The sequence below is a fragment of the Heptranchias perlo genome, chromosome 32 (genome assembly GCF_035084215.1).
Source record: "Heptranchias perlo isolate sHepPer1 chromosome 32, sHepPer1.hap1, whole genome shotgun sequence".
NCBI lineage: Eukaryota > Metazoa > Chordata > Chondrichthyes > Hexanchiformes > Hexanchidae > Heptranchias > Heptranchias perlo.
Window position 1 is genome coordinate 11,626,788 of NC_090356.1, and position 105,688 is coordinate 11,732,475.

A 105,688-nucleotide genomic window follows, 5' to 3' on the forward strand; every position below is an offset into this window, starting at 1 on the left:
AGTGCCTCCAACATTGATCACAAGAATCTATCCCCTCCTGTTGTTCTGAATCTTCCTATTTGTCTTCGCTCTTCTTTTCAGCTTCAGTAATTGAGTCCTTGTTTGAAGATTTATATTATTACTTTCCAAAGTTTCCATAATACAGACAAAATTGTTATATCCTATTTAATATGATATTGGCATTCATAATAGGTTAACCTACATAATGTGATAAAATTTAAATTCAGTGAATTACATTATATAATTTTAAATTATATATTTTTAAATGTATCGATTGTTAGTGCCCTGGATGAGATGCCCTTGATGTGTCCCATCCTTAGTCCCCCCCCATCTAGCGCCGGCTGTGAGTCCCCCCCCGTCTAGCCCCGGCTGTGAGTCCCCCCCGTCTAGCCCCGGCTGTGACTCCCCCGTCTAGCCCCGGCTGTGACTCCCTCGTCTAGCCCTGGCTGCTGTGACCCCCCTGTCTAGCCCCGGCTGTGACTCCCTGCCTAGCCCCGGCTGTGACTCCCTGCCTAGCCCCGGCTGTGATTCCCCTGTCTAACCCTGGCTGTGACTCCCCTGTCTAGCCCTGGCTGTGGCCCCCCCCCTGCCTAGCCCCAGCTGTGACTCCCTGCCTAGCCCCGGCTGGGCTGTGATTCCCCTGTCTAACCCTGGCTGTGACTCCCCTGTCTAGCCCTGGCTGTGACCTCCCTCCCTGTCTCGCCCTGGCTGTGACCACCCCCCCGTCTAGCCCCGGCTGTGACCCCCCTGTCTAGCCCTGGCTGCTGTGACCCCCCTGTCTAGCCCTGGCTGCTGTGACTCCCCTGCCTAGCCCCGGCTGTGACTCCCTGCCAAGCCCCGGCTGTGACTCCCCTGTCTAACCCTGGCTGTGACCCCCCCCCCCCCCCCTGTCTAGCCCTGGCTGTGACCCACCCCCCCCTGTCTAGCCCTGGCTGTGACCCCCCCCCCATCTAGCCCTGGCTGTGACCCCCCCCCTGTCTAGCCCTGGCTGTGACCCCCCCCCCCCCCGTCTAGCCCTGGCTGTGACACCCCCCCTGTCTAGCCCTGGCTGTGACCCTCCCTGTCTAGCCCTGGCTGTGACCGCCCCCCCCGCCCTGTCTAGCCCTGGCTGTGACCCCCCCCCTGTCTAGCCCTGGCTGTGACCCCCTGTCCAGCCCTGGCTGTGACCCCCCTGGCTGTGACCCCCCGTCCAGCCCTGGCTGTGACCACCCCCCCCTGTCCAGCCCTGGCTGTGACCCCCCCCCCCCCCCCTCCCTGTCGAGCCCTGGCTGTGACCCCCCCCCCCCCCCTCCCTGTCGAGCCCTGGCTGTGACCCCCCCCCCCCCCCTCCCTGTCGAGCCCTGGCTGTGACCCCCCCCCCCCCCCTCCCTGTCGAGCCCTGGCTGTGACCCCCCCCCCCCCCCTCCCTGTCGAGCCCTGGCTGTGACCCCCCCCCCCCCCTCCCTGTCGAGCCCTGGCTGTGACCCCCCCCCCCCCCCTCCCTGTCGAGCCCTGGCTGTGACCCCCCCCCCCCCCTCCCTGTCGAGCCCTGGCTGTGACCCCCCCCCCCCCTCCCTGTCGAGCCCTGGCTGTGACCCCCCCCCCCTCCCTGTCTAGCCCTGGCTGTGACCCCCCCCCCCTGTCTAGCCCTGGCTGTGACCCCCCCCCCCCCCCTGTCTAGCCCTGGCTGTGACCCCCCCTGTCTAGCCCTGGCTGTGACCCCCCCCCCCCCCCTGTCTAGCCCTGGCTGTGACCCCCCCCCCCCCCCCTGTCTAGCCCTGGCTGTGACCCCCCCCCCCCCCCTGTCTAGCCCTGGCTGTGACCCCCCCCCCCCCCCCCTGTCTAGCCCTGGCTGTGACCCCCCCCCCCCCTGTCTAGCCCTGGCTGTGACCCCCCTCTGTCTAGCCCTGGCTGTGACCCTCCCTGTCTCGCCCTTCCATGTCTCACGCTAGTGCGGAGACTCGCCTTGCTGCTGCCCCCTCTGGCGGAGCGCGGTCACTGCACGAGGAGGAGCCCAGTGTCGGGCGCCCGGCGCGGCCCGTCTTACTCCCACCCGGAACAGGCTGCTGTGTCTCACTCCCAGCACGACAGGCAGAGGGATCCTCACAGGAACACAGCCTGCGGCGGTAAGGAGCCATCTCTCCGTCTTTTCAGGGCTTTTTTTTTCCCCTCTCTGTTAATGGCGGCTCCTCGGGCGGAGGTGGTGTGATGCCGGCCCTGGCCTGGGCCCGGCTCGCTGGGCAGACCTGAGCTACCTGGCTGCTGCTGCCAACTTGGTGCTTTGTCTCCACTTGAGCGGCGTCTCTTCCAAACTAAAGACCACTTAAAACCAGTGCGAGCAGTGAACCGCCGGCTAAACTACTGCCCATTATTGGGACGTTCAAATAGCTTTAAAACTCTGTTACTAAGGAGACAATTTGAAAATGTTTCTTGTGTGTGACTCACTGCCACAGGTCTAATAATTGTCTGGTAATGGAGTGAAACAAAGATTGAATTGTTTGTCAAATTGTGTTTCCTTATTTTTTTTAAAAAAAACGTTGTTCTAACCTGGTTTGTGTGAGGATTTAAGAGTTCTGCCTGATGGTAAGGAAGGAGGGGGAAAGTGTTTATTTGCAAATATCGTGCTTGCAAATAGCTTAAGCAGCAGTTTCAATCACAGCACAACATATTCCACCCCTCCCCCCTATCCAGTACGTAGGTGGATGGAGCTTTAAAGGCATAGAAGCTTGCTTTTTTATTAAAGTTTTGGCTGCTTAATTTGGAATTGTGACTGAAATATAAAAGCAACCTTCTCATGATAACTTGCCGGCGCGGTTTGTTGGTAAATAATAATGCCTGTATTTATATTGGAATCTCTGAAAAGTGTGTTGAATTTAAGAGTCCACTCAGTGCCAAGTAGGCAAACATGTCAGCCATTCTATGCCAGATATGTGTCTCAAACAGCAGTGAGCTGCATGAGCAGTTAGTGTGTTTCTTTTTTGGAGGGGTTGGTTGAGGGAGGAATGTTGGCTGAGACACTGGGAGAGCTCCCTGCTCTTCGAATAGTGTCGTGAGATTCTTAATGTTTATCTGAAGCGTTGGAACAGGCAGCACCCTGGTTGAACATCTCACTCTGAAGAGTGGACTTCAGACAACACTGTCTCACTCCTGCACTGAAGTGCCAGTCTATATTACAACTTTAAATCTTGATGTGGAAGTTGAACCTACAACCTTATGACCCATAACTGAGCCAAGTTGACAGCTTTTTAAGTGGTAGGTGATGATTTTTTTCCTCTGAGATGCATCCATTGAATTGCCAATCGAAGCAAGGGATTCATAGGCCACATACTTTCTCATTGCTAATTAGTTATAAAGAAGCAGTGGCAACGCCTATGAACAGATTGCCTGCCTTCTATAGGAATTGGTGCTGGTGACCTAGAGAACCGAGGGATGGAATTAGCATTAGGAACTTAGATTGGAACCGATGAAAAAGTAGGAACAGGGTACTGAGTTAGACGATCAGCCATGATCATTTTGAATGGCGGAGCAGGCCCGAAGGGCTGAATGGCCTACTCTTGCTCCTATTTTCTATGTTTCTATATAGATGGAGAGACATGTAAATATTCTATATAGTATTCGAAATGCTGAGTGGATTCTGTTAACTTTGGCTGAGAAGGTAGTTGGTGAGGTTCATGCATCCCAACCAGATGGCGATGAGCTTGCGTCCCAGGTATTCCTGTTGCTGTTGGGAGTAATTGTTGCCGGTTCTCAGCTGGACTACCAGACTAATTTCTACTCTTGCAGAGGGATTCTAATATCACCAGATAGCTACCCAGCAAATTGTACCCTCTCTTTTGACCTGAGTGGTGGTGATGACAATTCCACACATTAAGCCATCACGGGTGACTAAAGGAAGCTGAATGGTGGTGAGCCACTCCTGTGTGATGCAAAAAAATCAGGAATGTGCTGGACACAATCAGTGTGAACAAGGGTTAGAAACTTATCCTTGTAGAATTTCTAAACTATTGTGCTGAACCTGATCAGAAAATAGTGCTCCTCCCATAGTGTTCTTTTGCCAAAGATAACTCTTTAATTAATTTTATATGCATTACATTTTATGTTTCTGTGGTTGAATTGCTGTAGTACTGATTTCAACCCTAACATTACTACTAGGAGTGATCAGACCTATTAAGTGCACGGTGTTCCACTTGCAGGGCAACAGTTCACCTAAAGTGATTGTGTAGTCATTTATATTCTGTAGCCTGTCGCATTAATGACTTGGTCTAACAAAAGCTCATCGCTAGCAGGTGGTAATACAGTAATGTTAAGACATCAGAGTGGGATTTTTGTCAGGTATGAAATGGTACAAACATGGAATGAGAGCTCACTGCCGTCTCCATCAACCTGAACCAAATCTTTGCTTATTTTGAAGGAATTTGTTTAATTTTTGTCCCTCTTCCCCTTGCGGACTTCGTTGTGTGCAAATTGGCTGCTGTGTTTGCCTACATAAATAATCACTACACGTCAAAAGTCATTCATGGCTCTGAGGTGCTCTGGGATGTTAAAGCTGCTATATAAACTCAAGTACTTTCTTTGTTCATATGTAAACGTTGAAAGGGATGTTGGCAGAGATTGCAGGCTACATGATCTTATCCTCACCTAATCTCCATATAAGGCAAACTTCAAGCAGAAAATATTAACACTGACTTGGTGTTCTTTGTGCATTGTGTGTATGTATACACTGAATGCCTACTCAAAATAACTGAGAGTGTCGGTTATGACTGGGCTGCATAAGTGCATACCATGGAGCCTCGGGTACCACATATAAAGTTTAAATCTATGCTCCCATTAATTTGCCGTTTCCTATTATTTACTGATGGCGCCCTATAGTTTGAAGGTCAAAAGATCAATAAGGCATTCTAATCTTCTAATGGCACATTTATATCGAAGAATCATTTTAGGAAGAGGTTCCATTATTCTGGTTTGGATATCAAGTGTTGTAGAAATTAGATGTTTGTGTTGCCAGATCGATTCCATAGCAATCAGGACAACAAACAACTGGGCTTCAAGTGTTTTTCCAGACTTAAGGAAGTAAGTCACATGTTAGCCTTGTGGAGACCTACCATGTCTGGTCTTCCAACTGCAAGAGATTGGGTCCGTCTCCAAATTGCTGCCTTTGAGCTGGGTGGGAATCACTTCCTTCCTGATCCTGCGCTCACACCCATTCCAGAAGCTCAGCACAGATTGGGAGTTGAGCCCCTGCTACACAGAGCTTTTGATTTCTTTTCCAGCTGAGATTGGATATTCATAACGCTAGAATTCCTAGGTGGAATCCTGCTCTGCCAGCAGTGTCATATTTTAATAGTACAGAATGTGGGGATTTTTTTATTTATCAATAGCTGGATGTTCGAGTGGTTGAATAAATTCTGTTTGAATTTTTGAATTTTATCTGTGAGGGGATGTTAGTGCTAACGTAGAATACATTGTGTCAACATCAATGCCATGCAAATCATTTCCATGGCTCAATACAGAATAGAGTTCCCTCTAATCTGCCTCAGCAATGTGCATGCATCCCAAAATCAGAAAAAAAACAACCCTTTTAGTGATGCTGTCCAAATTGCATGGTAATAGTCTTATTTGTGCTTTCGTTTCTTACTCTCTAGTTTCATTTGTGAATTTTGTGGACTTGGTTGTTTAAATAGGCTTTTGCCTAATTGGTAGACAAATTCTAAACAGATCTGTTATCAGCAACTTGAGATAGATGCAAATTATTGGGAAGATGGATTTAAACGTTATGTGGCTCCCTGGACACCATGGTGTGCATTTATGCACCTCATGAAGACCGAAAGCTTGGACACCCCGACACCCATGCTCTAAGGTAACAGTGTGAGTTAGTTTCCCACACCAGCTATCCTGATCGCTTCTCTGAATGAAAATGCTACTTTAAAAGAAGTATGAGCAGTTTTAAGCTACAGCTGGCCAAGCATCCATTAGGAACTACGTTGAGATTGTTCCATTTTTCACTTGTAACCTTTATCCCTCACAGAGCAGTCTTTCATCGCCTAAAGTCCTGGGGCAAAAGGACAGGTTCTAGCCCAAGTCCTAGAATTCCTTTAGGCCATTTCAAAGCTCCAAACGGGCCCAGGGAATGATCCCTATGCCCGAAGACGGAGACCCAATGATCGCACAAAATTGGTCCTCAACGCCCCGTCTAAATAATCAGGGCGAGCTGCCGGCATCTGTTGCACCTCCACAGGCAGTTCGCTCAATGGAAGCCTGCAATTTCAGGCCACCTGCCTCGTCGGCAGTGGCCCCCAGGTAAGTCCCGGGATGAGGGGAGGACAGCAGCTGGTGGAAGTACTGTGGGATCAGGAAGAGGACTGAAAATTATTCACTTACCTTCTTGGTGCTTGCTCGGCCACATCCGCATCCCGAAAAGCAGATCAAGGCTCCAATTTCTGGTAAGGGTCATTAACCAGGCATTTGGTCCCTCATTAGTACATGCAAAGGTACTAACGCCTGTTTTTGGCAGTCACCCTGGATGCCTGAAAAATGGCCCAACCTAATTTCGGGTTAGACGTTTTACACGGGGCCTTGAGGCTTAGGACCCAAAATTGGACCTTTTTACGCCTGTACATCGGGTGCAACGAGGACCAATTTGTACCCCCCCAAAGGTTTTCAGACTGTTGAGGTCCTCAGATTTCTGTAATGTTTTCTATTGATTTGCTGGGCATTACTTTTCTTGCTGTCTACTAACAAGCATTTTCTGCAATGATATGACTGCTCTCTTTGGGAAGCTGACAGTCTGTCAGAAGTTAGGCAGGAGGTCTGTGGGAGTGTGTCAATATTTGCAAGAGGGATCTGGGAATATATCAGTATTCGCGAAGCATCTCTGACACAGAAACGTTTGAAAATCACTGATCTCTCTCACTGTAGTACCCGTTTTTAACATGACTTCTCATACATATTCAAAATATAAATCTTAGGTTTTATTAAGAATATGTGCTACAAGCACAGTGTTAATGAATTATGCAAAGTGCCTGAGTCAGGATGAGGAGCAATTATTTTGTTCAAAATTTCATATGGAGGTCAGTGCTCTAATTACTGCAGTCCCAGATTTTTTTAAATTCTGTGCAAATGATCCAAGTTTCAGTGCATTAATAACATTTTTATACAGCAATTAGAGTGAGGAAATGAAGGTGACAACCTGGGGTGCTCAATGTTCAACCTGCTGCAACCCAAGCAAAGAAAGAATTTGCACTTGTATAGCGTCTTTCGTAACCTCGGGACGTTCCAAGGCAGCCGGTGAAGTACTTCGAAAGTGTAATCACTGTTGTAATGTAGGAAACATGGCAGCCAATTTGCGCACAGCAAGATCCCACAAACCGCAATGAGATAACGACCAGATGATCTGTTTTAGTGATGTTGTTTGATGGATAAATATTGGCCAGGACACAGTATATACTTGAGTGTGTTCCTAAATGCACAATAAATATTTTGAAGCACGATAAAAGCCCGTTCTGACCAGCACAGGAGATGCGGAAAGTCAAACAAACCAGTCCCACAATTCTTTTCATGTAATTTTATTTTATTTCATTCAGGAAGAATTGTGATTGAGATAGCAGTTCAGTTTTGGTGGGTGCAGCTTTCAGTGCAGGAGGACACAGGGCAAACATCAGGAGCCTCCTGAGCCTAAGGGACATTTCAGAATGAGACTCAATGATGGACTGGTAGGATTTCTGTTGCTGTTAGTCCATAAAGAACACTGATGTCTTAGTCTCCCATCTGAAATGTTCACGACTATTTAGACTATAATGCTGTGTCAGATAGTTTCCTTTACTGTTAAATACCTATTTAAATGCACTTTACAGCCACAACAAATTTATAATGTAGTTACTTAGCATACAGCTGTCGTTACAACATACCATATGGCAATGCTTCCTGAGCAGATTTTATTAGTCATCTCTTTTTACACTTCCACCAGAAGCGGTGGCAAACACATTGCATAGATTTAAAGAACTGTAGGATTTAAGCGATTAGCTGGTTAGGTGAAAATGAACACCCGTAGATGAAGGAAGTACAATTACTGCCAGCAACGTCATGTGGATTGTAATGGATTTGTAAAGAGAAGCTATCCATCAAGTAGATAGAATTTGCTGTTAGCTGAGAGATGAAGGGTAACCTTTATTTCCATCGGGGTGTTGAATTCGGTATTGATGTACATATGGGCTGCTCCTGCAAGGAGTCTGTGCTTCAACCTCGAGCCCTCCCTCAGGGAAAAATCGTGACTGACTCACGTAAAGGCTGCCCCCTCCACCCTCCGTGCCCAATTGAAACTGACTTTTTTTGTGCTTTTTTGAAAAAGTGCATTGTGTCAATGAGGAAAAATGGTACTATGGACAATAGAAAGAGGAGCAGACAAATTTACATCATTCATACAGTGGAAAGTAGTTTTGTCACTAGAATTCTAGTGAAATGTAGTGGTGTGCAAGTGAAACTTTTGTACTATTTCCACTTGAACTGTGAAAAACACGCAGCAATATCAATTTTGTCCTTCTGAGCTACATTTGCTTCTCAGTGGTTTGGCTTGTAGACTTTTAACCTTCAGCTACCTCGGCCCTAAGCTCTGGAATTCCCTCCCCAAACCTCTCCGCCTCTCAACCTCGCTCTCCTTTAAGACGGTCCTTAAAAGCTACTTCTGTGACCAAGCTTTTTGGTCACCTGTCCTAATATCTCCTAATGTGGCTCAGTGCCAAATTTCATTTGATAATGCTCCTGTGAAGCTCCTTTGGACATTTTACTACATTAAGGCGCTATATAAATGCAAGTTGTTGTAAAGAATGGTGATGAGTTTCTACACACCAGACACATGGCTGATCAAAAAACATATTAATTGAGAGGAGGGATGACAGAGGGTTAAGAATTTGCCATCGTGGACTTAATAATATTCCATCAGAAGAGTCGTTGGAGTGAGCCATGGAAAAGTTTTCACTGGTGCAATAGGACCTAATCTTCTGAACTTGTGGCTGAGGCGTTGTAGGGGCAGAGAGGAGGGTGTTTTACTCTGCACATGGCCTGTGATAAATCTAACCTAGGAGTTGTTGACATTGACTGTCCAAAGTTGGAATGTTCTGGAGTAATCAAGGACAGTCAGCATGGATTTGTTAAGGGAAAGTCATGTCTGACTAACTTGATTGAATTTTTTGGGAGGTAACAAGGAGGGTAAGTGCATTTGATGTAGTCTATGTGGATTTTAGCAAGGCTTTTGACTAGGTCCCACGTGGCAGACTGGTCAAAAAAGTACAAGTCCAAGGGAGAGTAGCAAGTTGGATCCAAAATTGGCTCAGTGGTAGGAAGCAATGGGTAATGGTCGATGGGTATTTTTGTGACTGGAAGGCTGTTTCCAGTGGGGTTCCGCAGGGCGGGGTACTGGGTCCCTTGCTTTTTGTGATATATATTAATGATTTGAACTTAAATGTAGGGGGCATGATTAAGAAGTTTGCAGATGACACAAAAATTGGCCGTGTGGTTGATAGTGAGGAGGAAAGCTGCAGACTGCAGGAAGATATCAATGGACTGGTCAGGTGGGCAGAAAAGTGGCAAATGGAATTCAATCCAGAGAAGTGTGAGGTAATGCATTTGGGGAGGGCAAACAAGGCAAGGGAGTACACAATAAAGGGGAGGATGCTGAAAGGTGTAGAGGAAGTGAGGGACCTTGGAATGCATGTCCACAGATCCCTGAAGGGAGCAGGACAGGTAGATAAGGCGGTTAAGAAGACATATGGAATAGTTTCCTTTATTAGCCGACGCACAGAATATAAGAGCAGGGAGGATATGCTGGAACTGTATAAAACACTGGTTAGGCCGCAGCTTGAGTACTGCGTACAGTTCTGGTCACCACATTACAGGAAAGATGTAATTGCACTAGAGAGGATACAGGGGAGATTTACATTGGATGTTGCCAGGACTGGAGAATTTTAACTATGAGGAAAGATTGGATAGGCTGGGGTTACTCTCTTTGGAACAGAGGAGGCTGAGGGGTGATTTAATTTAGGTGTATAAAATTATGAGGGGCCTCGATAGAGTGGATAGGAAGGACCTATTTCCCTGAGTGGAGGGGTCAATAACCAGGGGCATAGATTTAAAGCGATTGTTAGAAGGATTAGAGGGGAGCTGAAGAATTTTTTTTTACCCAGAGGGTGGTAGGAGTCTGGAACTCAGTGCCTCAAAGGGTGGTAGAGGCAGAAACCCTCAACTCATTTAAAAGGTACCTGGATGTGCACCTGAAGTGCCGCGACCTACAGGGCTATGGACCAAGTGCTGGAAAGTGGGATTCGGCTGGGTGGCTCATTTTTGGCTGGCGTGGATGCGATGAGCCGAATGGCCTCTTTCTGTGCCGTAAATTTTCTGTGATTCTCTGATTCCCCAGCAATGATGTCCTTCTCCTTGGTGAGCCCCAAAAAATTGAAAGCTAAGTCCTAGGATATTATATAATTTTAGGGAGGGGAATAGTTCAGCAATTACAGCTTAAAAACCATAGATAATATTTGTTTTGTTGTACGCATGGACTTAAATTTATTTTAAAAATAATTCTCACTATTTTCTGCAGCCCATAATCTGTGACCAGTATCCTGTACTTTGCCACTGACGGTGTAAACTCTCTCTTTCAATGTGACTAATCTTTAGCCAGTGGCATTTTGCCCTTCAGTTCATGGATATTTAAAACTTTAATATCCTACCCTGTAGCTGTTAGTGTGGTGGTTGCTTGCTATTCACCAGTAACATGAAAAGTTTAGATGTGGAAATGCCCTTAACGATTTGAGTGCTAACCTCCTTGTTAACTTTCAAAATATGAATGCAAGTTTGAGGATACGATAACTAATGAACTGACATGCAGCGAGTTACTGAGGCCATTGATGTGAGAGTGCCTAATTAATGTTACCCGATACAGGTGAGAGTTTTAGCTATTCCATATAGCATGTTCAGTCAACCCTCTTGGCCCTGATGTGTCAGTGAGTTTATCCAGTGATTGGCAGTACCATGCAAACAAGGAAGGAACCAGGTTTGATCCCAGAGCTGAACTGAGGTAACCGGCCACAGCCAAGGTGGCGAACGGAGCACTAAAATTGGGTTTAACCTCGCAGGGTTAGGGAGGGGGAATGTTGCCCAGGGTTGCTGTTCCCGATCTCTAGTGTGTATGTTGGGTGAGGATGGAATAGCCCACCCTTGGATAGCCTGCTGACTTTCAGTTTGAAGGTCCACACATCCATAGTGGTCTCTTGGGTGAGCCACCTGAGGGTGACTGGCACCCATGGAACTGTACCCCAGCAAGGAGTTAATGCCTTCATGAGACTGAATTGGTGAGGAAAAGAGTTGGTGGGAGGGAAGCTCCCTTAAACTTGGTCTGGTTGAGTTCGTCAACACTAACAAAACAAAAACATCCTCTCCAGGAAAAGCAGAAATAACAATGATCTCAAGGTATTTTTTTAATTTAAGGAGAGTTAACTTAGCAGTTAAATACTATCAGCAACAGATACTTTAAGAATGTGTAAAAATCAGCAAGAAAATAACATATTCAAGAATTTGCTTCTCCATTTCAAAGAAACGTGCAGATTAGGTTTGCTTGCATAATATTAGCTGGGGGGAGGGAGAAGGAAATCTCCTTCATCGGTCCAACAAAACCAGGATCTGTTGAGCACCATCATCAGAGATTTGGAAATATGGGAAATTTTATTTGAGCCTGGCAAAGGAAGTTCTTCATTCTGTATAATGACATACGGAATAGGATTGTCCCTATGATTGATGGTATCTTAACACTTCTGCTCCAAACTGTTTGCTTGAGATGGCGTCCAGCAAACAAAGATTTCTCCCAAACAAAACTCTTTTTTTCCATGACTGACATAGTGAGGCATAGAAAGAAAGAGAGGTCTTGCATTTATATAGCACCTTTCAGGACCTCAGGACTCAACAGCAATAAAGCTCAAAATTCTTCACAGCAAATAAGATACTTTGTGAAGTGTAGTCACTATTGTAATGTTGTGAAGCACGGCAGCAAATTCGCGCACAACAAGGTCCCACAAACAGCAATGAGATCATTTTGTTTTTAGTGGTGTTGGTTGAGGAATAAATATTGACCAGAATACTGGAAGAACTCCCCCTTTGCTCTTCAAATTGTGCCGTGGAATTTTTTATGTCTACCTGAGGCATCTCATCTGAAAGCCATTCTGACAGTGCAGCACTTCCTTACTTCTGCACGAACGGTCAGCCGAGATTATGTGCTCAAGTTCTGGAGAGGGACATAAACCCACAACCTTCTGACACAGATGAATGCTACCACTGAGTCAATCTGAGACTTGGAATACAGGAGAACATCTTGCAGAGGTCCTCGTCACAGCCTTGCTGCATGGGGAGGAGCTCGGTGTCTCCCTGCAGGAGAAGGTAAATTGAATAGGGAATTTCCTCCCCATGACCTGCCAAAAGCAGGAATATTCACTGCTCTTTTAGCTGCAGAAAGTCTATAACCTGGGAAAACCTATGAAAGGAGAAAAGATATCGTGGGAGATTTTTGGCTTGGTTCGGTGGTGTACTCACAGTGCCCGCCAAGGCCATAGTCAGGTGACATGAACAGTTTTCAGGTTCGGGTCTCAGATTAAATGTACCAGTGAGCTGCAGGTGCCAAACGGACACTCTGCTGCAGCTTGCCAGTTTGTTACCGTGGAAAATCGTCCAGCTGGTCAGTTTGGGCCTGTTGAGGATGGGATGGAATGTTCCTGCTGGCCCCACAAAAATCTTTTATAAAAAAAACAAACGTACCTTTTCTGAGCAGCCTCCAGTGATCCCTTTTAAGGACTGCTGGTTAGGCCTCTTGGTGTCTGGAAAAAGTGTATGCACTTCGCATGCTCTGCCAATGTCTCTATTAAAATTGCAATCAGGGTCCTACGAGCAGCATAGGACCCGATTAACATATTTAAATAGCCTCCTGCCCCTTTAAAGGCTTGTCTGAAAGTTGAATCAGGCGGGCAAATAGCCATACACAGTTCCTCGCCAGATTTTCCTCTGCCGGTCGCCTGTTTTTCAGGTGAGAAACTGGACAGTCAGCAGTTGAAAGCGCCCTCCCCCATAAATGTGGAAAGAGTACGCGAAACATTCAAAATAAAATGTCTTTTTCCCTGTTATATTCAAGACCTCTACTGTTTATCAGGTAAGGATTTGTTGACCCAAACTTTGTCCTTATAGTTTATACTTGGCACTTCTATAGTTCAGTTTGGAGAATGATGTCTCTGTGCTGGTTTTCTGAATTTATTATTAAAGCCAGCTCTCCCATCCCAACACCAGAATCAGAGATCCACATTTGGAGGAAAGGCAAATATAAGCACACTAGTGTTGTGTGCCTCCCTTCCTTGTTGCTTTATGAAAATCTAGCATTGGTGTAAAACCCACAGTTGAAAACAGGAAGCAAAAATGCTGCCATTTTGCTTTACAGCATCATTTAATGTGTGTGTTTCCTTGTGTTTATTGCTGAATGATTTCCGCAACCTTTTCTGTTGAAGCCTTTTTGAGAGGAGTTTTGTGAGCATAGTTCATTTGACAGTTTTTGTAATGCCACTTCTTCTTACAGATTCATATTATAAGCTTCCTATAACAGATTTTTTTCTCTGTAAATTTTTATGGCCATACACTTCATATTTTCTCTTGTTGAAAACCCCCACTTTGGAGGAGTGCATTGTGTAGTGTGTCTGATCTCTGAATCACATTTACTCAGTACTGTGATCCACATGCATTTACTAACTCCACAGGTTGATGCATCTCCTGCCCTTGAAATAGGTAACTGTTATGGATCCTGTCTGTCTTGATCCCCAAGAGTGGTGTCTGTTGAGCTTGCAGCTGCTCATCTTCATAAGGTCACCAGACATTTTAAAGTGCAATATAATACTGAACCGTTGCCTTCATGCTTTATTTTCAACTCTGATGCTGTATTGTTGTGAATGTTGCAATGCATCATAGTTTTGCTTAGTTGAATTGTAATTTTCTGTACCTCTTTTCATCTAGAATAGAGATCTGTACAACAATAGTGGAATGTAGTAACACGTTTGCTGGATTCCACCCCCCCCCCACACCACCCACATTTTCTCCCCATCTCTCTTGACTGTCTGGGGTGTGGATCCGCAGCAGCTCTCTGCCACTTTGCCCAAGTGGCAATTTGCCTGTACAAGGCTGGACAATAAGTGTCGGCAGGCTATTTGAACATGGAGAGTATCGCAGCCAAGTCTTATCCACTCCCCTTTTGATCTCCATGCGCTTTCCAGCAGAGTGCAGCAAATAATGATCAGAAGCAGGAACCCTGGGTGATTTTATTCCCCCCTCCCCACCTCGCTCATTGGCTGTGAGGCCAATTGTAGTGACTCATTTGCCCCTCAGCTAACTCAGCACGGACTGGGAATCAAACCTCGAACATTCTGCTGTGCATGGCTCAGTACTACACTAGGCATTGCCTTTACCTACTAGAATGGCTGCTGATGCTTTTAAAGTTGCATGTTATTGTAGTTAGCCTCTCGAGACATGCAGCAGGAATAACCTGCACCAGGATATATGATTCTATAAACTTGAAAAGGCAAAAATTGCAGGCTATGGGGAAAGAGCAGGGGAGTGGGACTAATTGGATAGCTCTTTCAAAGAGCAGGCACAGGTACGATGGGCTGAATGGGCTTCTTTTGTGCCGTAAGACTGTATGATTCTATTATCTGATTCAGGTGCCCTGATTGTACTGTGTTTATACTGTAGATTTGTGTTGACTTATGCATAGTAAATCCATGCCAGTGTAAATGAGATTCACCTCGGGTAGTGATTGCGGATGCTAACTCATGCACTTAGTGGTGTAACCATGCTGTGGAATTGAATTTTCACATCCCTGAATTTCCATACCTCCCACAACCACACTGCGTGTGACCCTTGTATTTAAAATTAATACTTTTTTTTTAACACAGAGCCATGTGCAGATCTGGACATGCCAAATTATGGCTGGTTGGAGAATATAACCCACCCTGACCAATTCAATTGTGTCTTATTTTCATTGTTTAATTGTTGACTTGCATTAATAATTTAAAAAGTGACAATCAATACCTACTTGTCCAGTAGTGTAGAAATGATACTGTAACAACTGAGTTTGGATGTGCTATTACTGTATTGGTTTAGCTGGTAACTGACCGGTTACCTGATGCAACACAGTAATCTCACCATATAAATGGTGGAACCAATTCTTACTTGGCTAAAGACCATGTTTTAATAGTTTGTTTGTTCAGAGCCATGAGACTCCACGACCCCCCCCCCCCCCCCCCCCACACACACTTTTGCCTCACGACTGATGGCAGGACCCTCAGATACCAAGATCCTACTCTCGAATTCCCTGCCAAAACTTCAGTCGCTTCACCTCTCTCCTCTTTAAAAAAAAAACCTCCTCAAAACCCATCTCTTTGACCAAGCTTTTGGTCACGTCTCTTAATCTCTCCCTTTATGGCCTGGTGGTTTTTTTTTCCATACGATTATTCTGTGGAGCATATTGAGATGATTTTATGTTAACGGTGCTATATAAATAGAAGTAGTTCTTATTTAGTAAGACCAGCCTACAAGACTCTTAATACACACGTTCAGCAGTACGACACACTTTGTGTTCAGAATCCCATAAAACCAGGAGAAAGCAAACTAATCAAATTGCTCCACATAATTTTTTCAGGCTGTTTTTGTCCTCTGAGTATATACAGCTGGAAGTAACACACACACACACACACACACACACACACACACACACACACACACAATAAAATCAATTAGTGTTAGAAATGTCTACACGAAGTTTCCTTAAGACAGCCTGTCCTTCTCCATGGTCTGGGTGCTGAATTTTCTCTGGACAAATTGTGCGTTTGCATGTGTGTCAGAGAGAGGGAAGACACATGATTTTTTTTTGCTCTCCCAATGTGGAACTACAATACTCAAAGTGCGAGGGGCCCCGAATGTTTTTGATGCCCAGGGCCCCAAGAATTCTTAATCCAGCTCTTCTCTCAGATGGACGTAAAAGGTCCCATGGCATTATTTGAAGAGAAGCAGGTGAGTTCTCCCGGTGTCTTGGCTAATAATTATCCCTCAACCAATATCACAAGAACAGATTATCTGGTCACTTATCACATTGCTATTTGTGAGAACTTGCTGTGTTTAAATTGGCTGCCGCGATTCCCTACAACTTTGCTTTGGGACATCCTGAGGTCATGAAAGGCAGCGTATAAATACAAGTTCTCTCTTTTTATATATGTATGTATGTACCACCCCATGACATTGCCCATGGAAAGTCAGGACAAAGCTCATTTCCTTCAAGAGTACATTAATGATGCCATAGGTATGGGGATCTGGAACATCAAATAGTCTCTAGACCCAATTAGCCTTTTCTGGCTGCAGAGAATGTAATAATTTGGAGTGGCAGTTCAGAACTCATTCATACATTCCATGTATTGCTGCAGCTGACAGTCCTTTTCTGCTGTATCCTTTCAGGCTCTGTAAGTGGTGTTTTGGCACTTCAGTTACTCTGAGTCACTAATCATTGGAAAATGCATAATGCCTGTTTTTAACAGAACAATATAAATTGAAATGTTAATATACAGTGAGGCTTGGCACCTGTACATACTGTACATTGTAATTGGTTATATGTTTATAGAACACTTGTTAAGTAACAAAAGGCTGAAGGCTTGATATTCACCCAGTACTCATCAGCCTCTCCGGTTGTCAGTGACTGAACTCTCACAATGGACATTTGGAAATGTTCAAATTGGTTCTGGATCTCCAGCTTCTGACAACATTGATCCCCAGGCCTACATACTCGCCCTGACACCAGTTGCCTGATATTTTAATAAAATGATTTTTCATGCATTATCATCGAATGATATATTTTTGCTCGTGCCCTTTGTTGATTATATTGTATTTGTGAAATTCCCACACCAGTTCTTTAGCATCTGGACTTTTGAAAATTGACCATGTGACAGTATTAAATGCAGCAACAGTTTGTAGTATATTTTTATTGTATCACAGCAAGCCTACTAAATTTTTCTAATTGAGCGAGGGCAGGGACTGGGAACCTCCGGGTAGGGCAGGGACTGGGAACCTCCGGGTAGGGCAGGGACTGGGAACCTCCGGGTAGGGCAGGGACTGGGAACCTCCGGGTAGGGCAGGGACTGGGAACCTCCGGGTAGGTAAGGGACTGGGAACCTCCGGGTAGGTAAGGGAACCTCTGGGCAGAGTAGAGACAGGGGACCTTAATTGAGGGTGGAAAGTGGGAGAAGACAACTTGGAATCAGTTCTGATAATGTGGAGGTAAGTAGGGAACCAAGAAGAGGGGAAGAGGAGCAACAATAAGGTTAGGAGGGCAGGCAGGCTGGTGGCCCTAAAGGCTCCAGGGGTCAGGAAGGAACGCACGTAGAAAAAAACATCCTGGTCGTACGAAAGTAAAGAAAGTTAACAATATTTTTAAAATATATAATTTTTTTTAAAATGAAAACCTGCTACCTACCTCGCACAGTAGAAATTCAATATGGTGGAGCTTTGGAGCTGAGAAGAGGAAGATAACCGCTCCAGAGTGTCACCCAATTGCCAGACCTTGTAACTGAATGCAGACAGAAAGAAGGCTTTTTTTAACCATATGCTCTCAGTATAAAATATGCTATTATGTGAGAAGCACTGTGCAACACCTTTAACGTTGAAAGCACCTATCACAACAGCAACTAAGACGTAACAGGTATTGTGGGCTTTTGCATGTTGACATAGGAGTCTTCAGTAGAACGCCTGCCCCGTGTAAATGTTGGGTTAAGTATCACAGTTTCGATGTCACACTTTATTGCAAATGGAAAAAAAAAGAAATAAAGCTCGTCATTGACCCGGAGCCTGAAACAAACAAGCACTTTCCAATATGCAAAGGACCCTCTTTATGCAACAATTGAAGTCTGATTGATTTGAGCGTGTGTTCACTTAATAAGGGAGATCTGCTGGTATTATTTTGGATCAAGAGTTTGAAAGCATTTAAAACCTATCCTGTATATGTTAATTTAAAAGGTTTATTTTTTTTAGAAGATTTTTCTGTGCTGTATGGAATCATAAAGGGAATGAATGGGGGGTTGTTAATAGGCTATACCAACACTGATACTTCACTGCATTGTTGGTCGTGCCTCCTGTCAGATGAGACATTAATCCAAGGCTCCATCTGTCTGTTCAGGTGGATATCAAAGACCCTATAGCACTGTTCAAAGAAGAGCAGGGGACTTCTCCCAATGTCCTGGGCAATATTTATCCCTCGATCAACATCACTAAAATAGATTAACCGCTAATTTATCTCACTGTTTGTGGGACCTTGTGTGCAAATTGGCTGCTACTTTTGCCTCCGAAACAACAGTGGAGCACTTCAGACATGAAAGGCTCTATATAAATGCAAGATAGTTTGTTCGTCCTTTCAGTATACATGCTTGGTTATGGTATGGCAAGTGCCTCGTAGCCCTGCATCTGGAACTCCTTTCCTAAACCCCTCCACCTTGGTACTTCTCTTCCCCAACTTTAAAAGTCTCCTCAAAATCTTAACTTTCCAAGCATTCTTTTGTTACTCTCCACTTACTCTACTGCTTAGTGTTTATTTCCACCCCCCCCCCCTCCATAAACTACCATGGGATGTTTATGATGTTAAAGCCACTATGTAAGTTTGACATTTCTCTGTAGGATTCTTTGCAGTATAGCTCTCATGAATAATTGGAAGAATCATTTTATTTGAATTGCAACTTGTTTTTATTAAGAAACCAAGGTGAAGAATCCTCTTAGTGCAGTAAACCTTTCATGCTTGAAAAGAGTATGAGCGATGAGGTAAATCTGGAAGTAGCGATTCAATACCGTCAACTTTGGACAGTAAAAGCCTGAAGATTACTGGAGGAATGAGAGGGAACTGTCAATAAGCTCACTACATGCCTGTGAGAATGGGAATTCACATGTAGCTGAGGTTGGAATGAATCAGGAAGTGGGATAGTTTCAAAAATAAAAATCCCAAGTGCTTGTTGTTGCTTTTCTTTGGAGGCGAAAATACCTATTTATATTTCCCCCTTCCTCTTTTGAAGGTGCTGAGCAATGCTGGGGTATGGTTTCATGGACCCCTTCGGTTACCAAGAGGGCAATCTTTATGTATGAACCTAGATAAGTGAGTGTTGGGCTACTCAACCATGGTGGGCATCATAGCTAAGCCTGCTCTGTCCTTACTGGACCTCCATACACATTCACTCTCCAACAGGAATCACTAGACTACAACTCGACGTGGACCTCCTGGCTGATTTTTTTTCACCGCCACCCCCCCACCCCCCCGCCCCAGCCCTGAAGTACCAAGATTAAATGTAGAGCCCCTCCAGCTATCCCAGCTGAGATCAGCTAATTTAGGGGGATTGAATCTGAAATGTCCCTGGTCTGGTATGGCTCATTCCACACTAGGCAGTGAATTTACCAACTGATCCATTGAGGGAACTAATTTTAGAGATTTCGAGTTAATGGTTGTTATCCAGGCTGGGTTGGAAAGATGAATAAAAATGGGAGCTGATTTATACAATAAAGCTGGCAACTTAAAATGCCTTTTACATGATATGTCATTGGCCTCTATTATATAATGGTTATTAAGAAGGTTCGATTGTACTTTCAAGGCAGAGCATTTTAGTAAAATATAATGCCTTGTGAAATGAATGTAATTTTAAATCCATTAACTCTCCTTCACATTGTGACCCTGAATGGTGAAAGAGTACTTGAAGATCTTTCTGTTTTTACCTTTGTGTTACAGCATAAAAAAAAAGTGATAATTTTATTTAAGTCATTAGTGCCGTTTGAGCTGAGTAGAATCTATTTTAATATAGTTACAACATGAAATCTGAGCTGTGGCTGAGAAGAGTAGGCCATGTCTTGATCATTTCAGTCACTAAAATGCATTGAGACACTGGCTGGGCCACAGATTGCCCCAGCTGAGATCTCCTTTATACTGACAGATGACCAAAGAAATCATCCTCTTGAAGCAGAGTGAAGCCAAAAGCTGTGCCTTACACAGGTTCAGATGTTTAATGTTTGAAGGTCTGCAGATCCTGTGTTTCTCTCTTGAATTTATTTCAAACTCTATTTGGTACTTGGTACCACATTAAATTGATGGCAATTTGTAATGCCTGGAGGCTTGTATAAGAGGTGGAACGCAAATGGATTTGGGTTTCAGATCTGATTTTTGCACAGTATATATAATCAGTAATTGCATTTAGTTTCTAAGTGCTGAAATTAAATCCAGATTTAACTTGTTGACAATTTAGCCTACTAATCCATTGCCTGTTCTTTATACAATAATGCCAAAAATCCTATGGAATAGTCCATGTAAAATAATCTAGGGTTAAAAATATTTAAGGAAAAATGTGATACTGGATTTGTAATTCACTCCTGTAAGTATTTTGCCTGCATACAAATGTTGGTGTAAAATGTAGTTTGCACTTCGCCCCTTCTCATCCTCTCTCCTTTCTTTCATTCTTTCTTTCCTTCCATACCACCCACCCCCCCAAAAAAAAACACATGGATGGTTCAGTGGGTAAATGTATCACATTATGTGACACCGAGCAATATATCAACAAGGTTCAGGTTTGGTTGATCTTTGTTATGGGTTCAGTAGGCTGAAGTCAATTGTGCAGCTGGTGAGTTACTACGATTGGGCTTGGTGTTCCTGGCTGAGGAATGGGTAAAAAAAATCAGCAAGGGTTCCTACTTATTATGAACCTTTCACCCTCTTGTAAATGCACAGCTGTGAATGGCAGGTGCTTTCAGAAAACGAATGCAAATTGGTCAATTTTGCAGACGATGCCAAACTTGGAGGGGCAATGGAATCAAAGGAGGCAACCCAGAAGTTGCTGAATGAGCTGGACAATATAGGTAAGTGGGCAGGAGAAGGGCAGATGAAATTTAATGCAGGCAAGTATAAGTTATTGCACAGAGGAAGGAATAATTGCTGGCACGTGTACTCCATGAATGATGAAGCTCAAAGAGATCCAGGGGCCTTAATAGACTTGACGCTAAACGTGTCCAACCAATGCAGAGCAACAGTCAACAGAGCCAATAAAATGTTGAACTACATGGGCAAAACTGTCAGAGAAGGTGGTCATCGAACAGTAAAGTGCTCTGGCCAGAGTACTCTGTCCAGTTCTGGTTGCCGAGGAACATGGGAAGAGATTCAAGTATCGGAGACAGTGTAGGGAAGAACCATGAGGCTGTTCCCTAGTGTCAGGGGTGAGAGTTATCAGAAAAGACTGAAAATACATGGATTTTCTGTCTGAGAGGTGATCTTTATGGTCAACACAATAGTTAAGGGAATGGAAAAGATAATTCTGGAATACTACTTTAAATTCATTTGTAAGAGTTGGAGAAGTGGCCTCAGGTTCAAACTAACAAAAGGCTAATTTAGGACTGATATCAGGACGTTGTCCTTCACACAGAGTGATCAACACTTAGAGTAGTGGAGGTGAAAATCCTGGCATCATTTAAGAGACATTTGGATGTTGTATTGATGGGACTATCGGTTCATTTTGGATGGATGGGTTAAGATGAGCTGAATGGCCTTCCTCATCTGTAATTATTTAGTTTTCTTCTGAAGATTGAGTTGGACTGGACTGTAATGGCCCCTGTGGTTAAATGACCCACTGGCAATCACACTATCCACACTCACACATGAAGAATAGCCATTTGGTTGAAGCATCAGAGAATGGCTGTTTGTGAAACTTTACTGCAGAATGATGCACTGTTTCAGGAGCAATGAGATAAAATCTATAGGGGGAAGAGATAGAGAGAAGTCGAATGGATATTTTTGTAACCATAGGACAGTGATCTGAAGCATTCTGCTGAGGTGACAACTATTTTGTAAAAGAGGGGACAACTAAGATTTTATGGTAATTTATGTATAGTGCTGACTAGTGATAAATTTATTTGTAGAATACAGGGTTCATAATCCATTGCATCTAAAGAGTACAGGTATGATGAAGAGTAGTCAGTTTGGTTTTAAAATGATCATGTCCTGGCTTACTGGAATTTTTTGAGGGGGTAACTAAGTTAATAGACGAGATGTAGTTTACGTGGATTTCCAAAAGTTGTTTGGCAAGGTGAGACTAGTAGGGAAGATTAAGGCTCAAGAAATAGGTGACAAGTTATCCAGATGGATGAACAACAGAAGGTCGTGATAAATGGAATATGCTCTGCCTGGGATAAAGTAAATCAGTGGTGTTACTCAAGAATCTGTTCTGGGACCTCTGCTGTTCACATTATTTGTGAATTTAAATGGAACATGTGTATAATAATAGTGTTAAACTTACAAACGACATGCAGCAATGTGAACAGGTAACAAGTAGAAAGGAGACTGATTATCTTTAGTAAGATTTGGACCACTTTATGTGGATGGGCGAAGCTAGGGCAGATGATTTTAATGGAGATAATTAGAGGGCAATATATTTGGGGGAATAATAATAAACATGTGTAATATGAAAGGGTACTTGCTGGCAGAGGGTGGAGAGGATTTCAGAGTGATTATTCTGCATGAAAACATCTGGTAATGTGAAACAATTATCAGTAAAGCAGATTGGGTACCAGGATATTTGTGAAGAACACTGGATTACAAATCTAAATAAATTAGATTGACTTTGTACAAATCAATGGTGATGCAATTTTGGAGTGTTAGAAAGGATTTGGAGAAGACTAACCAAGCCTTAAGGGATTACATTATGACGAAAGGCTCATGTGACCATACTAATTTTCATTTGAGGAAAAAAGATTGTGTAGAGACATGATGAGAGGTGGAGATAAGATTGAAATACACAGGCTATTTAACTTGGACAATGAACATAGAATTAGAGGATATGAGTACAAAATTCGAAAGCTTCAAGCAAGGATAGAGATTAGAAAAACTTATTTCCCCACAAGATAATAGACTCCTATACAGAGTAGTTGACTCAGACTAAATTGAAACCATTAAAATGGAGCTGGATTTGACTATCTGTTGAAAAGGAGAACATAGCAATAGGCATTTTTTTTGCTGCTTTTCAGGAAAGGAAGGGGGATAGAATTTAGTGTTCCATGATGTTGAGGTTTTAACAGGTTAACACTAACATGGGAGAAGTCCATGAGAGAATCATCACACATAGACTCTGGATGGAGCAAATGGCTTTACTTGCTCCAGACATTAAGTTCTAAGCATTGGGAAGACCAAAGCCATCATCTTGGGTCACTGCCACAAACTTTGTACCTTTGTCAATGACTCAATCGCCCTACCCTGCCACTGCCTCGAACTGAACCAGACATATTCAGCACCTTGATGACCTTACAACTCCATATCCTCGCCATCACAAAGACTGCCTACATTCCACCTTTGATATTGCCCGCCTCCACTCCTACCTCAGCCCATCTGCTGTTGAAATCCTTATCAATTCAATTGTTACCTTCTGACTCAACAATTCCAATGCTCTCCTGGCCAGTCTCCCATCCTCCTACCTCTGTAAATTATGAATATAAGATTGTGTTGGAAAAAAGTACGTTGTTGTATTTCTGGACTAATAATCCAGAGAACATGAGTTGAAGTCCCACCATGGCAGTTTGAGAATTTGGATTCAGTTTTTTTTTAAATCGGGAAATAAAAAACTGTTATCAGTGAAAGTGATCTTAAGCTGTCGGATTGTCATAAAAGCCCAGCTGGTTCACTAATGTCCTTTAGGGAAGGAAACCTGCCATCCGTGACTGCACTAAAAAAAAATACTTCATTGGCTATAAAACACTTTGGGACATCCTGAGGTCGTGAAAGGCGCTGTATAAATGCAAGTCTTTCTTTCTTACTTGGCCTGACCTACACGTGACTCCAGTCCCATACCAACGTGGTTGACTCTTAACTGCCCTCTGAAGCAGCCTAGCAAGCCACTCAGTTGTATCAAACTGCAGTAAGTGGTTCAAGCAGGAGTCCCACCGCCACCTTCTCAGGATAACTAAGAATGGGGAGTAAATGGCAGCCTTGCCAGCGATGCCCATTTCCCGAGAATGGTAAAAAAAACTTTCTGGTTGAACTGCAGCTTCTGAAAATTTGAAGGATTTTATGTTATAGTAACTTTAAAATCATCTTTAAAGTTAATTTTTCAGAGAGTCCCTGTCTTGTATACGAATTTTAAAAAATTAACTTCATTCTGCGGCTGAGTATGAAGGTTATTTTCACATGAAACATTTCTACTTTCCACTACAGAAGCATTTACCCTTATTCAGTCCGTTCTGACTGTATTGAGTGTTGGTTGGAGAGCAGATGCCTTGTAATTGAAAACAAAGCGTCCTTTTCTTTCACATCGCCATAAATAGGTCATGATGCAGTAAGACGTCCTTTCACAATTTGGAGCCAAGACTTTTTTTTTATAGTAATAAAATGTGAGCAGCTGAGAACAAAAACCAGGAAGTGTTGTATTTTTAAAAAAAATTCATGTAGTTATAGGCTGTTTTCTTCAAAAGTACTTCACAGGGCAGTTATATTACCCAGTTTACATTGATGCGAAGCTCAATGTCTTTGCACCAGTGCCAACTGTGTCGAGCAATTCTGGTCACCCAATGCACTCTCTGGCAAGTTTGAGACCACCTCTAGCAGGTGGGGATATCTGCAGCCAAGTGCAAAGCTAAATTTAAACTTGATTTTTAATGTTACCAGGAGCAGACTGTCCTGTTGGCGCTCTTCAAAATTTAACTGCAACCCACAGAGCTCCATTGTCCTGGATAGAGAGTAACGTGGGAGCCAGTATTGTAACTCGAGTGTGTCGTTCTGTATAGTTACTTGCCTCAAATACAAGTGCAATGGGGTATGGGAGCAATGTGTTTCTCTTCACCCAAATTTTATTGCTGTGGGTTATAATATGGTACAGCACAGGAAGGAGGGCATTTGGCTCACCGTGCCTGTGCCGGCTCTTTGAAAGAGCTATTCAATTAGTCCCATTCCCCTGTTCTTTCCCCATAGCCCTGTAAATTTTTTCACTTCAAGTATTTATCCAATTCCCTTTTGAAAGTTACTGTTGAATCTGTTTCCGCCACCCTTTCAGGCAGTGCATTCCCGATCAATACAACCTGCTGCATTAAAAAAATGTTTCCTCATACCGCCTCTGGTTCTTTTGCCGATCACCTTAAATCTGTGTCCTCTGGTTACTGACCCTTCTGCTACTGGAAACAGTTTTTACTTATTTACTCTGTCAAAACTGTCCATGATTTTGAACACCTCTATCTCCCCTTAACCATCTCTATTCTAAAGAGAACAACCCCAGCTTCTCCTCTTTCTGCCTTCCTCTGCTTCAAACCATGGAACTGCCTGTGATGTCCGCCTGCCCATTCTTCATAAGTAGTTGTGCCTCTTGTCTGAGACCAATACCTGTAGCATAACCAGCCTCTCCAAAGAGTTAATAGCTTTCCCTTTCCAGCATATTTTATAAGATGTAGGATACAAACATGCAAAAACTGTGATATCTTTGCAGAGTGCGACTGCAGCAAAAATTAAAATAATGAAGCAGTGGATGTGTGTGTATTCCACTGTTTTTATATAGGATTTTTAAAAACTTATTGAAGGGTTTTGATCACAGAATTTTTAAAAACCCTTTTCAACTGAGGTAATTTTGTGTGGATTTGAATGAATAATTAGTTTTGGTCGTATGTACAGTAATTATTGGCTTTTTACTTAACACCAAGCGTTGCTACCAAGTACTGTAGCAGCGAGCCTTATAAATTGACAACAGCATCACTGCACCAGACGTGATAACTCACTGCCATGAAATTAAAAACGACAATTTACTCGAAAGAATTATCACTTAATTCACTGAGTAAATTTGTTTGGTTTGTGTGTTCCTTACCACAGTGGGTGAAAAATTAACAGCGATACATCGAAAATAAATGGGAGTTGTGCACCGACTTGTGGTGTGTTGCACTCCTGTGAATGGACATCTCTGGGATCATTTTGTTCACGTCACTGTGGTGCTGATACTCTTAATGCATTGGCCAAAAATGTGCAGCGATTTCTCTCGGTTCTCAGCTGAGCTGTTTCCTCGGGGGGCGGGGAGGAGGGGAGGGGTGACAGATTCCTGTCAGTTGAGCACATCGCAGCTCCAGTGACGGAAAATCATGGATCCATGCAGGTAAGTAGGATTTATGGCATGAAAGGGGAAAGACTGGGATAAAGGGAGTTTGTGAAATAAATACGTTGTTGCTCAGCTCAGCTCCTGTCTGCTTGTTAGCTTTTGTGCACGGTTCGAATTGATCGGTCATGCCTCTCAGCTGTTGAAAACAGCACTAGTATAAAATCATTATGTGGTTGCCACAGCTTTCTTTTGTGCTGGGTAAATTTGTTCTTGCTGAACACAGATATAGATTGCTCAGGAGCAACAACTTTTCTTTTGAAGTAGGCTGTGCCCAGGAACAAGCACATTTTAAGCACAGCATTGCCAAATTGAAGTGTAGGAAAAGGTCTGAAATTTTAGATATTTAAAATAGAAAGATATAGCTCAACTCAACAGTATCAATTATTTCCCCTTCCATCTTACAAAAAATGTTGAAATGCTGCTTATCGCCATCCTGTATATTAATCGCTATATGTTAAGTGTCTCAAGGAGAGATCCAAGCCTGTAACCAAATGCAGCACATACAAGTTTCTAAATACTGTAAGCTCCAGAGCTCTCTGCATATCTTTATACTACAAACATGTGCTGCATAACACAAAAACTGGTAAGTAGCTGCTTTTCCTGAGGGGCTCCTTCTACAGTGTGTCACAGTGCTGTTGTCTTTTGGGTATAATGTCCCAGTTAGTTGCAATGACCTTGGTCCTTTGTGGCACAGCCTCAACCTTTTAAAAACACACTGCACACCTGCCTTCTAATGTGAAGGAAACTAATATGTGTAATACATATATTTAAATTTCTTTATTCAAATTACTTGATTAATCACACTTTTTAAGTGCAATAAATGACTTTGAATTTACAGGAGTAGACAAACTGGTTTGAAACCAACCTGAGAGCAATTTGAATTTTGGCAAGTGGTTTGAATCCAACCTGAGAGCAATTTGAATTTTGGCAAGTGGTATGAAACCACCTTGAGGAGATAGCCTTGCATCACTTCGGCTTTGCACCGGCCACAGAATATCTGCAACCAGCACGCCACCATTGTTTTGAACTCCCAAGATGATTCCAGGCAGCCTACTGAGCCACCTTTTGAGTTCTTAATGTTAACAATGAACTGAGAGGAGAATTGGCTCCTTAGTAACATTAAAACATTTTGTTGGCATTGCAACACCGGTAGGTGGAGCTCTGCACGCGCACTGAGCCTGAACGCAGACTAGTGCGGGGCAGGTTGTATAGCGCAATGCTCTTGGCCTATCACTCTAAAGCAAGTACACCTCCAGTTCAAAGTCACCCTATGAACCTAAATGTCCATTAATACATTTTTTTGTGTAAGAGTAGTAAAATGTGCTTATTTATTATGTTTTCATTTTTGAACAAGTAAATTATTTATTTAAATATGTTTAGCCTTTGGCGAGAGTACCACAAAAATAGCAACATCTAACATCATTAAATTATGACTTTAATGCAATTTCAGAAACTCTTGAGGTTGTGCATCCTCACAGATCATAGAGAAATTGCACGTGTTGTCGGTTCGATCTTCGGTGTAGAGTTAGCCGATCTCGGGGGCAGTTGGGGGGGGTGGGTGGTGCTACAGATGGCTTCAGGAAAAGTGGGTTATGGAGGAAAGAACTCAGTTGGGGGTTCCTGCTGCTGCTGATTATCTGGTGACCTCTCGCTGGAAAGTGTCTTGTGCGAGGACAGGATCAAGCTCAACAGTGATGTTCCCCGCTCTTGAATAAGCTGCTGATTCTCACTGCTTGAACTCATCTATGAAGAATGCCATTAGGACGAAGTTCCAGAAGTGTGCCGGTACCCCAGTAGACCATCAAGAGGAGGAAAGAAGTGAGAGGGGAATCTGAGATTGTGTATGCAAATTATATATAATCAGGAAGCGTATGAATTGTATTTGAAAATTGTATGTTTTAAAGTTCCCTCAATGTAGGGGAGGGACTTGTACATCAGTCCAGTTATTGGCTATTGAAACCTATAAAAATAGAGTGAATTTATACATTTGCAAGGTTATATATTCCAGAATTTATGGTACATTTAAACTGTATAAGTTTTTATTTATTGTCGACTTGTGTTATGATCATTGCACACCTCTGTTGTCGAGGGGAACCATTGACCAGCTGAAAAATTTTATAGCAAGCTCTAAAAATAACTACGCCTCCCTTTCCCAAGGGAGTAATTTTGTGTGTCGGCCAATCTACTGGAAGTCAGCTGTCCGTTGCCAGCAGTGCAAATGCGTGAGGTATTCAAAGCTGCCTGGTGTGTTGGTTTAAGATGCTCAGTCTCGAGGTTGAAGGTTGCTGCCTGCTGCATGACACTTGAACACACAAACATCAATTCTGGTGAATGAGTTTGCAGAGATTTATAACTTGTCAGAAGTTTTGCAATAAAAGGGCTCCACCCTGGGTGGAGGCAGAAACGTGTACTTGCCTGTCCTCTTGCCCGCTGCAAGCAAATCTTCTGGAAAGCTCCAAAACAAAGATGGGGGTTGGTTGTTGTGTTGCTTGTCATTTCACCTGTGGGATCTGACTTTGAATCCAGCCCAGAACAATGGATTGAAAGCCCTGTCCCTGATTGTAATAGTATACCCACAGGTAGTCAAAGCCTAGCTGCTTGTGTTTATTTTTTCCACGATTCTCAATCGCCCCCAAGATACTAACTCTTGCTTAGGTTCCATGTGAGGCAGCGACCCTTTGTTACCTCACCCGAGTGATGCTTGTTAATATTGATCCTGGACAGTAAGTGATATCAGACCAATTGACTGTAGTGCCAGCACAACCTGGTTCAGTCCTCACAGGAAGTCCATACATCCTGCTTTCCAGCAGAGGTCATTGGATAACGATCTGGAGTAGGAACCCTGGCTAATTTCCTCTCCCTTACGCAGGGATACAGAGGCCTATTGTTCTGCCCCGGTTGCTGTCCCAGCAGATGATCGGCAATCAGCACAAACGGAGATTCGAACTCTGCACTTTTGGTCTGCAGTATAATATTGCATCAGCTGTGCCTTTAGCCATTAGACCACCACTCCCCAAGTGAGTTTGTCCACAACAGGAAACTGGCTATAATTCACAGTGATTTGCAATTCTCACTTTATAAAGCCAGACAACATCGGTACCTCCTTTAGAGTGGTAGAGACTGATAGGAGGAGAGTGCACAGGTTCAAACTGGGAAAAGGAAAATTTAGGACTGATGTTGCGATGAGCTTCATGCAAAAAGCACTCTGTACTTGGAATGGGCCCCTGGGTAGAATAGTGATGGCACTTGGAATCATTTACGAAACAGTTGAACGATGTGTTTGGGAGGATGGATGAGCTTGAGTGGGCTTCAGTGGAGAGTAAAATTGGGTGGGGTGTAAAATCAGCCTTGCACCTGATCCCGTCAATTTCCTGATGGGCAGGTTCGGTTAAAATTGCCCCCACTGTTTCTCTCAAGCTCAGTAGTAAAGGGTCCCGAAGTCACTCCTTGAATTCAGCAAAGCTGAAGAAAGCGGACTATCAATGCATTTTTCCCCCAAATGTCCCAAAGCATTTCATTTAATATGAATTATTTTTTGAGTTGCAGTGAAGACCAATTGACTGTAGTGCAAGTATACTGTAGTGTAGAAGACCAATTGACTGTCATACAAGGAAAGGTGGCAGCCATTTTATGTGAAACAAGAGTTAGTATGTGGAATTCTCTGCTACAAACTGTTGCTGAAGTATACACCATAAATTCTTTTCATCGACAGCAACAACAACTACTTGCATTTATATAGCGCCTTTAACGTAATGAAACTTCCCAAGGCGCTTCTCATGAACGTAGTTAGATAAAATTTGACACTGATCCACAAAAGGAGATATTAGGACAGGTGACCTAAAACTTGGTCAAAAAAGGTAGGTTTTAAGGAGCGTCTTAAAGTATGAGAGAGAGGGGGAGAGGTTTAGGGAGGGAATTCCAGAGCTTAGGGCTCAAAGGGAATTAGATATTTGATCGAAAAAGAGGAATATTAGAGGGAATGTGGAGCAAGCAACATGGTGAGATTAGATTTGGTGGCTAAAGTGCAGAAAAACACTGGTGTAGGCTTGATGGGCCATATGGCCTGTTGCTGTGCTGTACCATTCTGTGATTCCCACTAACAGGAATGAGACAAATGACCAATACATCTGTTTTTCATGGTATTGGCCCCAGAACATGAGATTCTCAAGTTTCCCTCTAACCATGGTCACTAATTTATGTGAATTGAATAAGTCAAAGCCCAATTTTGTTACATGGGATTCCAGGATTTTTATTGGTGTTTTGGGGTTTGAATTATATGATTCTACCCATTTTTCTCAAAAATCTAAATTAATGGTCTTGTTCATAACATAAGCCTCTGAGATGAGAGACTGACCTCATGGCTCTTCTCTGCACTGCTTCCAGGGTTTGAATGTCTCCCTAATGTCTCAGTGACCAAAACTGGATACAGTTCTCAAGGTGTGGTCTGACTACAATATTGTACAGTTCTAGCATGACATCCTCTGATTTATACCCCACTGATTTAACATTATAGTTCAGCATTCTGTTTTCTTTGTTGATTGCTATTCCACAGTGATGGGACATAAGTATTAAGTCGTTAGCTAATTCGACACGATAATCTATTGCACTCTTGTGGTTGTCTGTTTTTACTGAATAGTCCAGACATTTTATTCTAGAGTTAAAAAAATAAAGAAAGACAGACTTGCATTTATATCGTGCCTTTCACAATCTCAGGACATCCCAAATGCGCTTTACAGCCAATGTGATGATGACCAGATAATCTGTTTTAGTGATGTTGATTGAGGGATAAATATTGGCCAGGACACCATTGAGAAATCCCCTGCTCTTCTTTGAAATAACACTATGGGATCTTTAACATTCACCTGAGACAACAGACGGATCCTTGGTTTAACGTCTCATCCGAAAGACCTTCGACACTGCACTGAAGCGTCAGCCTAAATTTCAAGCTCAAGTCTGTGGAGCGGGACTTGAACCCGCAACCTTTTAACTGAGACAAGAGTGCTACCCACTGAGCCACGAGTGAGGCTCACAGTTTGATTGTTGTAACACTTGGAGATGCTGGGGATTGAACCCGGGGCCTCAGACATGCAGAGTTTGTCTTTTGCTGTCAAAAGCTTTGATTTCCTATGTAAGCTGCTTTTAAAGGGGGTTCTTCCATGTATTCCAATTATATATGTTGCTTTGATTATTGTTAATAAAACGAAATGCGTCCAGAAGGATGTAAAGGCCTAAAAATACTGTACTTAAAGAACATCATTTTTTTTTCTTATCATTAAGTGATAACCGAGTGACTGGAGCTGAGCAGATGAACCGTGAAGGTGCCCACGGGAAGACTCCCGAGGAGATGTACATCCAGCAGAAGGTGCGAGTGCTGCTGATGCTGAGGAAGATGGGATCAAATGTGAGTGTGAACTTAGTGTGCAAATCTAACTTTGACTGTTCCATCCTGGGGTATGTGTGTCAAATAAATATTTTTGTTCATGTTCTGTTTTCCGTAATTCTATTCAGATAAAGGGCCTGACTTGATACGTTATGCAGTCCCAGCTTATGCTCTAGAAATATATTTTAAGGAATGTTTATCTCTCTGTGACTCATTGATGCTGTAAAACATAAGTGTTTAAAAACTAGCAGTTGGGGAAGGCTTGGAAGTAGGATTCCAGTCTCTCTTACCAGTAGCTCATGGTAAGGCTACCTTTCAGCGCTGATATTTATTTATCCTTGTTCATATTTAGAGTGCCAAAAGTCAGGAAGCTAAGAATTTAAGCTAGCTCTGTGAAGGGATGTTAAAATATACACATATTGTAGCAGAGCCCAGGAAACTAACTTTTTAATCTCTACCTCATGTGTTTTTTGACACAGAGAAAAATAAAAGCCACTTCATATAACAGCTTGGAAGGAATGAAAAACCGTTTTAAGTTTATAATACCTCCGAGTGAAATACATTTGATATGGTGATACAATAAAACTTAATTTTTGTGTTACAAACCGGATCTTCAATGGTAAGCCAATAAATATTGCATTTATCACACTTAGGAGAGGCCTACACAACCCGCTCACAGCAACAATGCTCCTTAGTTATTTTGTACCCTCATTTGTGGAATGAATTTTGCATTCAATAGCCTGCGACAGACCATCCATGGAGCTGTGAAAGTACTAATGAGTCTCCAGTTTACCTGATTTCCTACTGGTGTAGACTGTTTGCTTCATTCTCAGCATCTCCCACGCATCACTGAAATAAGGCTCTGTCTATGTTGTTGCTGAGCAGCACTGAAGCCTGGGCTTACTCCAGTGATGTGTGGAAGACAACTTTGATTTGAAAAATGAACTCAGGTTTGCAATTGCAGGATCCTGTCCATTTCAACAATCTCAAATTGTCAGGGTTTGCAGGCTGAAAATCTTGGGATTACAGCAATAAAGAAACAATCAGAACAAAGTTCGCTCAGTTAGAAGGAGTTTTGACGAAGGGTCCGCACAGTTGCTACCTGACCTGCTGAGTGTTTCCAGTGTTTTCTGCTTTTGTTTTGGATTTCCAGCATCTGCAGTTTTTTTGCTTTTTATTTACTAACAGCAGCACTGTGCTTGCTGAGAAAGAAGGACAAGGGACATGAGGAGAGCTGTCGAAACTGCCAAGGTACTGTGGGATAGAAAGTGTGGAGAGAGGCACAAGTTAGATAGTGACTGTGGGCAATATAAAAGTGTCTTTTGTATTGAACTGCTGGAGAGGAAATATGAGGAGCTGGTGTTTGAAAGTCTGTTACCTGCTGGTGAATGTGACCAGGAGCCAAGGCAATACTATAGAAGCTTCAAAAGTAATAGTAAAAAAAGGGCAGTTTATTGGAGCAACTGATTTAAATATTTGCCAGATCGGAGTGGTTTGGTTTTGTAGGGAGCTGTAGCACTTCTGTCTAGTAATGAATCAAGAAGCTTGTAAACATTAAAGAGAAACAAAGATCCTGTTAGTAGTACAAAAGTAATAGTAAATAGCAATCCTGATTCCTACTCAGGATCCTGGGATTTGCAAATTGGGAAAATTCCAAAGAGGAAAGGATATTCAGGTATGCTACTGACTCTGCTTAATGAAGTTGTTAGAGAGTTTTCTGAGTGCATTTTATCAAATCTGTGGAATGTCAAGATTGCTCTTTGGCAAACTAGGGAAAAGGGCTAAGGCCGAAAGTGCAGTCCACTGCTAAAGTTAGAATAGGAGAGAATGAGATAAATCAAGAAGTAGTGGCTGGGCAAATGGTCAATTTTAGTTGACAAGACTTTAGATATAGAGGCTATTAAGACTGTTGGCTTAAGTGGGGTAAGTTACCCCCATTTCAAGTTCTTCTCTGCGCTTTCTCCCAATGTAGTGATTCATGTTGGGCATATAATTCCACTAGTGTCCCTCTGGCACCTCACTTAAGTGACCACATTTGAGAATGGACAGTGAGTGTCCGTGGGCTATTCAACCATAAGAGGAATGACAGTCTAGCCCGATCTGGTCCTTCCCTAACGCCCACATATGCTTTCCAATTGGTGTTATTGAAATGAAGAGTGGAACCCTTTTTTTTTGCCCTCTGCCTTGTTCCTGATCTAGAGACGCTAAGACCAGTGCTGCCTTGGCTGAGATGAACTAATGAGATTTTCCTCATCTGTATGGTTCAGTGCCACACCAACTGGTGCATTTATCCATTGAACCAATGGGAATACATTTTTCTTCATTGAGTATAGATTTGTCATCTTAGAGAAAAACATCCCATTCAAATTGTTGAATATTGACTTACAAAGCACCTTTTATGCCTTAATGAATGTATCCAGTGAATTAATGAAGCCCTACCGACCAGAAAAAAAAACTGTTTACATTTCGGCAATTATAAGTTGGCACAGTCTTTTCAATCAAGTACTTTGTTTTGCCTTCTAGTCAACCTCCCTTGAAGGCACATCCCAGTAGGTGGTTAGTCATGTTAATAACAGATTCACATTGACTGGGTCAACAAACGCTCCCAAATCTTTCATTTTCCACCTTTGCTAATGGACATCAACTTCATCATGTGTTCTGTACCAATGTGTATAACCATAAACACACAAGTTGGTAGTCCATGCAAAATAGTATATTTACATCTTCATTAAAATCAGTCTTTCCGTCCTTGGCTTGGTGTCACCAGCAAATTTCAAATTAGTACAAGTACCCTCTTTTACATCTTTTGTGAATTGTTTTGAGCACAAAGAGATCAGAACCAATACCCATGGAGCTCACCACTCCCGAACCAGAGCTTTTTCCATTTATCATCTCCTTTTGCTTTCAATTGCTAATCTAGTTTCAAATCTAATCATCAAATTTGCTATTAATTTCAGGAGCCGAAATGCTTATAAGCTTCGTGTGAATTGTTATCATGTCTTCTGAAATTCCAAAGTAGAATTCCAGTGGCTTTCTGAGGCACAGCCTCCCCATTGGATCAGCAACTTTATACATATCTGGAAGGCCCCAGGCTCCATTGCCAGTCCATGCTGATCTTAGCTGGACCAGAGGTAGGGGCACTGATTCCCCTGAGCTTCCGGAAAGCATTTGGCTAAATTGTAATGCTAAATTTCCAACTAGGAAACCAAATTCAAATCCCAGTCTTGACCAACATTTTGAAATCTGTGGCTTTCGTTGAGTGTGAACTTTAGGGAAAGGGAGAAACGACTGAGAGTTCTTTATGTACCTCTCAATAGCATCTCTGTGTGAATCGATCATAGAGCAGCATTGATGTCTGCGAAAATCATGCTTTCTCAGCAAAAGAGAGATGTATAGATACAGAGGGGTATCTTGATTGAATGAAAGCCAGGGGGGAGACATCTGCTAACTCCATTGGCCAGAAATTGTAGACATCAGTGCTTTTTGTCCGGAGGAATATAGTGGGGAATTAGTAGGTAGCCATGGTACAAATTGCATATTTCTACCCAAAGTACCTACCTCTGTTATCACAATGGTAGTAATGGGATTACCCCTTTTTCTAGTTTGTAGTATGCTACATTTAAGGGAAATTCACAAACTGGCAAAGGAGTTCACGCTCACTGAGTCTAAATGGAAAGGTTCCTTCTATGTTTTTCAGACCAAGATAAGAGCTTAGCCCAGATTTTCCGACAGGGTGCTATCCGCCAAAATTGTGGCAGGGTGGGACCTCCGCCCGATCACAGTGGCACTCACCCCACTGATGTTTTTTAAGCCATCTTAATTATAATAATAATGAGGGCAAGCTCCAGGCATTGTAAATGCCTCTCATTGAGAGCTCTTCATCAGGGGTGGGAAATAGGGTGCTGCAGCAGAAGTTAAGCACTGGCAGCAGCTTAAAAGGTCAAGCACACTGAAAACTGGCTTAAGAGCAGATTTGTAAATTTAAAAAAATGTCTTAGTTCTGCAGGGAGGCATGGAGCCCCCGGGTTCTCTGAGGCAGCAGTGGAAATGCTGCTGGGCCATTTGAGGCAGAGTAGGGAGCCCCGGTTTGGGACAGGGCAGCAAAGGCCCTGAAAGAGATCTGCACAAGCTCATTGGAAGGAGAGGGTCATGGCAGTGAGTGCCAACTCCACACTCAACAACTGAGTGGCACAAAAAGTTTAATGACCTTACCAGGTCAGGCAAGGTAAGGGAAGTCAGCTACATTTTCCAGGAATGTACTGTACTAAGTACATCTGCCACTTATAACCTTCAATGTGTTCCGCAAGAGCTCACTATCAATGCCCAGAACATTGCGTGGGGCCTTTTACAGCTCCCAGCCATCAACTGTTGTGTTCCTTCCCTCCCAATCTGACATGCATGCCCCCCCACTATAAGGTTTACATGGTATATAATTGTTCACTTCACGCACCTACCATCACCCTAATTAGGTCTAACTGCTGACACCTCGTTTTGAATGCATCTCATGGCAACTAGAGGTTATTCTCTCATTTTGCATTCTTTTTAACCAAGAAGAGTACCCTAACACAGAGACTGGAGACAAGTGGTGACCCCTCCCCCAACCTCTGCCCTTTCACTCTTTAAAAAGAAGCAGCTTTGGAGCTCAATGGGGACACACATGGGGGGGGAGTTAGAAATGGGGAGGTAGGAGGGCAGGTGCTCCCTATAGGTTTGTTGTGACATTCTGCTTCTCATCCCACTGTAGCCCACATTATCTGTCAGCAAACCAGATCATGAAACCCTCAAGTCACTCCTCCTAAAACTCGACTCCTCAGTGACCCATTCTAACCCCTCTTCATCTTGTCGTCCTCCAGATGTGCCCAGCAAAAAAAAAAATAATCTGAAGCTATCGCATTCCAAAAATCTTGTCCTTTTTATTTTATAATAAGAAGCTGCTGCTAATGGATGTGCAGTTACTCAAAATTTGCAATACAACTTTGAAAAAATTGCACATGTGCAACTCTTGCACGCGCTCAGTCAATGCAACTTTGTTAGTTTGGCTAGGAGTTTCCCCGACACTGAGAGAAAGTGTGTACAAACTAGCAGAACAGGGGAGTTCTCCCCAGTGTCTCCTGGCCAATGTTTATCCTTCAACCAACATTACTTTAAAAAAAAATTATCTAGTCATTATCACATTGCTGTTTGCTCTGCGCAAATTGGCTACTGTGTTTCCTACATTACAACAGTGACTGGACTTCAGAAGTACTTCATAGGCTGTAAAGCGCTTTGGGAGGTCCAAAGGTTGTGAAAGGCACTATATAAATGCAAGTCTTTCTTTTAGAAATCGAGCAAGTGCATTGTGAACAAACACTGAGAAGTTTGCAGTTGAAGAATGAGGAAGATCATGCTATTGTTATTCAGCTCTCAGCAAGTTGCAGATGGCTGTTAATCTATTGTGATTTAAATGTCCAATGTTAATTCTGAGAAAGAAACCCCCTTAACAAAAAAAACTTCCTTCCTCCTTTTCCTTCATGTTTTTCTCATTCCCTCATTTCCTGAAGGTTTTGACTCCTTTTTGTGGTATGGTTCCATATGCACCCTCTGGTTGCTCATCGAAATGGGCATTCTTCATGCAACAGCCTAGACTGCTCGACTATTAACGAGATTTTTGTTTCTGATTGCACTCTGAGATGGCACTAATACTCTTGTCGTTTCAGAGCTCCAGTTCTGTAACATTATCTGTTAAACCTTGAGCAAAGGCTCAGGGACTAAATCACTTGTGTATAAAAAATGTCACAGTTGTACTCTGGAATGAAAATTATCCTAGATATCTGCATTCATTAGCTGCAGATCAACCCTGCTGTATTTAAAGAAACGTCTCTTTTGATGGCCAACTTGTCTATAGATCTAGTGTGTTGTAAAACTACAGAAAGCTCCTCATACAGAATTCGCTCCAGTTCAAGGTTTTTGAACCTTGGAAAGTACTAGCATCAAGCATCAAGTAATTCATACTGGCATTTTGATGAACCAGGTTTGTTGAGGGTGAGAGCAAGATTAAGGAAGATGAAATCACGTGAACAGGCAAAAGAGTGTTCTTATCGTGCAACTCCTGTCTTTGAAAATAATCATTTCATTACTGGATCCAGTCAGAAAATAAGTTTGTATTAGGTGGAAAAGTTAAAGATGTTGCTTTGCTATTTTATAGTTCTTAAAAACAGCAGTGCATTGTGCACACATCCTGGCTGTCAACCTTTTAAGTGTCTGAAATGATGAGCTTGAGTTGACAAGAAAGTTGTATCTAAATCAATCGATACATTTGCAAAACTCAACCACAGGTATTTTGACATAAACATAAGACTTGCGCATGTAAGTTATTGGAGCAACTTAATGCACAGTGTCAGCCATTGATGTGACATCCCTGTTGAGTAGTTACAGGAGGGTGACAGGTACTGTCAACACTGCCTTCTCAGTACTGTCTTTCACCAGCTGTGCTCTCCTGTATTGGAATGTGGAGAAGAGTTGTGGTCGACACAGCTGCGATTCCCACTTCGCCGAGTCCCCAATTTCAGTTTCTGTGGGGAAACACTGAGTGGAAACCAGTCACCTCTCCATTTTGGTTGCCAGCTCGCCAAGGCTGTCCCAGAGTCTCCAAGAATTAAAGATTAATCTCCTGGACACTACTGTGAGCAACCCGGGAGAAAAAGCACTGGGACATTAAAAAATTGTGTTTTTTTTTCATTTTCTTTGAACACGTTTTTGTTTATTAGCTATAAAAGTATTGGGAGGGTGGGTGGGGAGGCTGTTTGACTGGGTGGGGCAGTTGGAGGCAAGTGACACCAAGGGGACAGAGAAAGAGGATGAGCCAGGGGCAGGGTCTCCCAGGCCAGGGTTTCATTGGTCCTGGCTATCAGAGGCCTGGCATAAGACTGTATGCCCAGTAAGATAAGCCTCTAATTAGTCCCACTGGTGGGGGTTCGGGGTCCAGGCCAGGGAAATGGCTTAGATCCCACCCTGGATGGTGGCCAGGTGCCAGAGTTTCCAGCAGCATAGCACAGGTAGCTACTGGAGACCATCTATGTGATGAAACCTCCAGGAATATGTCCAACCAGAGTTGACAATCATGTGCTCCATAGAGGTAGTTAAGTCAAAGGGAGCATTGTTGCATACCTCCTTACAGCCGATTGAAGAGCAGAATTGGTGGGTTACTATGATTAGAAGGAAATAGTCTCAACGAAAGCTACAGAAGACATCTAAAGCATGAAAGTGAATTTTGAGCAGTTTATCAAAATCTGCCTTCCCTCAGCGAGATTATTTTAATTGAACTTGCTCACATGCACTTTTTTCATATTACAAAAATGTTACTTTTTTTTCCCCCACCCCCTTCCTCTGAAGGTTCTGAGTCTTGCTGGGGTACAGTTCTCCGGGTGACTGAAGCGCTTCTAGTATCTTGCCCAGGTTACCATTCTTCATACGAGAGCCAAACCATAACAGCACATCACAGCCGAGCCAAGTTTCATCCTGTCCATTGGACTTTCCTGCAGGCTCGTTACTATGCAGTGACCTTGGCTGATTTCCTCCACCCTCCCCCACCCCCAAGCTCAGGAGTGAGAGAGAGTTCCAACTGCTGCCCTGACTGAGATCAGCTAACTCAGCCCAGACCAGGACTTGAACCTCAGATCTTAGAGGCTCTGTATACAACAACTGCTTATATTGTGTTTATTTAACATCCTCAGGGTTTGTTTTAGGGATGTTGCATTGCTGCTGTTTTTAAAGTGTTACTGTAGAACATGAAATTAAATACAGCTCAGCTAGCATACAGTGTGACACATATGTACTTGCAACAGCAGCAGTGTTGTACAACATATTACAACAGCTGTGATGGCCAACACCATAAGCCTCTTCTCAATTCTTAATTGTGCTGTTTTCCTGCAGGGGATTACAGGGCAGAGTGGAACTTCCTGTGCTAGTTTCCCTGTCATCGCTATAGCACAATGAAACCATTCAACAAATTAACCTCTTCGACACAAGGTTTATTACCACTACATCCAAAGCAGCCTAACTACGAATAAATTGGCAACCTTATGTTGATCCCAAATTCTGAAGGAAAAGTGGTGTGCTTCCCAGGGAAAAAATACTTCAATAATTGAACTGCTACTGAAGCAAGCAGCTTGTCGGTCTAACGCTTATCTACCAGAAGTTTTGGGAATTTGTGTTTGTTTCAATGGGGATTCATAGCTGATTCTAGCAAATTAGGATTTAAAAAAAAGAATCAAATGGTGGTACATATTTTTCTGGACATCATCATGGGCATATAGACGAGCAGATAAGACCATTGCAGTCCATCTGGCTGGTCACAATGTGTAGGAAATCTTATATCCCATGATATGCCCCTCATACCCTGTCATCACATTTTTCATCTGAACTTACCCAACTCTCTCAAATTTGCTCATACAATTAAATCCCTTGACAGTCCATATATACGTTCACCAACCTCTGCATAAAAGTAATTAAGCCTAAACTGTTTTATCACCCTCCCTCTTAAACGTTTGAGTCTATTGGCCTTGATCCCAGCAGTTATACCTGGATTCTGCCTGCCAGTGCCATACACCATTGACCTTTCTGGAATTTGTTGGGTCAGTAGGAAGGCACCACTATGGACGGATCTCCAGCAGCTACCTGCTCTATGCTGCTGGAAACTCTGGCACTTGGCCACTATCCAGGGTGGGATCCATGCCATTTCCCTGGCCTGGACCCCCCCCCGCCCCAACCCCCATCAGTGGGACCAAATAGAGCCGCCTTGGAGGCTGCCACCCCTTATCTTACTGGGCATACTGTCTTATGCAAGGCCTCTGATAGGCCAGGACCCAGAAAACCCTGGCCTGGGAGACCCTGCCCCTGCTCTTGGCTCCTTTTCCTTCTCTGTCCCTTTGGTGTGACTGGCCTTGTAAGGGTCAGGGGCAGATTCCACCCCATACAAGGCCTGGTGGAAACTCTCAGCATAGGCTGAGTCTAGTGTATCTGGGCCTCGGACAAATTACAGGCCCTTCTGCACTCTCGCAGAAGTTGTGGGAGTGTGTCAGAAGGGCCAAGCAATTTTGGTCCCATTGGTGTTTGTGTCTGTACCCGTTTGGATCTTGAATACTTCAGTAAGATTACCTGTGAATCTTCTCGGATGGATCTTTCTAAAGATCTAAGTGAAATTGGTAAAATGAGTTTATTTCACAAGCGTGAAAGACCAATAAACAGGACTGGTAAATTTTCAGTTCCTATTCATAAGCCCAGAAATACACTGCTAATATATTCAAATTATAAAACACACAGTGGAACATTTTAAGGCAGATAGGGGCTGTAGCACCTAAACATATCAACCTGGGGCGCAGTAGCATTGAGAGTCTCTATCTGCAAGCTACTGAGTGTTTGAACATGGAGAGGCCTTAATCAGAAGCCAAGCACCTCCCTTGATGTGTGTGGCACGGAGCCATACATTCCAGGAAAGTACCTGGTTCAGTCCCTGGATTTTGTTGAGTTAGCTAATTTTAAGTGGGATTGGGCAATTGGCCTCTGTATTCTTGGTTAGGGAGGAGGGGAGGGGAGGGCGGGGGGGGAACTGTTCACGGTTCTCTTTTCCTCTCCTCCCGCTCATTATTGCTATCCAGCAGTCGAAATTGGAGTTGTGTGTGGACAAGGCAGGACCTGGCTACAATGACTAGGGCAAATGATTTGGCACGGCGCAATGCTCTGCGACAAACTCCATACGTTCCTACGCTAAACATGATTCACTGCCTGATTTTTACATCAAAAGTCCCAGAGGCATTGGAAATGCTGGCTTCTGAGCAATAACAAATCAACTTGCCCTAACAATGGCTTCAACTGTCAAGGCACATAAATCAAGGATGACCACTTGCATAAAGTACTGGAGAGCTGTTACTCGAGGAAAAGAACTGCAGTATGACTTGTCACCTTAAAGAGAGATGCGGAATTGAGGATTTCTTTTTAATAAAACAGGGTTTCATCCTCTGCCTTGGGGCAGAGTTTTTTTGTGCTCTGTGCTACAGCCTTGGTTGCATTCCTCCTAAATAAATTACATGGAGTATTGCAACAAACATACAGGTGTCTCCTTCCAGTGTCCCATCTGCATTTTGGCTCATATAACAAAACTCTGTTCGGTTTAGCATACTAATCCTTTACCTAAAGAAACTGGTACACGCCATGCCAGTCAGGTTTCTTGGTTGTTTCTAGATGATTCTATTGTAATTCTTGTAGTCCAATTCTGTAATTTTTATGTCTATGCAAAACTTCATGGAAGAACTTAAACTTATTGTTTACGAAAATAGTATTTAACTGGCACTTTTAATGCTACCAACTGCTAACCTACTTTGGAAAATAAAACATCTTTATTTTAACAGCTCACTCCAAGTGAAGAGGCTTTTCTACGAACCTATGCAGGAGTAGTGAACAGCCAGCTTAGCCAACTTCCACAGCACCCAATTGATCAAGGTAAGTACAAGACTGTGCAGAGCTAGGCAATCGTGGCAGACGTTTAGGTCACAATCCAGTTTTGAGCCTCAAGATACAGTATTTATGTCGAGGTACAGAATTCCGCAGATCTTGCGTCTGAGACCTATTTATTTTGTGGTGTTGTGGGGGGTGCTAGTCAGGACCAGGACATAATATCAATGCAGTATTAATATTGTGAGACACTTATGGCAAATTGAAGTACTTCAGTTTTTTCACATCGTTCACCTGACGAAGGAGGAAGCCTCCGAAAGCTTGTGAATTTAAAATAAAATTGCTGGACTATAACTTGGTGTTGTAAAATCGTTTACAATTGTCAATTTTAACTAGCAGAGGTTGCTTTACTATTTACTTAGCCCACTGAGGGCTTCTAATGGTCGGGGCTGGGTACTGCAGAATTATAATACTGGCTGAACTCGTGCACAATCGCAAATAACCTGAATATTGTCGACCTGGAACAGCTGGGGCAACTTGCCACCCCATCCTCTACCTTAGCCAGAGCGGCATCGGATCTACCAGGTATCCACCCGACCCCTACCTCATAGAATGAGGATGCCAGTGTCCTTGCGTGTACTTTGTTCTTCTTTTCTAGGCCAGTCTATATGATTCAGTACCGATTGTGTCCACTCTGCAGCATCCGTAAATGCGTCTTACCACCTGATATACGATACTACGTAATACTGTTCCTATCTTTTTTTGGCTCTGTTTATTTATGCGTGTTTATACAAAAAAAGTTTATCCTCTATTTCCAATTTTAAAATCTCAATTAAGATAAGCCTCCCAGTGAACACAGTCTGCTTTTGAAAGGAAAAGAGATAAAACATGGATGAAACACCCTGCTACTTAATCTTGTTGCTCAATTTTTCAAATAGATGTAGGATTTATGTGTTAATACTGCAGAATCTGACATTCATTCGCACCACTAACCCTCAGAGAGTGCACTGTAGCTCAGACCTTAATCTGAGACCAAGTCTAATGTGAAGTACTGAGTGGTAAGTGGGTACACTGGCTGCTCTTCTGAATCCTGCATGCCTTTAAAAAGAGGGGAGGAAGAGGGAACACCACAGTCCTGATTGCTCCACTAGTCTATGTAGGTGGGTAGAAAACTGCTACAATGGAGAGTAAACCAGTAATAGCACTTGGGGCAACAGTGGATATTTTTGCTTGTGAAATTAACTCATCAAATGGAACATTTCTACGAGCTACCTGGGACATTGGTGTCACTTATTGGATGGCCAAAGAATGGTTTAAAAAAGAAGGTATTAGAAACATTGTAGTTGTGAAGAAGTGAAAGCTGATTTTTGCCATATCTTCCTGCCAGGAGAGGGATGAATTGGTGATGTGTGCACAAGTGGGGAGGGGGGGGGGGAAATATGCTATAAATGTAAAAGAAAATGTCCAGATTAATTATATTCTATGCTAATGTGTTATTACAGTATTTACATTCTTTATTTTCCAAAAAATGTCAAATTGCAATTCCCTTCAAAGTATGATGACACTAAAGGAAACAAATCTGAGATTTCCCTGAGGACCCTTGTGAGATGGCTTATGGGTAGTTGGATTTTTTAAAGAATTAATTCTCGGTATGAGGATGTTGCTGGCAAGGCCGACATTTATTGTCCATCCCCAGTTGCCCTGAGTAGCAGCTTAATAAAATTGAATGGCTTGCTGGGATACTTCAGAGGGCAGTTAGGAGTCAACCAACTTGGTGTGAGACTGGAGTCACATATAGGCCAGACCAGGTAAGGACGGCAGGCTTCCTTCCCTAAAGAAGATTAGTGAACCATTTGGGTTTTTACGACAATCCGTCAGCTTCACAGCCACTTCTACTGGAGGTAGCATTTATTTCCAGATTTTTAAACTGAATTCAAATTCTCAATCTGCCATGGTGGGATTTGAACTCACATTCATTCTCTAAATTATTAGTCCAGGCCCCTGCTTATTAACTCAGCAACATTGGCCTACCACTGCCTCCGAGTTTTTGCTGGGTTAGTGTTGGATCTACCAGAATCCCACCCTAAAGCCCGTCAGAATCAATATTGAGGAGCTTCCTGCCACCTTATGTTACCCTTGCATCTGACTCTTTACCAATTGTGACTATCCTGCTGCAGCTGTGTGTATATTCCCTGATGTGCAGTATAATACCGCTGTCACTGTCTATTTTGGCCATTATGCCTTTTATCTTTTAGAACAGTAAATAAAAAGTGTTTTTCAGAATAAATCTATGATTACTATACCCAAAATGTAATCACTCTACCTGGTCATAATACAGATATCAAATTATTACCAACCCAACTGTACCTGTAGTTAAGTATATTAGAGGAAAGTAGCTAGCTGTGTATGGGAAAAATAGAATGATGGGCATGTTGAAAAGTTTTTTTCAGTTTCCAAGTTAGTTGCACAAATGTGCAAACAAGTTTAAATAAAATAACAAGAAGCTCTCATGTATTCTCCTATTCTCATTTTTTGTAGCCAAAAAACATGTATGATTTCTCTGTGTTTTGGTCACTGCTCCTAATCTGTCTCCTTTGGCTCATCATCCGTTTTCCTCACACCTCTATGAAGCGCCTTGGGACATTATTCTATGTTGAAAGGTGCTATATAACTGGAACTTGTTGCTGATGTTTTCATGTGTGTGGGATTGTAAATAACTTGGAGTAGCTGATAATGAAATGGATTCAAGTGGTTCTGATGTTATAAATCACAAGTGTAGTTCCACTATAGGTGGTTGGAGATAATTCTTCAAATTACATAGTATTTAACTGCTGGGAGGAGGTTGAAAGGATAATTACAGGAGGGTAAAGTCAGACCTCAAGGCATATAGTAGTAGCTTGTGACTATTATTAGTAATATCAGATATAGAAAGTCTAGCTTATACAATATATTGAGGTTGAAGATCAGCCATGATCTGATTGAATGGCGGAACAGGCTAGAGGGGCCGTATGGCCTACTCCTGCTCCTATTTCTTAAGTTCTAATGTATACAGGTAAAATATGTTTTGATGTTTGGTAAAATTGAGAATTTTTCAAGCTGAGGATATGAGTGCCACAGACAGCACAATTTCCATTTTTGCTACTTAATGTCATTACTGAGTACTCCCAAGGTCAGGAGTAGCATGGCCAGATATGAAGTAAAATACTCCCTACTGGGCCAGTGAGAATTTTCCTTTTCCCTTATTAGCCTCATTATGGCTCCTCTGAGTGAGATTTAGTGGCAGTTGGTGTTGTGATGCCCACCCCATGGTTGAAGTGAAAAGGCACTATGCTAACTCTCTGGACCACTCGGTCACTGTTTTTATGCATATATCTGAATAAATGTTTTCAATGAGGAAATACTAAAATACAAGATTCTGTTGCAACTTGTATTCTTGTAGAGGTGGGGGGGCTTGTGTAATATTTTTGGAGTTTGCAGGCGGTTAGTCAGTGTTCATTTCTTACATTGACAAGCTTGGTAGCAACTGATACTCAGTATAATCAGGTATGGTTTTCAGGGGATCGATTTTTACTGGTATAACTGGAAGTGCGCCCCGATGACTTAATAGGTAAATGCACCACAAGATATGGTACTGATTCATACAGCCATAGAAGGCCCAGGGTTATGACCTGAGTTTTCAGGCAGGCCACAAGAATACTACAGTGTTCTCAGGGCATATAAGAGAAAAATCAGCCAGTGTTTCTGATTCTGTTTGCTATTCAGTAAAATCTGCTGGAATTTGTGCGTGTGACAGGATCAGGCTAAGCTATGATGTCCACCCCCACAATCAAAGAGGCTGCTGACATTTACTGTCCAGAATCACATATGAAGAATGACAACTAAGGTGAGATACTGGAGGGTAGGCATTATCTGTGAAACTGTGCCTCAGCATGAGACAGCAGATCCAGTGAGAAAGGGGGAGGGGAAAGAGACTGAGAAGAGTACTGAGGGAAGTTATATTTAATTTTCTTTCACCAATTTTAGGTTTTATTTTATTTGTACATTCTCTCTCCCAGGGGTGATTCCATCGTGACATCAATCATCATCCTAAATCAAACATTGAGAACACCTGGGAACCAGGCATACCCCAGCATTCAAATGAGCTGTGCTTGAATTTAGGAAAGTTAATCCAGTTACCCTGGCAACAAAGATTTGGTATCTTCAGGTTTTCCTAAAGACCAGGCTCAGACCTATTAAAATAGAAATTTGAACTGACAATGTCCTTTTTGTGTGTTAAAGTGGTGAATGATAACATTCCAAGCCTACTCAGTATTCAGTACAGTACATGCTGTGCCCAGTGTCAGCATTTTCTCATCCAAAACTGCAATAGCGTTTTGGCATTAAATCCAAAAATATTATACGATTAGAATGGATTGTTTTCTCCCAATAATACTTCAAATAGATACTTGATTAAATGGGCTGTGACTATTACTATGTACAGAATGACAGTATAGGGGGAAAAGATAGACAACAGATTTGTTTATCAAAATCTATTATAGCAAAATCAGTCACCATATTGCTCTTCCCCCCCCCCCCCACCCTCCAGGTAGCATGGCAGATAACTGTACCAAACTGTATGCTCCTCAGACATGCAAACCCAGGAGGGCCCCTCGGTGATCTTAGCCAGGGTGACTGTTGCATTGCTGCGATTGGATTCAGGACCTCTGGGCTAAAAGGAGTAATCAACCAAGGATCCTGCTTCTGATTGCTATCTAGTGACCTTAACTGTAAAATGCTCAAGAGTGGGCATCAGATGAGGACAGGATCAAGCTTGGCTGTGATGCAACCTGTTGTTGAATAGTAGGAAAATTGTTAGAGTTTATTATCATGGATAATAGAGTAAGTGAGTAGTTGGAAAGATGTAAGCTGATTAGTCAGCATGGCTTCATGTCTAACTAGCCTAATTGAGCTTTTCCACATGGTGAAAAGAAGAGTAGCAATGAATGTAATTATGCATTACATAAAGATGAAAGATGATACCTGATACGTGGGATGAAGAGATTTAGCAATGATGTGAGACACGGTAAATTTGGGTCACATTCGCGATGAGGAAGTTAAGGGCCGATCTAATTGAGGTGGTTAAAATAATGAAGGACCTGACCAGGTAGATAGGGAATGAGTCTTCCCTCTGTAGGAGGGAATCTGGAACAAGGGGGCAGCATCTCAAAATTCAAACTGAGCCAGTTAAAAGTGAACTCAGAAAAAAAAAATCTGCACACAAAGATTTGTATGAATGTGGAATGCACTGTGCCAGAAGCCCAGAAATGAAGGATCAATTGAGGTGTTCAAAAGGGCGTATTTACTCGGGATGGAAGGATGTTGAGGGATATGGGGAAAAGAGCAAGGAATTCTTCAGCATCAGCAACTGGATTGACACTAAAGCAACTGGAAACTGGGGAAGATCAGTAGCAGGCCACCACTTCACTGCTGGTATGGAGCACTTCAGTCGCTCAGCTCACATGTACCTTTTATCTGCCTCTCAAAGCATGCTTCTCTGGCACTCGCATTGGAGGCTGGGGCAATAGATCTGTAGGAAGCATGACTGAATGCCTACTTTGGTGCATGCTGCTTCCAGCAACTGTGCCATGCTATTTATTTTGGGTTTACTGTCTATTTTAGAGGTACTGTACTGTCATCGGCAAATTGAATATAAATGGGTGATTAAAATCCAGTGATTTATGCCAACGCATGGCATCTTCAATATGCCAGATTATTCATTAATTGTGTTTGCAGCAAAATGTGGAGCCTATTGTTTGCCGTCTTTTTTTGTTATTGGGTTTCACACATACTTCACGAACATCATGTTAATTTGTTGTCAGAGAACAATTGCATAATTGTGCCAAGTCAACTTTGCCATTAACAAACCTTGTTTTCTTTAATATCTCTTGACTGCACTAAGATTATGCTAAATTTATAATGAAGGGGCATTAAGCGGAGCTAATTGGTGAAATATCACCAACACTCTCAACTTTTGTTTTCGAGCCATGGACCCTTCTTGACTTGGTTGATCCTCACAAGCCAGCAGTGCAAAAGCTGCATTGCTGTTTCATACGAGAGGGCTGAGAAAAAAATAATGTTTCTTTACATTTGGTGCCATTGCTGCCACCATAGGAGCTTTGAAAAACCTCCTTCTGAGTCGCTTCTCTGCTCTACAGTAGTATCACCACCTGATTTATGAAAAAGTCAGAGCTGTCTATGTAAACCTGCCACAATGTAATTTATATCCTCACTGCAGTCCATCCTCTGGGGAAGCATGTAATTACAGCGTGACTATTTTACATGGGCAGTTCCATTATAAATTCTTGTCAACATTTATAATGGAAAAAGTTGACAAGGTGCATGCTGAAGTAAGATTTTTAACACAGATATTTTACTGTGCAGTTTGTCCCACTGCCACTTTGGCTAAGTGCCAGCAATATTTGAACATTGGGTTCACTGTACAGTCATTCTATGACATGATTATACTGAAAGCTGGTGCCATAATCTGAGTTTCATGTATAAAATTAGCGGATTAATGAAGCTTCCCCAGTTGGATTTATGGTATTCAGCAGGGCAGATTTGCTCCAAAGTGATGGGTTTGTTTTCCATGTGTATGGATGTTGCAGATATCTCCATGGAAAAACAAATATTGAAGCAGGCCAATTACTTGGCTTGGCAACAGCGGAAATTGGGAGATTGAGATTTGGTGACTGCAGTGCGAGAGATTGTATGAGGGTTCTGGTACTTGACTGTACCAGTAATTATCTAAATTAATTTGAAACCAACCCCCTTATGGAGTACATTATTTTCCATGTATGTCCTACCTTTCGTCAAATTTCATCTGACTTGCTATACTCAGCATAAGCATGATTTCTTCCTGGATATGGTTTGCCTCAATGCACAGTCGGCACCCTTTTATCACATCCATATTCTTTGAAGCATCTTTTTTGTATGGAGTAGCAGTGAAGTGACATCATACAAGCTCATAAGGAACCTGCACTGGGTGCAATTTTGGGGTTCTCTGTTAGTCTTTTATGCTATGGTGTAAATCGGGCTGCCCCCTAATCCAGATTTAACAGAAGCAGAACGATTGTCATGTCTAAAGATTGCTTATACTTGGGTTCCAATCAGCTTTTATCACCTTTTTCACATCTACTGTTTTGTTCTGAAGTGCACTCAAATTCAGATCAACCTGAGGTAGGGTGACTGCATTACTGCTTCTCGATATACCAGCAACTTACAGCAACTAGTTTACTTTGTCAGTACCTCCCAGCCCCATCACCTTTACCACCAAGAAGGACAATGTCATGGGAACACCATATCGTCCAAGAATCGGACATCATCCTAACTTGGACATGTACCTAGTTGGAGGCAGTTTTGAGCTATGAGCTCATGCCCACTAGCAACTGAGTTAAAACTGCCCAAACCTCTTCTGCTTGGCCAGATGACAGAGAATATTTTTAATCTTATCAATCGGGACTGACTTTGAATCTAGGTCCCAGAGCTGAAAGTGCATTAACCCATTATTATCATTCAGTCCCTGGCTACAACAGTGGTTGAGAAGGATAGTTTTAATAAATAAACTAGGGTAACAGGCAGTTCCTGAAGCAGGGTTTTATGGTTCAGTTTTCTTTTGTCTCATTTGGATTCAACTGACTGGGATGGCAGGTTTCTAACAATACTATGGTTCCTGACTTTAGATTTCAGATGACTTTTCTGCAAATATGATGATAAGTAAGTTCACCTTATATTCTTGTGCTAAAATCTAAAGTGGTTCTGGTTCCACTCCTGCAAGCAGAAAGTTTGATAATTTTGGCTGGTTATTCCAGCTGAAAGCATCCAGTCTCAACATTGGCAAAATCTCCCTGCAGCTTTTTGGCAATATCACACTGATGTGTATGATGATGATGTTGCATCACAGAGTGCAACATGGGAAGCAATTTGAAAAGAAAACCAGCTTGCAGATCTACTGCATCTAATTTCAGAGCAAACTAGGCAAAAAGCAGCAATGAACAGCTTTTCTTCCAGTTTGTTGTACATGCAGAGTTGGGTTTTAACTAACTTGGATCCTTTCTGGTTTCTGATATGCAGTATAATCAGACAGTTGTACTGCAGTTTCACCAATTTGGGAGGACATTGAGACGCTGCAGTAATAGTCATCCTACCTTGGAATTTGGGCAAGCAGTGTGAGGAAATAGTACTCTACACTTAAGCTTCACATCAACTATAAATGCAGTGTGGAGTCACCATGTTACAAGAATAGAAAGATCTGAACACCTCATTTTCTCATATTGTTATCCGTGCAGTTCTTGAGCAAGAAATTGAGGGCAGCCAGTACTATACTAGTTATAATGGTTTACAGTGTTTTAAAATTGTTTTTGTCAACTTGCTGTGCTTTTTAATGAACAATTATGCTTTCATTATGAATGAAAAACTGCTGCATTTGCTTCATTGACAATTTGTACGTTGTTTGATAATTCCCTTCGTAATACAGATCCCAACTCTTAGCTGCGGCAAGAGTAACTACAGCATTCCCTTCTATTATTTATAGTTGGATTGTCAAGCATTTGTGCACTTTTGATGAATTGTCAAATCAGTTTTCACTTGCTCTGGAATGCACATGGGAAAAGCCATAACTGAAATGCCAGAGCAAATTTATTTACTGAGCCCTGAAAACCATGCAATTCCTTCGAGGCTTCACACAGGCAGCTCACTAGTTGGCCCTGCTGTCGCCTGCTGCCCCTCAGTAAGAGCAGGCATCCTGCTTAAATGCTACAGGTTCAAGGGTCATGAACAGTCCGTCTCATTGCTGCTGAAGCGCATGAATTGTTCACAGCTTTTGAAGTGTATGATTCTGAGCCCGGTTAGGTTGATCACAGTGTAATTAATATCTAAATAGTTAAATCTTTGAGAATATAACAAAGATCATTTTTGAAAACCTAAATGGAAAACATTATATAATATCATAATGAACATAACTAGTTCTCTTTTGCACAGCTTGAAATAAATCCAGATAAAGGGGTTTCAGTATATGACATAACTTCCACTCCCTAACAGCATTACACTAGAATGTGTAATCCTGTGGGTGGCATTGTGGCACAACACATTGGCGTGCTGATGGACTGCAGAGCAATAGAATTCAAGTTTACCCCAGCATTCCTATAGAATATTCTCTCAATCTCAGTTAGATGCTAGAGGGGAAAGTTATGCCCTTCTCTTTGTGGAAGGGGAAATTGGAAGGGTGAGTCAACAGGATGTCTCTTGTCCACCTCTTAGCAGACATGTGTACTGTGAAATGAGATAAAGGCTGTGCCTGGTGTTGCATTGAGCCATTGAAACCAGAAGGTCCCATGTTTGATTGCTGGTCTGTTAGACATAAGCTGATGTCAGGTGGAACCTGGGCTAGATAAAATTAAAAAAACATCAAGGAGTTTGCTATCCAGTAACTTCTGCTGGAAAGTGTGGACTTTAGATAAGGGACAGAATGGGGCCTGATTCTGATACAGCCTAGAGTGAATGACCAGCTGATTGTCCACCATCAGATCTGGCTCATTATCTTGAGCAATATATGACTCTCCCTCTGCAGCCAGAACCAGGATCAGCTTAGAGGGTAAGGACAATGACAAAATCCTTTTCTGCACCACAGCCCAACATCTCTGAACCCCACACCTCCATCCTCACCTGAGAGAGCAAGCTCATGATTTACTTTGTTCCCTCTTCTGGCCTCACTGCCACCTTCCCCTGAGGCTCCTCACCTCAGCCCCTGTTCCATTGCTGGTTGCATTTCAGAGCACCGCAGACATCATCAAATCAATTTTGCAGGCAATTGGAACTTTGTTCAGGGTGCCAACCTTCCCTGATAAGTAAGAGTCCATACAGGCCATCAGTGCAACAGCCAAGCGCTCAGCTTGCCCATGGGCTGAAAAAATGAGAGTTTGGGATGTCCAGTGCCATTGTTGCTGGTGGCATTGTTAAATCCAAAGGAGTCGTGACAAAACTCTATTGTTAAAGTAGTGATGCCCTATAAAAGGGAGCATTGCACACATACCAATACAGCTCAAGAGACTTTTTTCTCTATCATCTTCCTCCTGGTTCCCATTTTCTAACTCCACCCCCTTCTCTTATTCTTGGTTGGGCACAATTTGACTGGCACTGACAGTATCCCAGTATCTCACCCTGGTGGCTGTTCTTCTTGTATGACACTCGACAGAGTGTCTCAGCAAGCTATTCCACTGTGGAGGGCAACACAGCTGAGCCCAGTTCTGCTGTCATTCATTCTTCCCACACGCAGGCTTTCCAGTAGGGGTCATTGGATAGTGGGCGGGGCAGGCACTCCAGCTAATTATTTTTTTCCTTCCTCGTGCAGGTGGTGCTGCAATTTTTCTCAACTGCTGCCTTGGCTGAGATCAGGTAACTCAGCAGAAGCCATGCATTGAATCTAGGACTTGATTGTTAACGGCTCAGTACTGTACTGGGCATTGCCTTTATACTTCAGGTCATCGAGGGAGCTGTCTTAGCAGGGGATTCAGTCTCAAATTTCCCTGTTTCAAATGCTGAATCCTCTTCCTATAAATAATGCTGTAGCTACCTGCCTTCTGTTGCAATCTAAAGCAATTTTCTTTTGCTGATAGAGCTTGCATTTTGTGTGGAACATGTGGGTGGAAAGAAAGCAGCAGTTTAAAATAACTGGGACAGCTCCACCTACTAATTTTGTATACTAAGCCTTGATTACACAACCAGGTCTCCCGTATAAAGGAGGCAGAAAATATATTCTAAGGTAGCTGGCAGTGCTTTTCCTCCATTCTTAAAGGCATGAAAAAGACACACAAATTTCACAAAATGTGAGAAACTGATATTCTTGACCAGTATATGTCTAGCATTTTTCATCTTCCATTATACCATTCATGTTGCAAGATGGTGCCTGACCATTAGGAATTTTGTAGCTGTGAGAGCTTAACTTACAGGGCAAACTTAACACGAGAGCTGTATGGGCAGGGCGCAATTAACAGCCAAATAATTGTATTCTGGATCTATGTGGGCTACAGATCGGGATTTAACAGAGTGCCGTTGTATTTTAAATGCCTTGGAAGCAGTTATTTTCAGAACAATTTGTGAATCTTGTGTAAAATTTCTGAAAAGGTGCAAACATTCCACCAGAGTTTCTCAGAGTATGTAACTTACAGGAACTAGGAACTCATTTTCTGCCAACAAAGCTGTTAGGTTTCATGCTGATCTGTAATCATCTACCTATGAAATTCAGTGAGGTGCATATTCTTCATAAATATGAAATTTCATTGCAGTTAACTCAAATTATGGAGCTTCTCGCCCTGCAGGGTAGTTTAATTTGGATCTTAAGGTGTGCTGTATCTCTTGTTATGTATCTCTATGGGGTGTTGTATCTTTTCATTATCTGAAGCACTGAGATGACTGCCTCAGTTCTTGTAATACTATGCTTTTTTGTTTTAAAAGAAAAGCTTGACAATTTTATAGAAAGCCCAGTTCCGATATAAAGTATTGCTTATGACCATAAAATCCTGGGACCTTTAAATGTTCCACATATGTCAAGAAAATGATTACAATTTCACACAGAAACTGCTTTTCCTGCTCTGCAATCCTCTCCTCAATTTTAATAGTCACATTCTAATTTCATGTTGTTCTTTCCTCCCCCCGCCCCCACCCCCCCAACAAAACCAAACAGTTGCTTGAGAAAAGTCACAAAATGGAAAGTAATTGCCAGTGATCTCTTGAGAACCATCTCCAATGAATCAGAGAGGCTGTCTCACCCAGTAAAATCGCAGACAATTCTTTTCTTTCAGCCTTTTACCTAGAAAAATTCAACTGTGTTTATAGATTAAAGATTTTCTGTCATACGTTCCCACTGTGGCCTAGTTGACACAGATGTGTAGCACAAGGTCATACAAATCAGAAGGTGACAAGTTCGATGTCTTCGTCTAGTCAGTTAGTTTATCTTAGCTGAGGCAGTAGTCATGGCGTTACAGCTGGCCTCAGAAGGAGGGAAAAATCAGACAAGGAAATTCAATACTGATGGGATAATAGCATGAGCAATATATTTCAATCTGCGTGAGTCATTAGCTCTTCACAATTTTATATTAACCTTTATAATATATGAAACTGGGTTACGCTATGCCATTAATGGCCTTTACGTACTCACTTGTGAAACCATTTTTCATTTCCTTCATTTTGCTGCCAGTTTACACCACTGCTGTTGACCCCAAGGACCATTTATTGTGTTGTGCAGTTTGAATGTCAGTCACTTACTGTAGGAAAAGCTATTACTCGGTCTTATATAGATGTTATCCTACTAAAGTGCTGTATGTATTTTGACCCTGCCCGAGCTGCAATGATTCAATATGAGAAAATTAGTTTTTTGAGATGGTAATACTAGAAGCAGAATTCTATTTCCCTTTTATATATTACATTTTGCATTGCTCAAATAAAATACACAAAACCCAAAATCATTAAATATCCAATTTTACAATAACTGATCACCTGTGGCATTGATCATAGTGAATCGGAGGATGTGCTGTTGAAAGATTGTGGAGGTGTTATCAACAAAATGTGATGGGAAAAGTGTTAAGTGTGATATTTGTAGGAAGTCAGCACTGTGTGCATAACTTTTTATATGTAGATGGGGGAGGGTATCTATTACTTAAGTGTCATAAAGCACTCTTCAGCAACCAACATTCAGTTCCCTAGCTTTGTATCCCTGCTGGAGCAGACAACTGGTAAGGATAGCTGGAAAAGCAAGTTCTCTAGAAAGCTCAGTGACCTCAATGTTTTACAAAACCTATATTGCCCAGTGATGGAATATTGGAAGCCTTCAGAGAAAACTCATCTCCTGCTCCTGAACTCTATGCAATCCAAAATTTTGCAATCCAGTGAATTTAATTAGCCTGGCTTTCACTAAGGCAGAGTCTATCCTCAGTGACATCAGAGGCCTTGATGTTTGCTGCTGATGACCCAGCGAGTGAGGGACTTCACTGGAGATTTTCCGCTCTAAACCTTGGCTTAATGGTAGCACACTTGAGTCAGAAGGTCATGGGTTTGAACCCCACTCCAGAGACTTGAGCAGATATTCTAGGCTGCCACTTCAGTGCAGTACTGAGGGAGTGCTGTGCTGTCACAGGTGCCATCTTTCAGGTGAGACTTTAAGCCCTCTCCTAAAAGATCGCACAGCACTATTTGAAGAAAGGTATAGGAGTTTTCCCAATGTTCTGGCAATCACTTATCCCTCAACCAACATCAATAAAAACAGATTATCTGGTTATTTATCTCATTGCTGTTTGTGGGATCTTGCTTTGTGCAAATTGGCTGCCGCATTTGCCTACGTTACAACAGTTTCTGCACTTCAAAAGTATTTAATTGGCTGCGAAGCACTTTGGGACATCCTGAGGTCTTGAAAGACATTATATAAATGCAAATTCTTTATTTCTTATCCTTTTTCTGTTCCTTTTCAAGTACTTATTGGGTTCCCTTTTAAATAATATAATATTTCCTTCAATAACCATTGATAAAGCGTTCCATGTTCTAATAATCCTCATGGGGGCAGGAAGTACTAACTTCCCTCTTTGTTCTTTGAGTTATAACCCTCAGTTTATGCTCCCATGTTTACTGATTTGCCAACCAGTGGAAACAATCTTTCACTATTTACCCTTTCAAACCTTTTGTAATTTTGAAGATCTTTTGAAGATACCCCTTTCAGTCTGAATTATATTTAAAGCAAAGCTCATAAAACAATTATACAATACCTTTGGTGTAAGTTATACCCATAATTTTTAAGTCAGTTAATTATAATGGAATTCAGATCTCAGGGAAGCCAAATATTGATTGCAGAAAAACAGTTTAAAACCTAAGGTATCAGAGTAAATGCAGGGTGTGTATTATAATCGACTCAACCGTAGACTGGGAGTTTTTCATTAACTAGACCATTGCTTCCTTTGACTCACCAAAGTGTCTCCCAGTGAACTGAACTACCAAAAAATATATCTGTTTTCCTGTTTAGTCAGTCATACAGGATCTATCTGGGCGTAAACCAAAAGGAACAAATCCAATCATCTCAAGGACAACCAACATCCTTCTGATTCATGCAAGAGTTAACATTAGAAGTGCTTTTTTTCCTTCAATAGTATTCTACTTTCTTTTTTCAGAGGAATTGATGATTATTAAAAGAACTGGTGTTGATTTTGCCAACCTCCTGCGTTTGTTACTGAAAGTTGAGGAGGGATTAGGTTCATGAACATTGGGAAGTAGCATAGCTTCATTTTATAACCATTACATATGAACTGAAGACTGGTCAACATTGATTTGTTTTGACTGGGCTTGGGCCAATAAAGAGGTAATAGCAGAGTAGCTGCTAGTGGCAAAAGTATGATTATGCAAGTGACTCGATTACTGCTGGACAATGTTGCTCCATAAGGAAGAAGAGGATTTTGTTTATTTGGAAGCATTTTAGGTTGAGGTACAGTTTACTTCTGATAATTCAAAGTAATTTTTGTGCTTAAAATTAATAATTTGAATTTAGCAATGTAATTAACACAGCGAAGTAGGAAATCAGTGATAAAAATTGAATTACCAGATAATTTGAATTAAGCTACTTTAAATTAAGAGTCGACTGTGATACTTTTTTTGCAAATGACCGTTTACTGGTTCTTTTAACATCCTTGCCCAGCGACATGTTCCCATTCCTAATTTCTATATGTACTTATTAAAATTGCCGATTCAAGCTTAAGTTGCTCATTCTTCCCAATTGTAAATTATATTTTGTATATCTGTCTTTTGTTTATTTCTGAATATGAAACCCCAAGGATTATCTGTTGCTACCTGGAGGCAAATTCAAGCCCAGGCACTACTTTCCCAACAGCCTTAAACACAGGACTGAGATTAATCAATTTGCAGTCAAATAGGCGTGGCATCCCTTCTTTGAAAGTTAAAAGGAACAACATCTGCCTGGAGCTGAGGTAATCATTACTTTTGTCCATTGAGTCAACATGCTTTGTTTACATAAGAAAATGCAGATTAAATGTGCTTTGTTCGCCTCTATTTAAATTTGAGCCATGCCACATTTATATGCTGTATAGGTTACTAACCTAGTGCGAAACTGTTTGTTGTTCCACTTTATGACAGATTGCATCCACTGGTTTCCCAATTTAGATCTAGATCCACTCTAGTGCATGTGCTGTACAACCCTAGGCCCCAATGACGTGTCTCCTAGAAAAGATGCGGCATTATTTCAAATGGAAACAGCTTTGGCATGCACACACACAGACAATATACTCCTCGCTTGGGAGACTATTCTCAGATGGTTCTGTTTAACACTGCTGCAAAAGTGATATAAATCACACTGAAGCCAAGTTCGGTGGGGTGAGTTTTCAGAGTGTTTTTATGAGTTTGTAATGTTTTATTGGTTTGGACTCTGTACAACTTTCATACTAGTACACTAAGTATGAATGAGGTATTCAAACCAATGTGCAACCTTTTCAGCTTCTGCCCAAGTGCATAAATTGACATTGTGCTAGTGCATTCCAGCAGCACGACATGATGACCCAGAATATTGGTTTACACTCAAAAACATCAATGTAAATTCATCAACTTGACCATTTAATTGCTTGAATTAAGATTTGGTTGATTTGTGAATCTCTATCAAAAAGGCAGCATTCACTGCACTATTTCAGTTGTCCCAAGGCAAAAAAAACAGGCAGCTGTAAATTTGCCGTAAATGCGGATTGGTGGCTGCTGAGTAAGTAAACGGAGGACCATTAGTGCAAGAAATGGAGAAGAGTTGATGGTCAACTCACTATCAGCTGAAGTGAGGAGTATGAAAAAATGGTGGAGCTCTGAATATGTTCAGAAGTTGAGAAAGAAAACTAAACAAAACAAATATAAATGCACTCTGGGCCTTTTCTAAATCCTGGCAATGCACAATAATTGGTCCAGCGAACCAATCAGATTGTAAAACCAAAAGGTAAAAGCAGCAGTGACAGTTAGTGCAAGAGTGGAGCAGCAGGGGTGAGTGTTAACTCCTCCATTTAAACATTAGTGACAGGAGGGAGCATGTTCCATGTGGGACCTTAGAGCAGGACTGCAGTAAGTCCCAAAAACTGCACTCCAGACCTTGTACTACCTACGAGTAACGTTGGTGGAGATCTGCTAGTGTGTATGTATATGGTCACTATCTTTGAGGAGGTCGCTAGCATATTGGAAAAGGGAGTGTTTATGGTGTTGTCTATATGGTCTTCCAGAAGGCATTTGATAAGGTTTCACACAAGAGATTATTAGCAAGAATTAGAACGCACAGAATTGGAGGTAACCTCATGACATGGGTCGGTAATTGGTTGGGAGGTAGGAGACAGAAAGTAGGGACAAAGAGTTCGTTCTCCGCTTGGCATGATGTGGCAAGTGGTGGTGCCCAGAAATCTGTACTAGGGCCTCAGCTTTTCACCATATATATCAATCGCTTGGACGAAGGAATAGAGAGTTGTATATCCAACTTTGCAAATAACACCAAGAAGACTACTAACACAAAGTTGCAAAGAGACGTGGACAAAACTATGGCAGATGGTGTTCAATGTGGGGAAGTGTGAGGTCATCCACTTTGGATCTGAAAAAGACAGATTGTAATATTTTCTTAATGGTGAGAGATGAGGAGCAAAGGAATTTGGGTATCTATATGCTCAAATCACTAAAAGCTAGTGCACAGGTACACAAAGTAATTAAAAAGGCTAATGGAATGTTGGCTTTTATCTCAAGGGGGTTGAAATTGAAAAGTGTCAAAGTGATGCTACAGTTGTACAGATACTTGGTCAGACTCCATTTGGAGTATTGCATTCAGTTTTGGGCACTAAACCTTGGGAAAGATATATTGGCCTTGGAAGGGGTGCAGCATAGGTTCACCAGAATTATACCAGGACTTAAAGGAATAAATCATGAGGACAGATTTCATAAACTTGGTTTGTATTCCCTTGAGTTTAGAAGGGTGATCTAATTGAGGTGTTTAAGGTGGTAAAGGGATTTGATAGGGTAGATGCAGAGAAACTATTTCCTCTGGGCAGGGATTCCAGAACAAGAAGCCATATTAAAATTAGAGCTCGGCCACATAGGACTGAAATCAGGAAGCACCTTTTCATATAAAGGGTAGTGGAAATTTAAATTTGGCTCCGCCAAAAGGCTGTTGATGCTGTGTCAATTGAACTTTTCAAGACTAAAACTGATAGATTTATGTTGGGTAAAGGTATCAAAGGATATGAAACAAAGGCAGGTAATGGAGTTGAGATACAGATCAGCCAAGATCGAATTGAATGGCGGAACAGACTCGAGATGCTGACTGGCCTGCTCTTCTTTCTATGTTCCTATCTATGAAAAAAATTCATAGTTGGTTTCCCCACATTAAATTAATTATGCAATGTTCATACATAATTTAGTGGTTTTTAACCTTAGCTTTTGTATCCATGCGTTGTCTGAAATATTAATAACAAAGTACAATATGTATATTAGTAAGTAAGATGGACTGCCATTGTTTGAAAAAGGTTCACAGATATTCAAGTTAACTTTCTAATTTCCAGGTCCTGTTTGTCACATGCTAAACTGTAGATATTTTATAAAATGTGCACATAATGTTTTATGGATGTTTGCAGTGCATTCTCATTCTGATTGACCAGAGTACAGCCCTGGAAAGATGAGTGTTATAAGTAAAACACTTGTATAAGATTTTAGATATTTTGCTCCACTTGTGTGACTCTAGTTGTTTGGGGTAAAATACTAAATTTAGCATTCATAATGTTGCAGGTTTAACCATTAACATCAGTCCCATAGACTGGATCAAATTACAGTGATGAGATAGGACAAAATTGCAGTGCTGGGCCATCATCCTTGTAATGGGGAGGAGAAGGGACAGTCACCAAGATACACTATCTGACCTTCATGCTATACTTGGCCATCTGACCTTATTCCATCCTACCCTTAGTCCTTTTTACCCATGGTCAGGAGCAGTTTATTGTCTCCCGCATTGAAAAAAGCTTTTCTTTATTGCACTTATCGTTGTTTTATATGTTTATTCAGCCTAATGTTTTTGTTGCAGTCTGAAAACAATCCAACATTAAAGTTTGGGGTCAATTTTCCTGTCTCCTGCCCCGCCCCTCCCTCCACTGGGTAGGAGCAGAACACTGGAAGTGTGCTGTGCCTCTCCTGGCTAAGGAGCACCAATATTTCCTGTCCTGGGCCGTTAACCCCAAGACCCAAAGATCTGCTGAGTAAACATTTTACAACTTACTTTCTGGGGTGATCTTCGGCCTGCTGCTAAGCCCCCTCAGACTCTCTGGTCTGGAGGAGATTCCTAGTGCAAGCCCAACATCAGCTTTGTGGGGAGCCACTGCGTCTGGGTGATCTACAGATGCAATGTCAGAAGGAAGTAACGGAAGGAGCATCCTCACCCAGCTCATTTGTGTTACGCAATGGGCCTGGGTCTATTGCAGACACAGGCTCAGCTGTTCACCCCTCCAACCCTGTTCTTGGAAGCCCCAGGAATCCCACAGTAGCAAAAAGGAAGTATGAATCTGGCAAAACTAGTCTCTGCCCCCTTTTGTCCCAACGTTTGTGCCCAGAAAATGGGTGTTCCGTAGGGCAATGGTCAGGAAAATTGGCTTCTTGAAATTCATTAACCTTTTGTGAAGTTTAGCTACTAAATCATCATCAACAACTTAGCTTTATATAGCGCTTTTATCATGGCAAAATGTCTCAAGGCACTTCACAATCAGGGGGTCAGAGCTGAGTAGAAACAGAAATTAGGGGAGATGGCCAAAAGCATGGTTGAAGAAGCAGGGTTTGAGGAAGCTTTCCAAAGTGGTGATATATAGCAAGATGGAGGGGTTTTGGGAGAGAGTTTTAGAATGGAGGGCAAAATGGTGGAAGGCCCAACCACCAATGGTAAACGGAGGGAGGGGAAATACAGAGTAGAGCAGCTTTGAAAGAGTAAAGGGTGTGGTCAGACTAATGAGGCACAGAAGATCGCAAAGGAAGGGGCTGAGACTCGGGAGCATTTTGTGGACAAGTTGAAGTTGAATGCGCTGAGGAACATGGAAGTCAGCTCGGATGAGGTGTCAGGTAAGTGGGACTTTGTGCGGGATAGGATGTAGGCAATGGAATTCTGAATGAGTTGGAATTTAGAACTTGGGAATCAGCGAAGAAAGTTGGAAAAGTCAAATTTAAGGGTGTCAAAGGCATGATAGTGGGGATGAGGTAAATATGGAGCTGAGTGATATTCCAGCGGTGTTTTGACCTTGCCAATATTTGCTGCATCTCATTGTCAACCCACTGAGGCCTGTTGGCCTGGACCTAGTCAACCCTTCAGTTCTGGTCATGCCAGTTCCAAGTCTGAAAATCAGCATTAAATACTATGGATTCTTTTTTGGCAGCTTGCACGCAACACCTACCTCCCATTGTTGCATGACTTTACAAAGTATAAAGCCTGTTTCAACAGCACCACAATGACTCAACCAGCAAGATATGTTTACAAGGATGCAAAGTTCAGACCTTCTAATTACTGGTCTGCACAGAACATCTCCAGCTGCAAGAATCAAACAAAGCAGAGAGTGCTCCCAGGATGCACGAGTTGAACAACATTCTACCCCACGTTGTTCAAGAGAAGATCTTGGGGTCTTTTGGGGATCGTACTACCTGCTCCAACTTCGACCATCCGGTTTGATATTGCCCAATGCTGGTTCCGGTCAAAGTACCAGAACATATGCATCTCTGGATGGCACTTTTTATTGCCCTCATCAGCATGAGTACAGGCATCAGCACTGCGGCAGTCACTTTGGGCACAACTCTGGTGCCACCCTGGGTCAGCAGCGATACATACCCAACAGGAGACAGCAACATTGACTGTGCTAAGTCCTCACATCAGCATTGACACTCCACGCCTAAGGGATTGGAATAGATGTTTCAATGCATCATCATGCACTTGGGTGTCTATTATCGGTAGTGCTTTTAGGGATTTGTTTTTCATCTTACTGTAGTGTTTTGATATGGTTCCATCAGTCACAGACTCACTTTTAACACGAGCTGCCGACTGAAGCAACTTGGGAGATGAAAGTATAATATTAAATTTGTGTGTCTTTAATTTGGTTAAAATTTATAGTTCAAACAGGTTTGGTATTGCATTCCTGAAACCACAACTTATAGCTACTTGTCTAAACATAGATTAGAAGCAGCATCTCCTGTTCGTTTTGTTCAGTAATCTTCCCAATACTGTTGCCAATTTTCCTTGCACGATGCTCTCATAATTGGCATACTGGTCTACCATATGTCTGTGTAACCACCTCTGATATACATCAGTAATTTGTAAGATAGCAACAGAATATGTGGCGATGGAGTTAAATAGAAACATTTGTCTTGCAGCTACATATGAAGCTTTCGGAAAGAACTTGAATTCAATAGGACCATCTGAATCTTTATAACTAACCCATAACTTTGCCAGCAAACTCCTCATAACACTGCTTTGTATTACACAAAAAAAAATCACAATCTTCAAAGTAGCATCAAGGGGAAGCAGTGCAGCATTATGGCTGAAGGAGTGTAACATTACATCCTTATAACTTGAGTGAAAAAGTGCTCAAGATAGACATTTTATGTGTGCAATTATCAGCATTTTATTCCATTCTGAATTTTTTTTTCTTTTTAACTTTACTTTTTGTCAAATGTTTGTGGGTTGTCACGGTGAGATATGTCTGTGAATATGAAGCATGGGATGAGAAAAGGCCATTCATCTCAGCAGGACTGCTCCTTCTAGGATGACCCAGTACAATTTGCCCTTTAAGGATCTTCCCCAGCTACTTAAAAGAAGATAACATTCTGAAATTTCCCCCCGAGCACCCACGGTAATTGAGCAAGAACTCCATGAGGAACTGGATGGCACAGTCAAGTCCTGATGTGAGGCTCAAACTCCAGATCAGGATTTGAGTGCATAATCTAGGCTCACAGATAACATTCTTCTACTAGAACAAAAGTAATCCATATTTAATCTCTCATATCTATAAACTTATGCTTATCACCTTCGTTCCAATTCTTAACAAGATATTGGCTCAGCTCTTCTATAATTAACATAGCAATTTCAGTTTTTGATGAGAATTTATGCCATATACGCTCCTTGGGGAAGAGAACAATGTGGAACACGCTACCAGGTGAAGCAGTTGAGGTGAATTGTATTGATGCATTTAAGGGAAAGCGAGATAAACACACGAGGGAGAAAGGATCAGAAGGTTATGCTGATAGGGTTAGATGAAGGTGGATGGGAGGAGGCTCGTGTGGACCATAAACACTGGCATGGAGCAGTTGGGTGGAATGGCCTGTTTCTGTGCTGTACATTCAATATAAGTCTGTAGTCATCACTGGCTCTTCTCTTGCCTATTCAATAGTCCTTCTAACTTTTCCTCAGTGTACAACATTCTAGCTCCAGATAAACAACTCACCATCCTTTAGATATTACGGTTGTCCATCTTCCTGAAACAGGAATACTTGCGACTACCATCCCCCCATAGTTTGCAGCCTGCAATTTTATCACAACTATCTTCTCTGGCTTTTTGGCTTACCCCTGCCATATGGGCCACTGCTCTTGTATCTGTTCATAACTCTAAGTTACAGGTTAACTTCTCTGGCCTTCTGGCCACCTGCTTTTTTTTTCCTACTTTGACCCAAGTATCATCCCTATGTTCATAGTTTCCCCCAGCACCTTCCTCCTTAAATTGATAGTTCTGTATCTGGTCAGATCAACCCCAATCCCTGGTGACTCATCCCTAAAATTCAGTACCAGTCCATTCTCTTCTGACTTGTGCTGACTCATCTCATGAGTTCAGTATGATCCACTCACTCTCTGTAATCTCCTCTCATTTATCTGCCCTGTCAATTTCTGTAGCACCCTGTCCAAGGCCACTATACTGTCCTTCAATTTATAGAGCAACAGACAATTATTGCATCTGTTTCCCTACCTATTATACCAGGCTCTCATTCCCAATGCCTTTATCCTCCTAATAATGACTTAGATTAAAAATTTGTTCAACTTTCTATCTCCAAGAGTTTTAATCTTGGAGATAGATCAGCCTTGCTGTGTCCTCCATTATCTGGCCTCCCTTCCTGGTCTGTCTCACAATTTCTTTTTTTTGCTCACAGATCTGAGATTTATGCTTGGATTCCTGCACAGAACCTCTTCCTCACTGTTCCCCATCAACCTGGTATCAATTTTTCCCCTTTACTTTGTTCCCCTTGGTGCTGCTCTGATCTTCTCTCCAACTGCTTATCACCAGTATTGGAGAGGGGCACTTTTCAGAGAAGTACTACAGAAACGTTGAGATTTTCTCCAATGACAGTTCCCAATGGATCTATTTTACACTTTGAATTTTATTTGATGGTTGCATTTTTTTTTGCCTCTTTGTCAATTAACCAGAAGATCAGCTAACTCAGCAGAATCTGGGCTTTAAAAATGGTAATTACTGGTTGTGACAGCCCAGATCCACACTGGACAATTTGCCATTTAAACCTTCAGGAAAACCAGGTTGAAGAATGCGGTCAGACTGTTCCACTGGGGATGCTGAGCCTGGCTCACTCTTCTTGTGCGTGCGTGCGCACACTCTGCAAGGGGTCACTGGATAGCAATCAGGAGCAAGAACCCAGCCCAATTTGCACCTCCCTAACCCAGAAGCATGAAGTCAATTATAGTGCCCCAGCTGAGATCAGCTAACTCAGCTCAGACTGGGGATGTTCCTTATTTCTATGGCTCTGCACCACACTGAACATTGACTTTATCCACTAAGCATAGGGAGAGCTCATTTTTGGCTGTTTAATTTGCAAACTTACTAACCACTTGTTTGTGGGCCCTGGAATGAAAAAATAGAATAGTTTAAAATCCATTATTCTAAATCTAAGAATGCTTTCCTCCAAAGGATCCCTTAGTCTTTGGTGTCACAGTGCTGTTAATGTGTTGGAAAGCAGTGTATGAGATGTAGAATCCAGGAACAATCCCCCACAGCCCAAAATTCTCGTTCTCGGCCCCATTACTGTGGGGAACTGTTAAGGAGACAGTCGTTCTCATCTTGTGGCGAATTAGTTTGAGCTGGTGCGCGGCATGAGGGAGGAACGAATAGGTTAATCTTCAAAATGTAAATTCAATTCAGGAAAATTGAGTTATTTGTTTGTGGCTTGGGAATTGTTTTCTGGATGTGGAATTCAGCATGAATGTAACCAGCAAGAGGTAACGAGCGAGTTCCATCCTCAGCGAATTCCCAGCTTTGTATTGTCACAGGTGCACGTGTTAAAAATTAAAGCATCATCCTCCATGTTACAAATTGGAATTTAAAAAGTATACATCCCTAGCTGGTTAGCTGGAGTCTCCGCGGGAAATTGCTGGCAGCTTGTCAATGTCACATTGGGTGCTGCTTCTACTCGGGGCTGTAAATGTTCTGTTTAGAGTTGGGTAACCAGGTGGAGCAGTCTGTTTAATTAGATTTTTGTACTTCAAACCTGCTTATGAGCCTAAAGAATCAGCTGCGAGGACTTGTGATGGCAAGTCTGGAGTCAGGGCTCCAGGGAAAATCAGTGCCCTGTGTATATTATTGGATTCTGTTAGTCTGTTAAAATGCAGCTTCTTTCTATCTGCTCATAACCAAAATGCACACTCGACCGAGGAGGTCAAATCTAAGTACACACTTCATAAGAAAATTATGGCAATTAACTGCGTTCTCTGAAAGTACTGGTCCTCCTGTTGATTTGATTGACGGTTCAGAATGCCATACACTTATTCTGGAAAAAAAGTCTTGCACTCTGCAAAGGTTTGTGCCTGTGCCAGATTGCAAAAGGTTTTTCATAAATCTAGTTCTGCCATGGCAACGGCTAGAGAAAACATTCATACACGCGAGGATTGTTTGTTTTTATTCAGATTTTTTAAATCAGAATTTTAATCTTTTTGACGTATGATCTGGAATGCTTTATGGACGGAGGCAAGTCGAGGCAGCACTGCGTGTTCGCTGTGCACATCATGAAGTGTGAAGCTTTGCACCATTGTTTGAGGTATGAAGGCCGTGCCCATTGTTGAATTTGGACCAAGACTGGGGTCAACTCAGTTTACAGTTATAAATCCATTAATGGTTGATACCTGAGTAGAGAATGTTGCAGAGTACCCTTGGGCGTATCATATGAAGCCATTGTTGGAGGTTGATCTCTGTTAAGGTAGCTGATCACAGCTGCAGTGACAGGATCACCACAATTTGACTTCAGTTCCTTTGAGATGTGGAGGAGGAAAATTAGCTTGGCTTCATTCTCCTGGTTGCTAGCCAGTTATTTCTCCCGAAAGTCTGCGTATGCTGGCATTGAATGAAAACAGATTCGGGCATTTATATAGCACCTTTCACAACCTCAGGGTGTCCCAAAGTGCTTTACAACTAATGTACAATTTAGTTTGAAATAAAAATCTTGTGCACATTGTGTTGTAGTACTACAGTTAAAGCAGTAATCCAGTGATAGCGACAGGGGCAGGCTGACTTTAAAGATTTATTTAAAAACAAAATTGAAGAAACCATTTTACAAATAGCAGTTCTGTTTTGGAACCTTGGGACAAAACCGTCAGAAGACAGTGAAAATAATTTGATGGCAACTTTGAGTATTCAGGAAAGGCACTATTAATTTCAAAGATGGTTATTAATTTCTGTGTGTTTAGATCTTGTGGACTATTAAGGCAGTTTATTTTGTTTTAATTTATTTCATTTGTGTTGAAATTTCCCGTCATGTTACCTCAGTTCAGCTCTGTGTTCATCCACGTGTTTGGCTAATTGTTTTATCTCTACCGTCTGGACATGAGAGTATTTGCACATTTCTATGCATTTGCAAACACGAGGATTATTTTAGGCATGGAGTGAAACTGCTGAGCTAATTACATTTCAGTATCTTCTGTGGTACATTTTAATTTGTGTTTCAGTTGGAGCTCCTCTTAACAGTCTTGTTTTTAGGGCCAGTTTGTCATTTAGTTTCTCCTCTCATCACCCTAATTGATGCCACTCTTAAGTGCACAATTTTTTTTGCTGTGCACAGAAAACTGCTAATTGCAATTAAAAAAGAGACCCTACCAGTCATAAAGCAGGGTTCTGATTTGGTGGAAGTGCCAGAACCTTAACATAAATACCAGGTGCAGCTTCAGAATCTTGTATCGGCTGCATCACAGACTGAAGAGAGAAAAATAATCTTTAAAAAAACCAGGAAGTATCGTTACTGTATCACCACAGAGTCCAACTCCAGCACGCCACAAAGAGGTAGGTTGAAGACTTGGGCACTGACTAAGCGCCTGTGGACGTTTTACTACGTTAAAGAAGCTATATAAATGCAATTTGTTGTTGTTGACTCCCCACGTTAAGCTTTCAATGGCAGTTGTTGTTGGGAGGCAGGGAGAGAGGGGCAATTGGTGGGATAACCACCCAAGGTGTTTGAGTGCAGTTCTCATTGGTTAATCTTCGAGCAGCGTTGGTAGAGACCTGGGAGCAGGTCTGCGGGCTGGTTAGATTATGTGCTCAATTCCAGGAGTGAGACTATTTCACAGATTTGAGTTTGAATACTTTTCTGGTGAAGCTGGATTCAGCCATGTTAGTGTTGCTGTACTTGATAGCTCCAAAATTTGTACGTAGATGATCTGTGAAAATTCAGAAAATTTGCTTTTGTTTGCGACAAAAATTAAGCACTTTTTGTGTATAGTGTATCATGGTATTGGTTTCTTTCTTTCTGTCACAGCACATATGGGATTAAAAGCCAGGTTCACCCATAGAAAATGGCTCAGATTGGTTTGATATGCAGGAGCATCGGAATAGATGTTTTGTCTGCAGCAGGTACCTGAGGGAGGGGCCAAGCTACTCAGTTCTGTATTTTGCATGTCTGTATTTTTGTTCAGTTGGCAATTCTTTTTGAAGTTAAGCGACACATAATTAAACTTAATTTTTCTTTCAAAAGTACTTCTCGGTCTGTCTTATTAAAATTGAGTAATTCGTCTGAAGCCATTAACACAAGAGACACAGGCCAGAAAGAGAGAGCGACTCCATCAATGATTAGTAACAAAAAGGGCAATATTTAGGGACAGGTGTGCAGTTTCTATTGTAGTTTATCACAGCAAGCACAACTGTTGGTTCATTTCTTTATTTTCGAGGAGGGATAGTTAAGTCTGTAACTACTGAAAATCTACAGTGTATCATTGCTTCTATTCTCATATCCATTTATTATTTAGTAAATTAGCATTTTATTGCCAAAGCCACTGACATGTGAAGCATTTATTTTCATGCCTTCTAAAGTCAAAGATGACCAACGGAAGACATATGATATAGCCAGAACGGTCAAATACAGTAACAAAGGTTTTTTGTTTGATCTGTGGATTCTCTACCAATTATTTAGATATTGGGCAAGTAAAGACACACTCTCGGCCATAGGGACCAGGGCCTCCCCTACAGAAGTGGTCAGAGACACTGAATCCGAGAAAATTATCTAGAGTAAAAACTCAGATGTGGGAACAGTTTATCTCTCTCCCAGTTCAGAGTGTGTCGTGGTTTGTGATCACGCAGTTTATATTTTTATGTTTAGAGACATTATTTTCCTGCATTGCTTATAATATTTGTACAATTCATTTAATTCCCGAAACCACCTGAAACGGGCATTATCTTGAAAGCACTCTATTCTGTCGGCACTGTTTACTACTTTTAAATTGGAAAAATGAAAGTGCTCAAGAATACAGTCATGGATATTTCATGTTGAGGGAGGAATGAGCCTTTGCATTACTCAAACCCAAAGTTTAAAAAAAAACTTGGAGGAAGTTGTGGAGAGAACCTTCCTCGACTATAGACCTAAATATCTTAACCAAATGGACTCCCTCCCACCCAAAGACTAACCAGAAAAAAAATGCTGTAGAAGTTAATCCTTTACAGCCCCTTTATACAAGAGAGCTGTCAGTAATGATTCTGTGGTAAAAATGACCCAGCTCGCTCTTTCCACTGGAAGCAGCTCTGTGCTCCTGAATTGTTGTTTTCTTACACTGGCTCTAGTTTGAACTGCACTCGCTGGTAAATGTAAAGGTCACACACACGCACACGGTGCCCCATCTTGGGATTTGGTTGTTGTAGGAGTCTCTTCTCGCAGTCTGCCCATACAAGCCAGCAATGTGTTTTCAGTATTATTGACCTCGGTGGAACCAATCTTCTAACTTTGAGTAAGGTCCACTGCAAGGATGGTAAAGTCACCATGACTTTGCACTGACTGCACATGCAGGATTCACACACACTTGAGTAGTATTTAAGTCACACTTAGATGACTAATCCACGCAGGCACTGACCCTGCTGGGGCAAACAAATACAATGCACACACAGAAGAGAAATGTTTTCATACAAATAAATAGTTATTTATACTTAAAACTACCAGACAGTAACTTTTCAGTTGCTGATTCCTGACCCTGGTGAATGTGGAGCCTCCCGAATCAGCGACTGAAACATTTGACCTGTTGCTGCAGTAAGACGGCAAAACAAAAACAAAACTCTTCCACTGCACATTTGTAGCCTTTTCTTAAATGGTCAGAATTGGATGGAAGTTCTGATCTTTTCTTAATTAAAACAGTTAACTCTGTTCAGATTAATTTGGCTCGGGTTCAATTTGAAGCTTGTCTTTAACTATTTCTTTCCCTCTTTATCTCTTTTGAATCCAGCGCAGGTCAGTCACACTTCAGTGTCAAGTATTTTTTTAAAAAAGAAAACCGGTCATTTGCCGTCTTTTCTTGCCTTGATAACCCAGCCTCTCCCCAAGGACAGGGGCCAAGAGTAACTACAATTGCCCTCTGATCTCAGGATGTGCCGATTTAGACCTCTTCCCTGAAGGAGTACCTGAACGGTGGCCTTAAAGGGGCAGACCAGGTTAAATAAAACTCACTCTTAACGGCTCCATCACAACTACAGTCCAGAACCCAAACTACCCTTCAATACTGAGGGAGAACAGCTAGTATCATGCACAAAAATCTTGGGCGATGTCATTTGGAATTATATAAATTTACAATGAAGCCTGCACTTTGATCTGTAGGAAAGTGTAATAAAGATAGATTGCTGCATAATGGTGACTGTGGAATTGGTCCTTATTTAGGTAAAAGACCTGGTGTTGGTCTTTTGAGCCATAATGATCATTGTTGTGATTTCAATTAACAGCTATTGCGAAATGCACAAAAAACTTCATGGCTTGATTTAATTTTAGTTGCTCTCCTTTTTAAAGCAGATTTGTAAAGATTTCTGATTATTTTCTTCTGATGCATAAAAATGCATTTGAAAATTCAGCCTTTGTGTTGAGCATATTGCTGGTTTTACATAAATCCCATTCCATGTATGGCGGGCATTTAAAGTGCCATCGATTCAAACTCCCAGTGTCAGTAATGTAAACTGAGGGCTTTTATTATCAAGCTGTTGGCTTGATGTTCTGTTTGCCACAATCTGCGATAATTTTAACAGTTTAACTAGTATCTCGCCTGTCGTGTGATGATGTGTGGTAAATTATTTTTTTTTATCTTGCAGGTGCAGAGGATGTTGTGATGGCCTTCTCCAGACAAGAAACAGAGGACAGACGGCAATGAAGGGGAATAGTCACTGATGGTTGGGGGCAGGCAGCAAAATTATGGACAATGCTTTTGAAGATTCCAGGGTGTTCACAAGTTGCTTGTCTTCTCATGTACTGTAGTGTCACAGCTATGTGTCTGTGATAACCAGTGTTGTTCATCTGGACTGCCTCTACCGACCAGGGGAAAAAAAGACTTGTTTTTTTGATTGGCAGAAAGGATCCGCTGTCCTCTTTGTGTTTTATTTTTGTTTGTGTGCATTGTTTATTTTTTTAAAGTACATAAAGGCTGCTCCTGCAGCACAAATGCAGCTCGGGTGTCGTGTGACGAAAGCTGGCCTGTGCCCCTCATGCTCTGTGCTGAAGCATAATTTATCCACTCCCACTGTGGAAGCTGATGCCGTATTTCCCAGTTCATGCCGGAGGATTCTGTGGAGAATTCATTAACATCATGTCTTTTACAGCAGATTAATAAACATGACAGACAGCACGAGTTCCTCCTTGGAAACCGCACCGTGTGCAGCAAATAGACAATTTGTTATGTTAAATTAATTTAAGTTTCATTTTTAGGTCCTACTAAAATTAGTTTAGTTATCTGTTCTTTTTTGTATCAGCAGTTAAGCTGCTTGCAGAGAAATTTTTTAAAAATTATTTAGACAATCTGTTTATTTGTGTACAACGACCAAAATGTATTCAAACTGCGTGTTATTTTTTCAGTTCCCTTGCCCCTGTTTTTTTTAAGGAAAATGGCTAATACAGAATAACAATTTACTAAAAGAAAACACTAGCTGCATACTCCAGAGGGCAAAGGCAACACGTTTTACAAACTGATTTAAGCAACAGGGGTAGCAGAGCAGCAAGCCATCAGGGAGAGATCTGGTTTTAATGATCAGTACAGCTAGTTAATGGTGAGGTTTGCACTTGCTGAGGTAACCCATCCTGACATGGCATTGTCAGCCCAGGGAGCCTGCAAGCATCCGTTTCATTGATACCTTTGTAAAGCCTGAATGCTGAGTCCTCAGATGTTCACAAAGTGGAAGGCGGCTTTGTTTTTATTATTCATATTTTTCATTGTGTGTGACACCAAAAAAAAATCTGGCCCACTGTCGACTGTTTAGACTGCGTCCTAGTTTCAGAACTCCTCACACTGAACTCTCACCAAGTGAAGCAAATGTTGCATGTGTTTTTTTTTTTGAAAGCTTGTTTGAAAGTCAGGGTGCCTGGTATAAAAGTCTACACTATTGCTACAGGTATTTCATGAAGCTGGGTACTTCTAAGTTGATTATGCCAAGGCAGATTCTGTGCTCTGAACACTACTGTCCTTGACTGCGATTACAGTTAAGGAAATGTATTAATTTTCTTACAACAAAAAAACAGTAAAGAACTAAGTACGGAGTGCTGTCTGATTCAGGAGACACCGTTCCCTGCTGCAGGGCTCTCCAACTTGTTTTTCAAAATGTTTAACATCTCCCTGCCGAAAAGAAATTTTTAAAAAATGCAAATACTGTTTCTCACAAACCAGAAAATTGAGCCTGTTTGCTGTAGGTTTTCACAGTAATAGATTGCAAAACTGTTGACTGAAGTGCTTGATCACTAGTTTCTAAACTGATGGGGATGTCTGAAGCTTCTAGTTACCCATGGGTTTGCCTTGCAAGAAGTGCTGCTGTATCTTGATGCAGCACTGGCAGGCTTATTTTCTGTGTGGATATTCAGAATCTACACATTCAACACTTATATTATGGTTGACTATGTTAATGGCCCATTTTTGACTATGTATTGTGCATCTACTGATCACAGTAGATAATGTATCTTTTGTCTTCCCCCCCCCCCCCCACCCCTCATTTGCCCAATTTCAGCTAGAGATGCAAATGGTTTGGCACTTAGTCGAATTGTACAATTTAACAATTCCTCTTGTAATGGTTGGGTGTGTTGTGAGATCCTATGGTTGTTGCTCTTTTTGTGTGGGATAATTGGAAATACAGTGAAAACTATCATCATGTTCACTTTGAGTTAAGTATTTTGTTTTTATTTTTTTTCTCATGACAATGGACCGTTTGCATTTAGTTTGGCCTTTTATGGGAATAGCTTCTTTGAAATGAATAACTTCAATTCAATCCATCAATCTGGTTTAAAAAAAAATACTGCAAAGCATTCTAGCAAAAATAGAATTAGAATAAGAGGAGCTTATTTAGCAGTGTTTGGATTCTATTGTGCTGAGCCACAGAATGACGGATTCGGAGTCTCCGCCTGTGATACCCCGCGTAGTGAGTTCCTGGTTTCTGCTGTCCCATCAGTGAGGTGGAGCAGATTAGATGCACATCTCCCTCAGAGGGAATATCAGAGGGCAGGTCACCCCAGGCTGCTCTTGCTTACCTCCCTGGAGGCAACATAGGCAGAAGCCTGGGAGTCAATTACTTGTCTGCCTTTTCAGATGGGGTTACTTAAAGAAGGGGAGAACACAAAAATAAAGCAACTGTTGAAGTTCTCCATCAGTGAAGCAGCCCGTGTACATTATCCAGTAAGACAGATTGTTAGGACACAGGTTCACATCAATGGTGAATTCTTTACCTCAGCAATGAGTGTTAAACAGAAGCTAAGTGTTTTCCACATGGGAGAAGAATGGAGGCCTTCTCAGAGGCTCTTCAAATAGCCAGTTCTAAGCAGTGTTATATCAAGTGCGTTATGAAGGGAGGAAGGGGCTGATGTTCATTGAACTTTACGGTCTACAAAGGGTGGAGCTAATTGGATAGCTCTTTCAAAGAGCCGGCAAAGGCAAGATGGACCGATTGGTCTCCTGCGCTGTATCATTCAGTGATTCTATTTAGGCAAAACAAGAAAATCTGCTTGAACCAATTTCCTAATGTAATTGCAAATCACCCACTCTTGAGTTAAGCTGCCACATGCTAACATGTTAGGCTAGCAACATCTTTAAACAAAATGAGTTTATACCTGTGGAAAGTAACTGCCTTACAAGAAGTTGTGATCATATACCAAAACCATTGCTGTGTCTGGGTTTCGGGCAGAACATTACGTTCATCTGCAAAAGTAAGCATTTAATGAAGGTTTCATTGTAGCTCAGAAAACATTTAGTCAGACTGTAATGGCTTTCTAGTAGATTTGCTCTTCAATTGTTTTTCCCAGCTTCTCACAATGTCAGTGACTCACATTGAGCAGCAATTCCACAAGTGCCTGCAACCCCATCCCCTGCAGTACCTCACCCAAGAGGCCATTCTTCACGACAGTAGGTTGCAGTAGGCTATGACAGCTGAGTCTAATCCATTCCTCATCTAATGTCTACAAAACCTTGCTTTCCAGCAATGGTGAGTATTAAAAAATCAGGGTTATTTAGTTTCATGTGAAATTTGCAACAAGTTAATTGCATGTATCATGACATTGTATTGGATATGCCAACACTAGGCATCTATAAATGCACGGGTTGCAGGATCATTTTATTATCTCTACAGCTGAGACCCGCAGACCTAAATACCATCTCGTTTACTGGCTGTACAATTATTTCCGTATAAACGTTATACTGGTATGGAGTGATGTTATCTTCAATATCCATAATTCCCAACATTCTATCCAAATCTGAGCTAGGATCGAAGTCAACGGCCTCGAAATATGATAACGCCACACCCATTTTCCTGCCGCAAAACAGGTACCTAAGCAACCAAACTGCCGGGCGGGCACGAGCATTCATTATGCCTCAAAAGAGGTTTCCAGGGCACGTACCTGAAACAGGTGTTAGGCCCTCTGTTTGCATATGCATGTTTAAGGCCCCCTTTGCAAAACTGGGCTGTTATGTTCAGGAAAATGTCAATATAGAGCCTAACCAGCAGTCCTTAGGGCTTAATTAATGAATAATATCTTGCTTATTGCAGCAAATGTGAGCTGAATCAGTGTACAGCTTGTGACAACTCAATGTGATTGCACAAAGCGCACCTTTTCACAGCTATCCAAACTGCAGTGGCGCAGAGAAATAACTGTGGGTTCTCTTTCCCACCACTGTCAATCATGGCAGCATAGGCATTCACTGATGGCTATGAACAGTGTTTCTTTCTCCTGTCCGTACCATAATTGTATTGGATTTTGGAGTACCTACCAGTAAAGTAGCTCCCCTTATCTGTCAGTATAAAACTAGGTGACCAAAAATATATTTTTTCAAATTACACACTCGTGCAGTATGGTTAGTGTGCATGCAGTTTTTAAAACTTTTTTACTAACCTAGTTTTATCCTGTTAAAGGAGGCACTGCACCGATTACTGCTGCATTTTGGTGCAGGTCGGAGCGGTAGGGCATGGTGGTCGCTTTTTTTTGGTCACTGTTTGCCCTCTGGCTGGTGAATCTCCTCACGGTAGAAATTGAGAGATTCTCAAAGCCATCCCCAATGCCACGGGGAAGTAACTGACTGTCGTGCTACACAGTTCAGTGAACTGCTGCTCACATGGCATTCGTTGTCTGGTATGTCTGCACACCATTGCTGTATGGCATTATGCTGCCCCAATATCCCCTGAGAGTGCGGCCAATCTGTTTACTTCTGCGAGTGCTTTCGTGGACTGTTACAGCGCAGTACTATTAATGATTTTATGAACACTGGCACCCTGTCTGCAGTGAAAAGTAACCAGGTTGATTATGGCAGAATGTGCTGTAAGAGAATAATTAACTAAAGTGTCAATTGGAAGAAGAAACATTGAAAGCAAACTTAACCCAAGTCTTTAAATTGCTGGGTGTCAGGATAACATGAATATAAGAAGGCCACTTAATTTGAACTAGAGAACACAAGTGCAAAGAGTCAAAGAAGATTAGAATTTTTTTCCTCTGAAGAGTAGTGGATAATCATCAAGTACTGTATGTGGCACATGATATATCCTGTGCTGCTGAGACTGGAAGTATCCTTTATGGAAAGCAATTGGCAAGGGTTGAATAAGGCAGGAATGTGGATATATGTACTGGACTTTTGTTCATTTACCTTTAAGGAGGGCAACAGACAGGAAGAAATTTTGCAGAATTATCTCTCAGAAGGTTAAATTAAGTGTTATTGAAGCTATGAGAGGGCAAATCATTCATGTTCCGTGAAAATTGGGCTTGTGAAAACCTTTGTCCTTATGTTCTGTAAAATAATTTAGAACTGACTTTTGAACTAATCAAACTGATTTCAATTAACTGTATTCACAGAAGGAGAGAGAATGACCTTGAGATCTACTTACTTTTGTTTTCTAATTATGTTTTCCTCACTTTATACTTGCATCTGCTTTCATGAAATTATACCTCCTTGTCCTCTCTCTTTCCTGTCCAGTTGGATTCAAACCAAGAATTGAGTTATTGTCTTTATGCCCTCCTGCTCCACCCTCCAGTTTGATTAAACACAAAATACCAATTATAAATGTAGTAGTGTTTGTATTCTGAGGTGAATGCCTCTAAACTGTGCCCTTCAGTAATGCTTCCTATCATTGGAACAGGAGGCAGCCATCCAATCTCGAAGACCCACACTGTAATGGCTGGGTTCCAAAGCTGCCAGACCCCAATGTCACTGTACGGCAATGAGATTGGTGTATTCCAGACCCAAGGGGCATATTCAGAGTTGTTCCCTTTTTCTTAGCTGTTGTTGCTCTTACTATTTCTGTTCAATTTTTGCATCTTATGATGTGTAACTTCAAAAAGAATGCGGAAATGTTTATGCTGCTTTTTACTGCAGTATATTGTAGCGAAGTAGGGATTGGAGAGTAGAGGGTTAATAAAGATCACTGTTGTCCCATGACATGATGACCCTTAACCTGTCATTTTTCGTAATGCAGAATAAAGTTAAAGATTTGTCAAAAATACATCTTCCGGATTTTTCAGTACTTGATTCCAGTTTTAATATCTTCACTTGCATGTGTAAAACTGGTGAATATATTGAGGTTATTGACTAGAATACATATCCAACGCTATCTTAACTTCTTCACTAAGAAAGATAGCTTTTTTTCCCTAAACGATATTTATTCTTTTGAAGCACTCAAATGTAAATGAATGTAAAATCTATGAAACGAGTGAAAATTAAAAGGACCCCCCCCCCCCACCCCGCTCCAATCCCCATCATATTAACCATTGAAAAGCTGCACAATCTATAGAATATATAAAAAATCTTGTGTCTGTCTGCACTGCCTGTCAACTCCTTCCATTATAAATTTCTATGTCCATATTTATAATAGAAATTGATTTTGTAAACTTGCCGTGCTGTAATTACACTCCTGCTAATGGAGGCGAGGCAGTGCAACCACTGGCGCGAGGGTGTAATTACAGTGTGACAAGTTTACATAGGCAGTTTCCATTATAACTACGGACTTAGGAATTTATAACATAAAATCAGAGCAGAAAGTATGAGTTTAAAATGGGGACTTGAATTATGTCTGTGTGCCCTGATCCAATTATCCTCCGCCCTTGACCTGAAGACAATACTTCGTCTGGACTCCCCATTTGCAATGCCACAGGAATTCGACTAGTAAGTAGAATAAACTTGCAAGGTGCTTGCTCCTTTCATTGTGAAAACCCATTCAATATTCATCAAATAATCACACTGGCGCTGTAGTAGTAAAACATCAGGGGTTACTGCATCAAGTCTAGTTAGCACTGGTGTTATACAGTGACTGTAGAAACATTTTAAAGATGCAAGTGGAACATTTCACAATATACTATGTACTAAATGAGAGATATGGGAATTCCCCAACAGGCAATCTGTGATCTGTGGCTTTCGTACTGGGAGTGAAAAAAGAAAGTCCTTGTCCAGTCATCCTCCTGGCACAGCATTTCTCTCTTTTGATATGTTTGGTTAGAATGTGAAATATATTTTCTTTTGCCAGTTTTCACCTCTCTGCTCCTGAAGTGCTCATCCTCCAGCTCATTCTTCACATGTGAATCCAGACAGTAACAGTAAGCTGTTTGACCAGGGGGGACATTGTAGTCGAGCCTGTTCCTGTCCACATCCATACCCCTTCCAGCAGGGATCACCGGATAACAATCAGGAGCAGGATTCCGGGCTGAATTTTCTCTTTCCTATCCCAAGGATATGGAGGTCAATTACAGCAACCTCGACTGCCGAACTCAGACAGGGAATTGAACCTGCGGCCTTCTAGTCCACATGGCTCGGTTACACATTGCCTTTCCCAACTGAACCTTTGGAGGGGTTCTTAATAATTCTTTTCAAATCATACAGCAGCATAGTTTCAATTTAAAATTGCATCAAATTTTTCTAATTACTGAAGTAGATACCCTTGATCCAATTTACTTTATTGGATCCCCTTAAACTTAGGCCTGCTGGACTGAAATGAATGGGGTCAATTTTCACCTATATTGCCCAGTGTTAATGGGGAGCTCACAGCCTTAAAATGGGGTCAGCTGCCCTATCCTCTCACGAACACTGGGGCAATAATTCTGCCAGTCAGTCACCCAAAAACCAATATCGACCCCAATGAGTGTAGTGCTCTTCAGAGAGGTCCTGTAAATGACCTTATTTCATCAACACATTGATTCTCATTTATTTTTTAGTACTTTTGAATGCACCATCATGTGTGTACTATTGTACCTTTTTCATTGTATTTAGTTTTTGCAATTTAAAAAAAAATGTTACTGTCTGCTTAAAGACAAAAGCAGAAATCGATCGATTGGTAAGCAGCTGAGTTCTGAAATAAAAACAGCCCCTGCCTGAAATATACAGCAGGTCAGGCAGCATCTGTGAAGAGAAAAAATGGGTTTGAGACAGAAAAGACATCTGAGCTATGAGTGGTTAATTCAGGAGGACTTTTCTGTTGCTAAGACTGAAGAGTAGTAGGTGTGGAAATTACATTAATAGTGTCAATAAAGTGTTTTGAGATCATTTGTTGCCCTGTTCGATGTCCGTTTGCCTCAGTTAGTAGCACTCTTGCCGCTAAATTAGAAAGTTGGGGTTTCAAGCCCCACTCCAGTACTTAAGCGCAGAATCTCGGCGGACATTTCAGTGCTCAGGATGTGCTGCATTATTAGAGGTACCATCTTATGGATGGGAGGTTAAACTGAGCCCCTATCTGCTCAAGTGGATGTAAAAGATCCCTTAGCATTTTTGAAGAGTAGGGAGTCCTCCCAGTGTCCTGGCAACATTCCTCCCTCAACCAACACCATCAAAACCAGACTAACAGGTTGGTCGTCATATTTATTGTTTGTGGGACCTTGCTGTGTACAAATTGGCTGCTGAGTTTACCCACATAATAATAGTGACTACACTTCAACGGTAATTTATTGGTGCATGGAGCACTTTGGGATGTCTTGAGGACCTGAAAGGTGCTATATAGATCTCAGTTTTTTTAACGGAAGATTATCAGCATACATCAATAGAAATATTCTCATTTTGACTTCTCTGTGATCCTGTTTCGATCTAGGTTTGCTTTGTTGTATTGAAAATAATGAAAACTTTTCAATCTTACAGTTTCATTTGGGAATAACATGGATGTGATTTCATTTTGTACATGATATTAGTCCTATATTATAATTTCCCATACTTACAATTTACAAATCATGTTGTGGACTGTTTTTGCGTTTGGATATGTATGCAGATTTCCTTTTTTGGGATTATAATCTTAGACTATGAAACCCAGGATCTATGCCAAGCACTTTCAGGTCATTTATAACATGCTGCATCAAAACTGCTCCAAACTTAGAAGCCCCCTCTCTCCCCCTCCCAGCATTGTACCAGTCTGATATGTCTCAGGCTGAGACTGGATAGAAATTGCTGCCTGATCTACCCACGAAATTGGTAGAGACAAAGATCTTCATTCTATAAAGTCGAGACTGGAAGTGAACCCAGAGGTCCAAAGTTCCAATCCACTACATTATCCAATTTCAGCAGCATTACAAAACTGAAAGTAACTATATGTGTCATTTAAAAAGCCCAAATGGCAATGAAGTTCTCGAGGGAATTACCAGACCAGGCTTTGTGACTTTTGAGTAAATAATTGGGGAAGAGTAGCTGATCTGAGTCAGGGCCAGAGTTTCCCTTCAAGTTCCTATTTTCTCCCCCGATACCCTATCTTGTAGCTGAGCCTTACAGAGCAGAGGATTATTGTTTCCATTCCTGATCAATGCTGGGTACACTAACTGTTTCAATTCCCGGTCTGTGTTGAGTTAGCTAATCTCAGGTAGGTCAGCTGCAGGACCATTACAATTGGCCTCATCATCCCTGGGCATGAGGTGGAAGGTCAACCAGGCTGCTGGCCCCCTGATCACTAACCACTGATACCTGCTGGAAAGAGCTCGGCTGTGATGTCCCTTTGGTTGAATACCCTGCTGACCATCACTGTCTCCTCTCACACATGAAGTAGGCCTGCTGGAGTGAGGTACCAGATGGTGACTGACACCGGTGGAACCATATCTAACAAATGCCAGTGCCTTCGAGAAAGAAGGGAAGGGAATCGGCCAAAAATTTTGTTCAGTGTTGTATCTGTAACTTATTTAATTCTTCCCCCCCTTCACCATTTGCTTTTAATGGAGTAGCTTGTATTTGAATAATTAGATCCACAAATAGTTTATAATATTCTTGGCTCCACTAATTATTGACTGTCCGTTGACATGAAAAGTAGATATTGGAACGTGCAGATCCAGAAGTTACTTAAACATGTAAGATAAATCGAGTACATTGCTGGCATTATAAATCTGCTTCTAATAACAGAAATACTTTGAAGATGTCCCAATGATCTTTGTAATATATCTGCTACATACAGTACATATCAGAGTCGCATTCAGTTGGGCTTCACTGCTGTAATATCACATCGTGACTGCACTTTGAATAATCTTCACAACCATCTCCCTCAATACTTTTTGTTGGGGGGAAAGGAGACTTGCTCACCAGTGATATATGAACTAAGTCATGTCTATTTTAATTTTCTTTGTTCCTTAAGGCTGAATCAGGCTGGGATATTGTTCCACAAGCTCCATGCACCCACTGGTACCGTACCTCTTTGTATGTGAGCCTTGATAGTGACTGTTGGCAGACTATTTGACCACGGGGGAATAATATCTCAACTTAACCCTATTTCCACCTACTATCCACATGAACTTTCCAGCAGGGATCACTGGCCAAGGACCCTGGTTTATTTTTCCCATCCCTAGCCCAGGAGCAGGGGGCAATTGTTCTGCCCAGACTGCCCACCACCTAACTTGGTACAGACTAGAAATTGGACCTGAATCCTTCTCGTGTGTGTGGGTTCGGCCTATATTAAGCAGTACCTTTATTCACTGTACCATTAGGGGGGCTGTGTGGTGTAACAGTTCATCCCTTTCTGTTGGAAACTAGATTTTGTTGCGGTCACCTTTGCAGCTTAAAATATTTCTTCAAATTTTAACTAAAGCTGACAAATAACACTCTGTCATCAGATGTTGGGATAGGGTATGCCAGAAATGATCTGTGTTATTCCCACTTTTATAAATGTGGTGTTGTCTCCAATAACTTAATAAAGTGTACAAAGAGGGAAGAGAATACTTTGAAGATGTCTGAATGATATTTGTAATATATCTGCTACATTCAGCAGGAATTCGCACATATCACAGTTGCATTCTACACATTCCCACATTACAACAGTGATTACATGTAAAAAAAAAAGTACTTCATGGCTGTCAAGCGCTTTGGGACTTCCTGAGGTCATGACAGGCGCTATATAAATGCGAGTCTTTCTTTCAGTTGGGCTTCACTGCTGTAATATCACAAAGTGACTGTGCTTTGAATAATTTCCGCTACCATCTCCATCATTACTTTTGCTGAGGGGAGGGAGGCAGACTGACATTAATATGTCTGCATCAGGGCTGTCACTGAAGAAATTAACACTTGTCAAGTGAATTATTGATCATATATACACACGTCATAATGTCCTAAATCACAGAAGGCTGAATATCACCCAGAGGTGGAGAGAAGGGGAACTAGTTTTTGAAAGGTATGTATATTTGTGACTTGTTGCTATCATCAATGTAATGTTTCCAGCCTGAATTTGTCACAATATTTGCAGCTTTTTAACAATAGAAAGCGTTCCATCGTGCTCTTGTCCTCTGTTTTATACTTGCTCTTTGTGTTGGAAATCAGACCAGTGACAACATGGTTTAAGATTGTTTTTACCTCTTCTATAATCGTCGCTGAAGGTGTAGACAAGCTGACAAACGAGAGGGCACTGAGGGACTATTAGGGGATTAAAAGAAATGAAGTCAGCAGACACATGCATCATGCAGTGACCTCACTTAAATTGGGTAATGGCAATTATGTCTCACATTCTAAATGACAAAGATGCTATAGAGAATTGCACTCAGTGTTGCCAAGGTCAGACAATTCAAATAAATTATTCCATTTTTTTTGAGACATAGACTGTAAAACCCAATGAAAGGAATAAAGCCATGCTTATTTTCCACAGCCGGTCACAATAGTAGAGTCAGAATATGAGAAATAACGGCATTCTGTAACGACCTTGGTAAACCCAATGGCACACAAAACAGTGAGTTTCATGAGCTGCCGTTGGGTCTCCACTTAAACCCCACTTAAACTGTATACAGTTACATCCACCCATTTAGATATAGGATTTGCAAATCTTTGGCCTCCAATGGGCCTGGATTGGAGTGGAGTACCAGCTAAACAGGGGAGTGTGTATGTGGCGGTGTCACCTGAGATGCCTTGTGTGAAAATAGATTGTCTACACTACAAATCTACACACACTACACAGTGAGAGTCATCACCCATTTATTTCAGTATTCGGAGCAGAAAACTACTTGTCTGTTTCAGAACAAGCTCCCCTAATCACTCGAGGTGAATATGCCAAGTGGCGAGGAACTTGAGTCTTACAAACCAGGAAGTTCCCATGTTAGATCTCTTGTTGTGTGATGTCAGGTTAGCTGACCTAAGGTGGGGTGACAATGTGGAGCTTTCTCTGCCAGATTTTCCATGCTTCCCTCCTCCTCCTCTGCTACTCTGCTGTAACCATTTACCCTTCCACTGGACCCAACTTTTGTTTCGATGCTTGTCGCTATCATCTTATTTTGCCATGCACCATCATCACTTTTTGCCCTCCACCCTTTTGTTCTTTTCCTGCCCTTCCCCCCCCCCCCCCCCCACCTCCTCTTTTCCCTCGCACTGCATCTGCTTAAAAGCTGTTCATTTCAAACATCTGATGAAAGATCATCGTCTGGAAATGTTAATTCTGTTTCTCACTCCACAGATGCTGCCTGACCTGCTGAGTATTAAGTGTTTTCTGTTTTTTTTCAGATTTCCAGCATTCAAAGTATTTTGTTTTTGTACCATTCCCGTGTATTGAATTAGAGGAGTGTATTTACCAATTGGCATCTATTTGCATACAAACACTTATTATATTCCTCTACTGTATTGATGCACAGAGCATTTTAATACTAGCACATTTGGTGTTAATAGGGGAACAGCACCAATTGAAAAATCTACTTCATAAAGAATAATGAATGGTGGGAATGACAAGAAAAAAATCTCTTCAGTGGGTTGAGGGGCCACCATTAATTAGGAGAATGGTTTCTATCCCTTGTGACATTGTTTTTTCTTATTTTTCCTCCAATTTGCCACCCTACCTCTTCAATCTGAAGATAGCAACTCATGCTGGTTCCACAGGTGCTGGCAGCTCACTGGAACAGTACCTGGCCCAAATGGCCAGTTCCATGTGGAACCAGTATGAGTCCCAATGGTCAATGGTCCCAGTTGACAGACCGTTCAATTGGGAGGGGGCAATCCTGTTCTCATATGACAACCACACACATTCAATTCCCACAGAACCACTGATCTCGATTAGGAATGCTGACTGATTTTGTTTTTTGTTTCCCCTTCTCAGGCCTTGTGACACCGAAGCCACCCTCAGCACTCAGACTGCCACTCCCAGCTGGGATCAGCAAACCCATTGTAGAACCAGGGGCCTTCCTGGTCTGTATAGTTCAGTGAAACTGCTTACCTTAAACTTCCATCAGGTTTGAATGATAACACTGCAAATATCACTCAGCTTTTCAGCATTCAGCCTATTCCTTTCATATTTTATTTCATATTTTATTTCAGGATAAAAATGAGCAGGAAACTGCTTTGTAGAAAGGTGTGAACTTTAGGGGTTTGTGGCAGGCATTAATTCAGTGCTGTACTGCCTGGTCCCACTGAGTGTAGCTAAACACAGTCTGTTTCATCAGAACGGTGCTTGTTAATTGGGAGAAGAAAGAATCTTCATAGTCAACCCTGCTTTGAAATTTCCCTCAGGTTTTGCAGCTCATCAGTTGGGCCAATTTAAACAGCATTTGTCAAACTGCAAAAAAAATCTGTTTCGAAGTGCAGTCGCGCATTCTGAGTAATTAATCACTGTTATTACATAAATATCTCTGAAGTTTGCTGTTCTTTGTATTGTGTGTATCTTATAAATGTCTAACAAAAATGTAAATAGAGTTCAGCAAATAGAAACAAATGTCCTTGAGGGTACTTGGCCACAATGGGGTTTGGGGCAAGTCCAAGCTTGAGAGTACTCGATGGCCAAACTCCATCAAATCCTCGACTCTCCTTCCAAGTCGAGACTTGAGTGATTCAGCTCTGCGTGCACCTCACACTAAACACAGGATCCAGGTGGCAAGGAATGAGTCAGAGCCACGTGTCAGCCTGTTCCCATACGCATAATGCCAACATCCCAACCTTTTGGGACACGCTTTCAGGGATATTGTTTAGTTTATCATCACTGTGCCTCAAATTGTGTGTGTGTGTGTTTGTTAATTCTTGGGAAATGGGCATCGCTGGCAAGGCCAGCATTTATTGCCCAACCCTTGTTGCCCTTGAAAAGGTGGTGGTGAGCCGCCTTCTTGAACCGCTGCAGTCCGTGTGAAGATACTCCCACAGTGCTGTTAGGTAGAGAGTTCCAAGATTTTGACTCAGCGACGATGAAGGAACTGCGATAAACATCCAAGTCGGGATGATGTGTGACTTGGAGGAGAACTTGGAGGTGGTGTTGTTCCCATGTTGTTGCTACACTTGTCCTTCTAGGTGGTGGAGGGTCACTGGTTTGGGAGGTGCTGTCGAAGAGGGGGTGGGGGACAGTGTTTCAGTTGGAACCCCCTCCCCTTTTTTCAAAAGATAATTTGGAATTACAGGAATGAAAGAGCAATTTTGGTAAATATACTGTGGATTGTGACACTACAGACCAAGGGATCAAAAATTCTAGCCCTGCTCTGAACTGAAGCTCCTTTTGTATTGTGCAAGAGCCATGCCAGTGGCACTGGTGTCTGCTGCAGGGGTCTCATGCAGCTAGCTGTAACCTGAATATAACCCTGCCGAGATTCGCTAAGGCCAGCAGCTGGGAATACCTGCTTTTACTGGCCCTCCCTGCTTAACCAATGCAGTCAAGTTTGCTTTAAGGCTGCAGCCGGTTGGGTTGGGTGAGACCCAGACGTCAGAAGTGGTCATGAGCAAGGGTCTTGTATTGGGGTACCACAGTGTTTGTGATTCATGGTGGGGAGGGAATCATCAGGGTTCCCACTATCCAAGATATCATTCCCTTTCCTGAAAAGCCTGTGTATAGGTGATCCTATATGAATCAGAGAAAAAAGGAATTATTGTGCATGCCTGTCATGCTCTTTCTGTCCATGCAGAATAAAGCTGATCCATGATAATTGGGGAACTACTGGGATGATCACAGAGGCTTAGGAATCATTCGAACCGTGGCCTACAGCGAAGGAGAGGCAGGTGCCACATGCCAACCCTAAGCCTTATTTACTGGTTGTAAACAATTTTACAACACCAAGTTATAGTCCAGCAATTTTATTTTAAATTCACAAGCTTTCGGAGGCTTCCTCCTTCGTCAGGTGAACGATGTGAAATGTTCACATCGTTCACCTGACGAAGGAGGAAGCCTCCGAAAGCTTGTGAATTTAAAATAAAATTGCTGGACTATAACTTGGTGTTGTAAAATTGTTTACAATTTTCAACCCCAGTCCATCACCGGCATCTCCACATCATTATTTACTGGTGGCAGTGCTATAAAGACCGATTTTCTGAATTCCCGCCACGGATGAGGAGCCTCGCCCACCAGCCACGATTATCCCTAACCCCAGGCCAATTGTAAGTCCTCTCCCACAATCTTGGCTGAGATAAACTAACTCGGTACAGACTAGGGGAATCGAACCTGGGGCCTTCCACATCTGTATGGCTCAGTTGCAGCCTCGTGGTGGGTGGCCACGCAGCTGTTCGCACATTGCTGTGCCAGTGCCACTGGCTGCTGATTGGCAAGTCAACACACCACTGGCAACCACACCAAAGTCAACATGCCAGATTCGTGAGGGCAGTGACCATGGAAACCAAGTGTGAAAACCGTTCAGGTAATGAAAAAGAAAGAAAAAAAGTACATTGCACATGTACCAAACTTGCAACATTTTAACCCAAGCAGTCTTTTTTCTTCATGTTTGGCTTCTAACTTGAACAGCACTATGGGGAGCAATAAACAAGGCATTTCTCTTTGAAGTCTCTTGAAAGGCAACCAGTTCAGATGCAAGGAGACAGCCAAGCTATTTCCCCACTACGACCATGATTCTGTCTAGTTGGTGAAATTGCCCTACTCTATAAATGAAATGGTTTTACTGACAAAAGAGAGAAGGAATGAAAAGGGCTCAGAGCATGACTGGACTACTTTTTTCTTGTTTTTTTTTCCCCCTAATTTTTCTCCACTTTTCCAGCTGACTTTAGGTGAGGTCCTGTTCCATGGCCAACATCAGCCTTCTGTACTTCATTCAAGTGGCCGTTCTTTGAGTGAGCCCAAATGGTGAATTTCGGCTGGCTATTCGACCTTAGGTGGCATCCCAGCTGATCCCGCTCCCGTCCTCACCCGGATGTCCACGCACAATTTCCAAAAGAAGTCACTGGACAACGATCCGGAAAAGGGACCCAGGCCGAATTTCCCCTCCCTAGCCCAGGGGCATTGCGGCAACTCCACAGCTGAGATCAACTCGCGCAATACAGCCCGGGATCAAATCTGGGGTCTTCCTGGTCTCTGTCACTTACTGCAGCGCCTGGAGTGCATTCACCCATTGGCTTCATTCCACAGCCTGTTTGTCTTTACCACAGAGAAGGAACATGTAGAATACATGCATTATGTAGAATGCATTGTTTTATTTAAATGGATTTGGTTCTGTAAAGGGCAGTGATAGTGATTTATGGATTGGAAAGTGAATAGCATAGAATTTTTTTAAACTATTATTTTAATGCAATCAGCGCACTTTCAATTTTGATACAATTTCACACATACCAAGTGAACTGCGGTTTGCCCACAAGCAACTTATTTTGATAAGGACTATTGATTTCAAGAAAAGCAATTTGAAGGGAGATACTGCTTAACCGAGATCAAAACAAGCAATTTGACAGTTGGTTGACTGGAACTGAACAGTAACGTTCAGATAACTTGCAGGTTTGGTTTTGGCTCAGGTAGAAACAAATCAGTTCGTAAATGTACCATCCAGTGCGGTACCGAGCCACACTGACCCAGGAAATCCCAGATTCAATCCTTGGTCTGTGCTGAGTGGGCAGCAGTTGACTGACCCCCCCCCCTTCACAGCTGAAACCCTAAAGATGTTCACTGCCCGACAGGAATGGGCACATAGGCAAGGGTGTAGAGCACCTGGGCCCTGCTCTCAGGAGAGAGAGAAAAAGGAACTGAATTACTATTCACTTTAATATCAGATTCAAAACAAAAACTTTACTTGACTAGGAGAGAATTTTTGCTTTGGACCCATGAGCAGAAGAAGCCGAGACTGTCAAATGACCTTATTCTTCATCTGTATTTTATTGCTTTGCCCTCCTTGTAACACCATGTAGCAAGGTTTGTGGAAGAAAGGATGTCATCTCATACAGCAGTGCACAATCGATAATGAGCTGATTGACAGCTGAGCCACGCTCATTGTGTGAGCCGGGGAGAGAGAGTCAGCACTTCTACCATTTTATTGCTCCTCTCCTGAAAGCATTGATGTCTCGCTGGGACGCAAATAACAAGCCTAAGTAGAAACTCTTCATGCCCAGACAGTGAGTGTCATCAGGCTATAGGAAAGGAAAGGACTTGCATTTATACAGCGACTTTCAGGACATCCCAAAGCGCTTTACAGGCAACAAAGTACTTTTTGAAGTGTAGTCACTGTAGTGATGTAGGGAAACGTGGCAGCCAATTTGTGCACAGCAAGATCCCACAAACAGCACTGAAATAATGACCAGATAATTTTTTTTGTGTGATGTTTGAGGGATAAATGTTGGCCAGGACACCAGCTGAACTATTTTTTGAAGAGTGTCCTTGGATCTTTTACGTGAAAGGGCAGGCGGGGCTTCGATTTAACGTCTCAACGGAAAGACGGCACCTCCAACAGTGCAGCACTCCCTCAGTACTGCATTGGAGTGTTAGCCTGGATTATGTGCTCAAGGCTAGTCAACCACAGCTGAGCCCGATCCTGTCATCACTTCCAGTAGGGCTTATTGGCTTTACAATCAGGAGCAGTAGTTCTGAATAATTTCCCCCTCCCCAATGCATGTGACACACATACACCTACACAACCACACACATACAGACATACATAAAGATACAAACACACACAGTGCTGGGAATTTCCTCGGGACTGTTCCCGCTCTGCCCCCGTAACATTGCTGGAAGTGTGGCAGAAGCCCCGAGGAGATACCCAGGGGCACTTGACACAAACAGGCTTTGCACAAATCTTATGATGAGTCTGTGCTGCAACAAGCTGTTGAGAATTATATAATTAAAAAGGAAGATAGAGGTGACTTGTAAAAAGGACCAAAGTATCTCAAATGCCAACCTGAAGAAGAAAGAAAGACTTGCATTGTCAGCCCTCTCAGAAACGTCTCAAAGTGCTTTGCACGATGAATTACTTTGAAATATGATGTGGAGATGCCGGTGATGGACTGGGGTGGACAAATGTAAGGAGTCGCACAACTGTTCTCTGACTATATATGCTGTGCCTATATGCATCTCTTCACTTCACCTGACGAAGGAGTAAAGCTCCGAAAGCTTGTGATTTCAAATAAAGCTGTTGGACTATAACCTGGTGTTGTGCGACTCCTTACTTTGAAATACTGTGATTATTGTAACGTAGGCAAATTGGGAAGCCATTTTGTGCACAGCATGATCAAAGCAATGAAATGAATAAATGAATAATCAATTAATCTATTTTTGGTGAGAGTGAGGAAAGAATATTGGCCAGGACACAAGGAGAGAACCCCTAGTCTTCTTTCAATACAGCCTTGGAATCATTAATGTCCACCTAACCACTGGAACAAGCAGATGAAGCATTGGTGTTGCATCTCATCTGAAAGATGGCACCTCTGACAATGCAGCATTCCCTCAGTACTACACCAGAGTGTCAGTCTAGACTATGCGCTCACACACTTGGGAGGGGGGCTTTGCAACCACTGAACCCAGCTTTACCATCAAAATAATCCAATAGCCTTAATGTCCTGCCTCTTGTCTTATCTTGTGTCTAATTCATGTAACAGGAGTTGAGTTAATTTGAGCAGATGGCTTGGAGCCTCCCACAAACCCACCCCTCCCTTAGGAGCATTAAAAACTGAAAAGATACGAGTTACGTAATGGAGAGAAACACTGGTCTGCTATTTGATAAGGTCGAGTTTGCTTCAATCAAGTCAGCAGCTTGATGAATAAAAATCAATTTGCTGAAATGTTAGTTGAGTGGGAAAAGCTTCTGCATCCAGGTCCCTTTGTTCTGCATTACCTATCCCTGCTGTATATTAGCTTTAATGGATGGAATGGGTGTAATCTGTTTTTGTTCGTGGCTTTTTCTTCATTATTACTTGAGGCCTTTTTCTTCAACCACCTGCCGGTTTTATACTGTATCGGCAGTAATGAATGGTCCTTTGTGTTCCCCCGGACACCCCCTTTTCTAGGGCTGTGTTGCTCAGATGTGAGTCAAGACTGCCTTTGATCAAAAATGTGCTGCATGTCACCACAATCCTGTTTTTTTGTGTTTCTGGCACACACACAATTTGCCTCTTAAGATACAGTTACTGCCAGAATAAATTCTATAAGTCAAGACATTTTGTGCAGTAACGTAGGTGCCATCACTGTGGGAGTTGAGGGGTGAGAGGGGTGTTCTCTGACCACCCTACCCCTCCCCAACACCATTTTTCGTGACGTGGGTTAGAGCCCCACAGTCACCTTCTCCCCTTTCTGATCTTGGAGTTGCTCCCGATGTATTCCCCCACCACCAGTTCTCACAGTTGGTCGCACTTCCAGGCAGCAATACAGTCTGCCCCAAAATGGCACCAATTTAACGTTCTTAATGAAAAGTTGCATTGGATTTGTACAGGAGGACCATTTCCCAATGATTGATACCAGTCCCTGTAGGATTCTGTGGTTACACTGAAATCTTGTGCCATAATTCTGGGTCAGCTTTCCAATTTTCTCCCTCCTTTCCTAAAGGTGCAGACTTCTGCTGGGATATAGTCCCACTGACACCATTGTGATACCTGCTGGGACTTAGTCCCATTGACACCACTGTGATACCTGCTGGGATATAGTCCCACTAGCACCACTGTGATACCTGCTGGAATATAGTCCCATTGACACCACTATGATACCTGCTGGGATATGGTCCCACGAGCACCACTGTGATACCTGCTGGGATATGGTCCCATTGACACCACTATGATACCTGCTGGGATATGGTCCCACTGGCACCAGAAGCCCTCAGCATGTGACTATTCTTCATGTGTAAGCTTTGATGTTGAGTGTGGAAGACTATTCAACTGTAGGAGCATCACAGCCAGACCGAGTCCTGCCTGACACCCAAAGCATACTCTTTCCAGCAGCGTGTCTCTATGGTGATCAGGAGTGGGAATCCCTAAACAATTTTTCCCCTTCCAAGCCTATGAGGAGTGAGGAACCTCATTGGTGGATTGGATGAGGTTAGTTAACTCGGAACAGATCATAACTGAACATGGGAACTTGCTCTATATAGTCCATTTCCCCACTGAGCCAGCTTGTACCCCTATTTTAAAAAAAACCTTAAACATGCCAGCGATAAGTGGTGTTAACAGTGGACACTAAGTGGAGAAGGTTGGCTGTGACAGAGCTCTCCAACCTGCAACAGGCCTGACTCCTGGTAATCTGGCTTTCAAAGCCCAGGCAACACATTCATATTTGGGCTTATATTTCTTGCCTACTGGTTTATCATGGGCCTGGAAAGGACTGTTTTTAGCGCTGTTCCCTCACGGATGGGTAAACCCTAAACCAATTCACCAAGATCTATTATTATATGCAGCTTAACGGGAAAAATGGGTTTAAACTTTATATGTGGCCACCAAAGCTCTGATACGACACACCATGCAGCTCATGAAGACAACAAGCTTGGACACTCGTTGGCTATGGCATGGGGAGGGGTTTACTCAGGGGAGTGATAAGAACATGTGTCCAGACCAACTCATACGTGAAACCAATCTCCGAGCCACTCTTTACACGGGCTCTGATTCACAACACTTAAATCAGCATAACAATACTGCAAAACACAGGCTGGAGTGAGGCTAATTGTGGCTCTAATTTGAAGTCTAATACAATAGCCGTTCTTTACTGTAAAATTGTTGGTCTTTAGCTGATAAAACCCCCCCCCCAGAATACTGCGGAGCATTACAGAAGAAAAGTCTACTATTACTGATTTCCTTAACAAAAGCAGGGCCAATTTACATGGGAATAGCTCTGGAGAGTTTGCACATTTTAATCCTGATTTTTATCTGCAGCTGAGGAAAAACCAATACATTCTCATAAATGTAGCACACTGATGATATACCGGCATAGACCAGTTGGGCCGAATGGCCTGTTTCTGTGCTGTAAATTCTATGTAATTATGATCTTTGTCATTTTCATTAATCATACTTTTTCAAAATGAAATCTTGCCGTGACAGATTTCTACCTAATGTGAGGGCACTGAGGGTATCATCTTATCACAGGCAACAAGTTAATATCTATTCCTCCATCATAATGATATTACCACACTGCATGCTTCATTAGCACTAAACAAAAATTGCATTTGAATATCTAAACTTAACAATTAACACATGATTGCATTGCTAATCCATTGCTAGTTGCAAACGGCTAAATATTGCTTTATCTTTAGAGAAACAATCATCTATGTTAATAACTTGTCATTAACTGTGGTGGGAGGTAATATTTAAAATAAATAACAAGTTACTAACATTGGCAGTGACTTTGGGCTCAATCTCTGGATACAGAGGAAAGGAGCCCAGAGGCCTCGACACGATCAAGTGTTCAGATTATGTCATGAGCATGAAGCAAGAGTGGTTTTATTAATGCAATTTGATCCTGAGATCCTGTTTCAGTCTCCGATGACATTCCCGACTAGCAATTATTTTATATTATAATTTGATGTCCGTCCCTACTGTCCATGAAATCTAAGTACATTTGGATTTTTAAAAGAAGAAATTGGATATTCAAATGGTTTATTGATTTTAACTTTGTGTCGATGGTTTAAGAGAAAGCAGAAAAGGCTTGGTTTGGTTGGTGAAGTGAGTACATCACAGAGCATTCCCCACGTGAAGGTCACGGCTTCAATTCTTGGCCAGTACTGAGTTAGCTGGGGTGGCACTGGGGCACAACACTTGGCCCCAGAGCCCCTGGACTAGAGAGGAGAAGTCAGCCAAGGATCTTGCTCTAATGTTCAGTAAGGGAAGAACTTTCTCGGGTCAGGGGCGTTCATATATTTTGGACAGGAGCCTGCACCATTCACACTGCAACTTGGGCGTCGATGGGAGGGAGAGGATTTGATGTGGTGCCAGAGCCTAAGTGGGCCCATCAATCTCAGGGGAAGTTAAAGAAAACGTTAAAATCCCCTCTTTAAATAGTCCGCACTTGATATTCAATCGGTCATTCTGCAGTAGGGAAACTGGCCTTTAAAATTAAATACGCCCCTCCCCATCCCCCCACCTCCAACATGCACTGGCGTCCCTGTCAACATTGCGAGGACATAAATGAGCGTAATCGATTAGTGACTGGCCACAGAGCCAATCGGGCCTGAAGTATCCGGGGAGGGAGTCCTATAAAAGCCACTGAAAACATTTTTCCTTCAGAGTGAGACTGAAGATCAAACACTTTTTTTCTCTCTCTCTCTCTCCGCACACTTTTTACTGCCATGTGCCCTGCCTTAAGAGTATCGATCTGTTTGATTTAAATTAATTAATGCATAAGTTTTAAGAGCAATCTGTGATTTCAATCTGAGTTATGTTCAAATTCATTTGAGGACACTTTTCTCTCTCTCTCTCCAAACTTTTTACTGCCAGGTGCCCTGCCTGTGCACCGGAAGAAACGAAAATTTGTTGACCCCTCCCGAACGGATGAAATTGGTGGGAACTCACCATCCCCACGACTGTGACCTGGGGGCGTGGCCAGTTTTGTGGGCGGGGCCTGCTTTGGGCAAAGTGATTTTTGAACCCAGCGCAAAAGATGGCGGGAAACACGAGCAGAAGTGGTTCTGGGCGTAACTCACCCCTGTTATAAATTCGCTGATCTTTTGCACTGATCGGCTGATTCCATCTGAATTGCACTGATATCATCAGCGGAAACAAGCAGAAACTCAACCCCCTGATATTTGAATATTATTAATTTTCGGTTTGTTGATAATTTAATTTAAAAACTTAGTGGATAGCAAATATAATAAATAACTATCAAAGGAACAATTGGTCATGTCACAGTATTAAGAAAAAGTTAGCTGAGACATTGCACGGTATTGTTAGCCTGTAGTTCGAATGGCTTACATGCATATATCAGTACCTGTAAGTGCATTAGATGTACCTGCAGATGGATTTGGCTCAGTGAATTGTTATCAGAATTGGATTTTGGTTTTGTCCTGCACGGCCAGAATGAGCCCTCTGAGGACCTGCTCTAGTGTGGACTAGTTCGGAGGTTCACCCTTCAAGCCCCACTATGGCCTTGAGCATGTAACATAGGCTGGCAGTTCACTGCAGTACGAGTGAGTGCTGCATTGTTGGACGTGCCGTCGTTCAGGTAAGATGTTAAACTGAGGCCTTGTTTGCCTGTTCAGGTGGACATATAAAATCCTACGGCACTATTTGAAAAAGAACAGGGAGTTCTCCCAATAACCTAACAACCATATCATTGAAAACAGATTAACTGGCGATTTATCTCATTTGCTTTTGTGAGACTTTAATGTGCACAGATTCACTTCAAAAGTACTTTATTGGCTGTGAAGCACTTTGGGATGTCCCGAGGACATGAAAGGTGCTATAATGATACAAGTCTTTCGTCTATATTTCTTCCTGTCTGTTTGATATTACTTCTGCCATCAATCCACAGATGTTTACAGCACCAATGGAGGCCATTTGACCCATCATGTCTGGGCTGGCTCCTTACTAGAGCAAATGGTGTGACACAGACACAGTGGAGTGAAGAAGTGGGGATGGAGGTTTAACATTTCCATTAATTCCACGCTGCTTCATTAAGCTCCAGGTCTCACCTTTGCCTCTAACCCCTAATCACGACATATTTTGATATGAAACAATCCCCAATGTTGCCTGAATGGGGGTTCCTGCTGTGCCCCTCCAACTCTGCAGGTAATCTGCTCTTTGGCAGGTAGGATCTTCAAGCCTTTGGGTTCAGTGGTCCAGCAGAGCCAAGGATGGCGAGCTCATTCTTGTCATATTAATTAGAGATGTAAATATTAAGGCTACATAGCAGCTGGCAAGGTGCCTTTTGGCCCATCAATATACTGATAGGTTACACCCCCCTCTTCAAAGGATCTTGTCATTTGTAACATTAATTACTATTAAAAAATGGGTTTCCCAGCCTGTGTTAAAAGTGGTAATAGATTCCAGATTTTAAGCATTTGGAAAAAAGAAAGAGCTTGCATTTATATAGCGCCATTCATATTCTCAGGACGACCTTGAGGCGCAGTCACTCTGGTTTGTGCGACAAACATGACAGTCAATTTGCTCATAGCAAGGTCCCAGGGAAAAAAAAAACAATGAATCGAATGAGCAGCTGATCTGTTTTGATGATGTTGTTTGAGGGAAGAATGTTGGGCAGGACACCCAGAGAACTTCCTGCTCTTCTTCAAAAAAGATCCATGGGATCTTTTACATCCACCTGAGCAGGCAGATTCAGTTCAATGTCTCATCTGAAAGATGGCATCTCCCTCCTGCCTCAGTGAAGCACTAGAGTTTCAGCCTAGATTATGTCCTGAATTATTAATATTTTTAGTACCCCTCCCCAATATTTTTAAAATTTCCCATAAAGAATTTTATGTGCAAAAGCAAAATGCTGCGGATGCTGGAAATCTGAAATAAAAACAGACAATGCTGGTAACACCCAGCAGGTCAGACAGCACCTATGGAGAGGGAAACAGAGTTAACATTTCAGGTCAATGATCTTTCATCAGAACTGGAAGAAGTTAGAGATTTAACAGTTTATAAGCAAGTGAATATGTGAACCATTATAACGTGCCATTTAAATCACCCAGCTTTCAATCTTTAAACCTATTAAGCATTACTAGCAAGCAATTTGATAGCATTTTTGGAAAGTAATCCACTCTCATCACCGTTTCAGACTTATTTCCTGCTGTCATCTTGCGTACTGTTATGATGGATATCTGCAAAAGGTTAAATAGCTTGAGAACTGGCAGGCATCATTTCCCCTTGGAAGCTAAGCTGCCGGATACCATGAGGTTGCTGGAAATTTTTAAGACGGTGTGTAAAAGCCTGGAATTCACTGGTGCCAACAAGCATTGTTCAATGATGGGCTTTTCTTTCTATCAACATCAGTTCTGAGGCTAAACCGCGTGTAATCTGCCCCTAAAGACCACACGCAGCCTGTTGCCATTTTCAAACCACCCGGCTGAGAATAAAAGGATTTCAGATTGGAAACAACCGTCCTTTAAATAGAGCGCTATTAACATCTTTTACAGTTTGACACAAAAATTGAAACTAATCAAAGAGCTCAATATATGTAAAAAAAATTTAAATTGCCAATGCTTCAGCAGGCAGGATATGTGTGGAGACACATGCACAGGTCCCCCCACCTTTCCAGTTTTCAACTGCCCTATCCTGAGACTCTGGGCCAGAAATTCGTTCTGTTGAAAGATCATTGACTTGAAATGTTAACTCTGTTTCTCTCTCCACAGGTGCTGCCTGACCTGCTGAGTGTTTTCCAGCATTTTCTTTTTTTATTTCACATTTCCGGCATCTGCAGCATTTTGCTTTTGTTTTAGTTAAGATCAAGTTGCTCAGATGCTTGTACTCCGTCTGAGAAACTTGGCCCTGTTCCACCAGAATAAAATTAATGCAAATAGATCAAAAATGATGCAATCCTTAGACTAGACTGTGCTGATTTGGAACTGCCTTATATCATGTAGTAAAGCCTCACTGGAACAAAGCTTTAACTGAATTATTTTATATATTTAGTATATGTACAAAATTGTTGATTTATCTCCATAATATACTTTAGGATTCACATACCAATGGAAATGGCTGTTTTTTTACTTTGGTAGACAGATTGTAATCCCATTTCTCATTTGCCTATTTAGAGAAATAAATAATTTAAAAAAGTTCTCTAATCCTGGAAACCAGCACAGGAGTAAGGTAATGTCCTTGTCTCCTTTGATAAATCATTGATAAATCATTGTTATCTTCATGGAGGTGTTTTATATTTATCATTACAATGATGCGAATTTCCTGCAATATGATGGGATACAATAGCACTGCGTTGACATGAATTACGAGGACCTCTGTGTCATTGTGATTTGGGGATTTTTGTATAATTTACAGTTTCATTCTGTCATCTATACAATTTAGCTCCAAACAAAGAAATTAAAATGTCAGCAACGCTATTTCAAAAATGATGATAAAAAACATAATTTAAAATGAATTATGATATTTTAAATTTGCACCAAGACGGTACAGTAGTGTAGTGGTTATGTTATTGGACTAGTAATCCAGAGGCATGGACTAATAATTCAGGGAACGTGAGTTCAAATCCCACCACGGCAGCTTGAGAATTTGAATTCAGTCAAAAGGAATCTGGAAGTAATAAGTTGGTGTCAGTAAAAGTGGCCATGAAGCTGTCGGATTTTAAAAAAATTCGTTCATGGGATGTGGGCGTCGCTGGCATTTATTGCCCATCCCTAATTGCCCTTGAGAAGGTGGTGGTGAATTTCCTCGAGGCTTTTCCCGTTGGCAGAAGTAAACAGGGTTTCCGTTAAGCTTCTGCCAAAGTTACGGCGACAGAGCGGGAGAAGTCCCAAGAAAATTCCCGACCATTTGTCTCTCCAACATTCTGCCACAGAGTGTTAAATGTTATATTCGCCAATACATAAGTTCCTATTGGTAACGCTTAATGTACTATTGTTTCTCTGCACCACACATCATTCCTGGCTAGGTGGGTGGGCCCAGGTGCCTGTTAGGGGCAGTTCTGAGTCAGATGTGAGGTCTGCAAGATGCACCCTGAAGTTGCTTGCCCTCCAGATTTTCACTTCATCCGTATGGGGAAGGGCATCTATCTGCTGCTTCACTCGGAACCACACAGCTGGAATTAGGAGTTTGCTGTTTGCAACACTGCTTGTTTGGGGCTATCACACTATCTCAGTGGAGGACTAATGTGAAACACCACGGGGATAAAATTGGATGTGGGCGAGGACGCAAAACATGCGGAAATGCTTCTGCTGCTCGTTATATCACATGCCTGATATTCAATTCTATTGAAGTCAGTGGAACTGAATATTGAGTGGGACGTATAATGGGTAGCTGACCCAACACCGCCTGTTTTGCATTCCCGCCATGTCCAATTTCACCTCACACCTTTATAATGCTCCTATTTTTGAATTACAAATACATCATAATTGTATCTAAGGGAACTTGCTGATGTCTCCTGTTTCCTGTTTCAGGTGGAGGTGCTTGGACCCTGTGGGCATGCATTCTAAGCGGGAGCAACAGAAGATGATGGGACTGACTTCCAGATGCTGGGCTGTAGATCTAGGTACCACGAGCACACAGGAAAAGGGCATAGAGACAGCAATTGATATAAGAGGTTTCAGCTGTGAAACTTCACCCTAAACTCGAGAGGAGTGGAACAGTGAGGCAAAGTGGTTAATGTGTAGAGAGGCACCACAAGGAAAGCTGGGCAGGAACTCCCTGGAATAGAGACAAGAGCGGGACAAAAGGGCTGGGAAGAAAAGGATTTTTGACATGGCAAGAATGAAAAGTGTTTGACAGTAAAAGAATAGAAATGCAGTCAAGCAGCAGATAGGCTGGTAGGAGTAAGAGAGAGAAAGAGACTGTAGTGGAAGTGTAAAAGACAGAGAATGGTACAGAGGAAGAGTTTAAAACTAAGAAAACCTTTCCAATAGAGAAGCAGAGAAAAAGGCTTCAAATGCAAAATGAAGGAAACTTTGGATAACATGTAAAATGAAAGATTAAAGTGACAGGACAGTAAACCAGACGCTGAGACTAGGGCAACAGAAAATGTTACAAGTCAGCATTAGAAGAGCCTCCAGAATTAAGAGCTTTAGGACTGAAAGGCAAATGCAGATCCAACAAAAAAGTAAAGGGAAAGAGAGGGAAGTTGTGAAATTAGACAAATTGCCACAGGAACAGTAATACTGGATACTTTGAACCTTTTTCTTTGAAAAAATATATTTAGATCCCAAGATCCCAAGATTCTACTCATTATAGTAATTATCATGAAGTAAAACTAGTTTAAATTTCATCTTGTCTGGAAGATTCTGCCACTTTTTTGTAGTGAATATTAACATTTAGCTGCTGAGCTACATAAACTTGCTTTTACAGATTTTAGAATATAATCTTACCAGCATTTATGTCATTCAGCCGTCTTGATGCCGTGACACTATCATCTCTGAATAATAATAGCCAGAAAGTATTTATGCAATTCAAAAGATACCACTAAATTATGGGGGATTCCAAAATGTTACAGTAATGTCAATGTGGCTCAGTGGTAGCACTCTCACCTCTGAGTCAGAAGATTGTGAGTGCAAGTTGTACTCCAAGATTTAAGGGCATAATCTAGGCTGACATTTCAGTGCAGTACTGAAGGCGTATGATTTCGGATGAGTTGTTAAATTAAGGTCCCATCCGCCTCTTCAGGCGGATGTAAAAGATTCCATGATGCTATTCAAAGAAGAGTTTGCTCAGTATCCTGGCGAACATTTATCCCTCAAACACCACCACTAAAACAAATTGCCTGGTTTCATTTGTTTTTTGTGGGATCTCACTATATGCAAATTAGCCACCATGTTTGCCTACACAGTAGACTACACTATAAAAAGTAATTAATTGTGACATGCTTTGGGATGTCCGGAGGAGTTGAAAGGTGCTAGATAATGCAAGACTTTCTTGATGTTCCTTCCCTCACACATACACAGGACAAGACCAGACTTTGCATTGTTATGAAGCACAAGTCCAATGACACTTCCTTAGGTTGTAACCTCATTTATTCATTATTCCTAATCTTAAACAAAAAACAAAAGCAAAATACTGTGGATGCTGGAAATCTGAGACATATAAAGAAAATGCTGGAAAACACTCAGCAGGTCAGGCAGCATCTGTGGAGAGAGAAACAGAGTTAACATTTCAGATCAATGACCTTTTATCAGAATGATGACCTTTCATCACTAAACTTGCTTTGGTGATCAGGCCACTGTTAGAGTTCCTTTATCATTCCCAAAGCAGGCACACAGCCTTAGGACTTGCACCTACACCAGCTGATCTCCTGTTGCATTGTTTACAGGGAGTGGAGAAAGTGGGATACTCTTGACATTGGTAGTTCAGGTCGATGACACATACTCAGAGGGGTTCAAAGGTCGTATGAATGGAGCGATCCATGAGGCAGGGAAGGGAAAAATCATGCATGCAGGAGATAATATGGACAATATTGAGGGGTGTAGTAGTGAAGGGTATTGGTAGAAGAAGAGGACCTCCAGAATCAGAAGGTGGCAAGGCAATGATTGCTGAGAAAAGGAAGGTCAAAAGAGGATATATGAAAAGGTGTAACAAGTAGCTGCATTGATAAGTTTAGTATCCATTTTACAGAATTCTTGAATTTTATACCTGTTCAAGTTTTATTTGTAGGGATTTATAGTGTCATGGGTGAGGACGCAATATGGCTGCTGGTGGCTTTCCCTATCTATCTATTTGAGTGAATTATTTGGGCTAATCAGAAAACCATGACATATTGTTTGTGCACATTTTAAGTGTGATGTGTGCCACATGCATGATTTTTAATTAGATACATCAGTAGTTCATTCATGAAACTGGCTTAATTATTGAGGTCTATTTGCAGGTTGATGAATTCTCACAGTCTATTTTTCAGATGCCAGTACCTGGTCTTCCCCAATTTTCCATTTTCCTCGGTGTCCACAGGAGCGACAGTAGCTCACTGCTCTTGTGGCTGCCTTATGTTAATTGATGTAAGGAATCTTACAACACCAGGTTATAGTCCAACTGTTTTATTTGAAAATCACAAGCTTTCGGAGGCTTTCTCCTTCGTCGGGTGACTTTCAAATGAAACAGTTGGACTATAACCTGGTGTAAGATTCCTTACACTTGTCAACCCCAGTCCATCACCGGCATCTCCACATCATGTTAATTGAAGAGGTGTTGTCAATAATTGCCACATTATTTTCAATATCCTACAGCTGGCTGTACATCTGTGTTTAGGGCCAAGCTGAAAGCAGCCCTATCATTTATCTCGGCGTTTAAATTCTTTACAATAAAATAAACTGCTGGAATCCAAACCTAGAGGCAATAACAATGCATCGGGAAACCAGGAAAGTCCCAGGTTTGATTCTCACTCTGATCTCAGGTGTGACAGGATTGAGCTCTGAAAGGAGATTGTATAATCTTAAACTACACGTTATAGAGATGAAAGTTAAGGGGGACCTTAGGCACTTAAAGTATTAAATGGCACACATTAATTTAAGGCTGGTCAGGTAGTAGGACAAGAGAACATACATTAGTGCAATGAAAGATAAACATTTGGAGTGATCCACTCAGTAAGGGAGTGGAATCATACATTAGTGGAGTTTAAACGGCAGTGGAAAGTAGGTTGGGTGAGTTTTAACATTAAAGAGACCTGCTTGATCCGATGAAAAGTTTATTCTTGTCCTTGACTTTTTCTTACTTCTATATGTCTGTGTTAAGTTAGCCAATTCAGCCGCAGTGACAGTGGGGACATTATCATTGGCTTCAGCGTCTCTGAGCTAGAGCGAGCTTCTTACTCCTGTTCACGATGTGAGAACTCCTGCAGGGAAGTGCATCAGTCTGAACAGCATAGGGCTGGGCCTTTAGGCCTCTAACCTGCAGACTCATGGGGTATGAGTTTTACTTGGAGCCGGCAACACGGCGGGTGGGTAGATTTTCCCATGGGAAACCCAGAAGTGAAGTGAGTGCATCGGAATTTGTGATCGCAACTCAACTGAAGGTAATTATTTTTTACTTCTGAGTTTCCCCTGCGACAGTCAGCCAGATTGACAGGATGGCTGTCGGGAGGGAGGGAAAGGAGCCAGGAATCGGAGATCAGGGAGGGAGAGATCTTGGGCCGTGGAGGATATGGAGGAGAGAGGGGAGGACATGGGGGGGTCCATGGAGGACAAGTGAAGGAGGGGCTGCATGGATGATAAGGGTGGGGGGCTGCGTGGCAGACATGGGAGGGAGGGAGGGAGGGGCTTGGAGGACATGGGGAGTGGGGTCGTGGAGGACATGGGGAGGGGGCTGCATGGAGGACATGGGGGGGCGCGTGCGTGGAGGACATGGGGAGGGAGCCTTGGAGAAGATCATGGGCAGGGAGGTGATCGGGTCGGCATTCGGAGGTCAGACGAAGACTCGGAGGTGGGGAGGGGGTGGGTCTACCTTCGGGAGGTCTCAGTCATCGGGGGGGCAAGACATCGGGGAGGGGGTCCGATCGCTGCAAGTAAGCTTGTTGGGCCTGGAGGGAACACTCCTGCTCCTCCTGACCCTCAAGCAGTGCAACAAAGGCACTTACCTCATGGATTCAGCCCTTCTCGCCTCCTTTCACCTGACGAGATTCAGAAGCCTTGGGAAACCCGTGCAGGTGAGGTTAAATTAGTTTCAGCCTTAGAATCAACAAAAATAAAAACTATTTAAATGAGGTAAATTGCCCCTTTAACAATCCACCCGCCTGCATTAAGTGGGGACGGGACGTCCAGGTTTCGGATGTGCGCACATCCAAACGGGCCGGGGTTAAACCAGTGGGCGCGTTGGAGCCAGGTTGCGGTCGCATCTCAAAAAGCTGCTATTTTACCCTCTCACCCACCCCCAACACACCTGTTCTTTGGGGTTAGAATTACCCCATGCTCTCTAAATTCACACATGAAGAATGGCCACTTGTATAAAGTACCATCCAGTTATCATCACCTGTACCTCAGAAAGTGTCTTAAGGATAGTAGGATAAAAAATCAGGGGAATAAATGATCAGCCCTGAGCACATGTGAATCATTATTTCAGTGAAGAGAAAATACCTGGTCATATTATTGGACATCAGCCTGTCTCAAAGTAGGATTAAAATAACTTTACCTATTCGTAGTCCCAAAGGGAATATTCTTTAAACCTCACAAAAATAAAAATCATTAATAAAATCAATAAGAAGCACAGAGGTACAGTATATTAGGTGTGAGTGATAATGGATTTTATGGAACAAGTTCCATTAATGAGTCTTCTGTTCAATATAACTCTACTGTTTATAGATAACTTATGTTGAGTCATTATAACCCTTGCATTAAACCTCATGACTCTAATTTAAGCACATTTTTAGCTGGATTCTTGACAGTGAAACAATAATTGATATTAACAACATAAAGGTTGAAATCACAATAACCTGCCGTTATTATTTTTCTTACCACTCCACTTAAACGAACTTTTCGGTTGCAAAATACTGTACTGAGTCAGTCTTTGAGCAATGTGGGCTAGAATGGTCCCAGGCCCCTGATTTGTGCTGAACTAGCTTCCTTCGGCCTAGATCGTGGCAGAGCTGCTGCAATTGGGCTCAGCGCCATTGGGTTCGGGAGGGGAGAATCAGCCAGGGCTCCTGCATGTCAGATGGGGACATGATGTGTGCGAGGACCCCCTGCTGACGTTCACTGTTCAAGGTCCACCTGGCTGAGGTGCAGGAGGGGCTGCATTTGGAAACCGTGCCCCCAGTTGGACTCGGTGTTTCCAGGAGAAGAGGAGAAAATTGGCAACTAAACAAAAAAGTGTTTGGTAGATTTGCAATTGACTGGCATTCTTTCCTTGCAGATCCTCAAAACAGTAAATATCGTCAAGCTGGTTATCTGCTGAAACTGAGGTCGTTCTATTCCTGCATTCACTTCCTCTGATTAACTGATTAGTGAATCTCAATACAAAGACATGTTCTGTCTACAACTAGTTTCCTGTCTATCTTTGTTAATTGAATAAAACCCTGTATGAGGAATTTTCCATTACAATTAAAAGGATTCACAATACAATTTTGGGTGAAATTAATATAAACAGACTGGATTTTCTCATCTGTTAACCTTTATATAGAACACCCTAAGCCCCTTTTAACCTGCTACCTGGAAATCCAAGATAATTTGCTTTGGGGAGCAGCTGAGAAAAATTTAAAGCATCCCTGTTACACTGTAGCAATGAGGTGCTGGTGTATCAAACACCAACATCACTAAAGAAACAGATTATCTGGTCATTATCTCATTGCTGTTTGTGGGACCTTGCTGTGCACAAATTAGCTGTCGCATTTCCTACATTACAGCAGTGACTATGCTTCAGAAGTACTTAATTGGCTGTAAAGTGCTTTGGGACATCCTGAGGTCACCTTATAAATGCAAGTTCTTTTTTTCTTACCAGTAATAAAAGTGGTGCATATGTGCCAAAACTAAATGAAAAAGCAATTTGAGCCCTGCTGCAGTATTTGTTGGAGTATTTGTAACAGTGTTTGCTACTTTATGCTATCTGAGTATTTTTATAAAACCAACATGGAACCAGAGTCCAGGGAAGTCATTTTTTATTCCTTAACAAACATAACATACGTAAATCCTGGAGACTTGAAAAATGACACTGTGTTTATACCAATATTATGTCTCTAAGTGGGCCTCTTTGGTGCTATTATGGGGTTAGATTGCGACAATAACTCAAGCGGAGGCTTGTTTGTTGGAGACAAATTATGTCAAATTATCCATAATCCTGGTGCAGGGCGGTGGCAATTGTGGCGCACTGTTCAGACTTGAAGTGAGGTTTTCCAAAAGCTGAAATAATGGAAAAAGAAATGGCCAGACTCTGCAACAAGCTTGCTTTTCTGTCTGGAAAAGGGGATTGGATTCCAAGCCTACACAGGAGGCAGAGTTTATACAATAACCATTAACCACAAAGTCTGGTCATGCTCCTGCCTCCGGCCCTTCTGCACAGTGGTCCTAACGGCCACCAGAGCAATGACAGGAATTTGCATTTTCCCATACAGTCATCCTCCTGATAGCTGGAGAAGGAACCCTCGCTACCCGCTGGCTTGCACAGTTCTCTCTCTTAGCATCCGCCAGCTGTGGGCCAACCTGATAATGCCACAGGAAACATGTAGACAAAGCATCTGCAGGACTTTTGCCAATTAGAGCAAGTAATGCATGAGCTGTATCTGGAGTTAGGACCATAGTGCCCGAGAACACAACATAGATAATCCACCACAGTGGGTTTGGGGGAGGAAACAGCAGCTGGTCAGTCGATAGTTTCGCTGAGTGACTTCCAGCAAGTCTTGCTGCCTGTGATGTCAGGATCACAGCCTGTTTGAGACAATAACAACAACTTGCATTTAAGTATTGCCTTTAACATAGAAAATGTTCCAAGGAGCTTTAAATAAAAGGAACGGAGGCTACGGTGGGAAAGTTAGAGAGGTGAGAAAAAGCATAGTCAAGAAAGATGGGTTTTAAGAAGGTTTAGAAGTGGAGAATCAAAGTGGTTTCGAGAGTAGGGCCAAGGAGACTGAAGGCTCTGCCTTTAATGATGAGGCAAAGGGCAGTAGTACTCCGAAAATGGTAGGGAAAAACTTCCCGCCCCTTCCCCACTGTCGTTGTGGCCACCGCATTCTTCCCCGGGCGTACCACTGGGCGACCAGAGGGTCCGCCTGAGTCAGGTGGTGGTGGGCCCCGTTTAAAATGCAAATCGAGGTCCTATGACATACACAGGATAGCGTTTGCCATTTTAGGACAGTGAATGGGCAGAGCAACCCAGCCAAAGAGGAGCCGACTGGTAGGTTTATGTTTATTTTTGTGGGGACGGGAGGAACAGGAATGCTCCTCCGGGCCCCACAAAGCCTGCTGCTCTGGCTCCCCCAGCCCCGGGCTGCCCAATGTTGCAGCGGCCTGGAGCTGGTGTGCTGCCCCAGAACACTTGTGTTCCACCGGTTGAAGGCGAGGTAGGCCCAGCCCTCAAAATGGACCAGGCCTCCCGTCGGAGTTATCAGCTGGCCGGTCGGTGTGTTCTGCCGGTCAGCCACCCAGTTGTGAAAATCTACCCCGTTATTGGGGTTCAATTTATTTCCCTAAGAATCTTGAATTACATAGAATTTACAGCACAGAAACAGGCCATTCGGCCCAGCAGTCTATGCTAGTGTTTATACTCCACATGACTACTGTATTTGAATATCATTTCTCCTAAGCCTTTTTTTCTCTCCAGAGGAAACAATTCCAGGCTCTTTATTCTCTTCTCGTAGTTCAGATATCTTAAGCCAGGGATGAGGTTTGTTGCCCTTTACTGGACTTCTCTAATACCTGGATATCCTTGATGTAGTAGAGCAACCAGAACTGTACACTGTACTTCAGGTGTGGTTGTACCAGTGCCTTGTACTGACATTATCACCTCCTGGGATTTGTGCTCCGTCCCTCGAGCTATACATCCCAAGATCCGGCTCGTTTTCCTTAGTGCTGCTACACAATGTGCTGTTGGTTTTAGTGAACTATCTATCAATACTCCCAGATCCTGCTCCTGTATGTTATCCTGCAGCCCAGAGCCATTCATCGTATATTAGCCTAT

General features: G+C 42.2%; 1 protein-coding gene across 1 annotated transcript; it reads left to right on the plus strand.

The window, feature by feature from the left end:
* Positions 1-1,973: 1,973 nt before the first annotated feature.
* On the plus strand, positions 1,974-76,433 carry ctnnbip1 (catenin, beta interacting protein 1). Its single transcript, XM_067970350.1, has 4 exons — positions 1,974-2,105; positions 31,446-31,569; positions 41,934-42,024; positions 70,572-76,433. The coding sequence occupies exons 2-4, from the start codon at positions 31,474-31,476 to the stop codon at positions 70,628-70,630; spliced, it is 246 nt and encodes an 81-aa protein (XP_067826451.1). The 5' UTR covers positions 1,974-2,105; positions 31,446-31,473; the 3' UTR covers positions 70,631-76,433.
* Positions 76,434-105,688: the final 29,255 nt, after the last annotated feature.

Bases quoted from the DNA above. Each gene is read 5' to 3' on its own strand.
- ctnnbip1 (XM_067970350.1), top strand. From the start codon at position 31,474: ATGAACCGTGAAGGTGCCCACGGGAAGACTCCCGAGGAGATGTACATC. The intron at 31,570-41,933 runs GTGAGTGTGAAC...TTATTTTAACAG, and splicing joins TGAGGAAGATGGGATCAAAT to CTCACTCCAAGTGAAGAGGC. The intron at 42,025-70,571 runs GTAAGTACAAGA...TTTATCTTGCAG, and splicing joins ACAGCACCCAATTGATCAAG to GTGCAGAGGATGTTGTGATG.